This window comes from Pinus tabuliformis, chromosome X (genome assembly GCF_031772625.1).
Source record: "Pinus tabuliformis cultivar Carrire ecotype Pingquan chromosome X, CPIR1, whole genome shotgun sequence".
In the NCBI taxonomy this organism is placed as follows: Eukaryota; Viridiplantae; Streptophyta; class Pinopsida; order Pinales; family Pinaceae; genus Pinus; species Pinus tabuliformis.
Window position 1 is genome coordinate 573,838,479 of NC_142308.1, and position 144,179 is coordinate 573,982,657.

Consider the following 144,179-nt stretch of genomic DNA (forward strand, 5'->3'; position numbering starts at 1 on the left):
GGAAACGTGATGTTTCAGTTCAATGAATGCCTTTTGTTGTGTCTTGGACCAAAAAAAAGATTGTTTTTGCTCCACCCTTGGTAACTTGACTTAAGTGCCAAGCGATATGACAGAACCCAAACACAAATCATTAGAGAAATTTTGAGGTCAAAAAAGGACCTCAAAACAAAAATGTACAACAAAAATCAACTTTATAAGAACCAATAGGATTCAAGATGATATTGTCAACATGGGGGATGATTAACCATTTTTGGAGGAAAAAATTAAAAACATAAAAAAATAAAAACCTACTTTTTCAATTCATATTTTCAACTTATCTCCCTACAGTTGTACTCAAATTTCGAGCGGGAACACTCATTGGATGCATAATGTAATTTCTCATTCAAGTAACTTCCATGTTGCTTCAATGGACCCTATTACACGAAAAATGAGAAATACATGAAAAATGTGATTGCAATATTGTTTTTTCATGTATTTCTCATTTTTTGTATAGAAAAATCCATCAAAAGTATGCAACACGAGTACTCCTTGGATGAGAAATTAAATTCCACATCTAACAAGTGTTCCCACTAAAAATTTGAGTAAAACCGTAGGGAGATAAGTTGAAAATATGAGTTGAAAAAATAGTTTTTTCTTTTTTCCCTCTAAAATTTGATGATGTAATATAATCTTATTTTATTATTTCCACTATTATTTTATAATATTACTTAGGAGTCCCATTTTAGACCTCAAAATTGATCTAATTCTTTGATAGAAATTATCAAGGCTCAAGAAGCTACAAAGCTCTATAAGACTTGTCAGGGCCAACCAATCTTGAATGAATTAGATCTTAGCTACATACACATGCACACCTTAATCATCAATAATGTAACCCAGATATTGGACCTTGTACATACCAAATGAGTATTTTTCCAGTTAGCACATATCTTGTGTTGTTGCAAAGTATGTAGGACCTGTTGAATATGTTGCAATTGAACTTCCCAAATCTTGCTAATTATGAGGATATCATTGATATATACAACCATGAATGATTTAGCCTCATGAAAGTTGTGGGGGCATTCATCAAACTAAATGGCATGACCAACCACTCGAAAAAACCCTCCTTGGAATTGAAAGTAGTCTTCCGCACATCCATGGGTTCTATTGGAACTTGGTGATAGCCATACTTCAAAACAATATTTATAAAGTACATGATACCCTTCATAGTCAAGAATGTCATAAATCTGTGGAATCAGGTACCTATTCTTGACTATTATTTTGTTCAAGGATTGATAATCAATGCAGAGTCTCCAAGTCCTATCCTTTTTCTGTACGACTACAATTGGGCTCCCACAGGGTGAGGAAATTGATCTAATGTTCCCTTTGTGTAGCATCTATTGGATCTACCATTTGATTTCCTCATTTTTTAGAAGAGAGAAATGGTATATTGGCCCATTTGTTGGAGAAGCACTTAGGGTCAGATCGATGGAATGCTTGATCTAATAGAGCAAAGTTACCCTTATGGGTGAGGAGAAGATGTCTCTATACTCTTCCAAAACCTTATCCACTTTCATTTTCCACGTAGAGGATCCTTGTGTGGAGGCCATGGATGTGGCCACTATATTCCACTTACTTTGAGAATGAATTAGGAGGAAGACAAATTTTTCCGATTGGGAGATGATCTCACTGCATTGCTTAGACAATATCAGAGAAATGGGAGTAGGTGGGGCTGCCGCTAGTATCCTATACAATTTTCTGCCCAAATTAATAATAGCAATATGAGGTTTGGACTCATACACAGCATGAGGCTTCCACAAGTATGGTTGGCCCAACAAAGCATCACAAAATTCAAGGGGGAAAACATCACACAATACCTTGTTAGTGAAAGGCTTGTTGTTGTAGAGAAGAAGACACCATTAGCTAAGGTGAATATCTCACCCTTCGTGGATCCACCCAATGGTGTATGGCTACAGGCGTGTTATTGTCGGTAGGCCCAATCACATAACAACCTTTGCTAAGATGAAGTTCCTTTGACTCTCAATATCGACAATGAAACACAACAAATCCCCCTTCACCCACATTTTGTTAGGTGTCGAGCTTGATTATGTTCTTGATTCAAAGGTCTTGTTTTAGTCACATTTGGATCCCAACTGCTACAGGTTTAGGGGAATTTCCCCCAAAGAAAAAAATAGAGAAACTTTTGCCTTCTAAAATATTGTAATTTCATAGTCAACCCAATCCATTCATTAGGCATAATATCTAATAGTAGAGGTTATGTTAATTTAGGGCTTTTTTCCCTATAAGGAAACCCTTGGTTATATGAGAGAATTGCATTACTGTTGTGCATTATTATGTGTGTATGAAAAATAGATGATATTGCGTGAGAGTGAAGATGTATTTACAATGGATTTGTTGTAGGTTGTATCCCTTCATTTTGTTGGATAATATAAAAGGAACTATTGGTTGTTTCTCCATGGATGTAGTCCAAATTTGGTGAACCACATATATTTGTGTCTCTCTTGTTTTATGCTTTTTTGTGTTTGTTTTTCTTCATTATTTTATGTGTTCCATTGCATTGCTATTTAATTTCTAACAACTGGTATCAGAGTTGAAGGTCTATTTGATTGATAAACTCACAGGAAAAAAATATTGTTGGTTCGAGTGGGAGCAATGGTGGAAGATAGTAAGTTTAGAGTTGAGAAATTCAATGACCAAATGGAGGATTATTTGTATAAAAAATATCTTTACCTACCATTGAGTAGAAAAGAAAATAAGTTGACAAGTATGTCAGTTGAAGAATGGAATATTCTTGACAGAAGGGCACTAGGGACAATACGATTGTGCCTAGCAACACCAATGGCCTTCAACATTTCAAAGGAAATGACAACATAAGTTATGATGATGACATTTGCCAAACTATATTAAAAACCATCGACCTCAAGCAAGGTATTTCTTATGAAGCATTTGTTTAATATGAAGATGTCAGAAGGTGGATCTGTTGTTGATCATTTTAATGAGTTTAACATGGTTACCGGTCAATTAAATTCTATAGGGGCAAATTTTGATAATGAAGTTAGGGTTCTTTTGTTTATGTGCGCATTTCTAGAAAGTTGGAATGGATTAGTCATGGCCATTAGTAATTTTTTCCTCTGGATCTAGTACTTTAAAGTGTGATTATGTTGTTGGTGCTATTCTTAGCGAGGAATGTGATGAAAAAGATAAGGTGAGACAATAGGTAATGCTTTGTCTACAGAGAATAGGGGAATAAAAATAGAGAGAGGAAAGAGCCCAGTAAATTACAATAAGTCAAGATGTTATCACAATAAATATTTCACATTTTTTAATCTTTTTTTAGAAAATACTGACAATTGTAGTGTCAGTATTTAAAATTGTAATAAACAGGGAAAATTTCTTGATAACGGGGTTGTCAACATTTTTTGGAAATTCGAGTAAATAAGTAGATAAGTTTTCAGTCATTTTCTAAGAAGAAGAAGGACTCAAAACCTACATTGAACCCTCTCCATTGGAAATTTCTCTGAACAAGCTTTCCAACGGTATGTGGAAGTCCAAAAATGGACTTCTAGATAAAAATATATGGACTGTTGAAGTTTAAGGGTTTGGAAGGCTTTAAAAGGAAGGAATATTAGAGGTACGAGGCACATCAACAATCGCATAACGGTGAACCAGAGTAATATATGTGATCAACGCATCGAAGGTCTAGGGAATATCACATATCGGTGATCGAAAAATCAACGATCAGCATGTCAACGGGTCCTATATATCGGTGATCGCACATTTCACATCGATGATCACATATCCATGGCATATGGCATATCAGCAACTAGAAATCGGTAATCGACGAATCAAAGAATGTGACAACCTTTCAAAATTGTGATATGCGAACACCGTTAGTGTTAAAATTCTTAGGAAAGCACCAATAGTTTTAAACTGTCGGGGAACACCCAAATAGGTTAACAAAGGATTTCATTGTAAAACTAGAGGTGGATGGGCCTTTTCTCTCTCCTCTAGTAGAATGCATGACGGAATATGATTGGCTCCGATAAAGCTATGTGGCATCTGACGTCATCATGATGTGGTGATACAAAGGGTCACGTGGTAGGAAGTTTTGGATTTTTGAGGGGTCCAAAGGGGGGAAATCAGGGTGACACGTGTCACTAATCACGAGGTACCACATGGTAGTGATGACATCATATCATAGATCACATATTGGAGGATGAGGAATATCGCGGCTCCAAAGTAAATCCACTGATTGAAAGCTTCTGATGAGAGGGGACTCCGATATTGGGGCTGGTGATGGGTCCCTAAATTAGACATAAATTAAGGCTCATACCTCTAAATTAAACAATAATTTAAGGCCTATGACCATCCTTCAACACATTAAACCTCTCTTTCTGCATTAGATAATTTATTTTTAACTTTAATATATTCATTAGGAAGGTTTATGAATAATTGGATATTTGTGCCTAATATTATTTATTTTTGTGGAATATTATGAGAATATTGGGCAGATTATGAAGATTTGGAGGAGGAGATAATTTAGGGACTTGTTCCCTACTACAGGAGGATCAATAATAAATAATAAATCAACAAGATATTATGGAATTATGGTACAAATTGTGGAACTCCAATGATTGAGAAAATCTAGGAATGTGTTCCCTGCCATTTAATGCAAATTCCTAGTATTGGGGACCAAATCCACTGATCAAGGAATCTTAGTGGGGAAATCTTCCTCCATTCATGGGGAATGATTCCTAATCATTTTTTATAAGTACCAAGTCAAATTTTCCTCTAGGGGGAGATTTTCATTAGTGTTCTTATGGAGAGAACTTGTATTTTTGCAGCTCCATTGTATTTTCTTGCAGGGATGTAATTGTGTTGATGAAAATAATGAAGATTGGTGTCATATTCAGCTTCTAAATCTTTTTCTCCTCCATAGGTATCTGATTTTCCTTGGCCTTGGCCATCCCAGGAGTCTCAGAGCCCTTTTGTAGCATTTTCTTTCCTTCTTTTCACTACTTAATCACATGTATCTCTTGTTTTTATTTCTTTCTACTTCTGCATTTAGTATTAATGATTTCTTGTTGTAGGGTGAAGTTAAATGGATAATGTAAGTTATTTTGTAGGATAAAAAGCATTATTTCATCCTTGTAAAAGCTTTGGAAGTTAATAGTAATCGTTGAGCTGCTTGGATTAGTCTTCTTATCCCCAAATCTAGATTTGTGGAACTCCTTTGTGGCAAAGAACAAAAAAATTCTGCTATTTTTTAGAGCATGCTAACGAGCTTCAATCAAGTTCGTTCCAATTGAATTAGATCACAAAAACATTCTAGTTAATAATAAAAAAATCACCCCATTGCATTTTCACTTGATTAGGTTAGGCATTTTTTTAGATTTACTAGCTCACTAGTTCTCGAATTTCTAGATTTTCGACTAGTAATGTTTTTCTATTTTTTAATATGGGTTAACAGAGGTATTTTTGAGTGATTCCACTTAGAATGGAGACCTAAGACATCCTAGTTAATAACAAAATTTTTCCCATCCAATTTGGATTTGATTTTCTTGGTCATTCGATGAATTATAATTTCATATAGTAAATATGTAACATCTTGTAGTAAATCAGGGGATCCTGTAGGAAATCACTGTAGCATCCTGTAGGAAATCTGTAGCATCCTGTAAGAAAGCTTTTTTCAAGCCCGAATTGAGAAAATTCATCACTGAATCTAGGATTAGGCCTCTACTTGACCTCCATTCCATCAAAACCATTTTACCCTCTTGCTCCACACTTGTCTCCCCTCCCAAAGATCAAGGAAAGATTAGCATTTGCATTTATAAAGAAAAAACATTTAAAAAATGAGTTATTTGATATTTACACATGCACATAGTAGTTAGTACTCTCTATATTAGATTTCATGCTCAGTTGTTTTAAATCATCACATGCGATAAATAAGGTTAAACTAGGTTTCTTTTACATTTAGTTTATGATCTTTATGCAATTAGAATAGGTTTCTTTCCTTGTACTTTCTTTCTTGCAATAGGTTAATGTTCCATTTCGAACATTTCATATTTTGCAATTAGTTTAGGATTTGGCTTCAACACATGCACTCCATTACATCATGACAGAAAAGGAAGGACACATTGTATGCTGCACATATAATGTTGATACCTCTTAATTTTGTACGAAACTTGGGTTGATAATTAAAATCGGTAGCCTTGGGAGTTGCAACATTCTTGTTGCAATACCGAGGCTCATCAACATTTGGCGTCATTGCCAGGGAGGTGTCAAAGTATGCATTGTTTTCTTCCCTAGTTGATTTATTTCTTTCTACTTTTTGCAAAAACAAAAAAATAATTGCATTAGACATATTTCATTTCATAAATAGGAAAGTTCATTGCATTAGTGTTTTCATTCAATCATAAAAATAAAAAAATATTCAACACCAACCCACCCCCCATTTGATCACATAGTGCAGTAAGAGTCACATCACCATCCACTTTTGTAGGTACAAGAAGAAGAGATGGCAAATAATTTAGAAGAAATGGATGGAGATGATGACAATGAGGAAGATCCTCTCAGATTTCCCATTCAAGATACTGATGGTAGTGTGCACATGAAGAAGATCCCTCCATATTTTCTTCCAAAATTTCATGGTCTAAGGTCAAAGGATCCAGAAACCTTTCTCTTTGAATTTGAAATTACTTGTAGGTCTTATGGTTACTTATTAAAAATTCAAAGATTGAGATTGTTTCCAACAACATTGAAGGATAAGGCTCTTAAATGGTTCATGAGTTTAGGGACCAATTCAATAAGATCATGGAATGATATGAAAAAGATGTTTCTAGAAAATATAAAGATCATGATATTAAGGAAGAAATCTTTAGAATGAATCAAAAATAAGATGAGATTCTAGATGATCTAATAGAAAGGTTCATATATAATGTTAAGAGAGAAAAACTACATCATTTAGGATCTGACACACTAAAAACCCTATTACTTAGAACAATTAAGGATGAATGGATTGATCTCCTTGATCTTATGAGTAGAGGTGATGTATACCAATTATCATTTGATGAAATTTTTGAAACATGCAAACACATATCAAGAGGAAGGGCAAGAGTATGTCAATCAGCATCAAGATCGGTAAGTCAAGCTAAACTTGGAAATTTGTTTGATGACTTTAAAATAGAAATTCTAAGAAATCTAACCGAACAAGTAGAAATGTAAAATGAGCAAAAATAAGATGTTTGTGTTGTCCATGCAGAATCACATAATGTTAAATGTTTCTTCTCATTACCAAGGTTGAAGGAAGTTCACAAAGAGGACAACGGAACAAGTCAATTGCTAATGCAACAATGTTGTGTAGCTCCAAGAGGACCATGGCAGCTTATTCAGCCAGATATGATACACGAGCCTAATTCACAATTTAAAGGTTATGCATATCCACCTCAAAGTAATTGGAACACACCTTTTCCTTGGTAACATGCAAAGAACTTATGGGAGCCATCCACAATATCCTCAATATTTTCCTCAATATCCTCCATACCAACCTCCATGGTATCCCTACCATTCACCTCCACCACAACCACAACCTCATCCACATCCATCTCAAATATACACTCCCACTCAACTACCTATACCACCATCTCCAAACCCACACATTGAAGTAGCTCAACCCACTTACAATGCTGAGGTACAACACTTCCAAACATCTCCTCTTAAGATCAATGGTATTCACCATAGCTCAGGAAGAGTATTGCAAAAAAGAGATTATCTTGATATCATTGAAGGACCACATCCAAAAGAAGAAGATTCAAATGAGAAGACCACAGAATCATGGGCTGCACTTGATGAAGAATAGACATCAAAATCAAAGATTGAGAGAGCTCCCTCATGTTTAGCATCAAATCCTCCATGCATTCAAGAGAACAATCAGCAAAAAAAGAGGAAGATTTGAAGGTCATGGTAGAACAAGACATAAAGAATGATCCAGATAATCAAGAAAACCAAGGACATCAAAGTAATACTGAGGTTTGGTTCCAGAAAATCAACAATATGGAGCATCACTCTTTTTTTCAACTATGCTTGATCCTTTCAAAGTCAAATCATTTGGTCTCTCAAATCCAGGTACATGTCAAAGCATACATTTCAAGCCTACACATCATTTTGTCTATCATCTTGATGTGCACATGGCTCCATTGGAAGTATTCTTATACTTGAAAGTGATTTTGTTTTTCAAGTAGGGTAGGGTAGAAAAAAATTAAGAATAAGAGAAAAAAAAATAAAAAAAATCTCAGGTGAAAACCTCCTTGGAGGCGCCTCAAATTGGCTCATTGATTGGAAACCTCCATGAGGCATTCAATGGGTTGGAAAAAAATAAAAAAAGAGAAAAAGGAAAAGATCCTAGGTGAAAACCTCCTTTGAGGTGCCTAGGCAAACCTACTAGTTGAAAACCTCCTTGAGGCAACTAGTAAACCTAGAAGAAAAAAAAGAAATAAATAAAAAATCCTTGCTCCATGTATCTCTGTGATGAATTTAGGTGCTCTCCAACATCTACAAGGAACAAAAACAAGTTTCCACTAAAGAAAGAAAAAATTGGTCAAGCCTAGTCAGAAGAAGTCAAATTTTTGCTTTCTCCTCCTTTGCTCAAATGCTCCAACAAGGCCAAGGCCATGCCAATCCATCAACCTCATCTATTTCCACCATCCACCCATCACTCTCAAGCTTCTACCATTCAGTTTGCTTGCTGTCCTAAGAAACTACAAGATGCTCTGTTTTACTATAGGATACAAAAATACATAGAGTAGAGATTTGTTTTTGTCATAACTTGAAAACCATGCATCCATTTGCCAAGTTTTTTCAAGGGGAGATGCATATGGATGATGGTAACATGCTCAAGAATTTAAGCAAATTCTAGTGCACGGTTTTGAGAAATCAACCTCCATCACCTACAACCATTTTTGCATTTTCTCGATATCCATGCATCCATTTAAAATGTTGTTTCATGGGGAGAGGCATATGGATGATGGTACATTCCCAAGAAATTTTAGAAAATTCTAGTGCACGATTTCCAATAAATCTGCGTCCATCACCTTCAGCCATTTTTAGTTTTTCTTGAGATCCGTGCATCTATTGATCAAATTTGTTTTATGGGGAGGTGCATAATGATGATGGCAACATGCTCAGAAAGTTTTAGGTCAATCCATTCTACCATTTGGGAGATATGGACAAAACAAGTCAGCTACAAAAGGTTGTCCTGTAAACCTACAGGATTCCCTAAAAATGTATAGGGTCCTACAGGAGATCCTATAGGATACAAAAAAACACCTACAAGATTTGCAGTGAGTAGTTTTAAAGGGAAAAAAATAGAGGTTGGCTTCATCAAACAGTGATAAGGAGACATATACAACCCTCTACATCCATCATAGAAACATGACAGGGGGATTTAACAAGAGGGAACCCACCAAAACAGTGAGGATTCATCAACATCACCATCCAGTACCTGCACATCAAGGAACAACATCAGATAAAAAAAGAGAAAAAAACATGCAGTAAATTCAAGCAAGGATTTCACTCTCCAACAAAAAATGTCTACAGGAAGGCCATTGGGTAGGTACAGGTATGCAATATTCTTGACCTCTTCTCTTGAACATATTATAGTTAGAAATTTGTTGTCAATGCATGAGAGATGAGGTTTTATAAGCTAAGGATGGGTCAGCAGTCTCAGCCGCCTTCAACTAGTTAATTACAGCTCACCCCTTCACACATGCAATGTTGAAAAGTCAAATTATGAAGGGTGATGATTTCAAGGAATGAGGAAAACAGTGAAAATAAGAATTTTTCGCAAAGGCCAAGTCACCACAGCACTCCAAGCCCTCAATCCACTTCATATTCACTATCTATTCATCATTCATCCATCCCATTTCATTCTTGAAAAAAACAAAAAAAAAACAAATAGAGCATCCTCTCCATTTTCAAAAAATTACACTACTCCCTTTGAGCCCTGGCATCATCATCCAGTCCCTCTTCATCATTTCTCATCACTCCCATACAGTTAGAAGACCTTGAAAGAAGAGGAATGACTACTACACGAAGGTAGAATGTTGCTACAAGAAGGAAGAAATGAACAAATTATGCTAAGCCCCAAGACAACAAAGCTTAAGAGAGACATAATCAAAATAGAGAACTCCAAGGCCATTAGGCAGTCATCTAGGCCACAAGAGAGAAGAAGAAGGCAACAAAAGGAAATGAGGCATTCACCATCAAAACAAGATTCAAACTACAGTGATGAAAAGATGATTTCCAAGAGGTCTCCAGTCTTTTTCCAGCTTTTGTCCAAGGCCTAAAAATGGGAAAAAGGCATGAGATTCAAGTTGAGGGCCTATCCTACGCTCAGAATATCATTTATGCTAAAAAATGTCTTCTTGTAGTTTTAATAGGGTTTCCTGTAGGTTTCCTGTCATTTTGACAGGAATTACTACATGATGTCCTAGTTCTCATCTAAAGGAAGTTTGAAGGTTGTAGAGGTGTCCAAATGGTGGAACAAGGTAACAGAAGGTTGATAAAGATATGGAAGACCTTGCTAAACTGAAAATATTCAAGAACTCATCTCGAATAAGGGCAAGAAAAAAACTAATGCTATCAAGAAGTAGTGATTTTTATTTACACAAATATGCTTTTGGGCTTGTCCTTGCAGAACTTACAACCAAGATTCTTAATGCACAAGAGAGAGGCCACCAGGGCCATGGATGAGGCACAATTAGGTCACTAAGTTGCCCAGAGGATGAGCAACACTTTCAGTAGGGGGGTATGATGGGCTTCTAATTAGACATAAATTAAAGTTCATAACTCTAAATTAAATAATAATTTAAGGCCCATGACCATCTTTCAGCACATTAAACCTCTCTTTCTGCATTAGATAATTTATTTTTAACTTTAATATATTAATTAGGAAGGTTTATGAATAATTGGATATTTGTGCCTAATTTTAATTTCTTTTTGTGGAATATTATGAGAATATTGGGCAGATTATGAGGTTTTGGAGGAGTAGATAATTTAGGGACTTGTTCCCTACTACAGGAGGATCAATAATAAATAATAAATCAACAATGTATTATGGAATCATGGCACAGATTGTGGAACTCCAATCATTGAGAAAATATAGGAATGTGTTCCCTGCCATTTAATGCAGATTCCTAGTATTGGGGACTAGATCCACTAATCCAGGTATTTTGGTTGGGAAAGCTTCCTCCTTTCATGGGGAATTTTTCCTAATCATTTTATATAAGTACCAAGTCAAATTTTCCTCTAGGGGGGATTTTCATTAGCATTCTTGTGGAGAGAACTTGTATTTTTGCAGCTCCATTGTATTTTCTTGCAGGGATGTAATTGCGTTGATGAAAATAATGAAGATTAGTGTCATATTCAGCTTCTAAATCTTGTTCTCATCCATAGGTCTCTGATTTTCCTTGGGCTTGGCCACCCCAGGAGTCTCTAAGCCCTTTTGTATAATTTTCCTTCCTTCTTTTCACTGCTTATTCACATGCATCTCTTATTTTTATTTCTTTCCACTTTTGCATTTAGTATTAATGATTTCTTACTGTAGGATGGAGTTAAATGGATAATGTAGGTTATTTTGCATGATGACAATCATTATTTCATCCTTGGAAAAGCTTTGGAAGTTCATAGTAATTATTGAGCTGCTTGGATTAGCCTTCTTATCCCCAAATCTAGATTTTTGGAACTCCTTTGTGGCAAAGAACAATAAATTTCAGCTATTTTTTAGAGCATGATAACGAGATTCAATCGAGTTGGTTCCACTTGCATTAGATCAAGAAAAAATTCTAGTTCATAACAAAAATTACGCCATTGCATTTGCACTAGATTAGGTTAGGCATTTTTTAGATTTACTAGCTCACTAGTTCTTGAATTTCTAGATTTTCGACTAGTAAAGGTCTTTTTGAGCTATTCCACTTGGAATTGAAACCTAAGTCATCCTAGTTAATAAAAAAAATTGTCCTATCCAATTTGGATTTGACTTTCTTGGTTATTCGATGAATTATAATTTTGTATAGTAAATTTGTAACATTGTGTAGTAAATCATGGGATCCTGTAGGAAATCACCGTAGCATCTTGTAAGAAATCCGTAGCATCCTATAGAAAAGTATTTTTTGAGCCTGAATTGAGAAAAATCATCATTGAAGCTGGGATTAGGCCTCTACTTGACCCCAATGCCATCAAGACCATTTTAACCATCTTGCTCCAAACTTGTCTCCACTCCCAAGGATCAAGGAAAGATTAGCATTTGCATTTATAAAGCAAAAAGATTTTAAAAATGAGTTCTTTGATATTTACACATGCACAGAGAAGTCAGTACTCTCTAGATTAGATTTCATGCTCATTTAGTTTAAATCATCACATGTGATAAATAAGGTTAAGCTAGGTTTCTTTTACATTTAGTTCATGATCTTTATGCAATTAGAATAGGTTTCTTTCCTTGTACTTTCTTTCTTGCAATAGGTTAAGATTCCATTTCGAACATTTCATTTTCTACAATTAGTTGAGGATTTGGTTTCAGTACATGCACTCCATTACATCATGATAGCAAAGGAAGGATACATTTTATGTTGGGTTGTGTTATATTCTTTCCACGACTAGCCCACGTAGTTAACTGGGGGGTTAGAAGGTAGGAAGAGCCCCCCTTTCACCAATTGCATAGTGAGGGGAGTCAAAGGGGGTTTGAGGGATGCAGGTAACCCCACTCTATGGGGTTTGGGGCAGCGCCCCGGAAAATTTTGGTTTTGGACCCTATGTTAGGTTGAGCGGACCTACCTATGATTTTGTGCATGATTTTTCGCACATGGTTTTGGACGCGATGGTTTTTTGGTCCATGGTTTTGGACGCGATGGTTTTCGATCCATGGTATTGGATGCTTCAGCATGTATAAATATGTATTGTAACATTGAAAGGAACATAATGAAAAATCAAGCTGGTAGTCCTAGTTTTGGGATCTAGGGGAAAATCTCTGTGTTCATGTGTTTTATGTATTATGCTCTCGCATTATTTATTTTTTTTGTTTTAGAATTCCTATGCAGGTAATTTCTATGCGGGGTTAAAACCTACATTTGGTATGAGATCTATTTTGGCTTCAAGGGGATGTCTTTTTCCTGAGGGTTTCACTCAGGCCTGTGGTAGACCCTATTCAGTGAGAGATATGCAAGATTGATTCTGGTGGTGAAAGAAGATGGCGAGAAGTGGAAAGATAGAGATCGAGAAATTTAATGGTGATATTTTTGAGTTGTGGAAACTCAAGATGGAGGATTTTTTGGTGGATAAGGATCAGTTGATTTCAGTAGATCCAAGTACTAAACCAATGGGAGTTTCTAATGAAGAATGGAAGAATTTGGATCAGAAGGCAAAGAGCACAATACGATTGTGTCTTAGATTCAGTATTGTTGAATGTATCAGGGGAAGCTACAATGAAGGCTTTGTGGGACAAGTTAGGGAAGTTATACCAATATAAGTCTCTGGTGAATAAACTGTTCCTATAGAAAAAGCTGTATAGCTTGAGGATGAAAGATGGAGACTCAGTGACAGGGAATCTGAATGCATTTAATACTATGGTAATTCAGTTATCATATGTTGATATTAAAATTTCAGATGAAGATAAGTGCATCAGTTTGTTGTGTTCTCTACCAGATTCGTGGGATAGTTTGGTTATTGCAATAGGTAGCAATGCAACCGCCTTGCATTTTGATGAAATAGTCTCATCCTTGCTGACGGAGGAGATGAGATGGAAAAATACGGAGAGCCAAAATGGTGATGCCCTGTTTGTATGAGGATGGTCCTAGAACAGAAAAAAAAATAAGTCATCGAGTGGGAGATCTAAATCTCCAGGAAAACCTGTAAAGGTCGTGTGCTCGAAATGCGGAAAGGAAGGGCACTACAAAAGGGACTGTAAATCTAAAGCTCCTAATAAAAGAAAGGGATCTGATGATGCTCCTTCTGCAGAGGTGAAAACCACCTCAGATGAAGGTGGGGATGTGTACTTGGCTTCTTCAAGTACACATGTAGATCATGAGGCATGGTTGATTGACTCAGGTGCATCCTTTCACTTCATTCCCCATAGAGAGTGGTTTTGCAAGTATGAGAAATACGAGTTGATGTCTTCTTAGGGGATGATAGGAAGGCTAGAATCGTTGGTCGCAGAAAAGTAAAGTTGAAGTTGCAAGGTGAAGGGTTAGAACACTTTCGGGTGTTCTACATATTCCTGCATTGGCTAAAAACCTGATTTTTGTAAGCAAGTTGGATGATGCAAGTGTAAAAACAGTGTTTGAGAAGGATACCTAGAAGATGATTCGGGTAGCATTGGTATTGATGCGAGGAGTTTGAATTGAAACTTTGTACAAGCTGCAAGATAGCACTATTGTTGATGGATGCAACAGTTTTGTGGTTCCTAAAAGTGGAGTAGAAAATCTAGTGGTCTCTGGAGAGAAGACCATGTTGTGGCATAAAAGGCTTGGAAATATTGGAGAGAAGGGCCTTCTAATATTTCATGGTAAAGGTATGGTAGAAGGTATGAGTAATAGCTCTCTGCATTTTGATTTCTGTGAAAATTGTGTATATGGGAAGTAGAATCAGGTGAGTTTCCCCTCTAGTGGTAAGAGGGCGAAACAAATATTAGGGCTTGTGCACAGTGATGTGTTTGGACCTGTGAAGTTTCATTGCTGGGTAAGTCTATACACTATGTATCATTTATAGATGACTTCTCAATGAATACATAGATATATTTTCTTAAGAAGAAATATGAAGTCTTTGACAGGTTTAAAGAATTTAAGGCTTTGGTGGAAAACTAGATAGAGAAGAAGATAAAGGTGCTGAGGACAGATAATGGTGGAGAGTTTTGTAGTAAGGAATTTGAAGAATTCTGTAAGAAGTGTGGTATAGCATGGAATAAGACTACTCCATATACACCTCAGCAAAATGGAGTTGCAGAAAGAATGAACAAGACATTGATGGAAAGGGCAAGAAGCATGCTCAGTGGTGTCGGGTTAGGATAGGAATTCTGGGTAGAGGCAGTGGAGATAGCATGTTATCTGGTCAATAGATCACCTTCATCAACGTTGGAGGATAAGACTCCATGAGAGGTATGGACTGGTAAGAAACCCTCTCTTTCACATTTAAGGGTATTTGGATGTGATGCATATGTACATGTTACAAAAGAGAAACGAACCAAGCTCGATAGTAAATCTGAAAAAGTACATTTGTATTGGGTATAAGGATGGTTTAAAGGGATATAAGGTTTGGAACCCAGTAACAAGGAATGTTGTGTACAACTGAGATGTGGTGTTTAGAGAGGTGAAATATGTTATTAAACTTGAAGCCCAACCAAGGGAACCTGAGAAGATAGAGTTTGAGCTAAAGGAGGAAGAATCAGACTCTACAACAGAGGAGGAATCAAAAGATGAAGAGCCGCAAACCCTGGGTGTGAGAAGATTAGTTCAAGAAAAAAGGCATCCAGAAAGGTATAGTCCATCTGCTTTCTGTTCAAATTTTTCTTTATCTATTACTGATGATGATCCCAGAACTGTGAAGGAAGCAGTAGATTCAGAGGATGGAAAACTATGGAAAGAGGCCATGGTTGGTGAAATGGCATCTTTGCACAAAATTGAGGTTTGGGATATGGTGGAGTTGCTAGCTGGAAGGAAACCCATTGGCAGCAAATGGGTGTTCAAAAAGAAGATAAATGCAGAAGGAAAGGTGGAGAAATACAAAGCTCGGTTGGTAGCAAAAGGTTATTCCTAGGTGCCAGGAGTTGATTTTAGTGATATTTTTTCTCTTGATGCCAAGGTAGCTTCTATTAGGTTACTTTTATATGTTGTTGCTACTTTTGATTTTGAGGTAGAATAGATGGATGTGAAGACAACATTTCTTCACGGGGATCTGGAAGAGGAGATCTACATGAAGAAATTTGAAGGCTTTGTGGTGAAGGGTAAGAAAGAACTGGTATGCAAGTTAAAGAAGTCTCTGTATGGGTTAAAATAGTCACCAAGGATGTGGTATCAGAAATTTGATACATTTATATGGGGACTTGGCTTCACCAGAAGCAAAGCAGATCACTGTGTGTATTTTAAATTAATTGGTGACCATGTTATTTATCTGGTCTTGTATGTGGATGATATGTTGCTGGTTGGAAAAGACAAAGAAATTATCTAGGATCTGAAGAGCCATCTGTCCTCCAAATTCGACATGAAATATCTTGGTGCTGCAAACTATATTTTGGGAATGGAAATTAAAAGAGATTGGACAAAGAGGAAGCTCTAGTTAAACTAGAGGAAGTATGTTGAGACAATATTGCAGATGTTTAATATGCAGGATAGTAAACTGGTAAAGGTTCCTATTCTTCTAGGTGTAAAGTTATCTACTCAACAGTGTCCCAAGACACAAGAAGAGGAAGAGGACATGTCCCATGTTCCATATGCAAGTGTAGTTGGTAGCCTGATGTATGCGATGGTCTATACTAGACCAGACATTGCACATGCAGTGGGAGTATTGAGCAGGTTTATGTCAAAACCAGGGAAGGAGCACTGGACAATAGTGAAGCAGGTTTTCAGGTATTTGCATGACACTAGTTATTATGGTTTGTGCTACCAAGGAAGACCAGGATTGGACAGAGTGTTGGATATTCGTGGCTTTGTTGCTGCAGATTGGGCTAGAGATCTGGATCAGGGAAGATCTACAAGTGGGTATGTGTTTAACCTATTTGGAGGTGCAGTCAATTGGATGAGTAAGAAACAATCTATAGTGGTACTATCAACTACAGAGGTAGAATACATGGCATCCACTCATGCAAGAAAGGAAGCAGTTTGGTTGCAGAGGTTGTGTTCAAATATGGGGTTAGTATAGGGAGCTAAGGATAGACTATGACAGCCAAAGTGCAATTTTATTGTCAAAAAACCTTGCATATCATTCAAAGACAAAGCACATTGATGTTTAGTATCACTTTGTGAGGGATATGATAGAAGACAAAAAAGGTGTTGCTGGTAAAAGTGGACACTTTGAAAAATACTGCAGATGCATTGACAAAATCTGTGAGCCCTGAGAAGTTTTCTTGGTGTAGAGAAATAATGGGCATTGCAGGGCTGGATAAATGACTAAGATCTCTTGTGGATCCCTGTGGAAAGAAAACAACAAGTGGGAGAATGTTGGGTTGTGTTATATTCATTCCACGACTAGCCCACGTAGTTAACCCGGGGGTTAGAAGGGGGTGGAGCCCCCCTTTCGTTGCACCAATTGCATAGCGGGGGCAGTCACGAGGGGTTTGAGGGGTGTAGGTAACCCCACTCTATGGGGTCAGAGGTAGCGCCCCAGAAAATTTTGGTTTTGGACCCTATGTTAGGTTGGGCGGACCTACCTATGGTTTTGTGCATGATTTTTCATACATGGTTTTGGACATGATGGTTTTTCAGTCCATGGTTTTGGACGCGATGGTTTTCGGTCCATGGTATTGGATGCTTCGACATGTATAAATATGTATTGTAACATTGAAAGGAACATAATGAAAAATCAAGCTGGTAGTCCCCGTTTTGGGATCGAGGGGAAAATCTCTATGTATATGTGTTTTATGTGTTATGCTCTCGCATTATTTATTTTTTGTGTTTTAGAATTCGTATGCAGTTAATTTCTGTATGGGGTTAAAACCTACATTGTATGCCACACATATAGTTCTGATACCTCTTAAGTTTGTACGAACCCTGGGTTGATAATTAAAGTCGGTAGCCTTGGGAGTTGCAACGTTCTTGATGCAATATCGAGGCTCATCAACTGGCAAATGATCATTAAGGTTTAAAGAAACTCTAGTGCTAAGTAATTTATAAAGGAAACTATCCCCCAACAGCCAACAAAACACCTAGCACCTCAAGGTTAAGCTGGTGGTCACAACCCTCGGTCCTATGGTAAAAAAATTGCAGGAAGGCCTAAAGCAAAGGGAGCTATGATAAAATCAAAATTCACATAAGTTATGTTATAAAGGGGATCTTATGGCATTAAGCCAATAATCACTAGCCCAGTTATATAACAAAATAAAGGCCAAAGGAACAAAGCGCAAGGGGATGAGGAGTATTGGTGAAACAATAAAGTGGAAACTTCTTTGATAAGAACATATAGAAGTGTTAATAGATGGATCAATCGACAACTTTTGAATCACAAGAAAAGAGGGGAATGGTAGTTTAAAATAGACAGTCGACAAGTTTTATGAAAGCAACTACAGCCACTCCAGATTCCAAGGTAGAGGATCAATATTAATAAACCAAGTTCCAGATTTGAAGGCTAAAGATTTTTTAGTAGAATTGAAGAAGAATGAAGGAGCAATTTTGATGGATTGTTGCAGAGGGACTTGTTATGATGGAAAAAATACTAAACTATAGTTTAGGGACCTGTTCTACTTTCATGGGAGGTAATTGACAGAGATTTCATTTTTCCTAAATACAAATATATTTTCTTATAGTTATTATAGGAAATATAAAATATTTTTAAGTTTATCTTTGCATACATGAACTTGAAAGATATTGAAAATATCTTAGTTCTGTAATTATGTGATGATTATTATTTTGCAAATTGTTATGTAAAACATTATAAAAACAATTTATGAATATGTAAGCGAGGTTGGATTTTATTTGAAAAACACTTGTATTCTAAATATATTTGATCAATCTTGAACGTATTCCTAGTGTTTAATGAGCAGTTAGTAGGAAATTCATGTGTTACTTCTCCCTGTTAGTATTTTCTGTGTTATATAATTGTCGTATTCCATGTCTGAGAATGTTAGTTTATGAGATTGGATTTCATTGATGCTCCTCCCTTAAATTATAATTGATTAATATCTGTTATTCTAATCATCTATAAACTCTGTTTTCCTCCAGTTCTCTTTCTTCCAAAAGTCCAAAACAGACAAAGGACTTGTGACTTTTCATGCTTTGTACAACCTGCACATTGGAGTTGTGATCTCATTCGTTTAATAACTGGACTCCATGCCCAATGATTTTGAATATCACCCAACCAATTTCATCCATAGATCTAAATCTGGCCACCTGAACTCAATTGCATGAAACCTTCTACTATAGTGAACATAGGGTAGTTTAGTTTTACTGAGAGATCCCTCTCCATGTTGAAGGGCTAGATTCAACCTAAAAGAGGTTCTGAGATTACCTTAGGGTTTTTCCCTCAAATTGGGGTTTTCCCTGATTGATAACACAAGGAAAGGAAGATCCAAATCCATATCAGGGATAGTGTGCTGGAAATGTGGGAAGAGAGGACATTTGAAGAAAGACTGTAAATCTTGGAAGGGAAAAGAAGGAGATGGACATCAAGAGAAAAATCAAGAAGTGGATGTAACAGGTGATGTGTTGGAAGATCCTCTCATTTTTTATTAATAGAATATTATGGATGATTGGGTGGTAGATTTAGGGGCTTCATTCGATGCTACACCTGATAGTAAACATTTTGATGACCATGTTCAAGGAGATTTTGGACATGTTCATCTGGGTGATGATAATTCCTGTAAAAGTATTGGAATGGATAAGGTAATTATAAAACAACATAATGGAAACCAATGGATGTTAAAGGAGGTAAGGCGTGTTCCAAATCTAAAGAAAAATATAGTTTCAATAGGGTAGTTGGGAGGTTAAGGTTGTGTAACTACATTTATAGACAAAACTTGGAAGGTCACTAAAGGAGCCCTAGTAATAGAAAAATGAGTAAAGATTTGTACATTGTATTTATGAAATTGTATTTTCTAATTCTATTAATGCTTTAACCTCTATAGGAGAAGATACTACATTTTGGCATCATAGGCTTGGGCACATGAGTGAGAAAGGGATGCAAATTCTTCACTCAAGAAATTTGTTGCCAACTTTCAAGCATGTTGATTTGGATTTATGTAAGAATTGTGTTTATGGAAAAGAAAGGAGAGTCATATTTCTCAGAGTTGGGAAAAAAAAGAGAAAAAATTAGAGCTTGTGCATATATATGTATGGGGGCCTGCTTAGGTATAATCTCTTAGAGGATCTCGCTACTATGTTACTTTTATTGATGATGCAACTAGGAAAACTTGGATTTATTTTATTTGGAATAAATCAGATATCTTTGATACTTTTCGGAAATGGAAAGATTTTGTTGAGAATGAGACAAGAAATAAGTTGAATTGTAGAATATTAGATAATGGAGGTTAACACTGCAACAAGGAGTTTTCTAATAACTATTCAGACCATGGAATTTGTAGAGAGAAGACAATTCTTAGAACACCACAAGAAAAATGGTATGTTAGAAAGGATGAAAAAAATAATCATGGAGCGTGCAAGGTGTATGAGATTTCATGCAGGATGTTTATCTAATAAACAGAGGGCCTTCAAGTTCCTTGGACAGTGGTATTCCATAGTCATGGACAAGTAAGAAGGTAAGCATATCATTTCTAAAGAATTTTGGTTGTGAAGCATTTTTCGACATTAATAATGAAAACAAACAAAGCTTGAAAAAAAATCAAGGAAGCGTGGTGTTAATGATTTTTGTTACCACTTATATGATTATGAAAGCCATAAAATCATTAGGAGTATAGATGTGGTATTCAATGAAAGGGTCTTGTACAAAAACTAGTTCCATGGAAAGAAACAGGAAAAAAAACACATAATACATAGTTCTTGATGAGATGATAGAAAAAGTAAAGGTGCTAGGAAATCATAATGATCAACAATAACAACAATAACAACAAAAACAAAAGTGGGCACCTCAAAATCCTATTAGTGTTAGAATATATACTAGGATAAGTAGACCCCCTAAACGATATTTGCCTTCATTATATCATGCATTGTTGACTAATTCTGGTGAACCAGAAGGATATGAAGAAGAAATGTAGGTAGAAGGTGGGAAGAAGTAGGAGAAAGCCATGAAATAAGAGATGGACTCCTTGGTACATATCAGGACTTGGGACTTAGCCAAGTTTCTTGCAGGTAAAATAACATTTCAAAATAAATGGGTTTATAGGTTGAAGGAAGAAGACAAATAAAAAAAAAGATATAAGGCTAGACTTGTTGTGAATGGGTTTGCACAATAGAAAGGTACAAAATTTAATGCCATGTTTTATCCTATTGTTAAAACAAATTCAATAAGAACTATTTTAAGTCTAGTGGCAACATAAGATTTGCATATTGAACAACTAGATGTAAGGAGAACCTTTCTCCATGGGAATTTGGAGGAAGAGATCTATATGCAAAAATTACAATGGTATGAGGTAAAAGGGAAAGAGAAATTAGTGTGCAAGTTGAAGTTGAGCATGTATGGCTTACAACAAGTTGCAAGGTAGTGGTATCTAAAATTTGATAGGTTTATGTCTTAACATGGTTACATCATATGCCGTTGTGACCATTTTGTTTATCTTATAAATAAAAATGATGGTAGCTATATTATATTTCTATTGTATGTGGATGGCATGCTTGTTGCAGGCTCTAAAATGCATGAAATAAATGTGCTTAAAGAAAAATTGGCTAATTCATTTGCAATGAAGGATTTGGGTGTTGCAAATAAAATCCCTGGTATGAGAATAACTAGAAACAGGAAAATTTGCAAATTAACATTATCTCAGGTGTGATTACATAGAAAAGGTGTTGAAAAAATGTAATATGCAGAATGCAAAACCAGTTAGTACACCTTTGGCTAGCCATTTAAAACTAAGGAGATGTGTCCCAAGACTCAAGAAGAAATGGATTATATGTCTAAAGTTCCATATGCATCAACAATTAGAAGATTAATCTATGCATGGGTGTCCACAAGGCCTGATATTGCACATGTAGTGGGAGTTGTGAGTAGGTATATGAACAATATAGGAAAAGAGCATTGGATGGTATTGAAGTGGATTCTTAGGTATTTGAGAGGTACCATTAATCAAGCATTATGTTTTGAGGTTCAAACATCATTCTACAGGGATATGTTGATGAAAATATGGTAGGTGATAAAGATAATAGGAGGTGCACCGCAAGGTATGTGTTTACTGCAACTGGAACAACAGTAAGTTGGGTTTCAAAAATGAAAAACATTATTTCACTCTCAACAATAGAAGTGGAGTATGTTGCTGCTACAGAGGATAGTAAAGAAGTGACATGGTTACAAAGGTTTATGGATTAATTGGGAAAGAAGCAGGAGATTAGCAGGTTAGACATTTACAAATAGAGTGCCATTCGTCTTGCAAATAACTCAAAATTTCATTCCAAGACTAAAAATATGTTGAAAATGCAACAAGAAAATACTAATTTAATATTTTCCTTGAATTAAATTAGGAATAAAATTGTAATTCCACATCACAAGACAAATTTTATGAGTTAAATAAGATAATTTGACTTAGTTGGCTTGATTAATTCGAGTTGAGGGTCTAAATGAGTCATGTGGAGTATCTCTTATGTTATAGGATCTATGGTTGAGTTTATTTTGAGTTGTAATTAATTAATTCAGTTTAACTAAGTTAAATTCAGTTAAACTAGTTCCAACTAATGGAGGAATTAGTAGGAGGTTAGACACTGGGGTGTTGTTTCATATGTTCAACATGTTAACTGATGATTCACTCATAAATAACTCATTCATATCATATATGAGAGTTACCGAGTTGATATTGGAGTTCAGGGACAATGTACTATCAATTGTATAATCATCTAAATTGTATAGGTGGTGCATACAATCAGAGGAAGGCCTATGAGGATTGTGCAATTCCAATTGAGGAGTTTCCCTAATTAATAGGGGCTATTTCCCAAGGAAATGATGCAAGGAAATAAGGACTTGAGAAAGAAGAAAATTGGTTAATTATTGGCCAAGTATTGTCTAGGAAACAGTGAGATAGATAGAGATAGTGAAAAGGTTGCTCGGGCTTGAGTAAAGAATTGTAATCTTCTCATATTTCCTAGACTAATGCAATATACAAATAGCAGGGGTTTTTAGCTGTGGCTTTCCCTAGGAAATCATTGTGTAATGTGTTGATTGAATTCTTTGTCTTGTATGCTTCATGATTTTGCGATCATTTAATAGTTTCTGTTAATGAGTAGAGTAGATTCAAGTCTTTTGTTTTAGAAAATCACATAAGAAGTTTGAATCTACAAGGAATTTCTACAACATATACAACTCAGGTACCATTTCATATGGTCAGTTTTGGAAGATAGATAGTTGAGGGTAGAAAAGATACAAACTAGCCATAATACTGCAAATATGTTAACAAAGGTTGTAACCAAGGATAAACTGAGTTTTTACTTAGTTTCAATTGGACTTCAAGTATGATGGTAAATATGAGAAAAAACTAGGTCCAAGTGGAAGCAATATCCAACAAGTGAAGCAACAATGGTGTTAATATAATCATTTTCCAAGTTGGAGATTGTTGGGTGTGGAGGTTGACTATATACTTGATTCGTAGGTCTTTGTTTAGCCACATTTGGATCCCATCCACTTGTGGGGGTTTGGGGGCAGTGCCCTCGAAGCAAAAATTAGAGAAAAAATTTCCTTGTAAAATATTGTAATTTTGTATTCAATATGGATCTTCATTAGGCAGAAGATATGAAGGTAAAATTTATGGTAATTTAGTGTTTTTTTCCCTAAAATACAACCCTTGGTTTATACGAGGGAATTGTATTACGGTTGTGCATTATTTTGTGTGTGTGAAAATTAGAGGAGATTGTGTGACATGTTGTCGGTTGTATCCCTTCATTTCTCTAGATAATATAAATGGAAGGACCGGTTTTTTCTTCGTGGATGTTGCCCAAATTGGGTGAACCACGTATATTTGTGTATCTCTTGTTTTATGATTTTTTGTGTCTTTTTCTGCAATGTTTTACGTGTTCCATCACTCTATTATTTAATTTATAACACAATTGTGAGTGGAAGAAACACTCACCTTCCTCTAGATCTTTGGGTTCACTTTGTTGGAATTTGGTGGTAGCTATGGTTGAACTAGGTTTTGCATTGATGATTTGTTTCCCCTTGTTGGGGTCTAGTTCAGATTCATAACCTACATCTAACTTTGAAGCTTTCATCTTAGTGAATAATGATTGTTTTATGCGACACTCATTTTTGTTATGAGTGGCGCTCTTGTGGAAATCACACCATTTTCACATGTCTTTCTTCGTCTTCCCATTGATATTGTTTACTTGTAGCTCTAATGGGTTTTCCTTGGATTTTCCACATTCACTTTGTCTTTTGTTCTATTGTTTGGGGGTTCTCTTGCCCTACTTTAGATTTGTTGATCCAAAGTCTCTCTTCTTTTGGTTAAATCTTTGTTTGGTTATGGTAGCATATTGGTATGCTACGCCAATCGACGAGATGTCCAAGCATTTTTGTTTAGATGTATTTTTGTAGCCAACCACGATACTTTAGAACCAGATGTCACTTAGAGTCCTTGATACCCAAAGCACAAGGTATGAAATATATTCATAAACGTTGACACTTCTTGGTCCCTTTCCTTTAGTAGTGTGGTCCATTTTATATGTATTTCTTCGTAGCTTCCAAGATGGCAATATTTTTCCTTAACAACATCTTTAAAATAGTTCTTAGAGGGTGTGACTAAAAATAGTGCATAATCCTCCGTGGCCATTTTCTCATAGTAAGGTTCCTACCAATCCTTGATGTGGGGGTGGCTTTAAATAGTGAAAAAATAATATGTTCTCTACTACAAAAATTATGGACCAAAAACATATCCTTATAACATATTTAACCATTTATCTAGACCATCTCCATCTATCCAGCCTTTGAATCTAGGAATATCAAAATTAAATTTTACCTTAAAGGGGGCGACACCTCTAAATTGGTTGTTGGATGAAGATGTGTCTCTTATTGGCATCCGCTGAAGGATATGAGAGAAGTTATCCATCATTTCCTTCCTTTATCGCTCGAGGGATTCTTTGAGTAACAATTCGATAGGATCTCCTGATCCGTCATATTTGTTTTATTCCACTATGAGAGGTTAGCGGGGTCAGCAAGGACAGTCTTGAAAGGGATCAAATAGTTAGAGTCCTAACTCCTTATACCCTGACCTTGTTGGGGACATGCACAGAAAAACAAAGAAAGGGAAGACCACTCTGATACCACTAATATGGATTTATGAAGGAATGGAATTAAATGTAGATTTAAAACAAAAACATGAAGATGCAATGAAGCTAAGCTTAAGTTAATAAACAACAAATGCTGAAATTGTTTACATACAAAATGAAAGAAAACTAGCTCAATTGATGGAAGCTTATCTCTAACAAGAAATGTGATGACCACCTGTCTTCCTTAAATATGTTACAAAAAGGTTCAAAGGTTATTTATCATGAATAAATAATGAGAAACCATAAACGTACAAAACCCTAACCCAAGGAGATGAAGTTCCAAAGGCTTATGGGCCTCGATGGGGTAAGTTGGATCATTAAATTACTGGGGTTGTAACTTTCACATAAAATCTTTGTTTGGTGCAAACGATATCCCATTAGAAAGGTCTATCCAAGGATGATCAAGGATCAATATTTTAGCTAAAAATTGGAAGTGCTCAAAATTTCTTCATACCTAAATGAATGGATAGAGTTAGTCTCTAGGATTCCAATGCCATGAATGGTTTGAAAAACCAACATCGTATGCAAAAGTTAGAGTTTTTGAAAGTTTGGTAGAAAAAAAGCCCCGCGGGGCCAGCCCCCACCCCATGTGACCAAGTGCCCGAACTTGGAGCTAGGGGCCAACTGTTAAGCGGGATTAGTGTGCCACTAATCATTTTAACATTTAATTAATCTGTAATTAAGTTGGCAGAATTTATGGCAGACCCATTAAATCCGAAACCACCACCAAACTTGGTGGACTTAACTAGCAATTCTCCAGATTTAGCGGAGGTTTTTTAGGAAAAACTTTTTGAGTCATAACTTACTCAATTCTCAACCAAATTTCAAAAACGAATAATAATTTTTGACTAATTAGCATGATGGGAACTTATTGGAGCAGGTTTTAGAGGTAGAATAGGTCATATACAGGTGTTTTTGGTCACTTGAAGTTTTTTGAAGCCTAGGGCCACCAGGTGTTGGAGGCCATTACGAGAGCAACTGGTAACCAAATTGAGTAAAACAATAGTCATTTTTGGCTAGTTGGCATGATGGGAACTCATTGGAGCAGGTTTCAAAGGCAGAAGAGGTCATATACAGGTGTTTTTTTTCACTTAAATATTTTTGAAGCCTAGGGCCACCAGGTGTTGGAGGCCATTCCCAGATTAGTTGGTAACCAAATTGAGTCAAAAAATATTCATTTATGATATATTTTAATGCTTTAAACTCATTCGAATAGGTTCCAAGAGAATTGGATGCATGTAACATCAATTTCAGCACTATTGAAGTTAATACAAAGGCCCACACTATGAAGCTAGACCAAGGAGATGCAGCCCAGGAGGGGTGAACTCCTTCAACAAAAAATTGTGTATTGAGCTCTGTTATTTGTGCTTGCTATGTTTTTATATGCTACTATTTATCCATTTAAATTCATGCTTTTAAGTTCATGCAAAACACTAAATTTCACCAAATTTGATGAATTGATAATCACATGCTCATGGATAAACTCTTGATGGATAAGAAAATCAAAGCAAGGAAAATTTTATATCTGGAAATGATACTAGCAAAACAGTAACTAGCAATCAAAATCGAATCAAAGGATAACAAATTTAAAATACAAATGTCAATTAAAGACTCGTGTTTACTCATTTCCACAAAAAACACCATTTAGGGCCTCAAAACAACTCTAGAAGTTGAGGACCTGAAAACTACCAACATAGGAAAATCATGCTGTGAGCCAATGGAATAGATGGGTGGCCACCAATATCCACCTAAATCATATGCTCAACACACCATTTCTCAAACTAGATAAATTCAATTGTAAAAATAAAATCATTAGTTTGGATTACAAGCTACCATATTCAAGCTTTCAAGTTCTCCTCAGCTCAAGGAGAGCACAGGGTTTTTATATGACATATTATCTATCTAAAATAAACCAAATAGGTGGATTGAAAACCATGAAAATTAGGATGTTCATCTTATTACATAGATTTATTCAGAGAGTCGTAAAAACAGTCATGGACTGACTCAATTCGTCTGTGTGACAGGTGGTGACTGAGTCAACTCATTTTCTTCCTCATCTATTTGTTCTTATCATTTTCCTACATTAGAAACTATTTTTTGACTCATCTAGTTGGTCCAAAACTAATATATGGATGGTTGAGTGTCGAGTTGGCACAACAAGCGCAAAGTTGTAGCACTGTCACTAAAGTTGTAGCAATAAGCAAAGCAAAGAGTTGCAACAATCACATTACATGGGCAACATGAGTTGCATCAATTATGTCAGAGATAACATAATTCATGGCAACATGAATCACAACATGATAATCATAGCAATAATAATCACACCCTATGTTTTCAGGTAGTAGTGAGGAGTTGCAACAACAATGAGGTGTTGTTGCGACAATGGAAAGTTGTAAAAACTATGAAGAGTTGCAGTAACACTGTAGAGTTGCAAAAATTTTGGTTGCATTTCATAGTTGCGGGCACTAAAACTTACCCAAGTATATATATTTGCAGCACCTAGGGGAAGTTTCAGCTACTGTCGATACCCTATGCTGAGTAGTACTTGTACAATCCTTGAATCTTGTATGCCACTTTCAGTACGAAAAGGCAACAATTTCCCAAAAAATACATATGAATAAGAATTAAAATGGCATATAAATGGATATTCATAACTTTGCAAAAAATGTATCAGTATGTATGGAAAAGGTGATCATAAAGTGATGAAAAATGGGAAATGGTAAACAAAAAAGTATTAGGCAAGTGCTAAAACTATTTGAATTTAAGCACCCATCAATAGCCAAATGCTTTGGGGAAAAATATGTCAAGAATATAAGTGAATAAGAGGTATTTAGACTAGAAGACACAATCCTAAGATCCTTATTTGCAATGTGGCATGGAAAAACATACATCTTATTCATCAATATGGTTTCTTCGAAATTTGAAATGGGAATGCTACCCTCTTTTGGGAATATTCATGGTAGAAACTTCATAGATGCAAAAACATTCTAGAGTACCATGCTATTCAAGAAATGATAAAAAACCACAACAAAATAGGAATTTTCACTATTAGGCTCTCGTACACCTAAAAATTCTCTAGTGCACATGGATTTAAAGAGATTTCTTGACCTCATATTCAAGAAAAAAAAAAATTGGGTTAATTTTTGTGGAGATTTGTCATAATGGAAAATAATAGTTAATGATTAGAATGTTAAATTGTGACGGGGATACCTTTTAGGGGGATTTTATCTTAAATAAGCTTACAAACAAGTTGCTATACATATGGATCTAGAACGTAATAAAAATTTGTATAAAATATGAATACAAAACTTATGCCCCAAAGTATTTCTCTTTCGATTGATTTTAGCACAAGGTAAAACTTTCACTTGGGATGAACTAATTAAAAGAGGATTTCATGGGCCTTCTTACTAATACTTTTGCAAGCAAGCTAATGAAAATATTAAACATATTTTAAATCAGTGGCCACCCTAATATTCTATGGTATCATGGACCATTGATATTTAGTCATATGGATTTCAATAAGAATAGTTAGTTTGAAGCTATAGAAAGTTGGAGATCGTATACCTTCATTATTCCTATTCTAAATAGAGTAAGGAAACTATTTCTCATTTTTATTCTTTGGGAAATATTGAAAGAAATAAATAGGAAAAAAATTTAAAACTTGTCAATGGAAGTAGCTAATATCTATGATTGAATCAAGCAACACATAAAAGAATTGACTTGATTCTCCCTTTGTTGGAAAAAGAATGAAAAATCTTGGCTCTAGAAGAAGCCATATTACTTATCTAGAATATCAAGCCTAGTAAAATTTACCATCGACATGCACTAAGAAATCACACCCAAACTCCCCACATCAATGGTAACTTGCCCCCTCCAGACTTCATTAAGATAATACAAAGAACTTTAATGGGACGTCCAAGGGAAATACTAATCCAATAGGTTATGGAGGATTATTTTGTAATCACCTAGGATAAATAGTTTTTATATATGAAAATTATTTAAGAATTAATAACAACAATGTATAAGACTTAACAAGTCTATAGTATGCTCTTCATAATGTCTATAAAAGGATTCTCTCACCTTGTTGCTAAAGGGAAAACTCAACTAATTATTCACATCCTTAGGAAAGTGCAATTTGGCTAAGAAATTAGTAATATATCCATAAATTGTAGATTAGAAAGTGATATTGAGTGAATCCAAGATATTATCCCTAGAATATTTACTTTAATACCCTCTCGTGTCTAACATAATGGCAACAAGATTGTGGACAAGTTAGAATGTGAAGGGATTTCATCAACAAATAATTTTTTCAATCAGAGATGATCAATAACAACTCCAACTCTATAATAGTGCAATTTTCATTGCTCACTTAGGAAGACTCTCAACCCTTAGATGCGTTGGGCTTAAGGCATTGAAGTTACACTTCAGATATAGAAAGTCCAAATACAAATATTATTAGACATCTAAACTAGGCTAGAAGCTCAATTAACATAAACCTTTAAATATCATTAGATAACTTAGAGATTAGAAAATAGACAATGACACACCATAAATAATAACACTACACATATATCTTATCTTGGAAACCCTTAACTAGGAAAACCAACTAACCTTTTAGCTACACCATTCATATATTCTCATATAAGTATGACAGCTAGTATACAATGAATTTTGAGCTTAGTCCACATAATACTAATGTTTTTAGATGTAATTATTATTATCATTGATGGCCTAAGAAAAAGGAGTTACATTATACCATTAGTTGTGCATGAAGAAAATGAGTTATACTATTAAGGCAAGACAATTCTTCCTCTCCCTTAATGAGATTCTTTTAGTGATACTATGGACCACTATCCATATTCCCACTATTTCAAGTCTTTTTCTATTGGGTTGAGTAATAGTTTCCACCCTTCCTCATGATTTCATGGGTCTCTTTGTATCCTGATTTATTTTAGACCTTAACATCGATGTGCCCTTTCATCTTGTTACTGTGACTAGACTATTTCTTTGTAAAAGGAAAGGGTTGAATAATCTATATAACTTATTACATACAAACCACCTGAACCAAATAATAATCTATAAAACTATTCTATCATAGTGTTTAGCCCCTCAAAACAAATTTAATAAATGTAAAATTCCATGCATAAGTCAGCTTTAAAGGATTACAAGTTGACCCTCCTATAAACATGAATTTTTAGAGACATGACGTTTCAAGCATGGACGAATTAGTATAAATAGGCGTAAAGAATCTTCAATTAACTCATCCTATTTGACAAAGGAAAAAACAAGGAGAGCTCAAAAAAGGTAGAAAAGGTAGATGATTTGAGGCACAAAACAAAGGAGAACAAACTAAGTTCTGAGCTATATAGATTATTTGAAGGAGGTCAAATTTCTAGGAGGGTTTTACCTTGTTTTAAATGTGTTATTTTGTGACAGGTCTCTGTGCATAATTTTCTTATCATAAGAATTATTTTCGGCCCTATTTAGGGCATCTATGAAGCTATTTTTGTTGATAATTTAGCCTGTGGTTTAGCTTCTGGAAGGCTTGAACTTTTACCTATAATTTATTCTGTGGAGGGCCTAAAATTCTATTGTTTACCTCTTTGAAAGAAATGTCAAACTTTTGGTAAGTATATTCTTTGTAGAAGGAAGCTAAGATTATTTGTAACAGAGTCCAAGTTTTCATGTGAAGAAATGTTGGGATAAAGCCTGTCATCAAGTATGAATTGACTATGATATGAAGTTATAATCTAAACTTGAGTTCCTGTGAAGTGAAGATTGTCATCAAGTCCTAGTTGACTATAACCTTGACCAAGCTACTCAAACAAGCTTTTGAAGAGTTTTGTAGTAAACTATTTCGAGCACCTTTGAATATATTTATGATAAGACATTGTTGTCTTTATTGTAACAGACTTTGAAAGTAATTTTGGAGCATCATTTGAGCATACCTTGAGGAGTGAAGAAGCTTTCATTTAAGCACATTTTGAACTAGATTTTGAAAAAATACAATGGTCTAACACTTATAGAAGTCTTAAATTATTGATACCAACCTTGAAGAAAACCTTAAAATAACCCTTGAATTATTTTGGAGTGAATCTAGATCAAGAACATTTGATTAAATGTTAGAGATTATGGAGTAACCCTTTGCAGACATTTGTAGAATTGGATTTTGGAACAACGTGTGAAGAATATTTGGAGTAGCTTATGAAGAAATTTATTGTAGCAGTGTTGAAATCATTTGGATGACGTTTTTAATCATTGTTTGAAGTCTTTGAGCCTAATTGAGGATTGGATTCCTCGCATAAGGTTGGACCCTTGTTAAAGACCATGTTGGAGCTTGGATTTATATTTGAGGGTTGGAGTCCTCATACGAGGTTGTAGCCTCATTGAGACCATGTAGGAGCCTGGGTTGATATTTGAGGATTGGAGTCATCATTCAAGGTTGGAGCCATGAAGAAGTTAGAATTTTTTTGTACTGGTCAAAGCTTGAATTGTTGTAGAGGATTGAAATCCTCACTGTTTTATTAATACAATTATTTTTCTTATTCTACATCTTGTGTTCTATTAAAAATTTAACTGGCATAAAATAACAATTGAAATGATGTACTACTTAACCCTCTCTCTTTGTATTTCAAATATAATTCATTCATTTTACATCTCTCCATTTTCAACATATTAGCATATCTCATCAACCTTACATCATTCTCTATTTATAAGCATAGGAAAATCCTAACTCAACACATCTCGAATAAGTATAGATGGATAACGATCATTTGATATCATAAGAATCAAAATATTCATAATCATTTTCTGGTTTAGTCAATTCCCTTTTGATGACTAGTTGACCACCAATCTAAGTTGAAAGTGCACTCTTTTTTTTTTTGTGGAAAAAATTAAAATTTTTATTACCTGAATAAAAAGTTACAAAGTAGATGTAATGAAGCATTCATGAATAGATTGAGTTTAACATACACAGTAATTGAAATCACACTTACTCGAAACAAAAATATCACACTAGGAAAGTGAATATCACACTTACTCAAAACAAAAATATCACCATAGGTAACCAAGAAAAAGCATAGAAAATGAAAGGAAATGGGCCTCTCCAAACAATCGGAGAAAACAACCCAAACCAATATCCAAAATAACCAACATGTCCAGGACAAGTCTAGAAACCAAAAAATATACATAGTCAAAAAGATGCCAATAATCCATAAACAACCCCCAAAGGGCTCGAAAGTGGAAAAACCAAAAGTTGAGTAACCATATAAAGAGTTTATAAATAAGGAGCCCAACCAGAACTCGTGACCTACTTGTTGTCTGAGTCAGTTATGTACCAGGAGTCCAAAACCTATTGTAAACCTTTTTTAGAGAGATAATCTGCCTCCATATTCCTCTCCCTGTAAATGTGACAAAATGATAAATCGTCAAAAGTTGTTTTAAGAAATAAAATTTCATCTAATATAGGCATTAGAGTAAGATTTTGACAACGCTGCACATTATTTTCCCAGTTGATCACATTCAGAGAGTCACCAAAATCCTGAGAAGAAAGTACCCCCATCTGCCTTAACCAACATAAAATAATTTTCAAGGTAAACAGTTCAGCAAAGTTATTCGAACCAAGCCCAATACCCACAGAATCATTAATGATTTTTTGTTCATTCAAATGTATGACGATCATTCAAAGGTTGTGAGATATCAACTCATAAATGGAAGCACATTGTATAGCTATAACATATGGGTCTATTGGTTGATCCCTAAAAATGATTTTGTTTCGAGCCACCCAAATTCCCCAGTAGATAATCAGAGGAATATTTCGATAATGAGGATCAAAAGTATGTGCCCACCAGTTTTTCCAAGCAGTCTCCATAGAGTTCCTAGACCAATTTGAGGTGATACCAACTACCTTTAAGAAATGTTCCCAAGTTTTAGAGGTAAAAGAGTAGGACAGGAAGAGATGATAAGATATTTCTTCAGAGGATTTGCACAGGGCACACCAACCAGGGCCATGTTTGTTCCTTTTTTGCAGGTTATCCCAAGTTGGGACTTTGTTCTTGAGAATGCACCAGAACAAGAGTCTAGATTTAGGAGGACAACTAAGCTTCCACAAAGACTTAGACCACCAGTTCTAAGCATCCCCTAACCTTCTTCCCATTTTATAAATGTAACCATATTTTGGATCATATAGACCACTGGGAGAGTTAACCCAACAAAGATCATCATCCCTATCCTTTAGCCAAACATTTTTTCTCTGAAGTTCCTTTATGAAATCCCTCCAAAACCACATCCACTAAGGCTCAAGTTCTAATTCCTCCACAGACTTCCAATCCTGACTCCAAAAAACAGTAGACTCTTCATGAGAGATATGGTTGAGTGAAAAAATATCCTTAACAACAAGGGACTCAACCAGGACCCTAGGAAGAATGAAAGCCTCATTACAACGAACCCAAAGATCGATTCCCACAAGAACATTTATACCATTTCCAACCAACCATGATAACCCATCAGCAATAATATCAAAGGAGTCTATCATAGCCTTCCAAATAAATTTAGAATTTCTATGAGACTTCTTCGGAACTCTCAACTAGGCCATCAAGCCAGTAGGGTCAATGTATTTTATTTTTATCACTAAAGTCCATAAGTTGTTCTTTGTCATAATACTCCAACCCTATTTTTCTTCCAGTGAGTGAGAAAAATAGGGAAGGTCCTTTATGCCCTACCCCCTTTCTCTTTAGGCATGCAAATTTTTCCCAAGCCACCCAAGGAATCACATTCTCCACTTTTGATCCGGCCCAGAGAAATCGACCACAAATCTTTTGGATTTGTGAAAGGATACCTTTTGGAACCCATGAAATATAAATTCAGTAAACGGTAATAGCCTGTAACATTGATTTAATGAGGACTAAGCACCTTGCCGCGAAAGCCACTTGAAACTCCAGTGCTTGAATCTTTTTTCAATTTTTGTAACTAACCATTTCTAGTCTAATTTTTTGTAGGAGTCTGGCTTCAAGATGAACCCCAAATATTTAAGGCTTTCCATCAGAGGCATAAAAAGAAAGGGAAAAAAAGATGTTGTTCTAGTTAGCTCAGCCTCAAAAAGTCCATTGTGAGTAATAGAGGATTTTTTTGCATTAATACTCATTCTTGTAGCTTTTAGAAATAACTCCATAATTGACTAGAGCTTAGAAATGTCCCCCCTAGAGCCATAAAAAAAAGTAAGGTGTCGTCTTGAAAAAGGAGATGTGTGATGAAAAGGTTTATGGTGATTTCAATGCCTTTATATTCTCCCCTTCTAATGGCAAGGTGAATCAACTGACTCAAACCCTTCACAGCTAAAAGGAACAGAAGAGGAGATAACAAGTATCCCTGTCGAAGGCCTCTCTGACTATGAAAAAAAGGAGAAGCCACCCCATTTATAAGAACAACAAATATCACATTGGTAATACATCCCATAACCCAGTTAATAAAACCAATGTTGAAACCCAGGTGAGTCATCAGAAGACATAAATACATCCAACTAATCTTATCATATGCCTTTGAGAGATCGATCTTGACAATCATTCCTTTTTTATTATTTATTTTGATATTGTGCAAGGATTCTTGGGCCACACCAATGGCTTCATGAATTTGCCTACCTTCAAGGAAGCCAAACTATTTTGTAGAAATATTTTTTGAAATAATAGGTTTTAGTCGATGAGCAATGGTTTTAGAAATAATTTTGTAGGTGCAATTGCATAAGGAGATGGGTCTGAAGTCATTGAAACATTAGGGGTCATCAGACTTTGGGATCAGAGCTGGAAAGGTAGAGTTAATAGGATCATGGACAAAACCCTGTGCTTGGATTCCTCCACCAATCCAGTCAGTTCATCCCCAATGATATCAAAAAAGTGTTGGAAGAATTCCACTATCCAGCCATTAGGACCTAGGCTCTTCTCTTTTTGCATAGTGTGAAGGACCCCCTCCACTTCACCCTTTATGACTGGGCCCATTAGGGTCCCATTATCATCTCCATCCACAGACCTATGGAAAACGTGAGAAACTTGGATGACTTCAACAATAGTAGCCTCAGGGGGAGCTTTAAACAAGTTTTTAAAATGACTGACCCCCATAGATGATAACTCATTGAAAGAGGAAGCCGACTCCCCTTCTTCATTTTTCAATTCTCAGATCGAATTAGAGTTTTTCCTTCCCTTGCATAGTTTTGGATTTTTTTGAGTTTTCATCTCTTGCCTTAAGCCAAATGGCTCTGCTTTTCAACCTCCATTTTTCTTCATTTTCTTTCAATATCCTATGCCTTTCACCCTCCATAGATTTTATCTTTCTCTTTTTTTCCTCCATCTCGTACCCATATCCTTCCAAGCTTTCAAGAAGCTCCAGTTCAGATTCAATAGATTTTAGAGCAGCCTCATCCCTAATAGATTTTTCCTTTGCCCAAGAGATCAAAGCCTGCTTCAGTTTTTTAATTTTCTCCATAAAGGAATATGCAAAGGATAAATCCGAGGAGCCATTCTGAATACTCCAAATCTCATGAACTAATTTATTGAAAGACAAATTCTTTAACCATGAAGAATTGAATTGGCTATCCAGGTTTCCTACTGGCCCCTTTTAATTCCATATAAATAGGGAAGTGGTCTGAGTCACCCCCAGTGCCAACCCATTGGCGAAAATAAGGAATATAAGCAGCCAAATCATCTTTTATCAGAAAGCGGTCTAATCGCTTAGCAACCCTGGCCTCACCCACCCTCCTATTTCTCTAGGTGGGGGTTTCTTTGATAAGATCAACATCAATAAGTCGCCCCATCCATAATTTTTTTAAGAAGAAATTGGCTAAAGGATCCACCTGTGCATTAGGTCCCCATGACTCAGAGATCCCTAGTGAGACATTTAGATCCCCTCCAATCACAAGGTTTGGACAGTTGAGCAGGGATTTTGAAAACAACTTATTCCAAAAGGAAATATGGTCTTGACAAGGGCCATATAAGTTAAGAAGAGTTAAGTTTGTACATAATTCAGATGAGTAAACCTCCACTCCCAACATTGAGTCTGAGCCCCAGGAGTTTAAGAGTTTTAAGCTGCTATCTTTTTTGCTTAAAGCCAAACCCCCTGAATGACCATTTGCATCCAAGGCCACAAATGACCACTGAGGAAACATTTTTCCAAAAATACTAATAACAGACTCCTCCAAACCTAAGGTCTCTTGGATCATAATCAGATCACACTTCACATTCAAAAACAAGTGTTTTAATGCCAACTTATTATAGGGACCGGCGATCCCTTTACAATTGAAGGACAACACAATCATTTGGAAACCACCAATTGGGTCATCACTACTCTAAGCAACCCTTTTAGGGATAATTTTTTGCCATCAGTGGTATCAAGTTTGGATTTAAGTTGGGCTTTTGAAAGGTTTGATTTTCTACGCCTGGATTTTGGAGGGCCATTAAAGCCCTATAGGAGACCAAGGCCTCTCACCGGATCATCTGGATGAAGTCTTTTTTCCCAGGGTTGGAGATTTTAAAAACATTTTATAGGTTTCAATACAATGGAAGAAGTGAAAATAGAGTCAACCATCGATGGACCAAAAAGGTTTAGAGTCGAAATGGACGTAATAATATTGTTAAGGGCTAAAGAGATACTGTTATGTGATGAGAGAAAACCAATAGAAGGCCTGAAGAGACTAGGCCCATTACAAGGATTCACAAAGGGCAAGACCAAAATAGAAAGAGAGGAATGGAGAGAAAAGGAAGTACCCATAGGGAGAGATGCCTCCTCCGTTGTCATCTCATCCACCACATGTACAAGAGCACTCCCTTCAGCCACAACAACTGCAGCCCACTGATTATCATTTTTTTCATTTTGTAATATGACCTCCACTTGCTGGTCCCCTGATTGGACACCCGGTACCATCTCATCATCCACAAGAAGTTCCTAAAATTCCTGAACTAGTTCCACCCGGTTCTTCCTCCTACACCCAAACCCCAAAGGGAAATCCCTTGCCAAGTGGCCATGCTTATGACAGTGGTGGCAACGATATGGAAATTTTTCATAATCCAGGGTCTATGTCAAGGTATAGCCCACCACTTGAATCTCCATCATATCCACCAACCCCTCCCTCGGGTCCAAATAAACCAGAATACGAGCCACTTTCCTTTCATTTGTTACTTGGAAGGACATATCTACTTCCAAAAAAGTACCCAAAGTGTTCCCAATAGCCTTAAAAACATCCAGGGACTAGAGTTGAGGAGCAAGTGAAGGGAGGTGTACCCACATCGGAATCTCACCCAATATTTCTCTCTACGCATCAAACAAGGGGTGCCATCTCTTGAAGAAAATAGGGAATTTCCCAAAACCCCAATGTCATTCCAGAACCCAATCAACAACTTCTGAATTTGAGAAACGTATCATAAACCACCCCTTTCAAGGCTAATAGCCTCTGTCTGGGACTCTAGCCCTGATGCCCATTCCTTGATATAGTTAATAGAAAATTTTTTTCCTTTTACCCTACCCACAAGAATTCCATCTGTTGCATCCATTACCTCATCCATCTGGATATCCACCCCTAAAATAAGTTTAGGTTTCCCCTCCTTCTTCCTTATTACCTTCCCCATTTTTCTCTTCTGTCCAAAGGATAAAACATTCACCGATGGAGTGACAAAGGTATTATCTTCATCCACTTGGTTTCCCAAGCCCTGTACACCACCCACTAGGATATCATATGCAATTAGAGTATTCTGAAGGCCTTCTAGAACCAAATCCTGACCACCAATTCTGCTAGTGAGGGGTTTATCCACCTTCCCTCGACCCTAGAGACCCCAACTTTGGAAAACCACCCTGGTCCAAGGCTTTGCTAGTGAAATCATGGAACCCTAACCCAACATTCACATAAGATTCCTGTAATGGAAACCCTGTTGAATATTTTATCTCTGAAAACCCATTAAAGGTTTTCAAATCATCAACCCTGGTCTCTGCCTCGAGCCGAAAATACTCTGAGAGATTAATCAAACATTTCATAATAGGGACTTTGCAATTCAAATTTTTGTAAATACCTGGTCCCTTGACTAGCTTCCCAGTCCCCATAAGTTCATTTAGGCAAGAATGAAGCCCCACCTACCTCTTTAAATGACTACTCCTTACAATTTCTTCCAATCCACCCGTTAAAACCCCAAAAATACAGACAACAGCAAGGGATATGGGACTTACCAGTAAACCCGTCGATGACGTATAAGAGAGACCCACAAAAACTACCTTTTTCAAACTTTCATGAATTCTAGACTCTGGAAACCCGTAATCTATCTTTGAGGAGGGGGTTTTTGACTCTTCCAACAAACCTATAACACTGCCATAATTCCATGCCATCTCTGTACATAAACTTTTTCCAAGTGGTGACTTAGCTGGCATAACCCCCTTCATTATCACTAGGTTCTTTGTTGTTAGTTCCAACCTCCACACTGATAGAATGTCCTCCAGCACCAGGTCCAAGTCTACAAAGTTAGACAAAATCACCATCACTCAAAACAATGAGTAAAGTAAACAAAAATGAAAAAAACCGGTGTGTCTGGTAAAGGCTTGGTGAGAACCCGCAAGCCAAAACCCTGAGACAAATCATGGTAACTGACTTCCCCAAAAGTGAATGCCACAAGAAAACAAATGGAAAAGAGCACAATGGAACCGGAGTAGAAGACCAGAAAGAACCACAGATACTTTGGTCAACCTAATGATAGGAAAAAAACAAAAACAAAAAACAAAACATTCAAACTAGGAGAAAACCTGAACATTCATATTTTAACCCTCCTTGAGTGAAACAACTGCAAACACATCCCCCTATTTCATTCAATTCTGACCTCCACATGTCTACACCCAAACACTATCAAGAAACATGTTTCAACAAGTTCTTCTGATGCCACCATATTGAGTCTTCCATTTTCGAGGAAAACTAGAGTTCTCGACAAACCCTACACTGGTGGAAAGTGCACCTACAGTAAACTATAATTCCTTTGACTACTCTAGTCAATTGTCAACTTTCATTAGTTAATTGAATACCTATCAACTTAGACTAAGATAATTGTTCTTCCAACTTTATTATTGACTATTTACTCAATATTGCACTTGTCTTCCCTAGTTGTTTTGTCCTTAGTAGACTTGTTGATTTTCATTCCTAGTCATGTTGCCTAACTAGACCATCAATTTACTATACTCTAGTTGACAGATTACCTACAAATAGTACAGTACTTCAACATCCCACTTGTTTTATTCTTTGGATGAATTGTTACTACCATTATTTTAGTGAATAAGGGTTCCCAGACCCAAATCATCTCTACAAAAAGAGAATTTACTAGCACTCACTAACTTTGTTAGAAATTCTACAGCATTCTTTACCATCTCTACTTTCATGGATATCACCTTCTTGCTTTACAACATGTATCTAATGAATTGATATGTACATTAGTTATTTTCCTTGAAACGGTAAGCCAGGTTCTTTTCCAGTAATATTTCACTTTGAATGTCACAACCTATCCTTATTTCTTATTGAGAAAACCCAATTTATCAACATAACTACCACAATCAAATTGCTTCCTTATTCGCATGAGTGGCTACCATGTATTCAACCTCCATCATAAATTATTCCATGATTGGCTATAACTTATTCATATAGCTAATAGATCCCAAAACAACTTGAATACATATTCACTATTCTACCTTATTTTGTTGAGATCACCAACACAATCAACATGGAAAAATCCTTGTATATTTTATACATTTTCATCCACAAGTACTTCATGGTAGTTGTTGGTTTCTTCCTATAGCAAGGGTTAGAAAAAATACCTAAACTATGGGTTGCAAATAGTCCAACAAGGAAATTTAAGGACAACCTATCTAAACCCTAGGATGATCACACATTCATATGTTTTATTTACAAATACGCAAAATAACAATACTAAAATATATATATATTACAATACCATATAACATGTGATGAACTCCAAATGAAACCCAAGAATAAATTTTATTATTTCACCTTTGAGAAAGTATTTTTGAACAATGGTTCTGGAGACCTCCCCCTTGGGAGGGTTTGCTGGAAATCTTGTTTGCAACAATGGTATCCCTCTCTCCAAAGGGAACGTGAATCAAGGAAGAAAAAAGAAAAATATTTGAGCTTCTCAATGGGAAGGCTCAAATGGCTTAGGATCATAAGTTTTACAATGGAAATGGTTCATGTGAAATGAGGATAAAACATTTCCTATTTAGAATAAAATGCTAACTATACTTAATGAGGTCAAATATTGTAAACTATTTGTTGGACCAAATTAAGATCTAACTAATTTGGTTTTTTATTATTATTTGTGAGAGGAAAAGGTAAAAAATAATGGTTAATGACCTTTAATTGGGTAAGTAACTCAAATATGAATATTTGTTGAGTTAATTAGTGAAAATGATCCATAAGTAAATGGTTTATTAGATTATTTCCATTTAATTCGGTCGGGAGTTTTCTTGGAAGTGGTTGATGGGAGGCGATGGAGGAGGGCCCATTGCAAGGCACTGCAAATTATTTTCCCTACATAACCATTGATTCTCCCTCTGAAACCAATCAAATCCTCCCTTAAATATTTGACAACGCTTCTCGACATACCATAGTTTCCCTAGAAATTTTTATAACTATTTCCTGTGAACCCCTAGGATTTCCTCCATTAGATGGTTATGAGTTTCTCAAAATATCTTATGGCATGGTTACAGTACAATGTACTAAGAACCTGTATAAACAACAAGAAGACTCTTTTCAACTAAAGGTTTTGGACTAATGCAAGCCATAAGGTATTTTTCACCCCATGGATGAAATTTTAGTTGATTTTACTAAGGACCCTCACGAGGGTATATCCATTTTTACCATGAAAATTTCCTTTCCTTAGAAAAGGAAGGGTATCCACCATGATATAGTGGGAGTGGAATTGAAGGAACGATGCTCCCCTAGGTATGGATGTTAATTGGAAGTTCAACAATGGTTGTCACTAGGGTAAGTGGATGTAGTGGTCCCTTTAGACAACTCAGGAAACACCATAGGGAGCACCTACTCCAACTCCAACACTATTTTTATCTATAGATAGGTTTCTATTTTGGTAAGTTTCTAGTCCCCTCCTCTCTCGTCCTGGTCTCCCTATGAATTTTTGGATGTGAGGTTGACTCACCATAATCGACAACAATTTGGGCAAACTACTAGAAGTTGCCATGTCCTTTCTGGAATCTAAGGAACTAAAGGTCAAGAGGGTCTAGTCCTTTTGGAAATCCATGGAGGCCTCTAGAGTGAAACATAAATTACTCACATGGGAGAGTTACAGATTCAAACCCTAGACTACAAAGGAATACCTTTCAAGTGTAGATGTTGTCAGAAGCATGAAAATAATGTACTTCAATGTCATCCTTCATTCAAAGGAAAGTAGAGAGTAGAAAGGGTTCATGCTCCTACCTAGAGAGCACATGATATTTTGGCTGAAGATACTAGGGGGAGATCTTATCTACTAAAAAAAGGAAAAAGGGACAAACCTGATGGACACTTTTGTAGCTCCTTCTCAGTGAACCTTCTTATAGGTCACATTCTAGGTACATGGATCTGATTCTATGCATCATTCTCTAGGACAAGCCTTAGACCTTCCACTGTCAAGATTGACTCCTAACTCAAGTACTTCTTCTCCCCCCCGCCTCTCTACTTTTCTGGTCAATAATAATGATATTATAGTTTTAAATTCTCTTACCCAAGGGTCATCCTTGGCTAAGACATTTGTCAAACTACCTCCCCTTCATTTTATTTTTAGATATTTTAATTATCCCCACCCTCCCCCTAAAACATTTGACTCCCCTCTTCCCATTGCTTCACATGATGAATCCTCCTCCCTCTAATTTCCTCTACACCTCATTATGTATTTTTTCCCGTGAACCACCAACTCCTCTCTCCTGCTCAGTGGTCTTGGTATAAATTCCCCTGATATCACCATAAGAAAAGGTATAGGACTTCAATCAAAACTTGTTCTAGCCCAAAATTAGGCTCTCGCAGACATGGTATCTGGCAAAAAACTCTTTATAGACAAGAAAAATAAAGCCCTTAAAGGGGTTGACTCATTATTCTTCTTTCCCTAAATTGGAGGGGTTTGGTTAGCCCTCCTAAGTAAATATCCCTCCACCAATTTCTTGAGCTTGAGGTGTTGGTATTATCCTCCTCCAAGAAAGCATGGGGGTGGGGGTTTCTATATCTAGTTTATTGGAAAGATCAGTTCCCGAATGGAATTTTACATGCACTAATATTTGGGGTAGATTAGGAGGTCAGGAATTAGGATGGAACCCTTGTTTCATCAAATCCCTGAATATCTAGGGGATGGAATCAATTCTTGTCTTAAACTTTTTATCTGTGGAACTTAATTCAAAAAATTTAATCCTTAATACATATGGCTCACCCTAGGATAAGATCTGCTTCGAGGAATTTTTAACCCATAAAACCTATGTTTCTTAAGACAACCTTATCATCAATGGGGACCTAAATTTCTCTCTAGATGTTGCAAAGAGCTAGGATCCATAGGCATAGGATGACCCTAACATGACCTTCACAAAGATATTGCTTTATCATAACATTATTGACATAAAGCTAGTAAATATTAGACCTATATGGTGGAACAAGAGAATAGGAGAGAATCGTGTTTCTAAGTGACTTGATCAGTTCTTACTCACTAAATAATTGGTGGAACAACCAAGTGTCTAGATCGCTTCTCACTCATTGAAAAATTGGTGGAAAAAATGTCACTAATCATATAATGGATCGGAAAAGATGGGGGATCGGATCACTCCTCAATCACGTTGGATATCATGACAATGGGGCAAAGGCTCACCAACTATTTCAAACTCAAATCCACTTGGCTAAAAGATGATATCTTGTGGAGCTTGTGAAAAAAGCATAGAAACCTTTCAATACCTTATCGAATTTCTCTACAAGTGGCCAATTTACTAATAACCTAAAATATATTAAAGAGAAAACTATAAAGTGGTTGGTTAACAAAATGGTGAGGGACTCTCAAGATCTTAGAGATGTGGAAGCAAACCTTAAATCTATATTGGAGGAAGCAACAAAAGGTTTCAAATAAGAGGAATCTAAGGAGATATTTTTACGACTTGAAGGGAGAAATAAAATCCTACTGGTAGACATTGAATTCACTTCAAGGATCAAAAGCAAGGTATCTAGTTGTAAGCTAGAGATGAGAACACCAAATTCTTCCAAAATTACACAAAAGTGAGAAAAATGTGCAATACAATCAGGAAGATGAAGGGCTCTAAGGGGAATAATATGTAATATTTTTAAGACCTTGTAGATCTTGGGAAAAACTACTTCGACAACCTTTTTAAATAATCACAAGGAGCCTCCATAAACAAGGTCGTTCAATTGGCCCTTTGTTTCAGTAGATTTACTAAACAATGCAGATAATGGACACCTCATGGAAGTTGTATCTATGGATGAGCTCAAGAATGTTTTGAGAGGTTTACAAAAGGATAAAAATTTTGGCCCAGATAGGTACTCTATTGAATTTTTTATGGTGATTATCGACATCCTGGGTGAAGACCTCCTTCTAGTTATCAAGGAATCTAGAATGGAATGCCATACATAGGTTGCCTTCAATTCCACATTCATTGCTTTAATCCCCAAGACAGATAATACCTCAACCTTTGATAAGTTCCACCTTATCTCACTCTATAATTGCATCTACAAATTCATTACAAAAATCATCTCTCAAAGACTCAATCCCATCCTATCCAACTCTATCGCAAAGGAACAATTCACCTTCTTGGAAGGGATACTAATACATGAATCCATTGGGGTGGCCTAGGAATGTCTCCATAGCCTACAACAATTTCAAGTGAAGGGAACAATCCTCAAAATTGATATATCCAAAGCCTTCGATCATGTTAGCTAGCTCTATATCTGGATTCTACTCACCCATTTGGGATTTAGATTGGATTTCATTAAATGGATCGTGAATTTCATTTATTATGTCTCCTTTGTTATGCTAATTAATGACTTAGCCTCTCCTTTATTTCAGGCGAAACGAGGGCTAAGATAATGTTTCTTGATTTCACCTCTTCATTTCCTATTGGTTTCCAAGCAGTTTAGTAAATCTGTAGAGGAAACTTGCAGAAGGAATTCTCTACAAGGAATCAACGTTGCCCCCACCCTCCATATCACTCATCTTCTTTATGTTTACGATGTCCTCATTCTCAAAAATGGCTCATGAAGAAATTTAAGAGAAATCAAGGATGTTATAGCTCTATTTGAAGCTACTATAGGCATGCTCACTAATAATCTTAAATCCTCCCTAAATTCCTTTGGGCTCATTGATGGCGAGTTGAGGTTTCATCAGCACCTTTTTCCTTTTGATCTTTAAAATATGGAGAATGGCTTCAAATATCTAGGATTCCTCCTTAAACCAAACTCCTACACAAGTGATGAGTGGTTATGGATCGAATCTAAAATCTAAAAGTGGCTAACATCTTAGAGCATATGTTGGATATCTAGAGTAGGTCACATAGTGCTTATTAAATATGTGCTCCAAGTCATACAGTCCATTGGATGCCCTTCTCTTGCATACAAAAAAGGAACTCACAAAATAATTCATAAATTCTGGTACAACTTCTTATGGGAAAGTTCTTGTGAGAAGTATGCCTTCCCCTGAGTTAAGTGGGATAGAATTGATATGCCTAAGGTCTGGGGGGGATGGGGTATAAAATATATCCCCTTTTTCTCCCAAGAACTGACAACGAAGGTTGGATGGTGATGACTCTCCACTTAGAGCTTATGGACCACTATGGTTTATAGGAAATACATTTCCTCCTATCCCTCGAAGACAAGATAAGAAGCAACAACAAGAACAAGCATAATGATTCTAACATATGGCAAGTTGTCACCACTTCCTTCCCCCTTATTGAACATGGATAGGCTTTGAAATTAAGGGATGGATCTCGTCTCCACTTAGGAGTGGATAAAGGATTGAAAGTAATAATTCCCATTGTATCCTTGTTGACTGCATTTCATTCCTTCATGAAAAAATTCTCTTTACCCTCAATCATGCAACAACTACCCTATAGAACCCGCTCAGAGAACAACAATAGCACAGGAGGAGGAGGTGCTTACCACTCATCAAAGAAGAGTCTCAAAATGAGATAACATGATATCAATGAGGTGTGGTAGGCATACCCATACCCATCGAGATAAATTATTACAAAGAATAATGATGTTCCCAACAAAGTGGGTTTGAGAAAAAATATGTAGTACATCATGTGCCAATATTAATGGGCCAGAAAGTAATACAATGAAACACATAGTCCCATAAACATGTACCCATAAAAAAAGGACCAAGAATAATACACTAATATTTGTTGATCAAGGTGCATATGACTAAATGTTGATTTGTATAGCTTGGGACGTACTCCAAGCCCTAGGGTTCAGGGTTTGGATGGAAAAGCACCACAAAGGTCACTTGTGGGCTTGGAATCCAAGAATGGGGTTTTACACCAAATCGTATTTTGGGCTCTTCTAGGAGCACATTTCTATATGTGAGGGCATGAGACAATAGAGGCTGGACAGGAAATTTCAACACTTCAAGAATCATCGAATTCCGAGTTGTAGAAGTGGATAAATGATTTTTTGAAGTTGATAAATAATTATTTGGTATTCAAGTCATGTAGGCTTGAAGTAAAATTGTCCAAGAGTGATGTCCCTTCATGAATTTGTGGAGTCCTCATGTTGTGTATAAATATGAGGTGAAATGGAGGACTATTCCTCATCCATCTTGTGCAATAAATACCTAAGAAAGAAAATCACATGGATCTGAATTGGGGACACAACAAGAAGGCCTAGACACATAGAGGATGAGGATTGTTCATGAACTGGATAGGGGTCTGACATATGTAAAAGAGTTAGATTTTGCGTTGTGGGGTGCAAATTTTTTGAAGGGTGAAACGGGGCCATGAAAATGCTATTTTGGAAGGCCGCAACCCTGTTTGTGGAGGCTGCAGCCTAGGGAGGTGTAGTGAGGCTATTTGGGGCTACTTTGAAGGGTAGATTGTCCTACTAAGAGGCTACCGCAACCCTAGTTTGGGTGCTGAAGGGTGTCGTGATCCTCATAGGGAGACAATCCCATGTCTTGGGCTATAAACTACCCTAGGAGAGAAGCATAAATGGTAGCAAGTACTTGGAGGACAACCGTAACAAAAGGAGAAAATTATGGGCTAGTTCATTGGGTGGTTAACGGACTGTGTTTAGTACCCTAACTAGTCCCAAAATTGTAGTGTTTCAGAAAGTCGGAAAAACATCGTTTGGTATTTTTTGGGTAATAGTTTGGTGATGGGATTTAGATTAGTGTTGCAGCATATGAAAGCCATGTATTGGAGTTGACTTGGGTGTCGTGAAGACTTCAATTAGAAGCATATTTCATAGTGATGGATTGGGCATCATTGGTTTGGTGGAGGGTAGTGTGTTGATAGCCAAAATTATCCCTAGACAAACTATCTTGAAGTGATGAAGAGGAGTTGAAGATTGGGTGAAGTTTGCAGCCTTATGAGTAGCTCTTTTATGGATGAAAGAGGCTACTAAAAGGTAGATTGGATATCGGGAATTGGCCAACATAGAGAGTATATTCATGAGCCTATGTACATGCTATAGAAGTGACTTACAGTAGTACTATTAGGTGGCATCCCTCCTGGAGTCTCGATGTGTTTTCATTTGAAGGACTAAGGGGCAGACAGTGAGTAGTACGGAAGCGAAGGATCAACAGGACAAGATACGACATAAAAACTACAACAAACTTTGTCGTTGTATCTTATATACCATAGATTGTTGTATTATTCATATTTGGTTTAATATAACGAAGATTGGTGATTGTGCAATATTGTACAATTTTGTTAAAAAGTGTGCATATTTGTGCATATGTGATTTATTGCTTCATATTTCCACTGCGCGAATTAGTTTATGGTTGATATTCTTAGCTTGGTAGCTTCATTGATTTTAAGACTCTAACCTAGACAAAAGGTCGTGCAAATTTAGAATGGTATCAGAGCATGTTTGAGCTACTTTGGAAGTAAATCAGAGTTGTCCACAGAGAAGTACAATGTGAAAGGGAGTTAGGGCTCACTGCAATGCCCAAGTTGCAACCGAGTCTTTGTTATGAGGACAGGTAGGAGGCGTTATCCAGCTATGGTCCTTGGAAGGAAAGGATCAAGTTGGTGTTGCAGGTCAACAATATTTGGGAGTTCACCAAGAAAGGGATCAAGAAGCCAACCAACCCTAAGGAGCTAGAAATATATGAAGATTTGGATGCGAGGGTGAGATTGATCATCCTAGAAGGTGTGAAGGATGCCCTAGTACCTCATTTTTCTAGGAAGAAAAATGCACATGAGATGTGGACGCTTCATCAGAATTTTTTCTGTAATAAGAATGGGAACCGGGTATTTGTATTGGAGGATAATTTGAAGTCCACCAAGATGATGAAGGGTGAAAACATGACCTCGTATCTGACGAGATTGTCTCAAGTAAAAGATGAGCTTGCTTCCATCTGTGCGACTATCTGATATGGAGATATGGTAAATATTTCCTTGAAAGGGTTCACTGAGGAATGGAAGCCCTTCATCAAAGGGATTGTTTCCAGGGAGAAGTTGAAAGGCTAGGATAAGTTGTGGGATGACTTCATTCAGGAAGAGTTGAGAGATAAGGATCTTCATCCAAAGAAGAAGTCTTTCAGTGATGACATGGCACTTGCAACACAAATGAAGGGTAAGTAAAAGAAGGACTTGAGTAAAGTCAAGTGTTTCAAATATGGTGGGATGGGTCATTACTCGTTGAGATGTCTGATGAAGAAGAAGGGAGATGATGAGAAGAGGAAAGGAAAGCAAGTCGCCAATGTTTCCACTTCAAATGAGATAGATGATCTCACTAGGATATTGGAAGAGGAGGAATTTGCTATGATTTCTCATTTCTCGCATGGTACTATCAATGAGGATGGATGGTATGTGGACAGTGGTGTGACAACACATATGACAGGGTCATTGGAGGTTTTTGAGACTCTAGTTGAATTGGACTTGAAGTTTCACATGGTGTTGGGTGACAAGAGTCAGTTGGAGATCTGAGGATTGGGCGTTGTGCCATTCAGAATGGAGATAAGATGTATGACATGGGTCCAGGATGTACTATTTGTACTAGGACTTTGATATAGCATGATTTCCATCTCGACGATTGAGAGGAATGGGTTTGAGGTCTTGTTCCAGGATGGGAAGTCAAGACTCAGGCCCAAAGGCTCTAAGTCCGATGGTATTGTACTCAGAGTTAGAGAGCATGGTCTCTACAAGTTGATGGGTAGGCATGTGGATCATGGAAACTAGTAGGTGAAGTAGGTGCAGGCTTCATAGGAGTGGGTACAAGTTCCCGAGAAGAAGGTACACCTTCTCGAGAAGGTTCAAATTCTAGAGACTCAGAGGGAGTCTTTTTCGAGAGGGAGCTTGCAGATTCATAGGGAGACTCTGCAGTCTAAGAAGAGCATGTGGTTAGTGGAGAGCAAGGGTGCTCCTACAACTAACAAGAAGGAATCATGGAGAGAGTGGAAGATGTTATAGGATAAGAAGAAGAATCATGTTGCTTCCAACGTGAAAATGACACTTTCGAGAAAGGCATAGTTCACCATACAAGGATTGTTGTGATTGTGAGTGCCTAGAGTTGGGAAAGTGTTGCGAGTAGTGATGATGATGATGAGTTACTTCCTACTCTTGGAAGTACCTCCCTCGCTAAGAGGGAGTGTTGATTTGTATAGCTTGGGAGGTACTCAAAGCCCTAGGGTTCAGGGTTTGGAGGGAAAAGCGCCCCAAGGGTCACTTGTGGGGTTGGAACCTAGGAATGGGGTTTGCACCAAATCGTGTTTTAGGCATTTTCAAGAACAAATTTCTACATGTGATGGAATGAGACAATAGAGGGTGGAAAGGAGAATCCAATATTCAAGAATTGTAAAATTATAAGTTGTAGAAGTGGAGAAATGAATTTTTCAAGTTGACAAATAATTATTTGGTATTCAAGTCATGTAGGCTTGGAGTAAATTTGCCCAAGAGTCATGTCCCTTCATGAAATTTTGGAGCCCTCATTTTGTGTATAAATATGAGGTGAAATGGACGAATATTCCTCATCCATCTTATGCAATACATACCTAAGAAAGAAACTCGTATAGCATTGAATTTGGGATGCAAAAAGAAGGCCTAGATATTGTGGAGGAGGAGGATTGTTCATGAATTGAATAGGGGTCCAAAATATGTAAAAGAGGTTGAGTTTGTTTTGTGGGGTACAGATTGTTTTAAGGGCGAAATAGGCCATCAAAAGGTTGTTTTGGAATGCTGCAACCTTGTTTGTGGAGGTCACAACCCAGGGAGGATAAACGAGGTTGTTTGGGGCTACTTTGAAGGGTGGACATGTAGGTTTTAACCTCATACATAAATTACCTGCATACGAATTCTAAAACGCAGAAAATAAACAATGCGAGAGAATAACACATAAAACACATATACATAGAGATTTTCCCCTAGATCCCAAAATCGGGACTAGCAGATTGGTTTTTCATTATGTTGCTTTCAATGTTACAATACATATATATATACATGTGGAAGCATCCAATACCATGGACCGAAAACCATCACGTCTAAAACCATGTGTGTAAACCATGCACAAAACCATAGGTAGGTTCACCCACCTAATATAGGATCCAAAAAAAATTGCCCTTGGGCACTACCCAGGACCCCGTAGAGGGGGGATACCTACCCCCCTCGAACCCCCTATGACCCCCCACTGCACAATCAACGCAACAAAGGGGGGGCTTCGCCCCCCCTCTAACCCACTGGTTAACTAGGGCAGTTAGTTGTGGAAAGAATATAACACAACCAAACATTCTTGCACTTGTTTTTTTCTTTCCACAGGGGGGCATAGGAGAGCTTAGTCATTTATCTAGCCTTGCGATGCCCATTGTTTCTCTACACCATGAGAACTTCTCAGAGCTCACAAATTTTTTCAATGCATTTGTAGTATTCTTCATAATGTCCACCTTTACCAGCAACACCTATTTGTCTTTTATCATATCCCTCACAAAGTGATACTGAACATCAATGTGCTTTGCCTTTGAATGGTAAGAAGGGTTCTTTGCTAAGAAAATTGCACTTTGGCTATCACAGTCTATCCTTATAGCTCCCTATACTAACCCCATACTTGAAAACAATCTCTGCAACCAAACTGCTTCATTGCTTGCATGAGTGGTTGCCATGTATTCTACCTCTATAGTTGATAACACCACTACAGATTGTTTCTTACTCATCCAATTGACTACACCTCAACACATACCCACTTGTAGATCTTCTCTGATCCAGATCTCCAGCCCAGTATGCATCAACAAAGCCACGAATATCCAAAACTCTATCCAATCCTAGTCTTCCTTGGTAGAACAAACCATAATCACTAGTGCCACACAAATACCTGAAAACCTGCTTCACTGTTATCCAATGCTTCTTCCCTGGTTTTGACATAACCCTGCTCAATACTCCCACTACATGTGCAATGTCTAGTCTAGTACAGACCATCGCATACATCAGGCAACTGCACTTGCATATGGAACATGGGACATGTCCTCTTCCTCTTCTTGTGTCTTGGGACATTGTTCAATAGATAATGTTACACCTACAAGAATAGGAACCTTCACTGGTTTACTATCCTGCATATTAAACCTTTTCAATATTGTCTCGGCATACTTCCTCTAGTTTAACAGTAGCTTCCTCTTTTCCCAATCTCTTTTAATTTCCATGCCCAAAATATAGTTTGCAGCACCAAGATCTTTCATGTCGAATTTGGAGGACAATTGGGTCTTTAAATCCTGGATAATTTCTTTGTCATTTTCAACCAGCAACATGTCATTCACATATAAGACCAGATAAATAACACAGTCACAAATTAGTTTAAAATACACACAGTGATCTTTGCTTCTAGTGAAGCCAAGTCCCCGTATAAATGTATCAAATTTTTGATACCACGTCATTGGTGACTATTTTAGCCCATACAGAGACTTCTTTAACTTACATACCAGTTATTTCTTACCCTTCACCACAAATCCTTCAGGTTTCTCCATGTAGATCTCCTCTTCCAAATCCCCATGGAGAAATGTTGTCTTCACATCCATCTATTCTACCTCAAAATCAAAAGTAGCAGCAACAAATAAAAGTAATCTAATAGAAGCTACCTTGGCAGCAGGAGAAAAAATATCACCAAAATCAATTCTCGACACCTGGGAATAACCTTTTTCTACCAACCGAGCTTTGTATTTCTCCACATTTCCTTATGCATTTTTCTTCTTCTTGAAGACCCATTTTTTGCCAATGGGTTTCCTTCCAGCCGGCAACTCCACCAGATCCCAAACCTCATTTTTGTGTAGAGATGCCATTTCATCAACCATTACCTCTTTCTAGAGTTTTCCATCCTCTAAATCTACTGCTTCATTCATAGTTCTGGAATCATCATCAGTAATAAATAAAGAAAAATTTGAACAGAAAGCAGATGGACTATACCTTTCTGGCTACCTTCTTTCTCGAACTGATCTTCTCACAACTGAAGTTTGTGGCTCTTCATCTTCTGATTCTTCTTCTGTTGTAGAGTTTGATTCTTCATCCTTTAGCTCAAACTCTATCTTCTCAGGATCCTTTGATGGGACTTCATGTTTAATAACATTTTTCACCTTTCTGAATAGCACATCTTGGTTGTACACAACCTTCCTTGTTACTGGGTTCCAAAGCTTATAAACCTTTAAACCATCCTTATACCCAATAAAGATGCACTTTTTAGATTTACTATCCAACTTTGTTCTTTTCTCCTTTGGAACATGTACATATGCATCACATCCAAATACCCTCAGATGTGAAAGAGAGGATTTCTTACCAGTCCATACCTCTTGTGGAGTCTTATCCTCCAACGCTGATGAAGGTGATTTGTTGACCAGGTAACATGTTGTCTCTACCGCCTCTGCCAAGAATTCCTATCCTAACCTGGCACCACTGAGCATGCTACTTGACCTTTCCATCAACGTCTTGTTCATTCTTTTTGCAACTCTATTTTGCTCAGGTGTGTATGGAGTAGTCTTCTGTCATGCTATACCACACTTCTTACAAAATTATTCAAACTACTTGCTGCAAAACTCTCCACCATTATCTATCCTCAACACCTTTATCTTCTTCTTTGTCTGGTTTTCCACCAGAGCCTTAAATTTTTTAAGCCTGTCAACAACTTCATATTTCTTCTTGAGGAAATATATCCATTTATTCCTTGAGAAGTCATCTATAAATGATACATAGTACATAGACTTACCCAGTGATGGAACCTTCATAGGTCCAAACACATCATTGTGCACAAGCTCTAATATATGTTTCGCCCTCTTACCACCAGAGGGGAAACTCACCCGATTCTTCTTCCCATATACACAATTTTCACAGAAATTAAAATCCAAAGAGCTATTAGTGATACCTTCTACCATACCTTTACCATGAAGTATTCTAAGTCCCTTCTCTCTAATATGTCCAAGCCTTTGATGCCATAGCGTGGTCTTTTCTCCAAAGACCACTAGATTTTCTACTTCAGTTTCAGGAACCACAGAACTATTGCATCCATAAATAACAGTGCTACCTTGCAGCTTGTACAAAGTTCCAATATGAACTCCCCACATCAATACTAGTATTCCCCAAACCATCTTGCAGGTATCTTTCTTGAACATTTTTTTTACTCCTACGTCATCCAACTTTCTTACAAAAATCAGATTTATGGCCAATGTAGGAATATGCAGAACACCCATAAGTGTTCTAACCCTTCCACCTTGCAATTTCAACTTTACTTTTCCATGACCAATGATTCTAGCCTTCCTATCAACCCCTAAGAAGACATCACCACCATCATATTTCTCATACTCGCAAAACCACTCTCTATGGGGATTGAAGTGAAAGGATGCACTTGATTCAATCAACCATGCCTCATGATCTACATGTGTACTTGAAGAAGCCAAGTAGACAACCCCACCTTCATCTGAGTTGGTTTTAACCTCTCCAGAAGGAGCATCATTAGACCCCTTTCCTTTCTCAGTATCTTTACATTTACAGTCCCTTTTATAGTGCCCTTCCTTTCCGCATTTCCAGTACACCACCTTTATAGGTTTTCCTGGAGATTTAGATCTCCCTCTAGATTTAGATCTCCCACTCAATGACTTATTTTTGTTTCTATTCTAGGACTGACCTCGTATAGACAAGCCATCACCATTTTGGCTCTTCATATTTTTCCGTCTCATCTCCTCCATCAACAAGGATGAGACTATTTCATCAAACTGCAAGGCAGTTGCATTGCTACTTATTGAAATAACCAAACTATCCCACGAATCTGGTAGAGAACACAAAAAACTAATGCACTTATCTTCATCTAAAATTTTAATATCAACAGATAATAATTGACTTACCATAGTATTAAATGCGTTTAGATTCTTGTCACCAAGTCTCCATATTTCATCCTCAGGTTATATAGCTTTTTCCATAGGAACATTTTATTCACTAGAGACTTAGATTGGTACAAAGTCCCTAACTCATCCCACAAAGACTTCATCGTAGCTTCCCCTGATACATTCAACAATATTGAATTTGAGACACAAAATCGTATTGTGTTCTTTGCCTTCTGATCCAACTTCTTCCATTCTTCATCGGACACTCTTGTTGGTTTAGTACCCAAAGCTACTGTGATCCACTAATCTTTATACACCAACAGATCCTCCATCTTGAGTTTCCATAACTCAAAACTCTGACTATTAAATTTCTCGATCTTTATCTTTCCACTGCTCGCCATCTTCTTTCACCACCAAAATCGATCCCACAGATCTCCCACTAAATAGGGTCTACCATAGGCTCGATCAAAACCCCTCAGCAACAAAGGCATCCCCTTGAAGCCAAAATAGATCTGATACCAAATGTAGGTTTTAACCCCATACATAAATTACCTACATACAAATTCTAAAACACATAAAATAAACAATGCGAGAGCATAACACATAAAACACATATACACAGAGATTTTCCCCTGGATCCCAAAACTGAGACTACTAGATTGATTTTTCATTATGTTCCTTTCAATGTTACAATACATATATATACATGTTGAAGCATCCAATACCATGGACCGAAAACCATCGTGCCAAAAACCATGTGCGAAAAGCATGCACAAAACCATAGGTAGGTTCGCCCACCTAATATAGGGCGGCTAGTCATGGAAAGAATATAACACAACCCAACAAGACAATCCTCCCAAGATGTTGCCATAGCCTTAGTTTGGATTTTGAATGGTGTCATAGTCCTATTAGGGAGACAATCCCATGTCTTGGGATATAAACTACCCTAGGAGAGCACCATAAAGGGAAACAAGTACTTGGAGGAAAAGTGCAACAAAAGGAGAAAATTATAGGGTAGTTCGTTGGGTGGTTAACGGACGGTGGTTAGTGCCATAACCAGTCCTAGAATTTTCATGTTGCAGAAAGTCAGAACAACAAAATTTGGTATGTGTTGGGTGATAGTTTGGTGACTATATTTGGATTAGTATTGCAACCTGTGGAAGCCATGTATTAGATTTCACTTGGGTGTGGTGAAGACTTCAATTAGGAGAATATTTCACAGTGAGGGATTGGGCTTCATTGCTTTGGTGGAGGGTAGCATGTTGATAGCCCAAAGTATCCATAGATAATCTATCTCAAAGTGATGAAGAGTATCTGAGGATTGAGTGAAGTTTGCATCCTTATGAGTAGCTCTTTGATGGAAGAAAGATGCTACTAGAAGGTAGGTTGGATCTAGGGAATTATCCAACCTAGAGAGTAGATTTATGAGCCCATGTACATGCTACAATAGTGACTTATAACAAGTTTAGGTGGCAGCCCTCCTAGAGTCTCGATGTGTTGTCCTTTGAAGGACAAAGGGGTAACTAGTGAGTAGTATAGAAGTGAAGGACCGACCGGACAAGATACAACATAAAGATGCAACGAAGTTTGTCATTGTATCTTGTATACCATAGACTATTGTATTATTTAGATTTTGTTTAATATAACAAATATTATTGATTGTAAAATATTGTACAATTTTGTTAAAAAGTGTGTATATTTGTGCATATGTGATTTTCTACTTTATATTTTTGTTGTGCAAAGTAGTTTATGGTTGAGATTCTTGGTTTGGTAGTGTCAGTTATTTTAAGGCTCTAACCTAGACCTAAGGTCATGGAAATTCAATACCAAATTTTGCCATGTTAATGGGAGGGGTGGTAGCAACCTATGAGGCCTTTCTAAACAAGAAGGCGCTTTGAACATCTGAATAAGGAAACTGAATATAGGCTCATGGTGTTGTATTTTAGGACAATGGAAATTAAGCCAATTAAATGTACTGAAATTCATCTAATATTGGATCATGAAATATTGAATTATAGGCATGTGAAGGTCTACTTGAAGGGAAATCCCCTCCTAAGGTCTAGGAACATTTCACACATGCCCAAAGAATGCTACTACAATTTGTTGAAGCACTGGACCATCAAGTGTACAATTCTAGATGATGTGCTTATAAGATGAATTCGAGCATGTGAAAAACAAGCTAGTTAGAGGGCATTAAGGTCTACCCATGCTTGATATGAGGCACCCACCAATGAGGAAAATGGATCCAAGGTACATCTCCCTCTAGGGCCCATCCCCTAGAATACATGTGCTAAAGTTCATAAAGAAAGGCCCGCTAAAGTTGAGGCAATGATTAGTCCTCAACAAATGCATAAGATACATATTACAATGTGACTAACAATGAATGATTCCAATGGGGGGAATGATTGGTTTGAAGGGTGGACTTATGAATTCCCTTGTTCAAAGCATAAATTACAAGGTTGACCTCACAAAGACTGAAACCATTCCACAGAGAATGGTCGATTACTAGGAAAAAGGATTTTCAAAGTAATATCAATAAACCAATGGGACAGTTGAAGGTCAAATATCGACAATATATGATGGGTGTTACTCATAGAGGAGATAAAATACTACTATGATACTCAAGGTGGTTTTGAATATAATCCATGGGAAATAATGGTGACTCATCTCTAATTCTTTGAAAAAGTGTGAATAAATGATATTTACACTAATCAAACCAAGTACAAGTGGTACAAGGCCTTCTTAGAGTAAACTAAGAGATGATAAAAAGTGGGGAGTCTAAGTGGATGTATGTTTTCATCATGATAATGATAAATGCAGTTGGTGTTGGGTTTGGTATGAAGAAAAGCTAAACTTTTAATCCAAAGGGGATTGAATGTCATGGGCACCTAAATTCAAAAGGGGTAATGGTGTTGGATTTCCTATGTGGGGGAGGCTCTAACACATGGTAGATGGAATATGCAAAGGATGGATGGGGTGATTCATCTACAAAAGTGTGGAGGTTCCAAAGTGATGTCCAATGAATGGCTAGAAAATGCAATGAATGAGGTGATGTTGTTGATATGTGAAATTCCAGAGGGAATGTGCCCAAAGGATGCCTTATAAACATGAGTAAAGGTGGTATAATCATGAAAAAATTCCTCACATGAGTCAACAGTTACAACTACAAGGTGGTTTAAAAGTAAGAGAGACAAATATGAAGAAATACAATTTAAAAAGAGAGGGCCTTGATACCTCATGGAAAAATAGGCTTCAAGGTGAAGTATCAAAGTGGAATGTTTTAGAAAGAGATTTCGAGTGGTGCTAACAGTTTTTCAAATGAAGCTAGGATGAGCTCATAATGGCTAAGTGAAAAATTGCATTTTTCTCTATAAATGGATTTCCCCTCCAATTCCAAGTCATTTGTGCATTAGCGAGTGGAGAGCTTGGATAGGAGGAGGAGGACCTAGATCTTGGTGAAACCATTGCAATCAAATAACTAATGTAATTTAGATCTATGACTTTCAAGTATGTCTTCTTACCTTACTTTCCAAATCTTATGGATTATTTTTGTAGATTAAGGATTTTTTGGTACTTAGGGAACCCTTTCTCAGGTTTTGATGGCTAAACCACTTATTGGGCTAGTATATGCAATGTAATAGCAAGTTATAGGGAATAAATGCATTGTAAATATATATTTCAAGGGAAAAACTATTTTGCTAAACTGGAATAATGAGGTTTAGGTGATGGGTGTTTGTTTGTCCCATAGTTAGGTAGTGCCATGATTTCCTTACAAATGGATGTAGTACTGACAAAATACTAGTTTTATGCATGCATGGCTAAGTTCAAGGTGTTATGGAAAGAACATGAGTTTGGTAACTTTGAGCACATGTTCAAGGGACCAAGGTAGTGAGGGGTTATTTCCCGATATGGGTTACTCAAATTATTTGATAACTTGTTGACTGGATCTAAGGAGAAAGTCCTCTCTAGTATAGTGAGTTTTTGAGATCCATAGGTAGAGTTTTTTTAGTTCTAGGACTTGTAGATTCTGATCATGATCCATGTTGTATAATTTTTTATAGGGTTTCATACATGGGATTGGATATACATATCCAATTCTACCTTGTGGGAGATGGGTGGATGAGTTTATTGACAAAAATTGTGTGCCTAGGGACCAAGTGAGGGACATGGCCATCTAAGTGGAAAACTTAGAGAGGCTCAAGATGTGAGCTACTACAGTGATAGTGATTCACGTATTGGGTAGCCAAACTCTCCATAAGGTATTTATGGGGGAGATTGTATTGGTGGAGAGTGTGCTCATTGGGACCTATTATGGGTGGGCCAAAATGTTTCTAATGGTGCTAAAGAACCAACTAGCTTCTTGCCATAGGGATAAGGGGGGAATTGTGCTTATGGTATAATATTATGTCCTTTCTTCTTTGAGAATATTCCCACTCTCTAACCATGTATCTATATTCATGATGGGGACTCATAGGAGCCAAAAATGTAGTGTTGGGGGGGGATTTTACAATGAGAAGAAGGAGCAGGGGTTAGGAGAGTGTTCTGACTAGATTTTTTCACACATTGGTACCAAATTCCATTGTACATTGAGGATTACCCTTACTCAAGAATGAAATTTTAGGGTGATCTAGAGCTACCACTTCCACCAAGATGAGCATGGGGTCTAGATGGTAAGTAATTTGATGGTTCTTTTGTTTTCATAGTTTAGAATGATAATGTATGTGGTAATGAAATTCTAACCTATAAATTATGCATATATTGCAGCGATGAGTTTTGTGGGATGGAAATCAAGGAAATTGATGCATGAGGTCAATGGAACTATGCTAATGAAGTTATAAAGTGTGGATGGTAGGAGTTGGAGGTCTATACACAATGTACAAGTCTACCTTCTAAGTGGTGGGTCATCTTGAGACTAGAAAATTTGGTGAGTCAGGCTATCATGGACCTACCTATAGGAGATATGGTTTGTTTGACATGAGCCCCTCCACCTAAGGAGGATTAAAGAGGGGTGTACTTATAGTTTAACATGTTATGGGCAAGCTATATGTATTAGGAGTACTGGACTCCAAGCACTTTATGGATGATATTGCTATCTAATATTATACATAACATGATTATGCATATCTATATGTTTGATTTTATCACCATCTTACTTAGGTTGGTTATTTATTTATGGCCGCATTTGATAAATTCTAATATAGAACTTTATTGGTAATGTTAACTACATGGTTATGTTGTGTTTTGTGTACATGATTGAATGAAATGGATTCAAATGATCTATCCAGAATTCAGGAATTGATGATCAAGGGATTTGTCTAACAAACTGATTAGAACATCATATTCAACCTGATTATTAGTGGTATGTTTGATGGAAATACCACTAGAGTGGACTAGAGAATACAAAGCAGTCAAAATGGCCCAAGTTGCCAAGGATAGATTATGTGTGTGGTAACTCACAGCATTGACATAATTGATGTATGGTGTGGATGATGGATCATATAAAAGACACAAGAATAAAACCAATAAGATGTAGAAGAACGAAAAGCTACATATATGATGTGAAAATAAAAGAAGAAAGATGATTTTTAGGGAAATTCTTAGGGATAAAATTCCTTGAGGTAGAGTGCATTACTAGGGTTCTAGGGAATTTCTCGTTATGGACCCTCGGTTATGTACCCCCCTTGTCAAAACATTGTTTGAAAATTTAAGGGAATTTCCATAAAGGTTTTAACTTCCCATAGCCCAAGAAATCATGGGCTTGATCATAAACAAGGACTATATCACCTTCATGATAGACATGGAATGAACCATTTTCTAGTTTGAACCAAAACTAGGAAAACTATAACATTTTTTCAATATATTATATCTTTACAATGTTACAATACAATATTTATTTCCTACATCATCCATATACCCACATTCCATTAATCATAGATTAGAATCAAACACGTTTCCTTAACTAGAATTACAAAACCATAGGTGGAACTACCATACACCACAAAACCACTAAAAGAAAAAATTGTGCTTAAAACTACCAAAAATGGATGCAAAAATCCACCCAAAAAAAACTGGAGACTCTGCCCCCAAACCCATAGGAAATGAAGGCTACATCCCCCCAACACAACATATTGTGCATGGAGATAAACATGAAAATAATATAACAAATTCCAAACACTATCAAATTCCTTGAAATGGGAAGCCTAGTGCTTGTAATAAGTGACATAGATGACACCATCAAGATTTTGGGCTCAAATTATTGTTATTAAATGAGTTTTCTACTCTAGCACATAGCCACATTCCTTATTATTCTATGGATATGAGTCATTTACTAAGTCTAGAGGTTTTACTTGTCCTAGAAACCTATAAATTGATTCTCTAGAAGGGAATATTTTCCTATGGGATCTATACTAGTGGATGCACCTTAAAACCTTGAAGACCTGCAAGAAGGGTTTCAAGGATTTGTCCATAAACCTTTTTGGCAGGTTTCAGTTGGCAAGGTGTTGGAGCTGTTACAACCTGCCCTCCAAAATTTTTCCTACGCTTTGATTTTGGAGCCTACCTTTTGTTAATAAGAGCTTACCTTTCATGGTTGTCAAGTCTTCCTCTTGATTTTTTAGTGTCACAATCACTCATGATTTCATGTAGCACGTGTGTGTGATGTTTTGACTAATTCTTGTTTCCAATAGTTGCACAACTTTTGACGAAAAGTTACTTTCCTCCAAACACAAGCCAACTCCTGTCGTGATGTAGAACTAATTACTTGTATTTCTTCTAGGAACTGTGCAATCTCATACCACTAGAGACTACACAATTCCTTGAGGAAGTGAACTGCACAATCTTGCATGACCTGCAATCATTCAGCAAGTAGAATGCATAGTTTTCCATTGAGAATTAAAACTGTGCAATCCACTAGCTTAGGGGATTGCACAATCCCTTATCACTAGGGATTGTGGCGTCCTTTCTTCTAGTGTATTTTATAGTCCCATGTAATAATCAATTTCACATCCCTAGAAAATATGGAGTGTGCAATAATCTATCGACAAGTGGGACAAATAATCTATTTTCTATCTAAGGACAAGTGTCGCTTTATCCTTGATTTTAGGCATGAGCATCATAAACCCTACTCTAATCCCATGGGGGATAAATGTATATAATAAATGCTTGTGGAGCTCATTTTCATACTTGACATTGGAGCTCTAGCCTTCCCCATTAGAACAAGGAGATTCAGATTTGGTTTGTAGCGTTTGTTTTGGGTAAGTTTCTAAATTGTCGCTTTTTATTCCTTTTTCCATAACTTTTGTTGTTTTTGTGTTTGCAATAGTATATTTTCCTATTTCTTCTTGTAGTTACTAGTGTTTATGATATATTTAGCTTTTACAAGTGTTGTTTCAATTTGTTGTACAATTTTTATAAGTGTCACATCCCTCCCAAGCTATTTTTCTTTCCAACAATTATTGTTGATAATTCTTTTTGTGCATGCATATTCTTCCCTTTTTCATAACATTTTCTAGTTGATGATAATGGTTGATCTAACTTATATTAAGGCCAGTCTACCCTTACTCCTTCCTTACCTTCAGATCCAAAAACTTTCCTCTCTCTTGGGTAGGAATACACAATTATCCATGACGCATTTCCTTCCCCTATTGCACATTACGTAGTTCCAAGGCTCAATCTTTCCCCTTGCCAGTTGTGACTGAGGAATGCATAAACACTAGCTTGAAAAGCTATGCATTGTGCAAGTACAAACATCATTTTCCCAATCATGGCCTCTAAGACTACACAATGGAAAATTCTCTCCCTCCTCTACCCAACTAAGATTGTGCATTGCATAGTCTCAAGCCTCAAGCCTCAAGCCAACCCTCTAATAGTTGAGACTGCATAATCTTGCTATGCCACTGTGAATTATGCAATCTATGAGCTCAGAATCACCTCTTCTAGCCCAGAATTGTGCAATCTCTCTCCTCATCACTATGTTGCTACTTTTTGATTGATTGATGAGTTTATTTGTCTAGAGCTAACTTGATTTTTCTATGTGTGCATATGTTGCCACAAGTACTACAAGTTTTGAGTGTACTTCTTTTCAGTAGCAGAAAACACCATGCCTCTCAAGAGATCAACATTAAAAGAGGCTACATAAAGTAGTATCAATGAGGTGGTCAAAATTCCTTCATCCTTAGTTCCCATTCTAATTAATACACAATTGTATATTGAAAATGACTCAGATATCACATGGCATAACATATCAAGGATGCATTCATGACCATTGAATTCAAAGAAGATCTGGAGGATAGATAAGTCTAAATTAACATCCAATGGTCAGTAATTCACAAGTTTGCTTGCAGATTCCTAATATTACCTTTTGTAGATGTCTTCAAATAGATTATGCAAGGATTCAACACCAATAGCATGTCCTTGAACAACGCTAAGGGGCCGTAGCTTGCCTCCTACCATCCACATGACATCCACTTGATCTATCACTTGCCTAAGCCTGAACAACATATGGAATTTTATTTCTAAGCAACAATAGGATATCAAAATACTAAGGGTGTGGTAAAGATGTGGGTGACAGAACCTTCATAGTTTTTCTAGATACTGAAAAACACTTATAATATCAATTACTTAAAAATTTGATTCAGTACTTGATCGTATTATGCTACTAAATTTACCGATAGAAGAATATTGAATCCTTCCCAGAAGGATTGGTTTACAAGTTGTATCATATTTTCTCTCATGGGAAGATATTCAACTGGTCTGACCTTGTGCCACGACAGTTGAAGATCAATGTGAATAAGGAAAAAATCCACCAAAAGGAAAGAAACAACAATTCTACATGTCTTCCTACCTACTGGATGGTATATGTGCTCACAATGCTTTCCCTCATATGGAATATTGGAAATGGACTTCCAAATAATCTCCTATACATGTCTATTGTAAGTTTCTAGCGGAATGCAACTATAGGGGAGTCTTTGAAAAGTTTTCTAATCATTTTTTCAAAGTCATGTACCAGATGATTTTCAAAATAAGAGGCCCCTTGCATGTCTCATGAGGAAATGACTGTAGTATTAGAAGTTGCAGATTGGTTTGCCTCACTAGAAGACAGATACCTCAGAGTGTTCGACTTCAAAAAACCATCTCATCTCTAACCAAGGTATGCCACTTACAAAATTTTCATGAAAGAGGTTGCATCTCATCTTCTCAGAGGTTTTTCCCGTATGATGCAAAGGAAGAAGAAGGCACCATGGCCTCCTCTTCCCTTGCAGGTGGGATCTTACATGATTAAGAACTTGAAGGTTGCAGTAACTAAAGTGGAACAATTAGAAGACTTTAGGTTTGATACAATAGACTATCATCTGTATGATCCCATAGGAGTTTGTAAGAACCATTGTGCCAAGTTACACTTTTATGGCCATATGGGACTATGCCAGAATGGAAGAAGAAAATATGAAGAATCACTATAATGCCTCTTGCTCATGTGCACCAGGAGATCAGGCGGGTCCTTCCAATGCAGTTCTAGAACAAAGTGTTATTCAAGAAGACAAGTAGGAAGAATAGCAATCTCCGATGAGTATTAAGTATAAGAGGAAGGTTTTCCACAACCCAAAAAAGGTGGAAAGCCAAAAATTCAAGGTAGATCAAGCTATTCTAAAGGTGGATTTGGAAGAAGAAAGGAAAAGGAAGCAACAAGATTTGGAGAGTAAACAAGAAGAAGAGTGGATATAGAAGTAAGAACAAGAGAGGAAGGAACGGGAGGAAATGAAAGCACAAGAAGATCTGAGAAAAAAGGATGAAGAAGAAGCTATACTGAAGTAGGCAGAATAAGAAAGGCAGAAACAACTTGAAGAAGAACAAAGTAAGCAAAAGCAAGATCAAGAGATTGATAAAGAGATAGAGGAGAAGATAGTAGCCCAGGACATGGAAATAGAGCAAGGGGAGTAGAACCAAAATGTTGAACTCATGCCCAATACAAAACAAATCATCATTCAACCTCCACCTCCCCCCCATAGATTGGTATGTGCCAAGTGGTGAAGATGAAATATGTCCTCTAGATAAGTACCTGATCATGGATATATCAAGCTTAACCTTTAATGAGCTCCATAATAGAATTGTGTAGAAAAGAAAGAAATATTTTCCTAATGATCTAGCACATCCTACTTTCATTCATATGGAAATGGTGATTGTCACTGATTGCATAAGGAATCCTCAGAACATCACTGTAGCTAACTTAGCCTTTGCAGATGCTTCAAAATAAAATACAGATTTTTTGATGGTGGAAAATAAACAAGTGGAAAATACTCTGGAAGATGCAAAGTAACAAATAGAAAAACTCCATGAAGAGATTACAAGTTTTCTTCTACACATGCTTTCTTTCAGGAGCTTCAAACAACTATATATGGTGAGATCTAGACATTGGGAGACACAATGAGGCATCTTTATGAAGAGTTGGTCACCTTGCATAAAGAAGTAGTTTCTCCACATGATATGAAAAAGAAATTATGGGAAAATGTGAAAGTCCTGAAAGTTATTCATGCAGCCATTACTATGAATCATGAGTGGGGAACTAAGTATAGGAACACACCAGCAAAATTTGCCAAGAAGACAAGGAATGAAGCATAGATGGAAAAGGTTGAGGTTAGAATGCTTATACAAAGAAATAAACAACTCAACACCTTTATGGCTAAAATTTTAGCTACTTATGCATGGTTATACAATAGCTTGGATTACTTGGTTCAATCACACAATATCCCCTCAATACGGACATTTGTAGAAACAAAGGGGAAAAACATGGTTAGGTAGAAGATTGAGTAATACATGAATCATTTAAAGAGGATCACTACGAAAAAAGACTTGGACGTTAATAAATACAATATGCAGAAGTCCATGGGTGGTCTTACTAAGATCAATATGAATTTTTTCCTCTTGCAAAAAGAGGTGCAAACTAGTTTGAAAAGAATCTACCCAGATGCAATGGTAGCTGAAGTCTATTTTCAGCCTAACCTTTCAGTAAATTTTAAGGAGACCATCAACCAATACAAAGCTTGGTATCAATATAAAACCACAAAATTGCAAGTTGAATTTGTGAAGCTAGAGTTTCCTCAAACTCAAGCTTAATGTGTCTAGTTTGTCTTATTAAGCTCTAACCATTTTTTTCTTATATGGTTTTTGTATTATTGTACTAGAAATAAAATATGTAAGTGGAAGTCCAAGAGTTAGTTGTGGAATATGAAAATTCATTAGTTAGGAAAAAACAAAAGAAGTCAAAGAGTCATGAGGGTAGCTCAAAGGTCATAAAGGGAGATGAATGGTCATCTCATTTGTTATAAATAAACCCTCATAACTCAAGCAAAGCACTTGGAACTGAAGCTTAGATTTGGAGCCTTGGCTTCTCTAGTCTAGCATAGGAGGAATATCATTCTTTGGAGAAGCAAGTGATGAATTCATGCTCCACTATTGGAGCTAGTATATTATCAATGTAATTATATGCTTGCAACTTTCAATTTATAATAAGAAGCTCAAAGCCGACACACCTTCATGCATATGTCGTGGATTTAGTAAGACTATTCTTTATATATTTGCGATGTATGTTGATTCACTTACATACTAATGAACTATTCGTTTTCTTTAGTATGCATCTTTTTGGATGTTTGTTGTGTATGTTATTCCAATCATTGTTATCTTAGTAACTTTTTTGCAGGTTAACTAATGATTCTTTTGCATTTCTCATGTGTCTCTTCTAAGTGAGTACTATCATTTGCCTCTAAGTGGCTCACTTATTTCCCTTCAATGTGATGGAACCTTTCATACATTACATTTGATACTTCACGAAGTTTATACACTTGCTATCACCAATGCCACACATATATCATTCTATGTGTTTATCATAGCCAAGGCACATCCTTAAAACCATCACTTCGGAAACCGACCATAATCCGTTTGGGGCTCTTATTCCAAATGGTGTGGGGTCTAATTGGGACTTCACATCGGAGAGACCCCCTTCCCTGTTGGCAACTTCCAACAACGTTAATAGTTTTTTGGTGCTAGAAGAAGGGCCAGATGACAAGATGAGCCTGTGAATTCTGTTTAAACTTTTCTTATCTTAAAGAAGGTTCTTCTCGTACCTTAACCCCAATAAGTTTTTCTAGAGTCACAAATCTGAAAGTGCCTTTGGGGATAATTCATGACTTGTCGAATCTGAAATTTGATGGCGAGGGTGGAACAACCATTATTGAGCACACCCTTTGTTTTCTTGAATTTTGCAATTCTCATTAAATTAATTATGAGGATACTACTTACAGGTTTTTTGTCCTTACACTTTAGAGGAAATTTCAGCCTAAAAGTGCCCATGAAATTTTCACGTAATTTCCATGTCATAATATGTAAACGAATCAAAATCATTTAAATTTAAAAAGATGTACGTGTAATTATTTTGGAGGGAAAATAAGAAAAACTACTTTTTATAATTGTATTTTTGGCTTATCTCCTTATAGGTTTACTCAAATTTCAAGTGTCAGCACTTGCTGGATGCATAATTAAATTCCACATCCAACGAGTACCCATTATGCATACTTTTGAGAAGATATACATTGATAAAAAATTGAAGATACATTAAAAAAATATGTTGAACTTGTTTTTTAAATGTATCTTTATTTTTTATCAAGGTGACTCTTCTCAAAAGTATGCATAAAGGGTATTCATTGGATGTGAAATTTAATTTTGCATCCAATGAGTGCCTACACTTGAAATTCGAGTAAACCTACAAGGAAATAAGCCAAAAATACAATTGAAAAAAAAAAAAATATTTTTATTCTTTTCCCTCCATAATTCACAACTTTTATTTTATTATTTTATTATTTTTTCTTAGGAGGCCACTTTTAGGCTGAAATTTCCTCTCATGTTCGAAGCACGTGTTAAACAATGGTTTTATACATTGCCAACACTTATAAGACTAGTTCACTCAGAAAGGTGTTCCAATACTTGATAGTATTATGTTGCTAAATTTACCGACAAAAGAATATTGAATCCTTCCCAAAAGGATGGGTTTACATGTTGCATTAGATTGTCTATCATGGGAATATATTCAACTGGTTCAATCATGTGCCTCAACAACTAAAAATCGATGTGAATAAGGCGAAAAATCCACCAAAAGGCAAGCAACAACAATTCTACATGTTTTCCTCCCTACTAGATGGTATATGTTATGAAACCAGCTCAAGAAAAGATAGAAAAGATAGATCAACGCCTTAGAATTCAGCCTCTTCGAGGGGGCAACCTCCTTTACATTACATAAATGAACAATTATTGGATGATTCAAATGACAAAATATCCTTTCTATATATAGGAGTCTAAGGAGTCACAATATAATCCAGCCGACCTAACAATAATAATATAAAGCCACAAAAATAACAATAGAGGGATTCTATGGGGCACAGAAATAACAATATGGGGGTAATAGGGGCACAACAATATAAATAAGGGGTATAAATACAATAGTAATGGGGTAATCACTAGTATTATAGGGACCCAACATGCCCCTCTCCTTCAAAAAAGTGTTGTCCTCAACGCTTGAGTAGTTCTGGATACTTCTGCATAAAATTCTCATCCTCCCATGTGGAATCTTCAGCGGATAAGTTCTTCCACTTGATAAGATACTCTGAAATTGATCGATTTCGTAGCTGTCGAGTTCTTGTTTCTGTGACTGCTTCTGGTTCCAATATAATTTTTCCTTCCTCGTCAAGTTCTAGAAATATTGTTTGAATTGGGAGCTTGTCACCTATAACCTTCTTTAAACATGAAACATGGAATACTGGGTGCAATCGAGAAGCTGCAGGAAGCTCCAATTTGTATGCCATGGTACCAATATTTTGCAACACCTTGTACGAACCATAATACTTTGGTGATAATTTATTATCCTTCTTAGATTGCTTTAGGGACATTTGCTTATATGGTTGTAGCCATAGGAATACCCAATCACCTACATCAAAACTTCTTTCACTGCGATGTTGATCTGCCTGTTGTTTCATTCTATTTTGTGCCAACACGAGGTTATCCTTTAAGAGTTGGAGGACTTGTTGTTGATGTTTGATGTGATGTTCCACTGCCTGAACCTTAGAATTTTCTCTTAAATATGATGTGATGGATGGTGGTTGATACCCATAAAGTGCCATAAATGGGGTCATTTTTGTTTCTGTATGGAAGGAAGTGTTATACCACCATTCAGCCAAAGGCAACCATTTGACCCATTGTGTCTGTTTATCAGATACAAAGCAACGAAGATATCCTTCCAAACATTTGTTTACTATCTCAGTTTTCCCATCAAATTGAGGATGATAAGATGAGCTATGAGCTAACTGAGTACCAAGACAAGAAAATAATTCTGTCCAAAAATTTCCAGTGAAAATGGGATCTCTGTCACTTACAATAATCTTTGGGTTTCCATGTAGCTTTTGAACTGTTTCCATAAATGCAGTAGAAACTATACTGGCTTTAAATGGATGTGATAATGCACAAAAGTGTGCATACTTGGTAAGTCTGTCAACTACCACCATGATGACACTCTTTCCCTCAGACTTGGGTAAACCTGTGATAAAATCCATTGAAACCTCCTCCCAATGTTGGCTTGGAATGGATAAAGGTTGTAATAGACCCGGTGTCTTAATTGTTTCAACTTTATTTTGTTGGCAAACCAAACATTCCGCCACAAAATTTTGAATATATGATTTAAGGCCATCCCAAAAAAATTCCTTCTTAACCCTCTGGTAAGTTTTTAAAAATCCTGAGTGCCCTCCTAAGGGAGAAGTGTGCAATTCCATAAGAATCTTTTGTTTTAGATGGGAATTCTTACAGAGGTATAAGCGATCTTTGTACCATAACGAATCATTTTGCCAGCTAAATGTATTAGAAGTACTGGAATCTTGTTGTAGCTTTCGAATAAGTGCCCACACTTCTTCGTCATTCTTCCATTCCTCCCTTGCTTCGTTTATCCAATCTGGTTGGATAATAGAAATGGCACACAACAATGCTTCCACATCCTCATCCTTTCTTAAGAGTGCATTTGCCACCACATTTTGCTTCCCTTTTTTGTACATGATTTCAAAGTCATAACCCAACATCTTTGTGACCCACTTTTGTTGCTCTTCAAAGGATAATCTTTGTTCTAAAAAGTATTTAAGGCTATCATGATCCGTTTTTACCTTGAAGTGTCTTCCCATTAGGTAGGGTCGCCATTTCTTAAGTGCATGGAGTATTGCCAACATTTCCTTCTCATAAATATCTTTGCTTAAAAACTTTCCCTTGATTGGACGACTTTCAAAAGCAATGGGTCTTTCATATTGCATTAGAACAGCACCAATTCCATTTCTTGAAGCATCACATTCCACAATAAAGGCTTTTGTGAAGTCCGGTGTAGCTATGACCAGTGCTTGGCACATTGCCTCTTTAAGATGTTCAAAGGCCTTTGTTGCTTCCGAAGTCCATGAAAATGAATCTTTCTTCAATAATGTTGTTAGAGGTGCTGCTATTCTCCCATAATTCTTAACAAACTTGCGATAATACCCTGTCAACCCAAGAAATCCTTGCAGATGCTTTATGGATGTGGGGATTTTCCATTCCTTAATGGATTTAATTTTGCTAGGGTCTACCTTAACTCCTTCATGAGATACAATATGACCCAAATATTCCACCTCCTGGACTCCAAAGAAACATTTGGATCTTTTTGCATATAATTGTTTCTCCTCCAATAGTTGTAGCACCCTGTCAACATGTTCAACATGATCCTTCCAAGACTTGCTGTAGATTAGTATATCATCAAAAAATACTAACACAAATTTTCTAAGGAATGGTTTGAAAATTGAATTCATCAAACCTTGAAATGTTGAAGGTGCATTGGTAAGGCCAAAGGCATGACCAAAAATTCATAATGACCCTCATGAGTTCTAAATGCCGTTTTCAGAATGTCTTCAATATTCATTCTGATTTGATGATATCCCGAACGAAGATCCAACTTGGTGAAGTAAATTGATCCATGCAATTCATCCAGTAATTCATCAATGACAGGAATGGGGAACTTATATTTAATAGTGAGCTTGTTGAGCTCCCTATAATCCGGACACATGCGCCATGATCCATCCTTCTTGTGCACCAATACTACTGGAGCTGAGAAAGAACTTTGACTCGGTTGAATTATACCACCTCTAGCATTTCTGCAACCATACATTCAATTTCACTTTTTTGGACATAGGGATATCTGTATGGCCTGATGTTTGGAGGAACACTTCCTAGAATCAGATGAATAGCATGATCATGATCATGCATAGGTGGGAGACCTTTGGGAGTCTCAAATACCTTGGAATGATTGTCCAGGACTTTTTGGAGATCTGGAGAAATAGATGATTCCAATGTGGAAACATCTAGCAAACATAATTGTGCAATTACACCTCTTTGCTCCTTTTTTAGAAGCTTTGTCATGCCATTAGAGCTGATTATCTTTCCTGGTTTCCCTGCAATACCCCTTAATTCAACTTCCTTTCCTTCCGTAGAAAATTTGATGAAAATTTCTTGAAAATTAAAAGCTATTGTACCCAAGGATTGTAGCCATTGGACTCCTAGTACAACATCAGCACCTCCCATTGGAATGGAAAGCATTGGGCTAGTCAATACATATTCTCCCATGGATAGCTTGATATTATGGCACTTTCCAGAGAAATTTATTGTTCCTCCATTTGCAATCATCACTTGACACTCTGGTGCTAGATATAGGAAGCAATTCAATTCTTTTGCTACCCTACAATGAATAAAATTGTGGGTGCTTCCTGAATCAATCAACACTATTACCTTTCTCTTCTTGATTTGTCCTTCTATCTTGATGGTTTGAGGAGTGGTAATTCCCGCCGATGCATTACAAGATATGGTCGGATTTATTTGTTCTTCATCTAGGCTTTGTTCCTGGAGTATATCCTCTTCTTTTGACCTTTCTTGCTCCTTTTCTTCTTCCTCTTCACAATCTATGTAGAATAATTTCTTCTCAGCACACTTATGACCTTTTGTGTATTTGCTATCACAACTATAACAAAGCCCTTTTTCTCTTTTTTCTTCCAATTGTTGTGGTGTCAACCTTGTAGATTGTGGAAGACTAGGGGCAACAACACTTCTGTCGTTATAGTTGTGAGTGGTGTGCTTCCTAGTTGCCAAAATTTTGCTTTCCATTTTTCTTGCTAACCTGAATGCCTTCTCTAATGAATCAGGTTCCCAAAGGTGAACATCATGTTGGATATTATCCTTTAAATACCCTATGAACACATCAATTCTATGCTCCTCTGGAATATCTTTTACCATTATGTTCAATTTTTGGAACTCCTCAATGTGCTCCATTATTGAACCCTTTTGTTTGAGACTTATCAATTGGCTAAAAAAAGTGTTGCTTTTTGTATCCTCATAATGTGCTATCAATTCTTCCGTAAAAATTGCCCAAGTGATAAATTGTTTACGAGAACAAAGTCATTGATACCATACAAATTGATTTGGTTCCAAATATACAGTTGCCATACGTACCTTTTGTGCGTTTTGCACATTATTGAGATCGAAGAATTGCTCCATCTGTAATATCCATGTAGGGGGATCCTTGCCATCAAACTTCCTCATATCGATTTTTGGAATATGGTGATTCTTTGATCCAACATTAGCGTCTATGGAATCATGATTAACATTTCTTTTGTTCTCATCATGAGTTTCCTTTACTACCTTTTCATCATTAGTAAGTATTTCTTGTAGAAAATTTGTCAAATCTGTCTTCAAATCTGCCATGTCTGTCTTCAAATTTGTGTTCAAATCTATCTTCAAATTATCAATCTTAGCTTCCATGCCTTTCATATTAGCTTCCACGCCATTTATCATAGCTTCTGTTAACTTTTGTGAGCGTGACATTTGTTGCACTTGTTCTTGTAATTTTGATATATCATGTAGCATTTCTTCCTCTTCTTCATGAGTCATGCTAGAGCTTTCAGGTTCCTTACTAGTTGTTTGCATTTTATTTCCTGGGGGCATCAGTTACTGATAATAATGCTCTACTATGCCCTTTGAATTCCTTCAAAATAAATTTTCAAACCAAGCTTAAGCAAAAATTTAAAAAAATCTACACACCTTTTTTCACTTTGTAGGAGCTTGATATTGCCTCTGATGTATCTCTATACTTTCCAATCATCTAGTTCTAAATTTGTGATCTATAGTATCTCTCTGTGTCCTGTTTCCAATGCCACCAATCTGATCCAAATTGGATTCTCCAAGAAAGAGTTATGCACAATCTCCCAAGATGACCTGATTATAGACCCTTCCAGAAGAGTGAACTTGTGTGAAGTGCTACGTGTACAATTTTTGATCTTTGGTTCTGAAAAATATATACAAGAAACTACAGTTTGTCCTCCGTCTGTACCTTCTTACGAAATTTCAATCTGATTCCCAGAGAGAAAGTAATGACGATTTTCCCCAGGTCACCTGTTTTGAATGTAATTCGGGAGTCAGCAAAAAAACCCAATTCCTCAGATCATATCTCCGCAAATATCATGCGAAAAGCTCTGAAATTCGGACCCAAGGTTCAGCGTGATTTCTTCTCAAATGGGTTTTTTTTCGACTTCTGAAACATCACAGAAAAAAAGTTATAGCGAAAATGCCACGATGACCTGTTTGGAGCAGCGAAACCCTATAATCCAAAGCTCTGATACCAAATGTTATGAAACCAGCTCAAGAAAAGATAGAAAATATAGATCAACACCTTAGAATTCAGCCTCTTTGAGGGGGAAACCTCCTTTACATTACATAAATGAACAATTATTGGATGATTCAAATGACAAAACCTCCTTTCTATATATAGGAGTCTAAGGAGTCACAATATAATCCAGCCAACCTAACAATAATAGTATAAAGCCACAAAAATAACAATAGAGGGATTCTATGGGGCACAGAAATAACAATATGGGGGTAATAGGGGCACAAAAATATAAATAAGGGGTATAACTACAATAGTAATGGGGTAATCACTAGTATTATAGGGACCCAACATAATACTTGATAGTATTATGTTGCTGAATTTACCGACAAAAGAATATTGAATCCTTCCCAAAAGGATGGGTTTACATGTTGCATTAGATTGTCTCTCATGGGAATATATTCAACTGGTTCAATCATGTGCCTCAACAACTAAAAATCGATGTGAATAAGGCGAAAAATCCACCAAAAGGCAAGCAACAACAATTCTACATGTTTTCCTCCCTACTGGATGGTATATGTGTTCGCAAATATTTCCTTGGCATGGATTGTAAATGGACTTCTAGAGACCCTACTATCCATATCTATTATAATTTTTTAGCAGAATGTAGCTATAGGGGAGTATTTTAAAAGTTGGATGATCATTTCTTCAAAGTCCCATATCAGATGATTTTGGAAGAAGAGGCCCCTTGCATGTCTCACAGGAAAATTAGTGCAGTATCATAAGTTACATATTGGTTTGCATCACCGAATGACACATACCTTAGAGTGTTCGACTACCAAAAACCATCTCATATCTTACCAAGGTATGCCATTGACAGAATATTCATGCAAGATGTGGCATATCATCTTGACACAAGTTTTTCTTCAGTGATGCAAAGGAAGAAGAAAGAACCATGGTATGCTCTTCCCTTACAGGTAGGATCTAACATGATTAAGAACTTGAAAGTTGTAGAATTTGAAGTGAAACAATTGGAATAGTTTAGGCTCAGTGCAATATGATATCATCAGTATGATCCCAGAGGATTTTGCAAGAACCACTATGCCAAGTTACACTTTGTCTAGCCATATGGGACCCACGCCTGACTGAAGGAAGAAAAGATGAAGGATCATTATAATGCTTCTTGGTCATGTGCACTAATATATTAGGCAAACCCTTCTAATTCAATTCCAGAACAAAGTGTGTCTCAGGAAGCCAATAAGCCATGAGAGTGCTCTTTGGTGAGTATTAAGAATAAGAGGAAGCTTTCCCACAATCTTGTAGGAGAAAAGCTGCAAATTCAAGTTAGACCCATCTATTCTAGAGGTGGCTTTGGAAACAAAAAGGAAAAGGAAGCAATGGGAATTGAAGAGGAAATAGGAAGAAGAGAAGATACAGAAGGAAGAACAGGAGAGGAAGGAACATGAGGAAATGCAAGAAATGATAAGATAAAAGGAGGAAGGATAAGCTAGTCTAAAGCAAAAGAATAAGAAAGGCAAAAACCACTTGAAGAAGAAGAAAGTAAGTAAATGGTATATCAAGAGATTGTTAAAGAGATAGAGGAGAAAATAGTATCAAAAGACATGGAAATATACAAAGGGGAGTAGAAACAAGATGTTGAGCTCATGCCAAGTGCAGAACAAATCATCAGTTAGCCTCTGCCTCCCCCCACATATGGGAAAGCCCCAAGTGGTGAAAATGAAATCTCTCCACTAGATGAGGACCCGATCATGGATATCTTGAGCTTAACCTTTAATGAGCTATAGAACATAATTGTGAAGGAAAGAAAGAAACATGTTCCCTATGATTTAGCACATCCTACTTTCATTCATACAAAAAGGGTGATCGTCACTGATACCAACAAGAATCCTTAGACCATCGATGTAGCTAATTTAGCCTTTGCAGGTGCTTCAAAAGAAAATACATATTTCCTGATGACGGAAAACAAAAAAATGGCAAAGAATCCGAAAGTTGCAAAGAAACAAATAGAGCAAATCCAAGCAGAGAATTATAAGTTTTCTTCCACACAATCTTGCTCGGAGGGGCTTCGAGTAGCTATATATGGCTAGATCCAAGCATTGGGAGTCATTATGAGACATCTTTATGAGGATTTTATCACCTTGCATAAAGCAATAGTTCTACAACACAATATGCAAAATAAATTGTAGGAAAATGTGAAAGCCTTGAAGGTCATTCATGCAGCCATTACTGCGATTCATAAGTGGGGAACTAAGTATAGGATTTCACCAATATAATTGGTCAAGAAGATAAGGAAGGAAGAAAAGTCGGAGAAGGTCAACGTCAGAATTCTTATACAAAGTAATAAACAACTCGACACCTTTTTGGCCAACATTTTAGCTACTTATGCACAGTTATACAACAACTATAATCCTTGGTTCAAGCACACAAGATCCCCTCAGTAGGATCATTTGAAGAAACAAAGAGAATAAACGTGGTTAGGCAAGAGATCAAGGAATACTTGAATTAGTTAAAGCATATCACTACCAAAGAAGACTTGGAGGTTAATAGACCACATGCAGAAGTTCATAGGTGGTCCGACTAAGATCAATATGATTTTTTTCTTATTATAGAAAGAGGTACAAACTGGTTCCAAAGCCATCTACCAACATGTGATGGAGGTTAGAGTTTTTTTTAGCCTAACCTTCAAGCAAAGTTTGAGGATACCATATCACAATAAAAAGCTTGGTATCAATATGTAACCATGGAATTACAAGTTGAAGTTGTCGAGCTAGAGTTTCCTCAAACTCAAGGTTAATGTATCTGGTTTTTATTATTATTCTTGTCTTATTAGGTTCTACCCATTTTTGTCTTATATGGGTTTTTATATTATTGTATTTGAAATAAAATATATAGGTGGAAGTCTAAGAGTTAGTTGTGGAATATGAAAATTCATCAGCTTGGAAAAAACAAAAAAAGTAAAAGAGCCATAATGGTAGCTCAAAGGTCCTAAAGGGAGATGAAGGGTCATCTCATTTGTTATAAATAAACCCTCATAACTCAAGCAAAGCACTTGGAACCGAAGGCTTGGAATCTTATATTTGGAGCCTTGGCTTCTCTAGTCTAGCATAGGAGGAATATCATTCTTTCGAGAAGAAAGTGTTGGCTTCATGTTCCCTTATTGGGGCTAGTGTCTTATCAATGTAATTGTATGCTTAGAACTTTCACTTTATATTAAGAAGCTCAGAGTCAGCACGCCTTCATGCATATTTTTTGGATGTGGTAAGACTATTCTTTATATATTTGTGATGTATGTTGTTTCACTTATGCTAATTTTGTTGGCATGATGGTGTGCATAGTTGCAGCTAGCTGATGTTGACATTGGTTCATGATGGCAACTAGCTTATGTTGGCATTGATGTCAACCATATGTAGTCTAGTTGATGTTTGGATTCCTTCATTGTAGCATGGTTTGTAGCTAGTTGAGTTGGCATAGAGATGGTTATGTTTGCATTGATGTCAACTCTTGATGTTAGCCTTTTGAGAGTGGTCGGATGATGGCATTAGTGTGGTTGATGGATCCTCATGTGCTACTGGTGTTCATGGAGGTGTTGCCTTGAGTTGTCTTGTGTTAGCATATATTAGCATGTGCATTGATTGGAGGCATTTTTTATGCTACTATAGGTGTATGATTAAGATCTACATGTGATGGAGATGATGGCTCAAGTGTCATTCATGTTGTTGAGTTGGAAATTAGGTCATCATCTAGGTCTTCATGCTTATGCTCATGAATATCACTTGTTGCAGTGTTGGTTTGGCCTCATGATGATGATGGTTATGGTATTGAGATGCTACAGTGGTGTACACATGTGTTGCTTCTTGTGCAAGTGTTTGTGGAGACTATAGGACTTGTTGACAATTTTGTCAACCCTATGTTTGTTGGCCTTTTAGGTCAAATTGGCAATGACACTTGGGAGAATTTTGTCATGGTTATCAGGGGGTTTTCATGGGTTTTCAGAGGTTCTACAATGTTAGGAGATGGCTCCCGCTAAGTAGATAAACAATTCCTAGAAGTTTGGAGCTTATTAGATGCAAGATCAGGGCCAAAAAACTCTTGAGAAAACTTAGTTTTGAGAGGCATACACATGTATTGTTAAGGAAACCCATGTATACGTAGGTTTTATGAAGGAAAGTTTCTTATACATCCTGAAAGTGAATTTCTCTACCGTCCTCGCGCAAATCGGTAAAAATTCAACATGGTAATTTGCAGAAACTTTAAAATTAATTAATCAAGGTAAGAAATGGTTGAATAAGTCATTCATTGGGTGTGAACACCTTTAGTGCATAAGTAGTGATGTTATTGTATTTATTTGGTCCAATTTGTGCACCTTTGAACCTAATCCAAAGGTAAAGTTCACCCTCCATGTTTTATATATTTGATTTTGGAGCTGAGTAATGATTAATGGTGAGTGATAGTGAGTTAGAGAAGTATTCATTGTGTGAGTATGCTTTAGACCCATTAGTGAACTTGATTTCTTTAGTGTATGAGATCTAATGGTAGCATTATGGGAAGATCTATTTTATGAAGCATAATATTGATTCAGATCTCCAGATTTCAAATCAATGATGTAGAGGGTTGTAACAGAGTTTGGTATTGGTCGAGAGCTTGGTATAGCTCCATATTAGTGACTCTCACATTTGTTTTTGTTGGAGTTTCTTATGCATATGGCACATAGCCATAGTGCCTTATGTTTTTTATTGTGTTATGCAACATTCATATTTTGGTGCGAGGGTCTGATATGAGTTTTATTGTAGCTACTAGTGATATTATTCAGTTTGAAAATAGATGAAAGGAGGTCCACATCGTTCAGTTTTTGTTGGATACACTTTGGGCACTATTTTGGTTGTGTGGATAGTATATGTTTGTGGTAATTATTGATTTGATGATGTCTTGATGCAAGAGTTGCTATTGCAGAGCTGAATTGAGTTAAGAAGAAAGTCTTGGGATCCAGTTTGAAAATAGATGAAAGGATGTCCACATAGAGTAGAGGAGCAATGACTTCATGGATGTGGAGAAGTGATTACAAAGTTTTAGCTAAAGGAATAGTTTACCAATCCAATGGTATTTGGATAGCCCAATCAAAGTTGAGCGAGGATCATTGATCATGGTGGCCTTCAGCAGATGGTATTCCATAGATCCATGTGAGAACATAGTATTTCGAGCTTATCATAAAAATCGAGTGTCTAGGATGATGGGAGACAATTGTTTGTATATGAGGTGAAGTATCCTAGCTTATCGGAGTCAACAATCTATGTAAAAATACTATATTGGCTTAATAGAAGACTTAGAGAAGCACAACAACAAAAGGGTGGTTTTATTCCTTATGAAGGGTTTTCCACCAGATATCTTGTGTCTCATGTTTGATGCTTTCTTGTGTTCTTGTTCATGGTTATGTTGCTCATATGGTTTATTTGATGCTTATGATTTTTGCATAGATTTGCAAATGTTTAATGAGGTGCTGTTAATTAGTGTGTGTGATTTAGTAAAGTAAATAAAAGGCAAAATTTGGTAATAAGTCACACTACTAATTCACCCCCACCTTGCTCAGTAGTGCTCAAAGGTTTCCAACAATTTGTATCAAAGCGGTTCTCTTGGTTGAAATTTTATTGCTAGAGAGTAGATTTGGGTTTTGTTGGCGAAAATTTTGATTTTTCTTTTTTTTCAAAATGAATTCTCACGGAACGCTTGTCCTCAATATTGCGAATTACAATGTATGGGGAAAAATGTTAAATCTCAATTTTTGAATTATCGATCTAACATATGGATATTAGTATGTGAAGGTTGTGGCAAGGAGCCAATTGTAGATAAAGTTTTGAAGCAAGATGCACAGGCTAGATGCTAGTAGGTTTGAAATAAGCCAAAGATACTTGTGACAAGATAGAGTTAGTATTTGGAGATGGTACAAGTAGCAATATGGAGAATGAGAAAAAGAGTAGCAAAAAGAAGAAGAAGAAGAATACTAAGAAGAAGGGTCTTCAAAGACAAGAATCTCGGCCACAAGTGTCTTATTCTTCTAGTCCACATGATTCAACGGATAATGAAAGGAAACTAGAAAATCATGAACCTAAAGGTATAAATATTAATGATCTTCTTTTGAGTTACAATTTTAATGATTCGTATTTTGATCATGCTGAAGTGCCTAGTGAATATGAGAATGATATTAAGGGTCTTAGAGCTGATATTTCTAGACTAATGCTACATGCAAGGATCAAGAAAAAAAATTGTAGATTTGTGATGATAAGGAAGAAAAGCTCAAGGAAGAGATCACCAGTTTAAATATTAAATTGGTTGAATCAGAAAGAGTTGAGGAAGGCATGAGGAAGAAATACCAAGAGAGGTAAAAAGAGGTTGAGAGATTAGAAGCCCGGGTGATGTCCTTGAGAAAGTAGTGAAAGATAGAGAACAGAACTGTGGCTTTGGATAGTTTGCTTGAGACCCAAAGATCACCATTGGATAAATCGGTCCTGGATTTCAAAATGATGAGTCTAGCCTTGCATGTAGGTAAAAACAACAAAGAAGAACCCAAGAAATTTGTAACAAAAAATACCAGTAAAAAGAGTGAGAACCGAGAAAAGAAGAAGCAAAACTAGCAGTCGATCAAGTAGCAAAACCAACAGTTGGAAAAGAAAATCTTAAGGAGATCCTACATTCAAAAAATATTTTGCTCCTAGAGTTGATCATGGTAGATTTGTAAGTTTTCAAAGGAATCAAAGTCCTTTTGTTCCCTTTGTGCATAATGTAGAATGTTACAACTGTCACATATTTTGGCATGTTACTGCTAATTACCAGAGCATCATGTTTAGATCAAATCTATAGAGCTTGCAACAATTTCCGCAACTAACAACATTAGTCAACATGTATAATAATGATTTTAGTGGTTATTGTTACTCATGTCACCTATTTTTTCATAAGGCATCTGATTACAAATATAACCAATGGAGGAGAAGCACATTTCATGCAAGATTTAGATCTATCATGAGCAGCAGGAGATTTGATGCTCTTGATACATCTCTTGGCCATGTGGAGTGTTATACATACCATAATTTTGACCATATAGCAAGAGACTGTTTACTGCCCCATTACTTAAGCCAAAATTAATAAAAGAATCAAAAGCAAAAAGGACCTACAACCAAAACAGTAAAGGAAGAAAATAAACAAGTGAAGGATGAAAATAACCAGCAAAAGACCATGTGGATAAATAATGAGAAACAACTCTTCAAGTAGTGAAGAGCATCCCCTTCTATAGTCCATGATTATTTCTTGTATATTTATAGAGGACTGCAGAGTTCATGAGAGGTGCACAACCTCAGGGGGAGTGTATGGTAGCTTGATGAGTATAAGTATTGCGACAACACTATGATGAGTTCTTTTGAGCCTCATGCACATTCAGGTCTATAAGATCATGCTATCTTTTGGAGCTATATTGAGCTTAGGGGGAGTTATTCATGGTATGAGATATACATGAGTTATTTGAAATTTCTCTCATATTTTTTCACTCAGTTGTTTGTATCTTATTTACACATGTTTCCTGAGTGAAAGTAGTACATTTTTCAGCCACATATACGTTTTTGGTTTCCACTAATAGTTGGTCGAAAATATGTGCAACCAGGCATAGAATGTGATCAGTAATTCAACCATGTATAGACATTACTTGAGACATGGACCAGCCATGTATGAGTTGTTATGTGATGATTTTTATAGCCATGTTACCTTATATTATTTCATCATCATGTATTGGTTGAGTCATCATGGTGATAGGCATGTTATGGAGTCTTATGGAGTATTTTTGCAACCACATGTATGTGCTAATAATGATGTAATGTTCATGATGTATCACTTTTTTAAGTCATTGGTCCAGAGGAGATGATTGTAGCAACTATGTATTTCATTGTAAAATCCATGTAAAATGTTCATGACGATATGTACTTGTATTGTGTTATGTTTGGGTCATCTAGCCATGAGTAATGAGGTCTTGTTATGGTCATATGAGAGCATATATGAGGTTTTGTATCACTTCCACAACCATGTATTTATCAATGTATATGACATTTGGTTCATGGTCATGTGGAGTATTGGTCCATATGGTGCTTCTTTTTGTCAAAAGGAAGCATTGTTTTCAACAGAAGCAGTTCACTACAACCTTGATATGATATTAGAGATGGCACATGTTCTAGGGGAGCATCATTTGGCCTTGTTTACTTTAGCCATACATTGTTGGCATTATCATATACTTTGAGGTGTTCATGATGTGCCTCATACTATGCTATGACAGTTGGGGTTCTTAGCCTCATGTTATGTTTAGAGATATTTCGGTTGATGCTATGTGGTTTCTATGGAGATGTTGGATGATGCCTTATGTGCATATTGTTGCATATTATAAGATGTTGCATATGATGGTTGTTTGGTTGCCTTATGTTTGAAAATTGCTTCTTGTTGCTAGAGGTTGTTGGTTGGTATGTTTCTCTAATTTTTGATTGCTTATATATGTTGTTTTTTTCTTATATGGTGAGTGTGATCACTTGCTGATGTGCATCATTTTTCAACCAGGTAGAGATCAATTTCTCCAGTTTTTGTGCTTTAGTTCTTGTTGCCTTATCAAATGGAGTTGACCCTTTGAAATTGAAGTCAAAGGGGGAGCGATAAAGAATATTGGTCTAGATTTTGTGTATGGTTACCATCAATGCCAAAGGGGGAGATTGTTGGCATTATGGTGTGCATGGTTCCAACTAGCTAATGTTGGCATTAGTTCATGATGGCAGCTAGCTTATGTTGGCATTGATGTCAACCCTATGTAGTCTAATTGATGTTTAGATGCCTTCATTGTAGCATGGTTTGCAGCTAGTTGATTTGGCATTAAGATTGTTATGTTGGCATTGATGTCAACCCTTGATGTCATCTTTTTTAGAGCGGTCATATGATGAAATTAGTGTGGTTGATGGTTACTCATGTGCTAATGTTCATGGAGGTGTTTCCTTGAGTTATTTTGTGTTGCCATATGTTAACATGTGCATTGATTGGAGGCATTGTTGATGTTGTTAAAGGTGGATGACACATATCTACATGTGATGGAGATGATGGATCAAGTTTCATTAATGTTATTGAGTTGGCACGCTAGTTGACTTGGAAATTGGGTCTTCATCTTGATCTTCATTATTGGGCTCATGAAGATGAACTTTTTCAATGTTGGTTTTGGCTCATGATGATGATGATGACGGTACTGAGATGCTATAGTGGTGTACATATGTGTTATAGACATTTTTGTGCCTTACAGCTCTAAGCATGAAATGTCCATAAACCAAGGGCTCCTAAGTCCCTAAAAGTGTTGTTCTAACTCCTAAAGGAACAAGGTCAACAAATTACAGCTTCTCCCAGAAGTTCTCCACCAGAAACTGCTCAGAACTAGTCAAATCAGGATCATTTCAGCTGCTCCACTAGCTAGCTGCGTTGCAAAGCAGCCAAGTACACTAGCTAGGTGTGTTGCAACGCACCTAAATGCACTACTAGGGTGCATTGAGTGGGAAATGACAAGTGGCAGAGTCATTCCACGATGTGGACAGAAATGGAAGCTTCCAGAATCTTCTCCAATGACACTTGCCTCACTGAATTTGACCAGGGATGAGTAAGAGGCTCTCAGTCTCCAAGTGGAAGCAAGAACTAACAGAGAAAAGCCACTAATCAATTCATGAGCTGACTCATCCTCTTTGCATACATCTATATATGGATCCCTCACCAAGAGATCCAGAGGCTGGAATATTGTACATTGCAGAGAATTGATGTTGGTTTTGAGATAGATATCAGAGTATTGGGTGATTTATGCTTTGTTGGAGGTGAGGAAGGGGCTTCTCTGCTGGGAGGTTGATGCTGGATCAGGAATCATCGGTTGTAACTCCTCCTGGATCTTCTTGTTATATCAATAAAACTATTTGAGTTTCTCCTACATGCTTGTGTATCATTGATGTTTGTTACATTTGTATGTTTAGCTTAAATCTGATCCTAAGATTTTTATAAGTATGAACCCATGTCTTTGTATAGTTTCCTTCTTCTGTGATCTTGCAGGTACTTGGTGAAGCTGGGAAAGTAAGGGAGCAGGTAGCTGGGAGCTGTCAAAGAGAAGAGAGATTGCATCAAAGGACTAGCGCAAGACACAGGTTGGTTCATCCTATTTCTCTTTGTTTATAGTTCATAAAGGAGAATACAAAAGTAGTTTTCTCTGTTTGTTTCTAAGGTCACTGTCACACCTTAGTGGGATAGGGTCGTTCTGAATAGACACTTTTCCCGTTAACAAAATGGCGACTCTGCTGGGGACGATCATCTAGTTAGATTGTTTGTGTTTCTCTTACTGTTTGTTTCATAAACTTAGAAGTAGCAAATCGAACTGCATTTGCCATTAACAAATGCAAAGTAGACATCTGCTGCTTCAATCCATTCACTGGATCTGTTTATGATTTGAACAGCTGATTCAAAAATGATCTGATTGCCCTTTGTGATAGCTCTTAGACCTCCTTTAAATCTACCCTCTGATTGTGCAATACTGATTGCTTTTACTCGGCCAAAAACCATAGATTAAACTGCAAACCGTGACCCAGAACCCGGATAGAATTCTCGTTCCTGCCCCGACGCAGGTACTGTGAAGAGTTCCTGCATTTCAGCGCAGTTCCCGAGAGGGCAACCTGCGTTGCAATCTAGTTTCTCTGTGTAGCAGGTGCGTTGATCAGCCTAGCCTTGTGCAGCTGAGGTTCTTTGCTCAATTTTTTCAGTTTTGTCTTTAATTTTTGCAGCCTGTGATCAGTGTGTGTGTCTGTTTAAAAACCCCTTTTCTTTGTTGATATTCCGCCTCAGTTGTATAAAAGAAACTGTAGATGTTTTTGTGTGTTTGTTACGTCATTTACAGTTTTCCATTGCAAAAGTAGAATAGTCATATTGTCGTCCTTTGATTTAGATCTATCGCAAGTGTCGATTTTGATCATAGGAGAAAGTTTATTTGTTGTTGACAGTCGATTATGCTTTTACTTTTGCCTTTGGTCTGAATTTGTGAATTTCTAGTGTCGAAACGAGTGTTTATTTCAAAATCATAAAGTGTCGTAATTGTCTCTACCTTTTGATTTCGAAAAGAAGCTTGTTTCTGTTTTTCACTTGAAAGCGAATTTAGATTTGTACAACAACTTTCTTTTTAGGCATCAATATTAAGAAAGTGAAAAACAAAACACATGCATGTGCATTTGCATATTGACAGTCTGTTTGGCTTGATTTGGGAAATGTGCATTTACAGTGTGCTCTTTGCTCTTTGCGAAAAGATTGTGTCTTTCTTTTCCCTTGTACCTAGGATTTTCATTGCTGAAAAGAGATAAAAGTTTGTTTATCATCTTTAGATTGCATTTTAGGAATTACATCTACATCTCGTGGTGATCCCAAAAGGCAAACTTCATAAGAAAGATCAACTTAAAATAAATTCAATGAACTTAACAACGCTTTGGAACTTAACGCACAACATTTAGAGGTCTAGGCTAGAGACGTATTTCGGCATCGTAAAGCCTGGTAACTGTTGTCCTCACTGATGGTTGGGTGATTCCTCCACTTTGAGATGATAAGTGCCAGTACGGACTTGTGCTCCCACGTACTGTCGAGTATATATTGGGAGACCCCTATATGCTTAAAACCTTTTATCCATAGGAAGCCGTGTCGGCCGCCCTACTGATCGCAATGCACTGAACACAACATTCGGGAAGATTGACTACCGTACCGTAAAAAGTATTCTGCAGTTTTGCGATTGGTTTGGTACTCCCTCTACCTAGACCTCCAGAGCAGTCCCTTTCGTTCCTTTTCAGACTCCTTAACGGAAAAGGTCCATCTGAGCACTTGTCACTTCAGGCTCATTAAAAATCGAAGGAGACTAGAGTCATCTTTTGTTTTTTCTCGACTCTTTAAAACTGAAAAAACAAGTTGTGTCAAAGCGTGTTAAAATTTATTTTTAACGGAATATTCATACCCTTTTCCTACATTGATCTTCGAGTTGAGAAAATGGAGCCTACCAACCAAGGAATTCCCCTTGGTGGAAATCCTAGTCCCTTCTCCTCTTGGGGAGATGTTGGTGCGCCCCATATGGCCACATTGTCACTTCCAGGACTGACAATTGGCTTGCCAGTATGGCTCTTCTCAACCAATGTCGTTCAGAACACCACTATTCCTGAACAATCGAATCAGCAATTAGACGAGTCCAGAGTTACCCACCAGCTTTCTACTTCCTCTAATTCTTCCTCTCCTCCTTCCTCTTCGCTTGACGGGACTGGTAAAGCTAAAAGCCAAGTCCCTAAGGAGAAGAAGGGAAAGAAGAAGAAAGAGAAAAAGAAGAAGGAGCCAAAGGCGAATGGGGGAAAACGAGTGTCGTCTAACGAAAATCCACACACAGCACCGACCAGGCCTAAATCGCCATGTGTCATTTGCAAAGGAGACCACTTTCACAGAGATTGTCCTTGCATCCCCCAAATACTAAGGGACTAGTCTCCTCATTTGCACAATCCAGTGTCATCAACCTCTGGAGATCATGTTGAAAGCACACCATCGACTAGTGAAAGTGAAGCCCCAGGACAAAAAGGGAAAGCTAGATTTCCTTGTAAACTGTGCGAAGGCGACCATGCCCTCCACCGTTGTCCCTTCTTAGATGAAGCTAAAAGAGTTTTGGATGATCGTCCAGTTTCACCATTACGACTTCCTCCTGGATATAAAAAACTCTTGCCGAGTCCATCACTAGTTGAGAATCCAGCTGGCCTGCTCAGATGGTCGGCTGAAGTGCCTATCATTGAAGATAAACCAACTGAATCCATACCAGACGAAAGTCAAAAGGTCGAGGCAGCAGTTGACCCGGTCTTGCCTTCAGAAGTTTTATCTTCGGATGATACAGTCACTGAAGAGAACAAGGATGACACCGTCCAAATTCTCTTCATCAACACAGACTCTGACGAACATGGGGGCAATCTACCCATTCCTTTACCGTAGGAAGGAAGTTCGTCAGATCCATACCCGGCCATCTACTCGGTCCCACCTCCAAGCAACCTAGTTGTCTCCTTCGACTGGAATCAACTAGGCAGACCCCGCCTACCAGCAAGCGTACCATTCCGAATTATCATTCAAATATATAGAATGGTCATGGCTGGTACCATCATAGATGAGGGGGCTTCTGTGAGTATCCTTTCCTCTATTGCTTGGAAAGCGCTTGGTTCGCCATCGTTGTCGCCTGAGATGAGAAATCTGACAGGCTTTGATAAAGGAACCAGTCGACCTTTAGGGATCCTTCCCGATGTGCCCATAACATTGAGAAGGAAGACAGTTCGCATGAACGTCATGGTAGTTCAAGGACCCTTGGATTATAACCTACTCCTTAGACGAGACTATATTTATTGCATGGGAGCCATCGTCTCCTCACTCTTTAGAGTAATGTGTTTTCCGCACGAAGGAAGAGTGGTCAAGCTCGTGGACCAGCTTTCATTTCCTGGATCACGCATAGCAAATAGTCATATACCATCCCTAAATGGTCTTTTCACGCAAGAAATGTCTCAATCCCCAGTCCGTCCCCCCGATGAGTGCGAGTAATTTGGAGGGATATGACTGAAACCTAGGGGGCATGCATCCTGGTCTGCTTCGGCATGAAAACTTCGGGTATAGGGTAGGTTTCCATGGGAGAATATGACTAGTCTGTACCCCGTCTGTCGGTGGAAGAGAGGTTATTCTAGAATAAGATTCTCTTGTCAAAGTTATGTGAGTTGGCGGACATCGTCACTCACCCTTGTTTATATCGGTAGACATTGCCAAAGAAGTGTTGTGTTTGCACCGCGAATAGAACAATCTTTGGGTAACCTGTAAGAGGTAGGCCTCTCCTGATAGAACAAATGTTTTGTCTGCAACTTGAGGGGTAACCTTGAAACCATATTTTATACCTGGGGGCATGCAAACCTTTTGGAGTGCAAGCAAAGGGCGACTATTTATTTTTTAAATTTTTAGGTCCTCCCTTTAAACCCGTAGGCTAACCCTTTAAACTCGTAGGATTAGTCGTCACCTAACTTGCATAAAGAAAGGATGTGGGGCAAAAATCTAAAAGTTTCCGTTTTTATATGAGACATTCTTATCATATGACTGGATAATCGAGCAGTTTTAGCACATAGTTCAAGCTCGTTAAAAAATAAACATAAGACATGAGAAAATGTTTCCACCCGCGTTTAAGCTCGTTAAAAAATAAACTATCCCCCGGTAAATAACCACCGTGAATGAAGCATTTCAGCCATTAAAGCCTTGGTCGTGTTTGCACCGTCACCTCCACTTTTCCATTAGCCGATCATTCACCTCCATTTGATTGTTTACCCATTTTGAGGAACAGCTGCGAAGAGTGATTTCACTAGCCATCCTTGTGACACTGCCGTGATTGGAAAATTCCAAACCTTACCTAGAATCAGTTGCTACTCATTTTATCACTCGTTCCTCAAAAGACGAGTCTTCTTTAAGCTCTTTTCAACTAACTCGTAAAATATGAAAAGATTGCCAAGTTTTGGCCTTCCAGCTCGTTAAAGCGACAAGAAGTGCTATCCCTCCTCTAGATTTTAATCTTTTTGGACCTGAGGGATTATTGCACAAAAAGATCGAGCGCTTGTTTTGTTCGGCTCGTTAAAACTATCGAAAATTCATCCCTTCTGTATTGTTTTATACCTTTTCGGACTTAAGGGATTAGATGACGAAAAAGGAATTCCGGAGTTACCTTTATGTACCTTTTCAGACTCTCTAAAAATGAAAAGGACTGAGTTATCTTTGTCGTTAGACTCGTTAAAAAGATTAAATAGCGACAAACTTGTCTTTAGGCGAGAACGAGTTTCACTATCGCTAGGCTCGTTAAAACATAGCGATGGGTTTGCCTGAAGGGAAAATTATAGAACAAGCATATGTTATCCTCCTCAAGCTTGACAAAAATAAAGAGGTACTGGTCAACAATGACTGGGGAAAAATTGGGAAGAAAACTCAAAGAAACTTTGTTGGTAACAAGTCGCTCTTGAACATGACACTTCCACTCCGTGCCTGAGTCGGGTTGGGTTGTTTCATTCACCGGTCACATCACCATGGTCACGCCATACCATCCACATTTGGGGTAAATGCTACCAATCCATCACATAAGTGTCACCGACATGTTCAAGATAAGTCATCCAGAGAAGTCACCTGTGTCCCATCCACTACCATACATTATACTCCATTCCTTCATGACCGCCATCCTGAACCATATATCATCAGATCGTTTTCACCTCCATCAAAATCATTTGCTCCGTTCCGTGTCATTGATGTGGGATTCATTAAGGCCCTCCTTTGACGGATCGCTTCTTGTCGACATCAGCTCATTATCCAAGAAGTCGATCTAGGAACACCCCATTCAGTACTTTGAAGCTTGCATGCCTCAATGGCAAGTTTCTCACTTCCGGCGACAGGTATACATCAATGACCTTCGACCGAAAGATTTTGCGTGGTGTTCGACGCCAAGTCCTTTATTCACACCACGTGAATTGTACTGCGGTACCTTGAGGGTCATTATCATTATCGGTGATTCCTCTCGTGCTTGTTAACAGTTTACATCATTGACTGGTAATCAAGCGATGTCTTTCCATGTTCGACTTCAAAACATTTCTCACATGGATCGACTTGTACTTTGAGTGAAGATTGGACGAGATTGAAGACCCCGGATCTAGTTTCATCCATCCGGGCTGCGATATATATTCAGGAAAATAAAGACATTGAAATGTACAGCATTGCAGCACAGATAATCATCCTACCAAAAGGATGATGGCTCTATCAGAACCATCAGTCTACCATCAGACGATTGTCTGTCCTATGTACATGAAAATGAATTTATAAAAGCTGAGCATGGGAATGCCCGCCTCAGCTAGATCATGAAAATAGTATGAAGATAATGTATTGTATTGTATCTTATTACAGGTCTCCTCCCAGCATTGAAAGAACTTCAGATCCTCCTAATAAAGCATTTCACCCGATAAACGGCCTCATACTTTAGGGGGCAACTGTTATAGACATTTTTGTGCCTTACAGCTCTAAGCATGAAATGTCCATAAACCAAGGGCTCCTAAGTCCCTAAAAGTGTTGTTCTAACTCTTAAAGGAACAAGGTCAACAAATTACAGCTTCTCCCAGAAGTTCTCCACCAGAAACTGCTCAGAACTAGTCAAATCAGGATCATTTTAGCTGCTCCACTAGCTAGCTGTGTTGCAAAGCACCCAAGTACACTAGCTAGGTGCGTTGCAACACACCTAAATGCACTACCAGGGTGCGTTGAGCGGGAAATGACAAGTGGCAGAGTCATTCCACGAGGTGGACAGACAATGGAAGCTTCCAGAATCTTCTCCAATGACACTTGCCTCACTGAATTCGACCAGGGATGAGTAAGAGGATCTCAGTCTCCAAGTGGAAGCAAGAACTGACAGAGAAAAGCCACTAATCAATTCATGAGCTGACTCATCCTCTTTGCATACATCTATATATGGATCCCTAACCAAGAGATCCAGAGGCTGGAATATTGTACATTGCAGAGAATTGTTGTTGGTTTTGAGATAGATATCAGAGTATTGGGTGATTTATGCTTTGTTGGAGGTGAAGAAGGGGCTTCTCTGCTGGGAGGTTGATGCTGGATCAGGAATCATCGGTTGTAACTCCTCCTGGATCTTCTTGTTATATCAATAAAATTATTTGAGTTTCTCCTACATGCTTGTGTATCATTGATGTTTGTTACATTTGTATGTTTAGCTTAAATCTGATCCTAAGCTTTTTATGAGTATGAACCCATGTCTTTGTATAGTTTCCTTCTTCTGTGATCTTTCAGGTACTTGGTGAAGTTGGGCAAGTAAGGGAGCAGGTAGCTGGGAGCTGTCAAAGAGAAGAGAGATTGGATCAAAGGACTAGCGCAAGACACAGGTTGGTTCATCCTATTTCTCTTTGTTTATAGTTCATAAAGGAGAATACAAAAGTAGTTTTCTCTGTTTGTTTCTAAGGTCACTGTCACACCTTAGTGGGATAGGGTCGTTCTGAATAAAAACTTTTCCCGTTAACAATATGTGTTGAAGCTTGTCCATGTGTTTGTGGAGAGTAGTTGACAATTTTGTTAACCCTATGTTTGTAGGCCTTTTAGGCCAACTTGTACATGACACTTTGGATTCTTTTTTCATGTTTATCAGAGGCCTTTCATGGGTTTTCAAAGGTTCTACAACATTAGGAATTTCCTTCCATAAGTATATAAACAAGTCTGGGAAGTTTGGAGCTTGTTACACAAAATATTGTCACCATGACTATTTGCAGTCAGTATGGGTTTATCATCATTCATACTGTCCTCCTAAGCAAGTCACAAACCTCATCTCTCCATGTCAAGCTTTGAAAATGAGAGAAATACCTTAAAAATCAATAAACCTCTGGTTCCACACTTTCTCTCACTATTGCCTGCGGTCCCGTACCCCCTGCTTATGTTACCTGCGGACCTACCCGCTTTGCCTCTAAAGGAGTGGGTGCGGACCCCTGTGAAAGTCAAAAAGGCGCAAGTTTATTCTTAAAAACTCACTTTGGGTTAATTCTATATGATTCTAGAAGGAATTTTGACGTGGATGGTTCGCTCCTAGGTGGTTCATGCATCCCAAAAGTGAAGGAGCTAATCCCTTGATGAGAGGAGTTATCCCTTTGAAGGAGGGCTTTATCCCTCAAAAATGTTTAGCTTCTAACCTCCCTAGCAACCAGCCCAATGCCTTAATTTATAGTGCAATGGAGGGAAGTTACTAGGTCCACCTTCAAAGGGATAAAACCCTCCTTCAAAGGGATAGCTCCTCTCATCAAGGGATTAGCTCCTTCACTTTTTGGATGCATGAACCACCTAGGAGCGAACCATCCACGTCAAAATTCCTTCTAGAATCATCTAGAATTAACCCAAAGTTAGTTTTTAAGAATAAACTTGCGCCTTTTTGACTTTCACAGGGGTCCGCACCCACTCCTTTAGAGACAAAGCGGGTAGGTCTGCAGGTAACATAAGCAGGGGGTGCGGGACCACAGGTAATAGTGAGAGAAAGTGCGGAACCAGAGGTTTATTTATTGTTAAGTTCTTTCTCTCATTTTCAAAGCTTGACATGAAGAGATGAGGTTTGAGACTCTCACTATTGCCTGCGGTCCCGCACCCCCTGCTTATGTTACCTGCGGACCTGCCCGCTCTGTCTCTAAAGGAGTGGGTGCGAACCCTTGTGAAAGTCAAAAAGGCGCAAGTTTATTCTTAAAAGCTCACTTTGGGTTAATTCTAGATGATTCTAGAAGGAATTTTGACGTGGATGGTTCACTCCTAGGTCGTTCATTCATCCCAAAATTGAAGGAGCTAATCCCTTGATGAGAGGAGCTATCCCTTTGAAGGAGGGCTTTATCCCTTTGAAGGTGGACCTAGTAACTTCCCTCCATTGCACTATAAATTAAGGCATTGGGCTGCTTGCTAGGGAGGTTAGAAGCTGAACATTTTTGAGGGTAAATGCTGGTGGAATTGAGACTTGCTTAGGAGGACAATATGAATGATGATAGACCCATACTGATTGCAAATAGTCATGGTGAAAATATTTTGTGTAACAGATTTCCCCCTAAAGTACTTCACTCTTCCTAGATGATAAATGAAATCCTCATCTACTACAGACTTCGCACTTTAGGGGGCAATCTATTACACAAAATATTGTCACCATGACTATTTGCAGTCAGTATGGGTCTATCATCATTCATACTGTCCTCCTAAGCAAGTCTCAAACCTCAGCTCTTCATGTCAAGCTTTGAAAATGAGAGAAAGACCTTAAAAATCAATAAACCTCTGGTTCCGCACTTTCTCTCACTATTTCCTGTGGTCTCGCACCCCCTGCTTATGTTACCTGCGGACCTGCCCGCTCTGTCTCAAAAGGAGTGGGTGCGGACCCCTGTGAAAGTCAAAAAGGTGCAAGTTTATTCTTAAAATCTCACTTTGGGTTAATTCTAGATGATTCTAGAAGGAATTTTGACGTGGATGGTTTGCTCCTAGGTGGTTCATGCATCCCAAAAGTGAAGGAGCTAATCCCTTGATGAGAGGAGCTATCCCTTTGAAGGAGGGCTTTATCCCTTTGAAGGTGGACCTAGTAACTTCCCTTCATTGCACTATAAATTAAGGCATTGGGCTAGTTGCTAGGGAGGTTAGAAGCTGAACATTTTTTAGGGTAAATGCTGGTGGAATTGAGACTTCCTAGTTAAGATTGAGAGGAGAGATCACATACCTTTTGGCTTCATTGGGAAGAGAGTGAAACTTGTCAAAGTAGAGGAGACTTCTTGTTGGACCCTTGGAGCAGCTTGTACAGTATCAAGGCACAGGTTGTAAAGTTCTTCTTTGATTTGAATTAATACAATCAGATTCATTTTTCTCAACAAATTATCTTATGTCATTTGTTTCATGAATTCCTTGATCATCATGATAAGTATGCTTTATGATATTGGCTTTTCAGGTGCTATTTAATTTGTGTGCTTGTTTGTGTTTGCAGATTCGCTACAAGGGAGCTCATTTGGATCAAAGGAGCGAGGCTTCCACAAACTTGCATTGGACCCAAGGTAGGCCTAAAAAACTTGTTTGCCTTTGTTTATAAATTGCATATTTAGAGAAAGATAGTTTTTGATTGGCTTGCTTGTCACTAGATATCATTAGATACTAGGGAGGTCGGTCTTGTCCGCAAGAACGACTCATTCCGTGTGACAGAGCTGATCAGATGCAATATTAGGGTTGCAAAATTATTGAGAAAACTCAATTTTGAGAGGCATATTCATGTATTGTTATGTAAACACATGTATATGCATATTTTATGAAGGAAAGTCACGTATACATCCTGAAAGTTAATTTCTCTACATTCCTCATGCAGATCGGGAAAATTTTGACATGGTAATTCGTGGAAGCTTCTAAATTAATTAGTTAGGTTAGAAATGGTTGAATAAGTCCTTCATTAGGTGTGAACACATTTAGTGCATAAGTAGTGATGTTATTGGATTGATTTGGCCCAATTTGTGCACCTTCGATCCCATCCCAAAGGTCAATTTCACCCTCCATGTTTTGTATATTTTATTTTGGAGCTGAGTAATGATTAATGGTGAGTGATAGTGAGTTAGAGAAGGCTACATTGTGTAAGTATGCTATAGATCCATTAGTGAGCTTGATTCCTTCAGTGTATGAGCTCTAATGGCAACAATATGAGAAGATATATTTTTTGAAGTATAATATTGATTCAGATCTCTATATTTCATATCAATGATGCAAAGAGTTATTGCAAAGTTCAGTATTGGTGGAGAGCATAGTATAACTCCATATTAGTGACTCTCACATTTTTTTTTGCAGGACTTGCTGATGCATTTGGCACATAGCCATAGTTTCTTATGTTGTTGATTGTATTATGCATCATTAACGATCTCTTTTGGCACCTATAACAAAGATGTGGCCAAAGGTGGAATCATGACTAAAGAGAAAATAATTTCTCGTGTGAAATATTTGGATTTGGTTTATACCTAATCTATCACACTCTATGATAAGATACCAAATGCTTTGAGACCCTAGAATATTGTTCCTCCTCTTATGCCTGGTAAATAATCGCATGCTGATGATGGCATTATTATTTCTACTAGAATTCAGACAACGAGTAAACCATTTGGTATTGCTCCACCCGCATCTACTCAAAACATTTAATCCTGCCCTCCTGTGGCTTCTAGTTCCAAGATAAGTGTCATTTCATATGATAAAGGAAAGTCTTGATAGAAAATCTGGAAGCAAGAAGAAAGGAAAGGTTAAGAAAAAGAAAGATCTCCCTCTGCAGGATAAACAAACAAACTAGTTTTCTAATGAGAAACAAAAGCCTCAATATCCTTGCTTGATTTGCAACGAGGAGTACTTTACATGTGATTTTCCTCACCACACTAAAGTGAATCAATTTCTTAAGTCCTCCACTTCTCCTGCAGTGTTGGCCGACCCATTTCCTAATCAAGAGACTCATATTGTTTCTTGGGAACCATTTTTCCTGAAATCACATAATGGAACCACTGAAATAAATAGAAAGGTATTACCTCCTACCTGGAAGTGACAGTACTTGAAATCATCCACTGGATTGGGCGTAATCAATTGCAAAATATCAAGGCAAAAAGTACTCAGAACTCCCACTACTAGAGGTAAATGTGAAATGGTAAAAATGAACAGTCATTTTGAGTATATATGGTCATATTATTCCTTATTTTATTTATATTTAATGTTTTGACCTAGTGATGATTCATTTTTACTATGAAACATGTATGTTTATTCCTTTCTGTGTTGTTTTTGGAAGGTTGGCAGCTGTTAACAGATTTTGTTGTGATTTACACATGTTATTTCGACCAAAGAGTACATGTTATCTCTTTTTTGGGCTCTTTAAGCCTACGAAAAAAGGAACCACTTGGAGTCCTCTTTTAGCTTTGTTCAAACTTCCAAAATATGAAAATATTGTTGAGCACTTGCCTTTTTGAACTCATAATAGTAAATGAGAAGGCTCTTTAAGCCTACGAAAAAGGAACCACTTGGAGTCCTCTTTTAGCTATGTTCAAACTTCCAAAATATGAAAATATTGTTGAGCACTTACCTTTTTGAACTCATAATAGTAAATGAGAATACATCTAGTTAGTATAAGTTTAACCCTTTTCCAAGCTAATATAGACTAACTACGGAAAAATATTACCTTAGTCGAACATGGCTAAGAGGTTATCTTGGGTATTCTTTTCTACCTTTTCAAACCTAAGGGACTACCTACGAAAAGGGACATCTGGAGTTTTCTTTTTTGCCTCTTTTTCAAATTACCTAAACATGAAAAATATGTCAATTTTTATCTTCGTTGGACTCATTAAAACAACAAACAATGATGGACTTGTCGAACATGATAAGGCTGAACCATTCCTTCTCATAGTTCGTGAAATATAATCTGAGGGATTCATTTGAATGATGGACTTACAGATCAAGCATATGTTATCCTCCTCAAGCTTGTTAAAAAATAAAGAGGTACTGACTAGTATGGTCGGGGAAATTGGGAAAACATGGTACTCCATTTGTTAATGGTAATGAGTCACTCTTAAGCACAACACTCCACTTCATCTCCATGGCTATTGGGTTGGGTAATCTATTTGTCTTTTGGTTATCACATCGTTTTCAAAACCTCCATTTCGGTTTTGGGTGAATGTTTCCAACTCCATTTTAGTTCCGCCAGTGTGTTCAAGAGAATTCATTCAGTTGATATTTTTTACAATACTCTTAAGCCTTGATTCCATGTTTTTCTTTCCTGATTCATACCCATTTCATGTTATTGATGGGGGATACATCAAGGCCCTCTTGTGATGGGTTGCTTCCTGTCGACGTCAGTACATTATCCAGGAAGTTGACAAGGAAACACCCATTGGTACCTTGGTTCTTGCATACATCAATGGCAAGTTTCCTCACTATCGATGATGGGTTTACATCAATGGCCTTCAGCTGAAATATTTTGTGCGGTGTTTGACATCAACTCATTTATTCACACCATACAGATTGTACCTGAGTACCTTGAGAGCCATTGACATCATCGGTGGTTTCTCTTTCATATGTCAATGACTTACATCATTGGACAGTAATCAGATGATGTCTACCATGTTCGAATTTAGCTCATTGATTCACATGGTTAGACTCACACATTGGTTGGTCATGTGAACAAGATAGAGGACCACAAATCTAGTTTCCACCATCTGGGCTACGATTTCAGGATTATACAAGATCACTATGTATGATGGCTATGATCATACTGGCAGCCATCCAGTCATGGGTCCACCATCAATCATCAGTGGACATGTCTTTTGATCATTATACATGTAATGTTAGCTTATGTGTTGAGTATGGGATGCCTCCCTTAGCAAAAATATGGCATGATGTAAATGTATTGTAACTAAAGATGAAGCTCGCCAATTGTTATTGATCCCAACTTGTCACAAGGTAAATAAGTTCAGTCATCACCTCTAAATTTTCGCTTTAGGGGGCACTCTGTTATAGGCTATTTTGTCTCATCTGATCAATCAACCTCTTAATTGGATCATTCACATCCTATTCCCCCTTTACATCATCATTGCACAAATCCCTATGCATGACTCTCTCATTCCCTAGATTTTCTGCCCTAAACGACATCATCTGAATCTGTTTTAGAACCAATGAACCCTTGCCTCTTGTTGGACAATGTTCACCTACAGGTTGCTCCAGTGTGGCCTGCATTGATCACCTAAAAGTTTTTTCTTCCTTGCACCTGCGTTAGTTCTATAAATTCGAGAAAAAGAGAGAATCATGAAGCCTCTAATTCCAGAAGCTTCTAAGATATGTTGTAACCATTTACTTCATATTAAACTCTTGAACCCTATCCTATCATACCTTGGAGTTTCCATCCCTTATCCTTAGATCTCATCCTCCCATCAAGAGTGGATATCAATCTCGAGATTGGTAAAAGGATAATAACTCCCAACTTACCCCACTCCTCTATATATTTACACGCTTCCATATGTGAAAGGTTTGCTTTTGGAAAGTGATTCTACCCTTATGTTGTTGTGAAGAGATTTAGGTTTTCATGCATTTGGGGTTATTGGAGGTGTTAGGTTCCTATACCAATAGAAGTCATAATTTTGAATGACTAAGGTTAAGCCTTATAATATTGTACATACCTTTGCTTTCTACAAATGTTTTCCATATTATAAAAATTAAAAAATGTAGAGAGGGTATGTCCTAAAAGAAAAATCAAACAACAAAAAAAAAAAGAGAAGGTAAAAAAAATGAAATATATGAACCCCAAAACAAAAAGACCACGAAAGTGTGCAAGTCTAAATGCCACTACTATTTACTTTTATGCACAATAATGATTGTGTGCAACTTGTTATTCATGCCACAATCCATGGTAATCAAACTGTTTAATCTTGGTTATTCCATGTTTTGAATTTTATGTTTATAGATTAGAGAATAAAATCTGACCAAACAGTTTAATCTTGGCGGATCATAGTTTGGTAGAGAAAATAAAAGGAGCTCATAAGCTTAATTTGAGCCCTTGGATGATATAATGTTAAAAATAGATAGATTAATTTCCAAACAAAAATAGATGAACAAGGGTTTGCTAGCCTAAATGCACCCAAAGAAAGGTAGAAAATATGTTAAAGGTAAGAAATGGGCAAGTAGAAGAAAGGTTGTTGAACTACAAAGTTGATTGGATCAAAACACATGCATCATGTTTAGATACATCTTTCAACATGTATGGTCAACTATGAAGGCAAAGACAAAGGCTTACAATTTCATGTGATTAACTCCCCCTCATTCATTTTCCCCCTTTACTTTCTAATTTCCTATCTACAAGTATATTTTAAGTACTTTTAATCCTACAAGTCAAAGAGGCTCAGAGCATTTCTCTGACTTTTGGTGGGACCGGACCCTCGGCTTTATGACTTATGGACTCAAGTGCTAGAATCCCATTCATAGAAACATTTCCCCTTCATAAAATCCATTTCCCCTCATTACCCTAAGAAATCCCCTTTCCCTAAGGTTAAACACCATTTACCTAAGAAAAGTGAAACCCCCCCATGTAAATCCCTTTCCCCTAAAAAAACCCACAAAAAGCCTTCTATCCTGAGTATTGATCGTATATAAAGCAAAGTGCATAAATACTTACATTTTACCCTTTTACTCAAGAAAACCTCACTTTGCTCGTTTCATGTTAATTATTAATTTTTTTATATAAATCCCATTATAACCATTTTCCCGTATATAAACTAAATCCCTAATTAAATACCCCAAACCCCTAGTTTTAATAAAAAATAATAGAATTACCCATATCCCAATACAACCTTACTTAGTTTACCTAATCCCAGTAAACCTAAGTCAATTCCGACATTAACCTCACTTGATTCCCTAATCTTGCGATTTAGCCCCCCCCCCCCCCAATTGCCTAACCCAGAATTAATTCCTAAACTAATCCCAAACAACCATGATTAAAACCACTGCCCCCCCACTCAACTCCTATTCATTTCCTCCATGCAGCTTCTCCGCCCGACTACCGTTAGATCACAATCGCTCAAATCTAAGAGACCACAGTAATATCGGTCGAGCCCGATAGCCTACCTTTACCTACACGATAAGGCAATTTTCCCCAATCCCCCGATGGCTACGTGTCAAGCTCCGACATACATCAGGTGACCCCTCCGAAAAATCGCCCACGCCACAAAAGCAGTGCAACGACCCCTAAAACCACCTCCCCGTCATTCTGATAAACCGCCTATCCTACATAAATATGAATTTCACACCATATTCAAAAGTTGCCCGTTAAAGACTTTAAACCTTGAAAACCCATGTTTTCATGCCTTTTGGCTGTTTAACTGTATAAACCCTTGAAACCGTTCAACACCACCTTAAAACTCTGTGATGCAATTTAACCTCCAATTACATCCAAAACACTACCACGACCCTTTTCCCAGGAATCCCAGTGCAAATGAAGCCATTAATTGCCTTCCATGCAGACCGGTGCTTTCTTAAATATTGTTGGATTTTACAGATAATCCGCCAAAGACCAGAGCTTGGATAAATAGTTGTGATACTAGTCACAGAACCTATTTACTCCAAGACTCGACCAGAAACCTGTTAAAAGCTGATATTCAAATGAAGAAGACCATTATACAAGGAACAGAAGATGAAGATAATTACACATGGAGCCGAGAAGAAGACAACTACACAGAGTATTGACAGTCAAAACAAAGGAGCCAAACCGAAGACGTAGGTAGAAGACAAATGAATAAAACATACTGAGACTTGAACAAAATCCACTTCCCGATGTTGATACACATAAAAAACAAAGGAATTTATTGTTGAAAAACACAGTAAAAGGTTAAATTGTACAGTAAAAGGAAAAACACATAAAGGATAAAAACAGGTCATTGAAGTAAAAGAGTATTAGCGACAGAGAGTATCAGATGAAAGCTAGAAGTAAATAAAGCCCCCAGCATAATGATTCAAAAAATAGGAGCATAAAGAGCTAAAAAAAAACCATAAAAGCTAGCAATACCACAATAAAAGGGACAACATTCAAGCAGTTCATTAGCTACCTCTATCTTCCTGTGAGAAGATATTTTGTATTTCCTAGATTAAATCTCAAGTTAGTTTGAGATATTTGTAATAAAACCTTGGTATAAATACTTCAAAATTCGAAGTATGTAGGGTGGATTCTTAGAAATTTTTATAGACTTCTTGATCGAAAGACTGTAAAGCCATTGGAGCATTGACTGAGCCAGCAAGCTAGATTGATGAATAAAGACTAGATATTTCAAAGCATTCATGCATAGAGCAAAGTGCAGACAAGTATTTTTTCACATTGTTGTTATCTCTTAAAGTTTTTCCATATTGTTTATCTAAATCTGAATGCCATAATTGGAGTATTGTATCAGAATTTGTTTAATTACACCCTGTTATAACAGTTAGTCAAATATATGTTTTCTACCGATAATCTAAGTTAAGGAATTCTTAGTTTCTCCTTAGTTTAGGTTGTTTCCTTTTAATCTATAGCAAAGGATTCTTAATCGCCCTTTGTTTCTGATTACCCTTTGTTCCTCGTTTCAATCCCAGTCTGAGAATTCTTAATTGATCTCGCACCCTGGTTAAAACCTTTTCACCCCTCTGGCCTAAAGACCTGCACTCTACTCTACTATCTTTCCCTTTGAACATTCCCTTTAATGAGTTGATCTAGTCATGCTGCTCTTTTCTTGACTCCATATGCCCAATGGTCTAGAGACATCATTCTACCCATTTGTTTAAAGACTCCCACCACCCAATCTTCAATACAAATAAAAAACCCCCTGAACTTAAGAACTAGCCTAAAATCCCAGCAAAACAAAGCTAAATCATATATAGAGAGCCCTCTCTAGACTTAGGTTGGCTAGAGCCTATGCCAAAAAGTTGGTTTGTGGTTACCTCAGTCATTTTATTTCATCGAATAACTTCTAGAGAAAATTTTGAGTGATAACAGGAGGGACACTTTGTGACAAAGGAAGGACAAGTCAACAACTTGGAGGAGATTTTCAACAAGATCGACACCTATTTATGGTTGTATCTCACTCCATTTATATCAATACAATGTTTATCTATTGAATATAGTAGATATATGATGCTAGATAGATCTCATAGTTTTGGTTTTTGTTGTCTGGTTGTGAAGGTTCTAATTTTGGCAGCTAGAGCTAGGATTAGAGCATTCAAGTCAAATAAGGAGCAAAATATATGACATATTCCAAGTAGGTTTCTTCCCCTCATCTACTTACTTTAAGGAAAACATTGGGTCCTTTGTCATTCTATTGTTCTACGTTAGCCACCAAATCTAGGGTAGATATTTCTATACATAGTCATAAATCTCGCATAACAACCATGTTGCTGCTAATTGTCATACAAAAGTGTTTAGATCAAATTAATAGAGCTTGCATCAATTTCAATAGACAAGGAGACTGGTCAATAGGTATAATCGTGATTTTATGGTTATTTTTACTCATGTCACTTTGTTTTGCCATAAGGCATATGATTGCAAATCTAACCAATGGACGAGAAGCACAGAACATGCAAGACTTAGATCTAGCATGAGAAACAGGAGATTTGATCCTCTTGCTATGTATCTTGGCCGGGCAAAGTGCTATACATGCCATAATTTTGGCCATATGGAAAGAGATTTTTTTTTTGCCTCGTTACTCAAGCCAAAATCAACAAAAAAAAGAAAAATCAAAGAGGACCTAAGGAAAAACCAGTAAATGAAGAAAAGAAACAAGTGAAAGATAAAAATAAGTAGCCAAAGATTGTGTGGATAAAGAAGGAGCAACAACTCTTCAAGTAGTGAAGAGAATCCCCTCCTATAGTCCATGATTATTTCCTACATATTTATAAAGGACTGTAGAGTTCATGATGTTGGCATTATGATGCATGTGTTGTACTTGATGGCAAACAACTCATAGAAGATCAACTCACTTATATATATCTAGATGAATCTACGGAAGAGATATCAGATGACAATTCTCAGTATGACAAGTCCAAAGGGGGAGATTGTTGGCATTATGAGACAAGTGTTGTCCTTGATGGAAAATCACACAAATGATAAATTATAATGCAGCAAATTTATTTGATAAATTATAGTGCAACAAAGTTTCCTTCATGTAGAGAAAAGTTCACGCACTTTTATGCAGAGAAAATTTTATTCCATGTAGAGAAAAGTTCACGAACTTTTATGCAGAGAAAAGTTTATTCCATTTAGAGAAAAGTTCACGAACTTTTATGCAGAGAAAAGTTTATTCCATGTAGAGAAAAGTTCACGCACTTTTATGCGGAGAAAAGTTTATTTCATGTAGAGAAAAGTTCACGCATTTTTATGCAGAGAAAAGTTTATTCCATGTAGAGAAAAGTTCACGCACTTTTATGCAGAGAAAAGTTTATTTCATGTAGAGAAAAGTTCACGCACTTTTATGCAGAGAAGAGTTTATTTCATGTAGAGAAATGTTCACGCACTTTTATGCAGAGAAAAGTTTATTTCATGCAGAGAAAAGTTTACGCACTTTCATGCAGAGAAAAGTTCCCTTCATGCAAGAGAAAAGTTCACGCACTTTCATGGTTGGTTCATGGTATTAGTCCGACAGTTTTTGATCCTATGGTTTTGGCCCGTGGTATTGCATCCAAAAGTGTTTATCTCACGCACTTTCATGGTTGGTTCATGGTATTAGTCCAACAGTTTTTTATCCTATGGTTTTGGCCCGTGGTATTGCATCCAAAAGTGTTGATCTCACGCACTTTCATGGTTGGTTCATGGTATTAGTCTGACAGTTTTTGATCCTATGGTTTTGGTCTGTGGTATTGCATCCAAAAGTGTTGATCTCACGCACTTTCATGGTTGGTTCATGGTATTAGTCCAACAATTTTTTTGATCCTATGGTTTTGGACCGTGGTATTGAGAAAGGACTAAAGCTATAAAAGAGGAAGGAGATCATTTGGCAAAGTATCATCTGAATTATTGAATATCTAGATCTGGAATACTGTGATTGGGTTATGGTGTAGATCTGGATCTGAGCTAAAGAGGGATCTCACCGGTTGATGGAGAACAAGATCTAAGGATAGATCGGGATCAAATGGTTTGAAATGAACTATCTCTATATAGTTGATTATGCTTATTCTAGATCTGTATATTGACGCTTGTAATGATTTGAACTGGGTATAACTTAAGTTTGAAATCGCTGCAAGTCATGATTGAATATTTATAGATTTGTACGCGGGTTGGCTTTGGTGAAAGCACGTATGTACGCAGGTTTGGTTCATTGTAGTAGCATATACCATTTGATCTATGATGTTTAATGTTACAGGTGGTTCAGGTTGTTGATGTGTTCTGATGACTGTTTAATGGTGTCAGTATTCTACATATTCAGTTTGATTGATTGTGTTGATGGATGAGATCTAGTAATGGATCTAATGGACTAGATCGGGTTGCTAACACTCATATTATCCTTGTATATGTATTGATCTGGTGATTGGGTGATTCAGAAGATTGATTGATTATGTGCTTCAATTATATTTATGAGTCCAGTATGAAAATTGGATGAAACGTGGCCTTTCAGATTATGTGTTGTGCTTCAGGTGTATCCAGTCTGAAAATGTATGAAACATGGTACCCGGAGGAGAGAAGATTGTAGGTCGGCACCTACGTACTAGTATCTTAGCTAGTACAAGAGCTACGGGGGTGGTAGCTCCCTTCCAGTAGCAGTTGAAAACTTTGGAGCATTGTAGCAAGTAGCAGCCTGCGTACTAGTAAATGGATCGGCTAGTACAAGAACTATGGGGGTTGTAGCTCTCTGCAGGTAGAAGCCTGCGTACTGGTATAAGACTGCACTAGTACATAAATATTGTAAAAGGATTTTCTTATTAAGAAGAAGATTGAGATGACTTGCAACAGGTGGTTTTCTCCCACATTGGGTTTCCACCTTATATCATGGTGTTCATGTGTGTGGCTTATGTGTGATGATTTGTTCTATTTTACTGCACCTGTTTACTATTAATATGGTTGATAATGTTCTAATGCACTCATTAAGGATCAACTAACTGAATCATAAGAAGTTGTGGAAGTAGCATATATGAATCTGAATATGGAAATGAAAAAAGTTTTATTGACTTGATAATACTGATTCACCCCCCCCTCTCAGTATTATTTCCAACAATTGGTATCAGAGCAGGTCCTTTGGTAGAAGCTTGATCGCTTGAAGGAGATCCGTGGAACAATGGGAAAGAAGCTTAAGAAGAAAGCTCAGAAGAAGAAGAAGACATCTCAGAAGAACTATGATAGTGGGAGAATCGATTGGGGATTAGGTATAAGAAGCTCTTCAGATTCAGATTCAGATTTGGAATCATTTCAGAATGAAGATGAACTATCAGGTATGAATTTGCTATCCTCTGATGTTCCAGCTATCTATCCATTTGGAAAAGATGGAAGTGATAACGAAACAACTGAATGTGCTCTTATGGGTGAGGAAGAAGGATATCAAATAGAAGCAGAATTTAACAGGCTGACAAACAAAATTAGTGAACAAGAAAGACTTCTGAACATAAAGAGTGGTGCCCTCAAAGAAGTTGTTACTAGACAAAAGGCTCAACCAGAGTTATTCAAGGAGAAATATCAAAAGTTGCAGGTTGAAGCAACATCTCTAAGAAATGAAGTCAATGAAAAGAACACAACCATCAAGAAACTCAGAGATGGATCCAGTTACTATGAAAGTCTTGAAGCCACGATCCGCTCTCTAAAGGAAGATCTTGAAGAATCAAAGAAGCAAAATAAAGATCTAGTCCAAGATATTGAAAAACAGGGAAATAAAGTTATCAGCTTAAAATCTTAGCTAGAATGTGCCTTCAAAATTCGTCAAATGCAACAGGATCTGAATGAAGAACAAGAAAAGGATATTCTCAAGCTAAAGCATCAGTTGGAAGAAGAAAGGAAAACTGAAGAAGACATGAAGAAGCAATATCTAGAAAAAGAAGAGCAACTTTAGGTTGAGGTAAATATCTTGAAAAGTAAATTAGAAGAAAAGGATAAGCTCTTACGTTTTCAAGATAGTACTAAAGTCTTGGATGATATTCTTAATAGTCAAAGATCTCCTGCTATCAAAATTGGTCTTGGCTTTCATGAACCTGTTGAAGGTGAATCTAGTTCACAAGGTGAGGCAAGGAACTCTAAAGAGAAATCTAAAATGATCAACAAGGAGATAAGAGAGATGAAAGGTCAATCTCATCATCAACCAAGGAAAGAAATTCTTCAAAGAAAATCTTTTACTCCTCCTATGAATAATGTTGAATGTTATGTATGTCATAACCTTGGACATGTTGCAGCCAGATGTAGAAGAAGAAGGGTTCAAGATCATCAAACAAACAGATCATCTCAGTCAAGGTACTTTAATGGATATTGCTTTACTTGCAATATGTTTGGTCACAAAGTTGCTAATTGCTACAAAAGGAATATGAAACATGTAAGATGTTATGCATGTAACAAGCTTGGACATATAGCAAAGGAATGCAGGAACAAAGCACGGACATCACACCAAAAGGAGAAAACATCATCACACTTGAAGATATGGAAGAAAAAGGAAGTTCAGTCAGAAAGTGGCGGCACAACACATTATATAGACATAACAGAGGGAGCTGGAAGTGTAAAACTTCAATCTCCTACGCCAGCTTGATAAAGGGAAGTCGCATATATACGCGAATTTGTTACTGCACAGTCGCGTATATGTTTGTTTGAAGAAAGGCAGTAGGGACAGATTCAAGAAAAGGATCAGTTTTGCTCTAATTGATAATGGTTGCATTTTGCTAATGATGTGTGGATATGATGGTTAGAAGTATTTTGGTTCTAACTTGATATTGTTGATGTCTTGATACTTCTTATTAATATGCATGATCAGATCTAACAGATGGCACAGGTTTAGGGGGAGCATATGCTCTTAATGCATTGTTGGCATTATGGTTAATAGTCCTTGGTGATGATGCTTATATGGATAAATGATTCATCTTGCTATGATATGGTTATGAGTTGTTCAGATGATTCTTGGGGTTACATAGTTGATATTTAGATCATATTTGTGGATGATTCTCTAATGGTGCTTACATGGTGATCTTCATAAGGATAAGGAGAAGTACATAGCTTGAATTCACATCTTCTTTACTTGATGATGAGTCACTCATATGCTGTTGTCGTCATATGCATAAAGATCATATATTACAGTTATGATGCAGGATTCCTATTGTTCTTGGCACATATATGGATGAGGATTGTTGGCTGGATACATGGATGATTATTCAATGTTGCATTGTTGGAGACATGATGATGATGAGTTCTTACCTATATGATGATAGGTTGGTATATTCCCAACTGATGATACTTGGTTCATGCAGACCTGGATGGCTATGGTGTTTCTCTCACATGAGAGAATGTGAATGTTCCTATATATACAGAATTATGTTAGCTGATACAGGCATACCTTGATGATTCAAGCACTAATACAAGTTGCTGGTCTAGTTTCTGTTGACAGATACTATGGAGCAGATCATACAGTGTCGTTTCCGATGTTTATCATGATCTTATTTAGGTGTTTGGTCTCTATATAAAGGTCATGTATATCATTCGATGTAAAGGTCATATCAAGACTCATGATGTAATAGTGTGTCTCTATCTTTTGTAGTCATTTGATGAGATCTCTTCAGGTCATGTAACGGCCTATGTTGGTTTCCCCACTATGCCTGGGATGAATGATGTTATTCTCTTATGTTATCTGTAAACTTTTGGTATATCGCCATTTTGATGGGAGATAGATGTATGTATGAGTCTTTGGTGATAGGAAGGTCATTTATGATGTATAGAGTCATGTAATTCTTGTAGAACATCTTTTTACAGACCTTGCTTAACAGTCAGGGGGAGCATGAACAAGCATATTTCAGCAGAGCAGAGATTTTAGCATGTTCTCAGAAAAAGCATGGACAGATTGGTGCACCATGGCATATACAAAGGGGGAGCTCATTCAGATATTTCAACAATTACTCAGGGGGAGTATGAACAACGGAATGCCTTTCTAGGAAAGAGAATATCTTGGTTCGCCCTTTGCCCTTGATGTCAAAGGGGGAGAGTGATTTGGTATTGTTGCCATCAAGTCCAAAGGGGGAGATTGTTGGCATTATGATGCATGTGTTGTACTTGATGGCAAACAACTCATAGAAGATCAACTCACTTATATATATCTAGATGAATCTACGGAAGAGATATCAGATGACAATTCTTAGTATGACAAGTCCAAAGGGGGAGATTGTTGGCATTATGAGACAAGTGTTGTCCTTGATGGAAAATCACACAAATGATAAATTATAGTGCAGCAAATTTATTTGATAAATTATAGTGCAACAAAGTTTCCTTCATGTAGAGAAAAGTTCACACACTTTTATGCAGAGAAAAGTTTATTCCATGTAGAGAAAAGTTCACGCACTTTTATGCAGAGAAAAGTTCACGCACTTTTATGCAGAGAAAATTTTATTTCATGTAGAGAAAAGTTCACGCACTTTTATGCAGAGAAAAGTTTATTCCATGTAGAGAAAAGTTCATGCACTTTTATGCAGAGAAAAATTTATTTCATGTAGAGAAAATTTCACGCACTTTTATGCAGAGAAGAGTTTATTTCATGTAGAGAAATTTTCACGCACTTTTATGCAGAGAAAAGTTTATTTCATGTAGAGAAAAGTTTACGCACTTTCATGCAGAGAAAAGTTCCCTTCATGCAAGAGAAAAGTTCACGCACTTTCATGGTTGGTTCATGGTATTAGTCCGACAGTTTTTGATCCTATGGTTTTGGCCCATGGTATTGCATCCAAAAGTGTTGATCTCACGCACTTTCATGGTTGGTTCATGGTATTAGTCCGACAGTTTTTGATCCTATGGTTTTGGCCCGGTGGTATTGCATCCAAAAGTGTTGATCTCACACACTTTCATGGTTGGTTCATGGTATTAGTCCGACAGTTTTTGATCCTATGGTTTTGGTCCGTGGTATTGCATCCAAAAGTGTTGATCTCACGCACTTTCATGGTTGGTTCATGGTATTAGTCCAACAATTTTTTTGATCCTATGGTTTTGGACCGTGGTATTGAGAAAGGACTAAGGCTATAAAAGAGGAAGGAGATCATTTGGCAAAGTATCATCTGAATTATTGAATATCTAGATCTGGAATACTGTGATTGGGTTATGGTGCAGATCTGGATCTGAGCTAAAGAGGGATCTCACCGGTTGATGGAGAACAAGATCTAAGGATAGATCGCAATCAAATGGTTTGAAATGAACTATCTCTATATAGTTGATTATGCTTATTCTAGATCTGTATACTGACGCTTGTAATGATCTGAACTGGGTATAACTTAAGTTTGAAATCGCTGCAAGTCATGATTGAATATTTATAGATTTGTACGCGGGTTGGCTTTGGTGAAAGCACGTACGTAAGCAGGTTTGGTTCATTGTAGTAGCATATACCATTTGAGCTATGATGTTTAATGTTACAGGTGGTTCAGGTTGTTGATGTGTTCTGATGACTGTTTAATGGTGTCAGTATTCTACATATTCAGTTTGATTGATTGTGTTGATGGATGAGATCTAGTAATGGATCTAATGGACTAGATCGGGTTGCTAACACTCATATTATCCTTGTATATGTATTGATCTGGTGATTGGGTGATTTAGAAGATTTATTGATTATGTGCTTCAATGATATTTGTGAGTCCAGTATGAAAATTGGATGAAACGTGGCCTTTCAGATTATGTGGTGTGCTTCAGGTGTATCCAGTCTGAAAATGTATGAAACATGGTACCCGGAGGAGAGAATATTGTAGGCCGGTGCCTACGTACTAGTATCTTAGCTAGTACAAGAGCTACGGGGGTGGTAGCTCCCTTCCAGTAGCAGTTGAAAACTTTGGAGCATTGTAGCAGGTAGCAGCTTGCGTACTAGTAAATGGATCGGATAGTACAAGAACTATGGGGGTTGTAGCTCTCTGCAGGTAGAAGCCTGCGTACTGGTATAAGACTGCACTAGTACAGAAATATTGTAAAAGGATTTTCTTATTAAGAAGAAGATTGAGATGACTTGCAGCAGGTGGTTTTCTCCCACATTGGGTTTCCACCTTATATCATGGTGTTCATGTGTGTGTCTTATGTGTGATGATTTGTTCTATTTTACTGCACCTGTTTACTGTTAATATGGTTGATAATGTTCTAATGCACTCATTAAGGATCAACTAACTGAATCATAAGAAGTTGTGGAAGTAGCATATATGAATCTGAATATGGAAATGAAAAAGTTTTATTGACTTGATAATACTGATTCACCCCCCCCCCCCCTCTCAGTATTATTTCCAACACATGAGAGATGCACAACCTCAGGGGGAGCGTATGGGAGCTTGATGAGTACGAGTATTGCAACAACACTATGATGAGTTCTTTTGTTCCTCATGCACATTCAGGTCTACAAGATCACCCTATCTTTTAGAGTTATGTTGATCTCAGAGGGAGCTATGCATTGTATGAGATTTACATGAGTTATTTGGCATTTATCTCATAGTTTTATACTCAATTATTTGTAATTTCTTTACATATGTTCCTTGAGTGAAAGTAGTACATTTTTTAGCCACAACTATATTTCTAGTTTTCACTAGTAGTTGGTTGAAAATATGTGTAGCCATGCATAAAATGTGATCATTACTTCAGCCATGTATATAAATGACTTGAGACACGGACCAACCATGTATGAGTTGTTATATGATGATTTTTATAGCCATTTACCTTGTGTTGTTTCATCATTATGTATTGGTTGAGTCATCATGGTGATAGGCATGTTATGGAGGAGACTTATGGAATCTTTTTTCAGCCACACGTATGGGCTAATGATGATGTAATAGTCATGATGTATCATGTTGTTGAGTCATTGGTCCAAAGGAGATGATCATAGAAACTATGCATTTCATTTTAAAATCCATGTAAAATGGTCATGACAATATGTACTTGTATTGTGTTATGTTATGAATCCAGCTCACAAAAACATAGAAAAAATAGTTCAACGCCTTAGAATTCTACCTCTTCGAGGGGACAACCTCCTTTACATTCCACAAATGAACAATACAAATGACAAAACCTCCTTTCTATATATAGGAGTCTAAGGGGTCACAATATAACCAAGCCAACCTAACAATAATAATATAAAGGCACAAAAATAATAGTAGTGGGATTCTATGGGGCACAATAATAACAATAAGGGATACAATGACAATAGTAATGGGGGAATCACTAGTATTATAGGGACCTAACATGCCTGTCTCCTTCAAAAAAGTGTTGTCCTCAACACTTGAGTAGTTATGGATGCTTCTGTATAAAATTCTCATCCTCCCATGTGGAATCTTCAATGGGTAAGTTCTTCCACTTGATGAGATACTCTGATTCTATGGGGCACAATAATAACAATAAGGGGATTATATGGGGCACAATAATAACAATTATTGGATGACACAAATGACAAAACCTCCTTTCTATATATAGGAGTCTAAGGGGTCACAATATAACCAAGCCGACCTAACAATAATAATATAAAGGCACAAAAATAATAATAGTGGGATTATATGGGGCACAATAATAACAATAAGGGATACAATGACAATAGTAATGGGGGAATTACTAGTATTATAGGGACCTAACATGCCCCTCTCCTTCAAAAAAGACTTGTCCTCAATGCTTGAGTAGTTCTAGATGCTTCTGTATAAAATTCTCATCCTCCCATGTGGAATCTTCAATGGGTAAGTTCTTCCACTTGATGAGATACTCTGATTCTATGGGGCACAATAATAACAATAAGGGGATTATATGGGGCACAATAATAACAATAAGGAGATTATATGGGGCACAATAATAACAAAAATAACAATTATTGGATGATACAAAATACAAAACCTCCTTTCTATATATAGGAGTCTAAGGGGTCACAATATAACCAAGCCGACCTAACAATAATAATATAAAGGCAAAAAAATAATAATAGTGGGATTCTATGGGGCAAAATAATAACAATAAGGGATACAATTACAATAGTAACGGGGGAATCACTAGTATTATAGGGACCTAACATGCCTCTCTCCATCAAAAAAGTGTTGTCCTCAACGCTTGAGTAGTCCTGGATGCTTCTGTATAAAATTCTCATCCTCCCATGTGGAACCTTCAATGGGTAAGTTCTTCCACTTGATGAGATACTCTGAAATTGAGCGATTTCGTAGCTTTTGAGTACTTGTTTCTTTGACTGCTTCAGGTTCCAATATGATTTTTCCTTCCTCATCAAGTTCTGGCAATATTTTTTGAACTAGAATCTTGTCACCTATAACCTTCTTTAACCATGAAACATAGAAAACTAAGTGCACTCGGGAAGCTACAAGAAGCTCCAATTTGTATGCCATAGTACCTATCTTTTGCAACACCTTGTATGGACCCTAATACTTTGGTGATAATTTATTATCCTTCTTAGCTTCCTTTAGGGACATTTTTTTATATGGTTGTAGCCGTAGGAATACCCAATCACCTACATCAAATCTTCTTTCGCTACGATGTTGATCTGCCTGCCGTTTCATTCTATTCTACGCCAAGGCAAGGTTATCCCTTAAGAGTTGGAGAACTTGTTGCTGATGCTCGATGTGATATTCCACTGCTTGAACCTTATAATTTTCTCTTAAATATGATGTGATGGATGGTGGATGATATCCATAAAGTGCCATAAGTGGGGTCATTTTTGTTGCAGTAAGGAAGGAAGCGTTATACCACCATTCAGCCAGAGGCAACCATTTGACCCATTATGTATGTTTATCAGATACAAACCAATGAAGATATCCTTCCAAACATTTGTTTACTATCTCAGGTTTCCCATCAGATTGAGGATGATAAGATGAGCTATGAGCTAACTGAGTACCAAGAAAAGAAAATAATTTTTTCCAAAAATTTCCAGTGAAAATGGGATCTATGTCGCTTACAATAATCTTTGGGTTTCCATGTAGCTTTTGAATTGTTTCCATAAATGCAGTCGAAACTGTAATCACTTTAAATGGATGAGATAATGCACAAAAGTGTGCATACTTGGTAAGTATATCAACTACCACCATGATAACGCTCTTTCCTTCGGACTAGGGTAAACCTGTGATAAAATCCATTGTAATCTCCTCCCAATGTTAGCTTGGAATCGACAAAGGTTGTAATAGTCCTAGGGTATTAATTGTTTCAAACTTTATTTTGTTGGAAAACCAAATATTCTGCCACAAACTTTTGAATATCTGATTTAAGGCCATCCCAAAAAAATCCTTCTTAACCCTGTGGTAGGTTTTTAGAAATCCTAAGTGCCCTCCTAAGGAGAGGTGTGCAATTCCCTAAGAATATTTTGTTTGAGTTGGGAATTCTTACATAGGTATAACCAATCCTTGTACCATAATGAATCATTTTTCCAGCTAAATGTATCAGATTTACTAGGATCTTGTTATATCTTTTGAATGAGTGCCCACACTTCCTCATCATTCTTACAGTCATCCCTTGCTTCATTTATCCAATATGGTTGGAAAATAGAAATGGTGCAAAGAAATGCTTCCACATCCTCATCCTTTCTTGAGAGTGCATCTACCACAACATTTTGCTTCCCTTTTTTGTATATGATTTCAAAGCCATAGCCCAACATCTTTGTGACCCATTTTTTCTACTCTTCTGAAGATAATCTTTGTTCTAAAAAGTATTTAAGGCTATCATGATCTGTTTTTACCTTGAAGTGTCTTCCCATTAAGTAGGGTTGCCATTTCTCAAGTGCATGTAGTATTTCCATCATTTCCTTCTCATAAATAGCTTTATGTAAATAATTTCCTTTGATTGGACGACTTTCAAAAGAAATGGATCTTTCTTCGTGCATTAAAATAGCACCAATTCCATTTCCTAAGGCATCACATTCCACAATAAAGGTATTTGTGAATTCTGGTGTAGCTAAGATTGGTGCTTGGCACATTACCTCTTTAAGATGTTCAAAGGCCTTTGTTGCTTCTGGAGTCCATGAGAATGCATCTTTCTTCAATAATGTTGTTAGAGGTGCTGCTATTCTCCCATAATTCTTAACAAACTTGCAATAATACCCTATCAACGCGAGAAATCCTCATAGATGCTTTATGGATGTGGGGATTTTCCATTCCTTAATGGTTTTAATTTTTCTAGGGTCTACCTTAACACCTTCATGAGATACAATATAACCCAGATATTCCACCTCTTGTACTACAAAGAAACATTTGGAGATTTTTGCATATAATTGTTCCTCCTTCAATAGTTTGAGCACCATGTCAACATGTTGGCCATGATCCTTCCAAGACTTGTTGTAGATTAGTATATCATCAAAAAATACTAACACAAATTTTCTAGAGAAGGGTTTGAAAATGGAATTCATCAAACCTTGAAATGTAGAAGGTGCATTAGTAAGGCCAAAAGGCATGACCAAAAATTCATAATGACCCTCATGAGTTCTAAATGTTGTTTTTGGAATGTCTTTAGTCTTCATTCTGATTTGATGATATCCTGAATGAAGATCCAACTTGGTGAAGTAAATTCATCCATGCAATTCATCCAATAATTCATCAATGACAGGAATGAGAAATTTATCTTTAATAGTGAGATTGTTGAGCTCCCTACAATCTGGACACATGCGCCATGATACATCCTTCTTGTGAAAAAATACTACTGGAGCAGAGAAAGAACTTTGACTAGGTTGAATTATACCAACCTCTAGCATTTCTGCAACCATATGTTCAATTTCACTCTTTTGGACATAGGGATATTTGTAAGGCCTGATGTTTGGAGGAACACTTTCTAGAATCAAATTGATAGCATGATCATGATCACGAATAGGTGGGAGGCCTTTGGGAGTCTCAAATACCGTGGAATGATTGTCCAAGAATTTTTGGAGATCTGGAGAAATGGATGATTTTGATGTGGGAACCTCTAGTGAACATAATTATGCAATCATGCCTCGTTGTTCTTTCTTTAGAAGCTTTGTCATTCCTGTTAGAGCTGATTATCTTTCCTCGTTTCCCTGTGATACCCCTTAATTCAACTTCATTTCCTTCTGCAGAGAATTTCATGAAAAGTTCTTGAAAATTAAAAGTTGTTGTACCTGAGGATTGTAGCCATTGCACTCCTAGTATAACATTAGCACCACCCATTGGAATGGAAAGCATTGGGCCATTCAATACATATTCTCCCATGGATAGCTTAATATTATGGCACTTTCCTGAGCAATTTATGGTTCCTCCACTTGCAACCATCACTTGATACTCTGGTGCTGGATATGGGAAGCAATTCAATTCCTTGGCTATCTTACAATGAATAAAATTATGGGTACTTCCCGAATCAATCAACACTATTACCTTTTTCTTCTTGATATGACCTTCTATCTTGATAGTTTGAGGAGTGGTAATTCCAGCTAATGCATTACAAGATATGGTCGGATTCATTTCTTCTTTTTCTAGGGTTTGTTCCTGGCGTATATCCTCTTCTTTTGAAGTTTCTTGTTCCTTTTCTTCCTCCTCTTCATAATCTATGTAAAATAATTTCTTCTCGGCACACTTATGACCTTTAGTGTATTTGCTATCACAACTGTAATAAATACATTTTTCTCTTTTTTCTTCCAATTGTTGTGGTGTAAACCTTGTAGGTTATGGATGGCTAGGGGCAGTAATACTTCCATATTTATGATTTTGAGTGGTAGGCTTCCTTGTTTCCATAATTTTGCTTTCCATTTTTCTTGCCAACCTGAATGCCTTCTCCAATGAATCTGGTTCCCAAACGTGAACCTCATGTTGGATGTTATCTTTTAAAGTCCCTATGAACACATCAATCCTATGCTCCTTTGGAATATCTTTTACCCTTATATTCAATTTTTGGAAGTCCTCAATGTGCTCCATCATTGAACCCTTTTGTTTGAGATTTATCAATTGGCTAAAAAAGTGTTGCCTTTTGTATCCTCATAATGTGTTATCATTTCATCTGTAAAAATAGCCCAAGTGACAATTTGTTTATGAGAGAAAATCCATCGATACCATACAAACTAATTTGATTCCAAATATAAAGTTGCAATGTGTACCTTTTGTGTGTTTTGCACATTATGGAGATCGAAAAATTGCTCCATTTGTAGTATCCATGTTCTGGGATCCTTGCCATCAAACTTCCTCATATCGATCTTTGGAACATGGTGGTTCTTTGATCCAATGTTAGAGTCTATGAAATCATGTTTAACATTTATTTTGTTTTCATCATGAGTTTCCTTTACTCCCCTTTCGCCATTAGTAACCATTTCTTATAGAAACTTTGTCAAATCTGTCATCGAATCTATCTTCAAATCTTCCATACATGTCTTCAAATCTGTCTTCAAATCGTCCATCTTAGCTTCCAAGTTGTCCATCTTAGCTTCCACATCTTTCATCTTAGCTTCTATGCCTTTCTTTAAGCCATCCATCTTAGCTCCCATGCCTTTCTTTAAACCATCCATCTTAGCTTCCATGCCATACATCTTAGCTTCTACGTCTTTCTTTAAACCATCCATCTTAGATTCTGTTACTTTTTGTGTGAGTGACATTTGTTGCACTAGGTCTTATAATTTTGATATATCATGTTGCATTTATTCGTCTTCTTCATGAGTCATGCTAGAGCTTTCAAGTTGCTTACTAGGTGTTTCCATTTTCTTTCTTCGGGGCATCAATTATCGATAATAATGCTTCACTATGCCCTTTGAATTCCTTCAAACTAATTTTTCAAACCAAGCTTATGCAAAAATTTGAAAAAAACTACACACCTTTTTTTCACTTTGTAGGAGCTTGATATTGAATCTGATTTATTTTTGTAATTTTGGATCTCCAAGGTCTGAAATGTCTTCCGACGGTAACCCTTTGTGTAATATTTCTAACTCCGCAAGTCTGATCAAGATTGGATTCTCCAATGAAGATTTATGCCAAATCTCCCACGATGACCAAGTATAGACTTGTTCAATAGAGAAAACTTGTATGACGTGCCACGAGTCACTGTTTCAACCTTAGGTTCTGAAAATGGTATCCAAAAAACTACAGTCATCCTCTTTCTGTAACTTCTTACAAAAATTCAATTTGATGTTTGGAGAGAAAGTTATGATGATTTTCCCAAGGTGACCTGTTTGGAATGTAATTCGGGGTCTGCAAAAACCCTAACTTTCTCAGATTATATCTCCCAAAATATAGCAAGACAGGATCTAAAATTTGGAGCCGAGGTTCAGACTGATTTATTCTCAAATGGTTTTTTTTAGCTTCTGAAACATTGTAGAGAAAGCATTATAGCGAACATTCCACGATGACATGTTTTAGATGAAATTCTGGAGCTTGCAAAAACCCTAACTTCCTCAGATCATATCTCTAAAAATATAGCGAGACAAGATATGAAATTCAGACCCGAGGTTCAGCAAGATTTCGTCTCAAATTGTTTGTTTTTTTTTTCTCGCTTCTGAAACGTCGCAGAAAAAACGTTATAGCGAAAATCCCATGATGACCTATTTGGAGAACAAAACCCTAGAATCCAAAGCTTTGATAATAAATGTTATGAAACTAGCTCACAAAAGATAGAAACGATAGATCAACACCTTAGAATTCAGCCTCTTTTAGGGGGCAACCTCCTTTACATTCCACAAATGAACAATTATTAGATGATACAAATGACAAAACCTCCTTTCTATATAAATGAGTCTAAGGGGTCACAATATAACCAAGCCGACCTAACAATAATAATTTAAAGGAACAAAAATAACAATAGTGGGATTCTATGGGGCACAATAATAGCAATAAGGGATACAATGACAATAGTAATGGGGAAATCACTAGCATTATAGGGACCTAACATGTTATGTTTGGGTCATCTAGTCATGAGTGATGAGGTCATGTTATGGTCATATGAGAGAGTTTATGAGGTTTTATATCACTGGTACAACCATGTATTTATCAATGTATATGATATTTGGTTTATGGTCATGTGGAGTCTTGGTCCATATGGTGCTTCTATTTATCAAAAGGAAGCAAAGTTTTCAATAGAAGCAGTTCACTACAACCTTGAGATGATATTAGAGATGGCACATGTTTTGGGGTAGTGTCATTTTCTCTTGTTTACTTTAGCCATACATTGTTGGCATTATGATCTACTTGGAGGTGTTCATGATGTGCCTCATACTATGTTATGATAGTTGGGTTTCTTGGCCTCATGTTATGTTTAGAGATATTTGGTGGTTAATGCTACATGTTTACTATGGAGATATTGGATTATGCCTTATGTGCATATTGTTGCATATTATATGATGTTGCATATGATGCTTGTGTGGTTGTCTTATGTTGGAAAAATTTTGCTTTCTACTAAAGTGTTTTATTGGTATGCTACTTTGATTGTTGATTGGTTATATATTATGCTTGCTACTTATATGGAGAGTTGATCACTTGTTGAAATGCATCATTTTTCAGCCATGTAGAGAGCTTAAGTCTTTTTGCTTCAGTTCTTGCTGCCTTATCAAATGGATTTGACCCTTTTCCATTGATTTCAAAGGGGGTGTGATAAAGGATAATGGAATGGAGTTTCTGTATGGTTTCCATCAATGCCAAAGAGGGATATTGTTGGCATTATGGTGTGCATGGTTCCAGCTAGCTAATGTTGGCATTGGTTCATGATGGAAACTAGCTTATGTTGGCATATATGTCAACCCTATGTAGTTTAGTTGATGCTTGGATTCATTCATTGTAGAATGGTTTGAAACTAGTTAAGTTGGCATTGAGATGGTTATGTTTGCATTGATTTCAACTCTTGATGTTAGACTTTTGAGAGTGGTCAGATGATGGCATTAGTGTGGTTGATGGTTCCTCATGTACTACTGGTGTTCATGGAGGTGTTTCCTTGAGTTGTATTATGTTGGAATATGTTAGCATGTGTATTGATTGGAGGAATTTTGATGTTGCTACAGGTGGATGATGCAAATCTACATGTGATGGAGATGATGGCTCAAGCTTCATTCATGTTGTTGAGTTGGCACATCAGTTGGGTTGGAAATTAGGTCTTCATCTAGGTCTTCATGCTTATGATCATGAATGTGACTTTTTGGAGTGTTGTTTTTGCCTCATGATGACATTGATGATGGTATTGAGATGCTATAGTGGTGTACATATGTGTTGCAAATTGTGCAGGTGCTTGTGGAGAGTAGAGGATTTGTTAACAATTTTTTCAACCCTATGTTTGTTAACCTTTAGGGTCAACTTAGTAGTGACACTTGGGAGACTTTTGTCATGGTTTTCAAAGGCTTGTTATTGGCTTTTATAGGTTCTATAATGTTAGGAGATTCCCCCCCAAGTAGATAAACAAATCCTGGAAGTTTGGATTTGATCAGATGCAAGATCAAGGTTGCAAAACGCTTTAGAAAACTTAGTTTTGAGAGGCATACATAGGTCTTGTGAAGGAAACTTGTGCATACGCAAGTTTTATGAGGAAAGTCAAGTATACGTCCTGAAAGTGAATTTCTTTGCATTCCTCGTGCAGATTGGGAAAAATTCGACATAGTGAAGCTTTTAAATTAATTATTTAAGATCGAAAATGATTGAATATGTGCTCCATTGGGTGTGAAAACCTTTAGTGCACAAGTAGTGATGTTAGTGGATTGATTTGGTCCATTGTTCACCTTTGATCCTAGCCTAAAGTTCAATATCACCCTCCATGTTTTATATATTTGATTTTGCAGGTGAGTAAGGATTAATGGTGAGTGATAGTGAGTTAGAGAAGGATGCATTGCATGAGTATGCTTCAGAGCCATTAGTGAGCTTGATTGCTTTAGTGTATGAGCTCTAATAGCAACAATATGAGAAGATCTATTTTCTGAAGCATAGTATTGATTTAGATCTCCAAATTTCATATTACTGATGCAAAGAGTTGTAGTAGAGTTTGGTATTGGTGGAGATCTTGGTATAGCTCCATATTAGTGACCCCCACATTTTTTCTTGTAGGAGTTTCTGATGCATTTGGCACATAGACATAGTGCCTTATGTTGTTGATTGTGATATGCAACATTCATATTTTGGTGTGAGGGTTTTATTATGATTTTTATTTAAGCTACCAGTGATATTATTCAATTTTTTTTTGGATACGTTGTGGATACTATTTTGGTTGTGTGGAGAGCATATGTTTGTCATGATTATTGATTTAATGATGTCTTGATGCTAGAGTTCGCATTGCAAAGTTGAATCAAGTTGAGCGAAAAGTCTTTGGATCTAGATTGAAAATAAATGAAAGGAGGTCCACATAGACTACAAAAGCAGTGATTTCATGGATGTGGAGCAGTGATTATGACATTTTAGTGAAAGGAACTGTTTCTCAATCCAATGGTATTTAGATAGTCGAATTGGAGTTAAGCGATGATCATTGATTTTGGTGGCCTTCAGCGGATGGTAGTCCCTAGATTCATGTGAGAACATAGTATTCCGCATTGACTAGTAGAATCAACTCTCCAGGCTTATGGGAGTCAACTGTTTTCATATGAGGTTGAGTCTCCTAACTGAGAAGAGTTAGCAATCTATGTAAAAAGACTATATTCTCTTAATAGAAGATTCAGAGCAATGCAATAGTAGAAAGGGTGGTTTTTTTCCTGGTGAAAGGTTTTCATCCATATATCTTGTGTCTCATGTGTTGATTCTTTCTTTGTTCTTGTTCATGGTTATGTTACTTATATTTGTTTCTTATGATTTATGCATAGATCTGCAAATGTTTAATGATTTGTTTCTAATTAGTGTGTGTGATTCAATAAAGTAAATAAAAGGAAAAATTTGGTAATAAGTCACACTACTAATTCACCCCCCTTGCTCGTAGTAGTGCTCAAAGGTTTCCAAAAAATTATAATGAACTAATTTGTTTGCTTTAGTATGTATCTTGTTGAATGTGTGTTGTTTATGTTATTATGATCATTGTTATCTTGTGAACCATTTTGCAAGTTAACTAATGATTCTTTTGCATTGCTCCTGTGTCTCTTCTAAGTTAGTACTATTACTTGCTTCTGAGCAGCTCACTTATTTCCCTTCAGTGTGATGGAACCTTTCATGTATTAAATTTGATACTTTACAAAGTTAATACACTTTCTATCGCCAAAGCCATGCATATATAATTATATGTGTTTATCACACCTAAGGCACATCCTTACAACCATCACTTTGGAAACCAATCATATTATGGTTGGGGCTCCTATTCCAAACATTGTGGATTCTAATTGGGACTTTACATTGAGGAAACCCCCTTCCCTGTTGGTGGCTTCTAGAACCATCAACACAAGGATTTCCAACTTACCATATTTGATCTTATTAAAGGAAAGTGTATTTTTAAAGTCATGTTGCAAAAGTTGTTTTTTATTTTAGAATTTAATTCCAATAGAGGGGATATCTAATGATTAGAGAAATTTTGAGATAAAAAATGGGCCTCAAAACAAAAATGAATAACCGAAATAAACTTTATAAGAGCCAATAGGATTCAATATGATGATGTCAACCATGGGGGATGATTCACCATTTTTGGAGTAAAAAGATAAAAAGATTAAAAAAAAATTGTCTTTTCAACTCGTATTTTCAACATGTCAAGTCCCACTAGCACAACTAGTTGAGGATGGGCCTTGTCATCAAGGTGACCCAGGATCAAACCTCATGGGTGATATAGGGATTAATTCACGGGTAGTTGTGGTTGAAATACCATCAATAATCGTCTCGGGATCCAAGACAGACCGTTTCACATTAACTGCAGTTGTCACAAAGAAGAATACATATATCCATATCAATGCATAATAATGAAAGAGAAGAAGAGAGATTACCTCAGTCCTTGGTGCGCCCTACTGGAAAACATAATATAGAAAAGTGGAAGACACTTCTGCTAGCTCCTAGATCAACACCTACACATAAACAAGATGGAGAGTAATCCTACAACATATAAACTCTAGAAATTAAAGCATTCATACATAAAGATATAAGACAACATGCATCTAAGCTACTTATAAATTATGGTATTGAATCAACATGTATATAAACACTACATCAACACCATCAAGTAGACAACACAGAAGCAGATCTATATTATTATATTGAAGAAGAATGATTACAACCATCTTGGCTGGATCAAGTTTCCTCTAGTCCTAAAGCTCCTCTCTCTCAACCTCAACCTATTAGCAACATGACAACTATATCTCATACAAAGTCTCAATAATCATTTGATAACCAATTTACCTCCATCACAATGCCCAAGCCTCCAATATATAGACGATGAGAGGATTATCCTTTCCAATTGTCTCATGAGTTCCATTGAGGAAAAATATAAGATGTTTCCTCACTTTATTTCTCTTTCCCTTTCCATGAGACTTCGTTAGGAATAGAGATATCCTTAGTTAGGTTGGAGGTAGATGTTTCTTACCTTTTGGGCTGACATTTGAGTGAAAAGAGGAGCGCCAGTCAATCAACCTGCTCTTTGACCTCTAGAATCTCACAAATCTTGGGTAAAATGGCCCTTTAGGGAAAGCAATGAGTTAACCTAGGGACTAACGCCCTTGGATAGTGCATTGGGAGCATTCTTACTCCTCTTACCTATTTCTAGGGTGCTTTACCTTGGAAAATAGGCCCGTGAATTAGGTCATGTCCTTAACCAAACTATCTTTCTCCTCTGAGATGATGAGGATGTCATTTTCCTATATAACAGATGCCCCCTAAAGTGTGAGGTCAGAGATGAAGATGATGGATGAAATAATTTATAAATTTTGTTTGGAAAAAGAGAGAGAGGATTAGATCTTTAGGACAGTGTCATAATATGATCATCCTAACAAGCTATCTTTGAAAACAATATACGCAGCTTGGGAGAGGAAACAAGGCTGGGTGATGCAAGCCTCTACCCAAGGTCTTGGTTGCCACTTTATCTGAACAACATATTTTTGCACATGTGAATAAAGGAGCTGATGTCGAACATGTGAGAAATCGTATAATTACAAATCAATAATGAAAATTGTTAACAGATGTGAGTATGGCCACCGATAATGATGATGGTCTCTAAGATGCATAATACAGTCTAGCGAGTGTGAAGAATGAATTTGTTGTCGAACACTTATAGAATCATTCAACTAGGATCCAATGATGAAAACCCCCAATAAAACAAAAGGAAACCTACCACTAATGACTGCAAGTTCTAGGGTACTAATATGTTTCTCGATCTTCTTCCTAGATATAGTGTTGAAGTTGATAGGAAGAGACTTGTCGAAAGGTAGGAAATAAGGTGTCTTACTTCAGTTGACATGAAATAGGACAAGAATGATTTGTTTTGGAATTAAATTTTGAGCAATGGATCAAACAGATAGAGGGCATGATGGAAGTATATGATTTTTGGTTGATACAGGAAGCAAAGGACAGCTAGATCCCTTGAATAATAGAAGGCATGACATAATGGTTTACTAGGCAGTATAAACTCATGAACACTAAAGAGTGTTAGGATACAACAATGCAAGAACATCAAAGTATATAAGGGCTAAACTCAGAGGATGGTAAACTTCATCTGAGAGGCTAACAAACAAAGGTTTTTTGAGGGAGTATCATGTTCAAGGGAATGACTGCTACCAAAACATCCTTCTGAATACAAATATTGAGTCACTGTGTTGTCCAATGTTTCCCCATTAAATTAAGTTTAAAGAGTCCAGATTCGTAAACTCGATGGTATTTTCATATTTAGAGAGTCTAAAATATCTTAAAGAGCAACTCCAAGGGGGTCCCTTTGTTATGGTTGATAATCGAGTATGACAAAGGTTTAATATTATACTTGACATAGTTCCTTTTCTGTAGGTTAGTCTAATGAGTCTGGATAAAGTGATAAACATATGCTCAATAGATGTTTACACTATTTTGTTATGACTACAAGGGGACGAAGTAAATTCAATATTCTTCGTGAAATTTTAATGAGTTAGTTGAAGAAAAACCGGCATGTCTTTTTCATTTTAATGAGTGAGGAAAAGGAGATAAAAGAACTGCTCAAGTATTCTTCGTAGATGTTTTACGAGTCTGAAGAAGATAACTCGAGGAGTTTTTCTTTTCAATAGCAAGAGAAGGTCCCAAAAAAGAAAGTGCTCCTTTCGTCTTCGTAGGAGTTTTATGAGCCCGAAGAGGGTAACTCAAGGATTTTTCGTTTCAAGAGTGAGAAAAGATCCCAAAAATGAAAGTGCTCATCGAAAGTCAAACATGGTCAATTATGTATATCAACACTAAAATTTCATCAGAGCATAAGTAAAATTTAACAACATATCAAAACAGTGTATGATTAATAACATAGGAATGAAAAACTTCAATCTCAAGGACTAACTAAGGTGAATCATACCTCCATAGTGACTATAAGAAGGGTTGCGGCCTTCATTTTCATTGTTTTGTGTTCTGTGAAAGTGTTCTGGAGTGAAAAATGAGAAGATCTTCCCCAAGCGATTTCAAGAAATCCAGGAAATCATTTGACATGTTGTATATTCAAGGTAGATTGCCTAATCCTTAACTTGAATTTTAATACCTTTTTCAGTCAATTTGGGGACGATTTTTAGTTTTGGGCAAGCCCTAAGTGACTTGGCCAGATAACACGGCCACCTAGGCCTGAGGGGACATTAAATTCTTTGCCTATGAAAGGGAGGGGCATTATCACCCTCTGTGGGCACTGGAGGGTTGTGTTAGCTGGCCAAGCACAAGGCAAAACCATATTTTTTGCATTTCCATGGTTTCTAGGCAAAAAACGATTGATTGAAGGGTGTTTTTGTGTAGGATTTGGGTTAGGAAAATGAGTTTATGGAGGGAAAGAGATCATGATGCTAAGAAACTACAAATGCTAAATGATTCAGCAAGCTTAACAACTTTGCAAAGGTGTGGTTTGTTAAAATATTCCATACTGGACCTAATGAAGGGTCATGAGGAACTCCTTAACTAGATTATTGAATGGTGGTATGAACATCAAGGTGTGTTCAGGATTGGGGACTAAGAGCTGTCAATCGAAAGAGATGATATTTACTTCCTCACTGGTTTATCGTGCATAGGTGCATGAGTAAACATGTTAGGAGGGAGATTGGATCCAAGAACCACCATGGAATTCGTCTAGATACACTGTATATGGGGCAGTGGGCTAGTGAGCAACCAATTTACCATTCAGCGAATCAGAACTATGCCAATGATGGCCATTCTGTGGATGATCATATGCTTGGCACGGTCCAAGAGCTAGCACGTAGCTTCAAAGGCTTAGTTGCTACTAGCAATAGACTGCTTACAACCATAGGTATTTAACTAGTGTGAGGAAGTCCTCCACCAGGTGAAAGCAGAGTTGAAAACTTGCACGACTCGGACCCAAAGAGAGTTTGCGTATGGTACTTTGAATGTGTCCTTTATCCTTGAGAGAGTGCCCGTGATGAGGCCGCACATGAATATGGACGTAGTCAGTCCCAGGGAGCTGAGACAGGAGCGATGGGCTTCCTTAGCATCTTGGATTGCAGGGGGACCGATTAGACACTTCTTTGAGGATGACTTCTTCGAGTGGCTCAATGGCCAGATCCTGATGATCGATGATTATGCCTATGCAGGAATGGATTACATAGGGGATCCATAACTAATATTTCCACCCGACACTCAGTGTGGGCCACAAGGTAAGAGGGTTTGATCAAAGTGCCAAAAAGTATTTTTTAACTTTTGAATTTTATGTAACGTTTTTTTTATTATGGGTGAAAAGGTATTTACATGAAGCTTTTTCTTGACACATATGTGGCACCGGTACGTCCTGCATGCATTCCCCTCCATGCTAGGCGGGGTGATCAACTACCTAGGGTTAGAGCAAGTGTAGTAGTCGCCGAAGAGGGAGATGACACACAGAGTTTCCACGAGGTTGCTAGGAACATTGAGTGTTTGAGCATGGGTGTGCCACCTCTTCCCATGAGGGAGATACTGGCTCATATGCAGTGACACACAGTGGGTGTGCCAGATCGGTTTCTGGTTCCTCTTAGAATTTTGGCTGGAGTTGTTATGATTTATCATGAGTAGTAGACTCAACAGTAGTAGGGTATAGCTAGAGGGTGTCATAGCGAGGTTTATTAGAGCCATTTTGTACTTGAAAACACCCAAGTTTTAGGAATTTTTGATGTAAAAAGACTGGACTCGATATATATATATATATATATACAAATATTTTGGTGATTCATGGTGTATATGCTTGTTTTGAGTTTTGTAATTTTTTAAATATGAAATTTTTTACATTTCATACATGTAACTATAATGAATGAGTCAAATGCCAATCTAATACATAATTTTCCAATGAGTAAGCTAATGCATTAAATTCTTGAGGAATGTGTTCATATGTAATAAACTAAATTGACATTCCAAGAGACGTATCCTTAAATAGTAACGTAAAAGATTGGATTGTGAATGTGATAGTGATTAGGAAATTGCATAATGACTAGCTGAGAGTCTAACCTAACCACTAGATTGGAGATGTCCTGAGATTATGCTTCAACAATATTGTTGGTGGCAGTACCAAGAAAAACTCCCCTGGAACTAAGTAGTTCTCACTCAAGTGTGTAAAGGACCCAAGTAGTTGATGCGATGTGCCATGTGTGACGACTGGCACCATCCGTGTATCTTATGTACGGTAAGGGTAGTGAAGACATATGCATAATGAGAGACGTGTATGAGACAAATACTCATGAAAAGTGAAAAAATCCAGCCACAACAAAAGAAGAAAAACTTATAAATACATAAAATTACAAGCAAATGCCCAGTAAAACACCAGGCATAATACTTCTTTAGATAGAGCCCGTTGCGGGGCTCCGCAAGTGGAATTCCATCATAGTCTTGAAGTTCATAGGCACCTTTTGAAAGGACCTTAGTAACAATGTATGGACCAACCCATAATGGTTGAAGCGTACCTGCCCCCAAGAGATCATGCTTTTGATCGTAAAGTAAAACGAGGTCACCCTCTTGGTAAGAACAAGGCTTGACATTTTTGTCATATTGGGCTTTGACTCGATGATTATGGGCTTCGAGAGCCAGTGCGACATCTTGACGAGTCTCATCTAGCTGATTGAGGGATAGAAAGTGCTCTTCTTCGGTTATGGTTTCAGGCAGGAGTTCAACAACTAATTTTAGTGAGGGAATATGGCACTCGATAGGAAGAATTGCTTCCAGGCCGTAATCAAGTTGAAATGTTGTAAATCTTGTAGCAGTTTTGACTGATGTTCGACATGCCCAAAGAGTAGGATATAACATACGGTGCCAGTGAGTTTTATGATTGCCTACTAACTACCAGATCATGGTTTTTAGGACGCCATTGATGACTTCCACTTGGCCATTAGCCTATGGGTAGTAGGAAGAAGAATTATCTTGCCTAAAACCTAGCAACGATGTTAAGTGAGACATCATGTGGTTCTTAAAGTGAGAACCATGGTCTATAACGATCATACAGGGCACGCCAAAATGATAGATCACATGATTAAATAACAATAACACCATAGTTTCTCCACCAACCCGAAAAGTGGGGATGGATTCCTCCCATTTTGTAAAGTAGTCCATGACAACAATAATTAAGTTTTGTCCATCATAGGAAGTGGGGTTGCAAGTGACGAAGAAAATGCCCCATTTAGCAAAGGGTCCAATGGAGATAACCAGGTGTAGAGGGGTCAGTGGTGCGTGCATTTTCTTGGTAAAGATTTGGCAAGGATGACACTATTGGACTATATTAATACAATCTTTAAACAAGGTTGGCTAGTAGTATCCTACGTGTATAATTTTATGGGTGGTAGCCATGCAAAAAATATGACCGCCACATGCCCTAACATGGTATTCATTTAGAATGTGTTTCACCTCTGCACGAGTTAGACAACGTTGAAGAAATGTATTAATGCCACGACAATATAAAGTATCATTAAACACTAAATATTGCCTGGATTAGTGGCGTATGCGATGATAGTCACCTGACGAGAGATCTGGGTGGAATTGTTGTGCTTGGAGGTAAACTAGAATGTCTCCATACCAAGGATTAGTTGAGTCGATCAGATAGACATATTCATATGGAAGAGGATCATGGGAAACCTCATCTAGATCGACTATGGGAAGGTCCGACTATAATCATGCAAAGACTAAGGATTTTTCCCCTTTGGAAGTGGCAAAAGCCAAATCAAGTTGTTGGAGGAAAAAATCCCATTTAGGGTATTTTCTTTCAATGACTTGACGAGAGAAAATGTCTCTCATGGGATTCTCCAAGGCAATGACAGTAGTTTATCACAAAAGTACATCGTGCTGGAAGAGATTGATAGCAAAGACAACTACCAAGCAAGCTGTAACACGTGAATATCGAAGTTCGGTCCTAGCTAGGCCTTTTGAGAGATAATAGATCACATGCTCACTAAGATCATCGTGGGGTTGGATCAACACCATACCAATGGAGGATGGCGAGGCTACCAGGTATAGGAGAAAGTTGTGCAAATAGTTGGGAGCACTAAGTAGTGGGGAAGATATAAGTTCCTCTTTCAAGGCATAAAATGATCGTTGTAATTGATCATCCCATAAGTATGGTGCTCCTTTCTTTAGCAAGTGCATAAAGCCTTTTTTCAGTTCGGCGTAGTTCACGATGAATCATCGTAAGAATTTTTCCTTCTCTTGCAAACATTGGAGCTGTAAAATGGATTGTGGCATGATCAATCGAGTAATTTCCTTTACCTTATCGGGATCAACCCTAATCTCATGTTTGGAGACAATGAAACTAAGCAGGCATCCAGAATCACCAAAGAATACACATTTGTGTGGATTCAGATGTATGTTATAGAACCTACACCTAAGAAACATTGCTCTGAGATGAGCTAGGTGTTGATCTTGCTTCTTGGAATGAGCTGGAAGGTCATCCAAGTAAGCTTGCACAATGTGTCTGATATCATGAAACACATAGTCCATGGCCCTTTGAAAGGTTTCTCCAGGATTCTTCAGACCAAATGGGACCTTCCTATATGAAAATATTCCCTAAGGGAAAATGAAGGCAGTTTTGTGTTGGTCCATAGATTTTAAGGAAATCTAATTATAGCCTAAGAAGCCATCCATAAAGGAGAAGGATTCACAACTTGCACAATCATCGATTATCTAGTCAATGAATAGGGTCGGATAATTATCTTTTGGACACACAGTGTTCAAATCTCAGTAATCGACATAGACCTAGATGGTACCTTGTTTCTTATCTACATGAACCAAATTGAAAACCCATTCCCTCAAGGGAACGGGGTAGATGATACCAACACGTAATAAATTTTCCACCTCAGTCTTGATGGTTTCAATTTTTCAGGGGTGGATTGGTCAGAGTCTTTGGCAGATAGGCCTACCATTTTCATAGACCTCAATCTCATGCTTGATGATAGACAGATCTATGTTTGGCATTTACTTATAAGACCAAGCAAATATATCGTGAAATTCCTTGAAAAGGTAGGTGAAGCTTGCAATTTCCTTAGGATTGGCATCGACTCCAATCTATATATTTTCCATAATGCCTATCTTGATTGAGATATCAATGAGCATTGTCATAGAAAGATTGCCCATGTTCCCTTCTAAATCCAAAGTTTGGACAATTATGTAACTTGAAGGAACAACCTCACGTGGTTCAAAATACAAGATTTTTACAAGAGTCACATTCGAATAAGATATCGAAACGCGATGGTGAGAGGTTTCCCAAGGTCGCTCCTCTAAATACAAAATCTCTTGAATAGCGTCATCCATAGGTAGGACTTCATTGAGGATATGGGAGGGGAGATGGTACCATTGGTCATAACCAAAGTGATGGAAGAATCAGATGAAAATTGAATGGCTTGGTAAGCCAATTCGACTGGTGAAAACGAAAATTTTTCTCCATAAGAGTCAATATCATAAGGGGTCGGGAGGATCCAGGGATCAATTGGGTCATGTGGAATGATGGAGACCATAGAAACCATATGTGGAACCTTGGGCATTGGGATAGGAAAGAAACCCATCAGGGAAGAACCCTTCAAATAACTAGTACCAACACTGATGTAAGAGTCATGTATGCCACCCACTAAGGGTACAATTCCACTAGGAAATAGGGAGTAATCTAGGGTGCAGAAGGACAGTTGGTCCACTGTAACTATTATCCCATCTAATATAAATAGGATGAGGTGGAAGACCAAAGACACAATGTCAGTCATGGCATAAGGCTAACTTTGTGCCAAAAGAAGATTATAGTCAAATGATGATCTACAACTTAAATGCCCACCGTTACCATTTTTCCACTCAAAGTGATGGGGTAGAAAGAAAGGTATCCTTCTGGGAGGAATTTATGGCCATCAAATGCTTTAAGGGAATTCACCGATGGAGAGAGGGTTGGAGAAGCTAAGGCGAGCCAACATGAATTAGACATGACATAGGTCAAATTACCTTCATCAATGCTCATTCTGTGGATAGCTTTACCTTTCGAAATAACTTGCACCTTAAATGCAAGTTTGTGAGAAAGAAAAGGCTTACATTTATCCATGTCGAATATTTCTAGCATGGAATCCTGAGGGTCAACCACAACAATGGCCGAAAGAAAAGATTTCCATTATGTTGGATAGGTTTACAATATGTTGAGTGCAGACATAACTAATGGTGCTTGTGCCAAATATTCTAAAATATTATAATTCTAGGCATCACGTTCATAAGTATTATGTGTAGTGTGATGAAGTAACCCTTTAGGGGGTTGAATCACAAGATCAACAACATGAATTTCGATATGAAGATCTTTAGGTGGCGATGGGTTTGAACTTGAGGTAGCGTATTGAGCGTTTGTGACTAGATCTCCATAAGTTTTCGCTCGCGTTTGAAGATCAATCATTTTAAAGGTGTAAATGGTCGATGATCCTTCAACAGAGGAAGGATAGTTTGAACTATCATTGCCCCCTTCCGAGGGTTGAGGCAAGTTAGAAATAATATGTTACTATTGCTGAGTAGGGAAGGGGTTATGTAGGACCATTGGGGTTCGGACAATGTCCTTTTGAGAAAGAAGATCTATACATTCTTGGAGACGTGGAAATCAGTGTGTCATATGGTCTTCTACACATATTTTGCAAGGGAATTTGACACCTTTTTCCTTACCACTGTCATATTTTGCAATAGCTTTCTGCTTGGGGTTGGATTGCATAGCGGGTTGCTCTTCAGAAGGGGAGTTATTTTTCTCGTTCTTCTTGTTCTTGCCACTTTGTGTATACTTTATAGATTTGATCACAACTGTTGGAAGAGTAGTCGATTGGGAAAATGTAGCAGTATCAATAGACAACTAGGAAATGTGCCTGCTAATTTGTTTTACAGTAGCCCCAGAGGTAGCGCCAATGAGACCATCAGCATGTGTGTTGGGTTGCTCAGTAGCGGGAGCATTGGAAGTTTGGGGGGGATTGGGGATTACGTCATATAGTGTGCCAAATTACAAATAAATCAAATCTAAGTGATGGGTGCAATGAATTGATTAGTCTTCAATGACCGCACCATCTAACGCAACGTCCTTGGAAATTTGAGGAAGAAGAGATTTGTAGAACCAATCTGCTAACAGGTAATCTGGAATGGGGGACTTGACTAGGCTCTGCCTACGTCTCCATTCATGAATGTGATTGGAGATGTGGGTGGAGGTGTCTTGGTGCAAGGTGATAAGAAGTTTTGTCCTAGTTTCGTAATGGATGGGCAATTGAAAGTGCTTTAAAAATTCCATTGTGAGGGCGCCAGAGGTATTAACTGACGCATGTGGTAACTCAATGTACCACTTGGTGGCATTGCCAGTAAGGGTGCAGGGGAACAACTAGAATCATATACTATCATCCCCCATGGAGTTTGATACACATCATATATGGTAGGTGGTGACATGTGTACCCAGATCATCCCCTTGTTTCTTTTTAAAATTTGTGATTTCGATATGTATTTTGTGGGGGATTGGGGGCCAAAGTAAGTTATGGTAGATGGGATCATTAGCTATTTTATACAGATTGAGGATATTGAGTGTTTCCAAAAAGAGAAAAGTGTTTGGTTCCCTCGAGTTTGACCAGGGTGATGAAGAATTACTTGAAAGACCCTGGGGTTTGCCCATCATATTGTTACCAACAGGATACATAGGATTTAATGGATAATAGTCACCTTGTTGTGTTGGAATAGTCATATACAATGGTTTTCCATAAGGTACATTAGGTTGGGGGGAAAAAGACTCATTTCCCCCAGGATAAAAGTGCCCCCTTGACTCAATTGAGGTTGAGGAGGGGGTGCCTAGATAGATGGAGCACGTCTTGGTTGAGGGGTTCTTCTTTCCATATAATTTTTCGTAGGTACATGACTGACACTAGAATAGTGTACACTTGGGGGGGGGTAAATTGATCAATGATGGTCCATCTTGTCCTATAGGTGAAGGGGGAATAGTGATGCCCCCGACCGGTATGTGCATGTTGGGAAAATTTCCCCCTAGCGTTTGAACCTAGGGGTTTGAACTTAACAATAGATTCCAACCGAAAGGATTAATGAAGGGACTCGTGCTAACAACGTTATTTGGAGCGATAAACAAAGTTCCAGGAGCATACACAAAAGGGGAAGAAACTGACATGTACTGGTTTCAACTCATAGTAGGTGTAACTAGGTTGCTCATACTTGGCATAGTCTAGATAGTAGGGCACCGAATCAGTTGTGTGTTACTGACTATTGGCAGGGGAAATGATGGTGGACCAAAGTTGTCCACAAAATACTATGACCCATTTTTCATCGGGGGGATGTTGGATGTTGGTACTTTTGAAGACATGGTAGGTACAAGTGCTACCTAAATCAACATTGGTCCTAAAGGATCGATGAGGGGAGGATTATAAGGAGGTACAACTACTTCAGTGAAATGGTCCTTACGCAGTATAGTGTCCTAGGAGGTGTTGTGTGATTTAGTGTTAGACATTGGAGACTGATCTCCCAAAGAGGGAGAATCCAGGTCACCAAGGCTTAGTTGATCCTTTAGAGTCAACGGAGGAAGACCTTGCAATCACCTAGATTGACTACGAGGGTCATATGTTTCCATGACGACCGATATATTTTATCAAAAAAAATTATAGTGATATTTTATTATAGTCTCAGTGATAACAAACCAACACCTAAAAAATAAAAAATATTCTAAAAGTCAATCAACAAGTAGTCAGGGGATATGACTCTATCTAATAACCACCATTTGTTGGAGATGAAACCCAGTATCACAATGGCTAAAAGAGAGAGTTGGCCAAATGTACAGTTACGATTACTCTTGAGCTTCACCTGAACCTTAGATCAAGGGGTCAAGTACTCTCGTGAAGATGAGCATCCTCCCAAAAATCGAAGACAAAGTAGATTTATATATTTAGGTACCAAGGCAATGGGTCAGAATCACCAAATGTTCGTCCCTAAAAAATTATGGTCACTACGATTACCTCAAATTAGAGACACTATCGGGGGGGGACATGGTCATAAACAGTACGCTGTGTAGGTAGGATACCTAAGTCCTGTGAAAATTTTCAAATATACACATCAAAAACCCCTACTGCAATTATTGGTTTAACATCTCCTACTTTTTCTTTGCATTAACAAGTTATTTAATTACATAAATATTGATGTAAAACACAATTTCAGCCTACACGTACATATAGATCATTAATTGAAATACATTGAGACAATCACATAAGGGACACCATTAATTTTGGATAATTTTCCCTAAAAAATCCAATTCGGGAAAACCGGTGCAAAATATAGAGGGTTTGTATTATTAAGCAGATTCTTGAATACAACTAGGGTGCCAGATATGGCTTACCCAACAGAGAAAATCCTGGCAGAAGTACCTCTATCTGGAGACATATATTCTAGCAAATCCAACAACTAGATAATCAAATCCCAAATATGAGTCGAATGTTCCTAGTGCTGGGCACTAATGGTTGCTCCAAGCTCTACACTGGAACAATGTCACCTCCTCTAGGAGCTATCACCCCCACAATGAGCCTCCCTTGCTCAGAAAGTCAATTTTATGAACTTCTCCCTCTCTACCCAACAAAATATCCTGAGTGCCACCTCTAAGGGCCTGTGTCAGCCCCTTACAGATTCTGTGTCACTTGCGTTAGCCCCTACGGCCTCTGCATCACCCTCTGTGGGACTATGTTGTCTCTCCTAGGTTTCTCTACCTTTATATTATGTATTCTTCGACCTCGAACTAAAGTTCCTTTGCCGAAATTCCCCTCACTGCAACTCAGATCACTAGCTTGATTTTCTCAGCAAACCACACACAGAACTCTTTGATCTCCTCAGTGTATCTCCAACTGACCCTCGGGTGTCCTCTTATACTTGTCCTATTGATGAATCAATGGCTAAGATTAAGTCCCTAATCAATAGCTAAGATTAGAACTGGCTTGATCCTCGTTACTTAGAACATTCTCACCCATATTCTTATTAAAACACATTAATATTTTTATTTCCCTAAGTTTAGAATTAGGAAGTCATTAAAAATATTAATTATTTTAATAACTCTTGATCCAGGTGGAATTTATCCAAACGATTTTTTGGTTCTAGAGTTCTCATGTGTTATAGCCTCTCCACCAAATTTTGGAGCTAGAGCACATCCAGTGCTACCCAAAATCAACACTCCCTCTTAGCGAGGAATGTGCTCTAGTAACAATTCTCAATAAAAGTATTACAGTGATCCACTGCATCAGTCCTTTAATCTATTGATGCTTAGCCTATTTCCCTTCATACACTGCACCTTTGCTTCATGTGTTGCTGCCCATGACTTTGCCACTACCACTGCTACATCTATACTGCAGCTCCCTCTCAAAATGATGCATCATGCTACCCATAGCACTGCCACTATTAACTGCTGCACTGCAACTCAGTTAATGAGAAGTAAGTAACTGAAAATTCACCCAAAAACTGACATGCTGGTCAGTATGGATGCCTCGGGATGCTGAATCTACCTCTGCTATTAATCTGTGTTGAAACTCTACTACTATTGCGTTGCTGCAATCTGCTTCGTGCCTCTCGCACTACTACAATGTCCATTGCGTTGTTTCAGAGTTTGGCACTCTAGCTTTGCCATTATTTCACCATCACACCTTGCACCAACCGACACCCAACATTTTACTACTATCATTAAGGGATCCCATAACCATATGTGATCCAAGAGTTTGGGCACCTCAAGGATCCTTCCCACATGTAGTCCTCTTGACTACAACTCCATGTCGCCCCACCTCTTCTCTAGAGGCACATGAGCACTCATGGCACAATCGTCATCCTTGCCTTCCTTGTCAGCTTTCGCTGGAGTAGCCTTCGAGTCAGAAGCCTCCTCCTTTCCCTTCTTCCGGGGCCAATGAGTGGCATAATGTCCCAAATCCCCACAATTGAAGCATCTGATCTTGGTGATGTCCTTCTTATTTCTCTTCTATTGTGCTTGTTTCCCTAACGATGCGAGAGCTCCATCCTCCTCCTCCTCCTTCTTGACTCAGGCTCCCTTGTCACTACTCCATGTCTTGGTCATCCTCCTAATCTCTTCTTATCAAAGAGCTACCCACATCTCCTCCCAATTGGGGAGAGTCACTCTGCCCAAAATACTTTGGATAAATGTCTCCCAGTCCTTTGTGACTACATTCAGGATATTCCTTACCATGAACTTAGGATCTGGTGTAGAACAGACAAAAGTCAATTGGTCGTGAATCCCTTGCAACTAGAGAAGGAAGGGATCTATCTCCTCCCTTTTATGCATCTAATATTGTCTCAGCTAATTTTATAATAGCATCTTTTGTTGCACGGAAGAGACATGATTCAAGGTGGTCAGGGCCTCCCACATATCCCTTGTTGTTTTCTTCTCAGAAATGTGTGGTACTACATGATCTTGACCCCGTTTAGGATCATGCACTTAGCCTTAGACTGAGCCTCCTTGTATTTATTTAATGGATCAACATCAACTGGTTCAGAAACAACCTTCAAGGCATAGTCCTTGATGCGATGTTTGTCTAGGATTTCTAGGATCCTGGCCTTCCATATGAAAAAATTGGATCCTCCATCCAATATGACCTAATCCCTCAACCCATTCATTACCATCTCTGCTAAAAAATAGGACTGGTTCTCTTCTTCCTCTCCTGTTTTCAATCGAGCAAGACTTGGATTTAGATTCCTTGGGAGAAAGAAACCCTCTAAGGAACAACTCCTCTCTAGACAACCTCTGAGTCTTGATCTCCCTCTTGGGAATCTTATGGCCAACTGTCGAATCTCTCCTCTCTAATCCTCCTTTGTTGCTGCAACCTGGATTTTAGATTTCTTCTCTAGAAATCTATCGAGGTAGAGATTCCCTCTACCTTGGTTTAGTCTCCTTAGACACTGTTCTACACCAACAGAAACAACGTCCCACCAGCTCCTCAAATCGAAAATCTGCTCAACTTCCTTAGCCTTGACAACTTGAACATGGAAAATTTTAGGGGCTAATGTTCGCCCAGTGGGCTAATTTTCCAGGATTTTTCCACAAAAAAGATTCGCCAATTTCCAATTTTATAAAAGATGATTCGCCCAAATTTTAGAATATAAAATTATTTTACCTTAAAAATCGCCAACATTATATAGAGACTATATATAAAATAATTATAAATTTGATTAATTTTACAAATATATCAATAAACATTTATAATTTGCATATTAGGGATTAGTGAGATTCGCCAATGTTTTAAACTTCAAGAAAATTTTCCATCCTTAAAATTTTCCTTGAACTTGAAGAATTTGATCCCTTCAGGATCTGTGCAATCACTATGTGGGCTAGATCAGCTCCTCATAGCCAACTGCGTCAATCCTTCTAGGCTCATAAAGATGACATGGCTCTGTGTGAGCCTGATATACCCCCCTCTACCTCCACATTAGCCTTGATAGATGACACAGCTACTGTGTGGGCTCCTCCTAGCTACTGCATCACCTCCACCTGGCTTAGAGTGCTGGCATAGGCACTTCATGAGCCTCTGCGTCACTTTCTCTACACTACATCACTCCTCCTTCCATGTCTCTGACTCTAGAACAACATTGTCACTTGGGACAACTACTTTTCTACTGCAAATTCTCTAGACTTCTTGGCTAGTATCTTCAGTTTCCTATGATCTGAAATCGCTCTGATACCATGTGAAAAATTCTAAATCTACACATCAGAAACCCCTGCTGCAATTACTGGCTTAACATCTCCTACCTTTTCTTTGCATTAACAAGTTATTTAATTACATAAATATCAATGTGAAACACAAATGCCTACATGTACATACAGATCATGAACTGAAATACACTGAGACAATCACACAAGGGACACCATTATTTTTGGACAATCATCCCCGACAAAACAAAATTCAAGAAAAACAATGTAGCATATAGAGGGTTTGTATTATTAATAAGATTCTTGAATATAAATAGGGTGTGAGATATGGCTTACCCAACAAAGAAAAATCTAGGCAGAAGTACCTCTATCCGGAGATAAATATTCTGGAAAGTTTAGCAACTCGGTGGTCAAAACCCAAAGTTAACCCGGTTGTTCCCAGTGCTGGATAGCAATGGCTGCTCGAAGCTCTGCGCTGGAACTACATCACCTCCTCTACTAACCGTGTCACACCAATAGTGAGCCTCCCTTGCTTAGAAAGTCGATTTGCTGAATTGATCCCTCTCTTCCCCATAGAATCTCCCCAGCGCTGCCTCTAAGGGCCTTTATCAGCCCCTTATGACTTCTACATCACCTGCATCAACCCCTACGGCCTCTACATCACCCTCTCTAGGACTAAGTTGTCTCTCCCGGGCTGCTCTACTTCTCTACTATGTATTCTTCAGCCTCAGACTGAAGATCCCTTGCTGAACTACCCCTCACTGCAACTCAGACCACTAGCTCTATTTTCTCAGAAAACCACTTCCCAGACAAATCGAACTCTTTGATCTCCTCAATGTATCTACAACTGACCCTCAAGCCTCCTCTTATACTTTTCCTATTGATGAGTCAATGACCGAGATTAAATCCCTAATCAATGGCTAAGATTAGAACTGGCTTGATCCTCGTCACTTAGAACATTCTCACCCATATTCTTATTAATACACATTAATATTTTTATTTTCCTAAGTTTTAGACTTAGGAACTCATTAAAAATATTAATTATTTTAATAACTCCTCATCCAGGTGGAATTTCTCCGAATGATTTATGGGTTCTAGGGATCTCATGTGTTCTAGCCCCTCCATCAAATTTCAAAGCTAGAGCACATCCAATGCTACCCAAAATCAACAAGTCCATGAATCAGCTCTGATATCCCCAAAGGGATCTCCAATACACAAAATATCTAATGGAGATGAAATCGAAGGCAAGCTACCTTCTCTCACATTCCTACGTTGTCCCCCATTTAACTCTGCTTTAACTGGAGCAATCTAGTATAGTGAGTGCAGTAATATTTTTCTCTCTTTAACATCACTAGTCTTAGTTTTACGGTCTTAGGCAGTTAACTCACCACTACCTATCCCAAGATCCTAGCCTCGAATAATATGTGTGTATGCTCAAAAAGAGTTATTGATTGCTTTTATTATGAGATTGATTTTAAATGTACTTTATTAATGTCTTCAGAAAGGGTGTTGATGTATGGAGTTTTGTGAGACTATGATGCAAACCATGCAGAAAATATGCATTGTAATTTCAATTTGAGGAACAATTTATTTATATAAGGAGAGAATCGTTTATACATCAATTCATCACCATGCATTCAATGCAGTAAACAAATGCAAAAATTACAGACATGCAATTCTCTCTAATAACTAACTCAATATACAGATGTAGAATCTAACCAACTAAAATAGAAAATAATAAACATTTTTTTTCATTTTTATTTTCAAAAAACAAATGCACTTAAGCTATTTATCTAAAAGAAAAAATGACTAGGAAGCATGCAACCAAGCATAGTGCACAACTACAGATCCTTGAAACAGACTATAAGCAACTTCCCAACCCAGGAATTGATAGAGAAGGTTATTTATCAAGATAATGGCTAGCTAACACACTTTTGGAGAGGCTACCAGGCATTAATGGTATGACTAACGCTCTGTTTTCAAGCCTTTGTATTGTTATAACTCACCGGTTTGCATAACTGGGGTACGTTACAGGAGCAAGGGCTATAAACAAAGTCATTCAGGGTCTGATCAAAGGTTGAGAATAGTAAACAAGGTTGTGAAGTGTCTTGAGTGGTCAGATGGGAGCCAAGAATAACAAGAAGGCCTAGAAAGAAAGGGAGATCTGGAAACTTGGTAGGTAAAAACCGAGAACTAAGTATAGTCCCTAGAGGAGTCACCGATTTTGCTATAGGGATTAATGTACGAGTGGTTGTGGCTGGAATAACCTGAAGGATATTCCCCGGATCCAAGACAGATTGCTTCATATCAATGCAGTTGTCCCAAAGGAGCATGCATATATCCATATCAATGCATAATAATCAAAACGAAGAAGAGAGATTACCTCATTCCTCGGTGCAACCCTGCTGGAGAACACAATGTATCAAAGTGGAAGACCCTTCTACTAGCTCCTAGATCAACACCTCCACATAAACAAGATGGAGAGTAATCCTACAGCATATAAACTCTATAAATTAAGGCATTCATACATAAATATATAAGGCAATATGCATCTAAGCTAATAAATTATGGTATTGAATCAACATATATATAAACACTACATCAACACCATCAAGTAGGAAACACATTAGCATATCTATATTGTTAGATTGAAGAATAATTATTACAACCATCTCGGCTAGATCAATCTTCCTCTAGTGCTCAAGCTCCTCTCTCTCTCTCTCTCAACCTCTTGGCATCATAAAAACTATATCTCATACAAAGTTTCGACAATCATTTGACAACCATTTGACCTCCATCACAATGCCCAAGCCTCAAATATATAGATGATGAGAGGCTTATCCTTTCCAATTGTCTCATGAGTTCCATTGAGGCAGAAGCTAGGATGTTTCCTCACTTTATTTTTCTTTCCCTTTCCATGAGACTCTGTTAGGAATATAAATATCCTTATTTAGGTTGGAGGTAGATGTTTCCTGTTTTTTGGGCTAACATTTGAGTGAAAAGTGGAGTGTCAGTCAGTCAACTCACCCTTTGGCCTCTATAATCTCACAAATCTTGGGTAACGCAACCCTTTAGGCAAAATAGTGAGTTAACCTAGTGACCAATGCCCTTGGCTAGTGCATGAGGAGCATTCTAAATCCTCTTTCCTGTTTCTAGGGTGTGTTACCTCTGCAAATAGGCCTGTGAATTAGGTCATGTCCTTAACCAAACTATCTTTCTCCTCTAAGCTGATGAGGAGGCCATTTTCCTTTATAACAACGAGGGATGGTTTTTCGCTATGCTAGGGGGAGACAACATGTTAAAAAATCTTGTAAGCTTAGATGCCCCTAGGTGACTTTGACGACTTATATTCCCTCGGGTCGTGGCTCCTCACGCCACATGTAAAGCCTAGAGGATCACACACAACTTACAAACAAAAAAATCATATTTTCAACTTATCTCCATATGGTTTTACTCAAATTTCAAGCAGGAACACTCATTGGCTCTACAATATAATTCCTCATCGAAGGAGTACCCATGTTGCATAGTTTTTATGGACCCTACTACATGAAAAATGTTATTGCAATCACATTTTCTCATGTATTTCTAATTTTTCATGTATCACGATCCATCGAAAGTATGCAACATGTGTACTCCTTGGATGAGGAATTAAATTCCACATCAAATGAGTGATCCCACTCGAAATTTGAGTAAAATAATAGGGGGATAAGATGAAAATATGAGTTGAAAAATAGTTTTTTCTTTTTTCCCTCTAAAATTTGATGATGTAATGTAACCTTATTTTATTATTTCCACTATTATTTTATAATATTCCTTAGGAGGCCAATTTCAGACCTCAAATTTCTCTAATGGTATGGACATTGAAGATGATGTATATTTTCACATTGTTGAGGATGTTGGGATACTTCATTCTCTACATCCATAATTACCAAAATTGATATGATACAAAAAGAATTCAAATGAAATTTGATTGAATTAAAAAATATTCACCAATGTTTGTAGTATTTACCATATCAAAAGGTTCTTTCACGACCCATCATATTATGATTCCATTCAATGAAATTCAATATAAGCAATCTCTAGAAGCAAGGTTATTCTTGAGATATTTTATTTGTGGTGCTAATTATTATTTTAGTTACAGGCTAGGTATAGAACTATCAAGACTATCTGAATTAGTAATTAACTTCAATATTTTTAAGACCTTGTTAACTAATTGACTTCCTTGTATTTTTTGCTATGCTACATATGCCCCATTTGGTTTCTGAAATAGGTCATGGTATTCATCTTTCTGTTGTGATCCCTCTATAATAGAGAAATTGAAATATGAATTAGACCAATAATTTATTTGAATTAAATATATTGACTAATTTTCAAATTGTATTTCACCAATTTGGTTGAATATGGTAACTATGTATATATCAAAAGGATTTTTGTGCCTAACTCATTCCAAGAATATTTTTTTATCAATTAATGGAGACGATCTAACCATTCGAACATGGGATATAGGCATTGAAAAATTGCATTTTATTTGTTGAATGTACACAAAAATCACAACAAAGGTCTTTCTATGCTTGGATCAAGAAGTAATACTAAATTAGATGTTAATATTTATTTCATTGTATTGGCTTCAACAAATGGACTTTTGCAAGTTTAGGATGTAAGAATGTTAAATAGAGATAATCCAACTCCTATTAAAGATATTAACTGAAAGAAAAGAGTAACTTTTCTAGTTGGATGCACCTCAAAGAAGGCTATGAAATCTCTACAAATGGTATTTGAAGGAAAGGTGATATTGGAGAACCCAAAATCAACATTATATTTTGTTGAGACACATAGTAAAAGTAAATATACTGATTTATTGTTAGCGGGTTGGTTTATGACAGTATACCTAAAAAAAATCATGCATTGCATTGGAAAAGAAGAAATCAAGAATGACTTAGGTATCAATGGTAAAAAGGCCATGAATTGTAAAGGTTATCAATTTCAAAGAATGTACCATTTATTATGTGTATGAAATTGTTTCACTAGGTGGAAAACCAAGTGATAAATATAATTATAATTTAATTCAATTTCAAGAAAACAATTCCACATTATGGCATCATATTCCATAGTCAATGTGAAAACACTTTGAATTCTTCTACACCCAAAGGAGTGCATTGTTAGTATCATGTTTGGAAAAAAAAAATCTTGTATATAGTAGGTTTGAAATTGTTATTCTTGTTCTACAAATTGGAGAGCCTTATTCATATTGCATATGAAAGAGAAAATGGTGTTTTTTCCTAATATTTCTATATACTTGGGGGGTTTATGTAAACCATCAAAGACCATCTTTGATTTTCCCTCACCATTCTATTCATTTATTCATGATGATCACTCTCTTACAAGATTAGTAGTAAGGGTGTTGAGCTTAAATCTATAGTGGAAAGGATATGGAGGTGCAGTATAGGATAGAAATCATTGATAGAATTATATGTCCTACTTCATATAATTGTTTCAATTCCCGCAATCACACTTACGTCATTCCTAATAATAATAATAATAATAATATCCCTACAAGAACACAAGGATATTATAACCCATATTTTTTAATTATTATTAGTATAATTCCTACTTGAACTTGTGAAAGAAGTACTAATGTATTTATATATGTGTATGCATTGAAGGTATGTTAATATATCCATGGAGTGAGCATAGAATTATTTCTCTACACAAGGCATGTTTATGGAAAACACAAGTTGACATTGTCATACTTGAATCAATCAAATGGTGTATAATGTGAATGATATTTCATTCCATTTAATATATCGACAACTGAAGTGATTGAGTTGTATGTGTTATAATTTTGAAATCATTTTGGGTGTTGTTATGTATATTGCAATAACAATTTTAGATACAATTATTCACAATTTGTTTGGTTGAATGAACCTTTTAAATCAAAGACAAAATTGTAGGTACGATTTTCTCGGATATGGTAGTGAGATGGTTGATTTCTCTAGTAAGGACAAATATGATTGTTGTAAGCTAGAAAGTACATTAAGAATTATATTGTGATGACACTAGAGCCATATGACATGCCCCAATCACTATGAGTCCTATTATGTTATAGGTTGCTAGTGGGACATCCTATCAGATAGACACTATAAATTTTCACTCTTCTTGTGCAATAAAACCTTGGAAAATCATAGATTAGTCTAGGGACTCTTTAGCTAAAAAGGGGATTCTTGAGATTGGAAAGGTGAGTTATGACAAAGAAGAGGTGACTTGAACAACATATGGTGAAAGATTCATGTTACATCCTAGTTGGGATCATGTATTATATACATTAGTGTGTCAAGGAACATAGTGGATGAAATCTTTCCCAATGCAACCATGTGGAGCAGATAAATGTTCATACAAATATGTATTAGACTTATTTTCATATTTAATCTTATGTTATGAATATATGTGCTTTAGGAATGAAACTTTAAATCTTAAGAATGGAATAATTTATGCATATAAATGGTTATGATAGACATATCTACTTCAATGACTATTATATCCATATGTTGAAATGTTTAAATCTTGGAGGTATACAGAGACAATGGAAAAAATAACATTGTAGGTACAACTCAAGAATGAAGATATAAAGTATTACTAAAAATAAGAGAACATTGGAGAATACATTACTCTAGTTGGGGCGGGGGGGGGGGAGGGGGGGTGTGTGGGGGGGTGAATGTAATGTCTCACATTTTGACCCTAAGAATTTCTTGGGCTTAAATATTTTTATGTTTTAGATTATGTAAATGTATTATGTAAATTATTAGTGTGGAGCTCCAGAACAAGGCCTAACTAATGAATGTTTAGACATGTTTTCAGCGTAAATATGTTTTCAAAATTAAAAAAAAAAAACAATAAAGGTCCAAGATAAACTAACTAAGAATGATCACTTGAAAGGGGTTGTGATACTGTTAGAGATTAACGGTAAGGGGATCCTAAGGAATTCTTGTATGCCTAATGATGTATATCTCTTATAGCATATAGTTTAATTTGAAATACGACAAGTGGACCTAACCATCAACTACATTAGGAAACCACATCCTACATTATTGAAATTTGTGCCCCACATTATTGGGAATAAGAGAAGTTAGATTAGGAATCTCTTACCACATTTCACTCATGCCAAGAAATGAAATTAAAAAGAGGATTTTATTTTAAAGGATTTAAATAAGGTATAAAAGGATTTTACCTTGTTAAAAGGGAACTATGATACCATGGGATTGAATACACCATAAAATTAATGCATTAAAGCCTAGAAAAGTATAGGAGAAAGTCATGTTCGAAATACTATGAGATGGCGGTAAATTGATATTTGATTATTTTTAATTATTTTTATATTTTAGAACATTTGATGCACATAATTCATGAAACACAAATCTTTACATAAGAAACAGTTATTCAATTTTTCTTTGTAAATATTGTTTAAACTTCCTTGTATAAAGTAAACACCAACTTACAAATTTTGTAAGAAGTAAAGTATAGTATATTCCATTCCCTTAGATAAGCACCAATTCAGAAGATGTAGGAACCAAACTACAAGAGACGCCAATCCCCCCAACCCCCCACCCCCAATTGAGCACCGACTTAGTGAACTCTAGGCACCAAACTACGTCTTAAAGTTGGACCTTGGATCTATCATCAATAATTTTTGGTCCTCAACAAATTCTTTAGTGAATTTTTTATCTAACTATGCAGCCCTAAGGTTTGTCACTTCAAGCTTGATCACAACCACTTTCCTTTCACACCTTAACTTTCTTCTCTTCAACTACATTTTTTGACTTGGCTCTTTAGATTTGATCTCCTTCATGATAGTTCTCTAAATTTGATCAAAAATAGGTCTTCCAATATACCACTTCAACTTCATCAACTCTTGTTTTTCATTTTTCAATTGTCATTGCTTAGGCTTATTATATGTTGAAAGAGACAATATACCCACCTGGCAGCTTGTACTTAGTACTATAGATTTCTTTCTGCTACATAGGGATTTGCAACACAGTTGGAACCAAATAGGCCTTTACAACCTTGAAGGTCTACTTCCTGTGGCCTATCAACCTTTTCACTAAATAGTTACCTTATGAAACCCATAAAATTTGTCCATGCTAGCCTTATTCTTACTTCATCTTTGTCCACAATAAGGCTTAGTCATATCATCACCTTAACATCACAACTACTTCAGCTAACAAATCCCTTAATACTGCCTTAGCCAACTAGACTTGACCTCCAAATATCCTTGCAATAGTTATTCAAGAGAGCTCGATCACCTCAAAAACCAAACCAAAACTTAGTCTAACATGGTTGTAACTTTAGCAACATAATAGAATTGAACTTTGCCTTCCAAACACCAAAACCAAGCTTCAAACTAGACCTGAATTTTGCATTCAAAACTATAGGACTTGGCCTTGAAACACAAAAATTAATCCCCCAGAACAAACCTAAAAATTGGCCTCATCAAGACTGAATTTTCTACCTTCAACAAGGCTAAAACTTTCATTCAACAGGGTGGAAATGTGGCCTCTAGAACCAATCTACAACTCACCTTCTAAATAGGACCAAAAACCTTCCCAAAGAGAGCCAAAAACCCTTCCCACATAAAAACTCTCCAATTTAGCTTCACTGCACTTGGTTCATGAGGTATGAACCTCATAAATACTCCTTCAATTCCTTATACATACCCGAAATAGCTTGAGCAAGTGAGTCCTAAGTTCCTCCACATAATTCCTATATATAATGCATTTTACCCCCCAAAATCAGTGTCAACTTTCCCATTGGTTAGGCTAACTTGTCCACTAGATAGGTTTACTTGTGCAAATAAAAAAACGTATAATGAATATTTAAAAAAATATTTCCCCTCACAGTGAAGAGCTATAGGGAGTGCCATATATCATTGGAAAGGTTTTGGAATAAGCTTTCGAACCATATATATTATCCTCCCATTTGGTATTGATAATTGGAGTAAAAATTCATTCAAGGATAGAATATCTAGATGGGACAACAAAAGTCCAAGCAAAAATATTTCTAGAAGGCATGCCATAAACCATTGGAAAGGTCTCAAAATATTATTTAACTATGTAACTTTTTCTTTCATTTGTATAATATTTTACATCAACAATAACTATTTTCAAATATCACCCCATTTATCGATGATGGTAATAATTTGATATCTGCTTCTTCTAACAACTACTTCCCTTGTCTACATTCTCTCCATACTTCTTGTTAGTTTCCACCATCTATCTATATTCTCCCCCCTTTGACATCAATAGAAAAGGGTTCTCCCCCTAAGTTTTTGCTCTAGTATTCATCTTCATATAAAACATTTTAAGAAAAGCTGAATATGGATTCCTTTCTCCATACCTCAAAACAATATATGTATGTAAATTGTAACGCCCTCCTCCCACACTTACCTAAGCTTAAGATTTACTATGATATGATTCAACTCCCTAAGTACAATTAATGAA